Source organism: Pelophylax lessonae (assembly GCF_965119305.1).
Source record: "Pelophylax lessonae genome assembly, chromosome: 12".
NCBI lineage: Eukaryota > Metazoa > Chordata > Amphibia > Anura > Ranidae > Pelophylax > Pelophylax lessonae.
The window spans coordinates 90,578,042-90,722,220 of record NC_138779.1 but is presented as its reverse complement, the minus strand read 5'-3'; the positions used below and the strand labels follow the sequence as shown (position 1 = coordinate 90,722,220).

The window sequence follows — 144,179 nt, the reverse complement described above, 5'->3', positions numbered from 1 at the left end:
CCTTTTTAGGAGAGCGTCTATTTGGAGCCAACTTAGATGAGATCATTAAGGATCTCACGGGTGGAAAGAGCACCTTTTTACCGCAAAATTTTAAAGGTAAAGGAACTCGTCAAAGACGAGGGCCTTCTTTTTCTGCTCACAAGAGGTTTTTTCGTCCCGCGGGTGAAAAAATTAAGTCCTCCAAAGCTCCTGCAGGAGGCGTCAGGGGTCGATGGTCGGGCAAGCAAAAGCCCGCCCCCTCCAGACCTGAAGATAAACCGTCCAAAGCCTGAAGGTGCGCCCCCACCCATAACTGGGGTGGGGGGACGTCTTCGCCGGTTCCCGGATCCATGGCTTTCCAGAATCCCGGACAAATGGGTTTGCGAAGTCATAAGGTCAGGGTACAAGATCGAGTTTCGATCTCTCCCACCGGCGCGATTCTTCCCTTCCAATATCCGACTATCCCCGGATTGTTTAGAAGATCTGCGGAGAGCAGTCACAGATTTACTACAACAAGGAGTGGTAGTCCACGTTCCTTGGACAGAACGGTTTCAAGGGTTTTATTCAAACCTATTTACAATACCCAGGAAAGAGGGCAAAGTGCGTCCAATTCTGGACTTAAGGGCACTCAATTCTTTTGTCAACATAAGAAGATTCAGAATGGAGTCCATTCGCACAGTAGCAGCCTTCCTGCATCCAGGGGATGTCCTAGCATCCATAGACATCAAGGACGCATATCTTCACATTCCCATTTTCGCAGGACATCAGCGGTTTCTACGCTTTTCCGTAGAAGAGAACCACTATCAGTTTGTGGCGTTACCTTTCGGTCTCGCCACGGCTCCGCGGGTCTTCACGAAGGTGTTGGCCCCAATGTTGGCACTTCTGCGCCAAAGAGGCATATCGATCCTTGGTTACCTAGACGATCTTCTGCTTCATGCAGAGTCTCCTCAGACCTTGCTACAAAACATAGAAATTACTATGATTTCTTTACAGGAATTCGGGTGGCTGGTGAACCAGCAAAAGTCATTTCTGGTTCCCACCCAGAGGCTCGAATATCTGGGTCTAATTCTAGACACAGTCAGGACAAGAGTTTTTCTTCCGGTAGGGAAACTCCGAAAGATTCAATCAGCAGTCCAGTTGTTACTGTCCAACAGCTGGTCTTCCCTTCGGACTTGCATGAGGGTTCTGGGGTTGATGGTGGCTTCGTTCGAAGCAGTCCCATTTGCCCAGTCCCATACCCGAATTCTTCAGCAAGAGATTCTTCTCAGATGGAATCGGAATCCGGAATCCCTGGACAATCAGATCCGATTGAGCAAACAGACCAGAGAGTCTCTGGTCTGGTGGCTTCGGTCTCCGATGCTCAGCCAGGGAAAGTCATTTCTGCCAATATATTGGACGATAGTGACCACGGATGCCAGTCTATCCGGATGGGGAGGAATTCTCGGTCAGTTATCTGTCCAGGGACTTTGGTCCCCGGAAGAATCCAGGTTACCGATAAATGTATTGGAACTGAGAGCGATCAGACTTTGTCTGATTCACTGGACCGAGCAGCTCCAGGGCAGCCCGGTTCGGATCCAGTCGGACAATGCCACGGCCGTGGCTTATGTCAATCACCAGGGGGGCACCAAGAGTGTCCGAGCGGCCAAAGAAGTGGCTTGCATTCTTCGCTGGGCGGAACGATTTGTTCCAGCAATCTCTGCGGTGTTCATTCCGGGGGTGGAGAATTGGCAGGCAGATTATCTCAGCCGTCAGACTCTGGATCAGGGGGAATGGTCCCTCCATCCAGAAGTTTTCCACCAGTTGTGCCTACGGTGGGGCACCCCGGATGTGGATCTGTTGGCATCACAATTCAACAGGAAAGTTCAGAGATTCGTGGCTCGCTCCCGCGATCCTCTAGCAGAAACCGCAGATGCACTGATCGCCCCGTGGGGGCAATACCAGCTAATGTATGCCTTCCCTCCTCTCGCGTTACTGCCAAGACTTCTTCGCAGGATAGAGGAGGAAGGAATTCCAGTAATTCTGGTAGCTCCGGACTGGCCTCGTCGAGCTTGGTACGCCGACGTGGTCAGACTGGTGGCGGACGTCCCGTGGAGACTTCCTCTCAGGGAGGACCTACTGTCTCAGGGACCGATCTTCCATCCTGCTTTACGATCGCTGGCTTTAACGGCCTGGCTATTGAGACCCAGGTGCTGAAGGACAAAGGTTTGTCAGCTTCAGTTATTCCTACTCTAGTTGAAGCAAGGAAAGCGACTTCCAGAAAGATTTATCATCGCACATGGAAGTCCTACATTGCATGGTGTGAACCTTTGGGGTTCCGTCCTCGGTCTTATTCGATTAGTCGAATATTAGCTTTTCTGCAACAAGGGGTTGAGCAGAAACTGGCCTTGAGTACTATCAAGGGTCAGGTCTCAGCATTAGCTATCTTCTTTCAGAAGCCTTTGGCTACTCATTCCTTGGTGCGGAATTTCATCCAGGGGGTGCGACATCTGGCTCCGCCAGTGCACGCGCCGTTACCCCCCTGGGATCTTAATTTAGTGTTGTCGGTTCTTCAGAAACCTCCCTTTGAAGATATTAGGGAGATTCCTCTACCTACGTTGTCCCAGAAGGTGGCCTTCTTGGTGACTATTACTTCTGCACGCAGGGTGTCAGAACTGGCCGCATTATCTTGTCGTTCACCATATCTGGTGGTTCATAGAGATAAGGTGGTTCTTCGTCCGAATCCATCCTTCCTACCAAAAGTGGTTTCAGAATTTCATCTGAATGAAGAAATTGTGTTACCTTCCCTGTGTCCTAAGCCCAGTCATCCTCGGGAGTTTGCTTTACACTCCTTGGATGTGGTCCGGGCGATCAGGGTATACTTGAAAACGACAGACTCGTTTCGCAAGACGGATTCACTTTTTGTGATCCCGGATGGACCCAAAAAGGGGTTGCCTGCATCTGCCGCGACCATTTCCAGATGGATCAGACAGACGGTGGTACAGGCTTATTCTATTAAGGGTCGGGAGCCCCCGTTCCCTGTTAAGGCGCACTCCACTCGGGCGCTTAGTGCGTCATGGGCCTTTCGCCATCAGGCGTCAGTGGTCCAGGTGTGCAAGGCGGCTACCTGGTCGTCGGTGCATACCTTTACAAAACATTATAAAGTTGATGTAATGGCATTGTCTGATGCCTCGTTTGGCCGCAAGGTTTTGCAGGCCGCAATTTGAGGAGACCAGTGGTCTACCTCGAGGGTTTTTTCCGTTGGAAATTTTTCTTTTAGTCTCATTCTTTGTTTATAATGAGCCTTTAAAACTTCTAGTTTGGCACCGGTTGGGCCTTCTAGATTGGATTTGATTTTGTCAATCCCACCCCTCATTTGTGGCACTGCTTCTGGATGTCCCAGCTCTTGAGAATCAAGAAGACTACGTCTGTCAATGAGCGATAGAGAAAAATGGATTTTTGTAAGATCTTACCGTAAAATCCTTTTCTCTTAAGCTCATTGACAGACGTAGTACCCGCCCCTCTATCATTGAGTTGGGTTAGGTTAAATTCTCTGTTACTGCTTTAGAACAGAACTGATTCCCTGTAGCAGAGAGAGGGAGGATATACCCTCAGGGACTGCCCCTAAGGTGGAGCCAGAACGTTTTGTCTTTCTGCCTAGTCCTACTCCTGCGGAGACAACATAACCCAGCTCTTGAGAATCAAGAAGACTACGTCTCAATGAGCTTAAGAGAAAAGGATTTTACGGTAAGATCTTACAAAAATCCATTTTTATGTCCTTTTTTTCCCCACAAATAGAGCTTTCTTTTGGTGGTATTTGATCACCTGCGCAATTTTTACTTTTTATGCTATAAACAAAAAAAGTGCGACAATTTTGAAAAAATAACAATATTTTTCATATGAAATTCCCCCCCAAAAAAATGTAAAAATCAACATTTTTTAACATTTTAGGCCAATCTATTTTCTGCTACATATTTTTAGTAAAAAAAAAATCACAATAAGTGTATTTTGATTGGTTTGCGCAAAAGTTATCGCAGCTACTAACTACGGGAAAGATCTATGTCATTTTTATTGTTTATTTTTTTTTTACTAGTAATGGCGGCGATCTGCGATTTTTTTTTTTTTTTGCGGGACTGCGACATTGCGGCAGACAGATCGGACCCCTAACTGACATTTTTGACACTTTTGGGGGTACCAGTGACATTACTACAGTAATCAGTGCTATAAATATGCACTGTTACTGTAATAATGACACTGGCAGGGAAGGGGTTTAAATTTATTGGTGATCAGGGGGTTAAATGTATGCCTGGTGCTTACTGACATGTGTGGGGGGAGGGGATTGTGTGACACAGGCACAGGTCGCAGGTTCAGCTATGCTGAATCCTGCAATCTGTCCCTGCCTGTCACATAGGAGATCCGCCCGATTTGTTTATACAAGCGGGCGGATTTCCTCACTAGATCCCCGACTATTGGGGAAGAGCAGCGGTAATCACCGCCTCTCCTCCCCTGGCCCGACTCCCGCTGTGTCTGAATACAGCGGGAGCGAGCCTCCGCTTCTGAGCCCCGAATTACGCTTCTGAGATGTCACCCTGTCACATGCTTTCTCAGTAGAGATTACAGGCAGCTGTGCCAACGCACATTAAAAAGGCATGTCCCCTTGTTCTCGCTATCAGGAAACCCCTCCAGAGGAATGCAGAGCAGTCATTGCATGTAGACCGGCAGTGGCTGTAAAGATCCTGCTGGAAATCAGCAGCACTGAGATGTAACAAAGGATGATAAAAAAGGTGAGAATAGTGTGTATATATACAGTGCCTTGCGAAAGTATTCGGCCCCCTTGAACTTTTCGACCTTTTGCCACATTTCAGGCTTCAAACATAAAGATATAAAACTGTAATTTTTTGTGAAGAATCAAAAACAAGTGGGACACAATCATGAAGTGGAATGAAATTTATTGGATATTTCAAACTTTTTTAACAAATAAAAAACTGAAAAATTGGGCGTGCAAAATTATTCAGCCCCCTAAAGTTAATACTTTGTAGCGCCACCTTTTGCTGCGATTACAGCTGTAAGTCGCTTGGGGTATGTCTCTATCGGTTTTACACATCGAGAGACTGAAATTTTTGCCCATTCCTCCTTGCAAAACAGCTCGAGCTCAGTGAGGTTGGATGGAGAGCGTTTGTGAACAGCAGTTTTCAGTTCTTTCCACAGATTCTCTATTGGATTCAGGTCTGGACTTTGACTTGGCCATTCTAACACCTGGATATGTTTATTTGTGAACCATTCCATTGTAGATTTTGCTTTATGTTTTGGATCATTGTCTTGTTGGAAGACAAATCTCCGCCCCAGTCTCAGGTCTTTTGCAGACTCCATCAGGTTTTCTTCCAGAATGGTCCTGTATTTGGCTCCATCTATCTTCCCATCAATTTTAACCATCTTCCCTGTCCCTGCTGAAGAAAAGCAGGCCCAAACCGTGATGCTGCCACCACCATATTTGACAGTGGGGATGGTGTGTTGAGGGTGATGAGCTGTGTTGCTTTTACGCCAAACATAACGTTTTGCATTGTTGCCAAAAAGTTCGATTTTGGTTTCATCTGACCAGAGCACCTTCTTCCACATGTTTGGTGTGTCTCCCAGGTGGCTTGTGGCAAACTTTAAACAACACTTTTTATGGATATCTTTAAGAAATGGCTTTCTTCTTGCCACTCTTCCATAAAGGCCAGATTTGTGCAGTATACGACTGATTGTTGTCCTATGGACAGAGTCTCCCACCTCAGCTGTAGATCTCTGCAGTTCATCCAGAGTGATCATGGGCCCCTTGGCTGCATCTCTGATCAGTCTTCTCCTTGTATGAGCTGAAAGTTTAGAGGGACGGCCGGGTCTTCGTAGATTTGCAGTGGTCTGATACTCCTTCCATTTCAATATTATCGCTTGCACAGTGCTCCTTGGGATGTTTAAAGCTTGGGAAATCTTTTTGTATCCAAATCCGGCTTTAAATTTCTCCACAACTGTATCTCGGACCTCCCTTTCTGTGTTCCTTGATCTTCATGATGCTCTCTGCCCTTTAAACGGACCTCTGAGACTATCACAGTGCAGGTGCATTTATACGGAGACTTGATTACACACAGGTGGATTCTATTTATCATCATTAGTCATTTAGGTCAACATTGGATCATTCAGAGATCCTCACTGAACTTCTGGAGAGAGTTTGCTGCACTGAAAGTGAAGGGGCTGTATAATTTTGCACGCCCAATATTTCAGTTTTTTATTTGCTAACAAAGTTTGGAATATCCAATAAATGTTGTTCCACTTCATGATTGTGTCCCACTTGTTGTTGATTCTTCACAAAAAATTACAGTTTTATATCTTTATGTTTGAAGCCTGAAATGTGGCAAAAGGTCGAAAAGTTCAAGGGGGCCGAATACTTTCGCAAGGCACTGTATGTATTTTAAACACACACACACACATTATATATATATATATAACATGTGTTTACAGGAGGCAGTGCTTTAGCAAGGTAAATGATGTTCAGTTATGTTTACTTTGAATTTAACCCGTTTGCTGGACGTATAACTTACACATACGGCGGCAAGGTGGCTATCCTGCACTTCTGGGTCTGGGGTGCGCTACGTGCTGCCAGGGACCCGCTCATGCTGTGATTATACACAGCGGTAGCTGATCTGCGGGTACCACAGACTCGATGTCCGCTGGCCCCCTGTGATCATTAGGCACAGAGCCAGAACGGCAGTCTACCTATGTAAACAAGGCAGATCACTGTTCTGTCAGTAGGGAAGGCATTAATCCAGTGCTCCTGCAAAGTAGAAACATGGATCCATGCCTTCCCTTAGTAAAAGCACCTCCCACACAGTAACCAAGCACATTATAGGGACACTGTTAACCCTTTGATCACCCCTGATGTTAACTCCTTTCCAGCCAGTGTGATTAGTACAGTGACAGTGCATATGTTTTAACATTGATCACTGTATTTGTGTCACAGGTCCCCAAAATGTGTCAGTTAGTGTCCAGTTTGGCCGCTGCAATATCACAGTCCCACTCTAAGTTGCTGATCGCCGCCATTACTAGCAAAAATAAATAAATACAAATTCCATAAATCTATCCAATAGTTTGTAGACGCAATAACTTTTGCAAACCAATCAAAATACGCTTATTGGGATTTTCTTTTCCCAAAAATATGTAGCAGAATACATATTGGCCTAAATTTGATGAAGAAATTTGATCTTTTACATATTTTTATTGAATATGTTTTATAGCAGAAAGTGAAAATTGTCGCTCTTTTATTGTTTTATAGGGCGAAAAAATAAAAACCGCAGAGGTGATCAAATACCACCAAAAGAAAGCTCTATTTGTGGGACAAGAAAGGACAGCGACACACGATTGTGCAATTGTCAGTTAACGTAACGCAGTGCCGTATCACAAAAAATGGTCTGGTCATGAAGGGGGAGGGGGGGGTAAATCTTCTGGAGGCCAAGTGGGTAATCACTCTGGGACTGTTTCCAGGATTACATGAGCAGCAAAGGGTTAAAGCCACTATGGGGCTAAATTTCGTACAGAAATAATGACAGACCGCAGGTAATCTAGAAAACAGACAGAGGAATAGGAACAAATACACAGATGTCTGGTATTCTGACCTTTTCAAACAGACAAGTGTATCATTTGAAATAAACAATGTGATATTTACCAAATGGAAATGCGCACAGAGAGCGGAGAATGATAAATGTTTGTGTATTTGTCAGAGAAGGAAGCATTATTTCCTTCTGGAATTGATGATATCACTGTGGAGTCTGTCCGCAGAGAATGGTGGTTTGGGGGAGAGGCGGATACACCGCCGGTGGAACCTGGGGACTGGGAGATGGAGGAGGAAATCGGTAAAGTTCAGAGCGGGGCCTAAGCAGTCCATTGTGCATGGGTGGCGGGTCATAGACTAGCATGGAGCTTCCAATCGGCTCTGCCTGAAAAACTGACACGTTAGGCCACGTTAGTGTATGGGCATGTCTTTTACACTAGAAACGGTCGATCTTAACCACTTCTGGGCCAGAATATTTCCCCCCATAATGACCAGGCCATTTTTTGCGATTCTGCACTGCGTTACTTTAACCGACAATTGCGCGCAATTGTCGTGCAACACTGTACCCAAATAAAATTGATGTAATTTTTTTCCCCACAAATAGAAATTTCTTTTGGTGGTATTTGATCACCTCTGCAATTTTTATTTTTTCGCTCTATAAACAAAAAAAGAGCGACAATTCTGAAAAAGAAAAAACAATATTTTTCCCTTTCTGCTATAGAACATATCCAATAAAAAAAAAGAAATTAAAAATCAAATATTTTCATCATTTTAGGCCAATTTGTATTCTGCTACATATTTGTGGTAGAAAAAAAATCCCAATAAGCGTATTTTGATTGTTTTGTGCAAAAGTTATCGCGTCTACAAACTAGGGAAAAGATTTATGTCATTTTTTTTATTCATTTTTATTTTTTTTTACTAGTAATGGCGGCGATCCGCAACATTGCAGCGGACAGATCAGACACCTAACTGACACTTTTGGGGAGACCAGTGAGATTACTACAGTTATCAGTGCTAAAAATATGTTACTGTACTAATGACACTTGCAGGGTAGGGGTTAACCCATGGGCAAACCAAAGGGTTAAATGTATGACTAGGGGGGTGTTTTCTAACTGTGGGGGGGGGCTTATGGAATCAACACAGGAACCTGTGTTCCTAAATAGGAGGAACACTGGAGCACTGTGATGATTTCTGAGAGAACAACGGTCTGCTGTGTTTACAACAGCAGCCCGCTGTTTTCTCTCCACAGGGCGCGATCGTGGGTGTCCTGGGCAATTGTAGCCGCCAGGCCCGCGGATCAGCTTTCCCTGCTGGTGAATGGGCGTGCGCGCCCCCAATGATCGCTCCCGTGAAGCACTGTACAGGTACGGTGATTCGCGGTATCCGACCTGCGGCGTATATCTGTGGTGGCTGGACGGCAACTGGTTAACAGGAGCTTAGAGCCCTGCGAATGTTCAAGGGTGCCATAGCAGTGGCTGGCGTTTAGGAGGCACTACTGCCACCTTCTGATGTCTATTTTTTTTTTGTATACTATGGGACTGTGCCGCAACTGCGAGCCAAGTGTTTGGTGCACGGTTGCGGTTCCCCCCTATTAATCTTACAGGTGGTCAAACTCTGCAGCCCACGTTAAAGGGATTCTAAAACCTTAAGGTATGCATTAAGGTAAAAAAACCTTATGAGCTGCAGGATCCTCCCCGCCCCCCCCTCCCCCACCTTTATACTTGATTCTGATCCAGCAGTGTGCACAAGAGCAGCAGCTCTCTCCGCTGTCTGCCTCCTCATTGGGCAGTTTGATAGCAGCAGGAGCCATTGGCTGTCGCTGCTGTCAATCGAATGATGTGACAAGGAAGCTGGGGGAGGGGTCAAGCCACCTGGTCTGTGTCAATAGAAGGGACACGGATGTCACAAAAGTGACCAGACACTGCCTATGTGAAAGGGATCTAAAGCTGGCCATTCATATTTAGTTTGATTGATTTCCCCTTCCATGATAAAAGTGTGGATGGAGGAAGCTCTCCTTCCATCTATTGTATTGTGACAGCCAAAAGCCGCACCTGTCAGATTACCCAAACAGTGACTGCATCTTGATTGGCCCAGGCCCAGCTATTTTCCTGGCTCCTTTGATTTCTCAATTGAAGTTTCTCAAGCTAAATTTTATATCCGATGAGATTCAGGCAGTGTATTGCCAGCCTTACTGACCATAAGTGAATAATTCCAATGTCAAGTGACAGGCAGCAGCACGACTTTGACTGATTTCGCTATCCCCCAGTTATATTACAGGAGCATAATGGTTGTAGCTGGGCCCCTGATCATCCATTGGGCCCTAGGCTCCTGTCAAGGTTGCTTTGTGGATGATCCAGCCCTAGTGAAGAGTTATGCGATTCGCTACCCGAATATATATTTAAAGTGGGGCTCCACTCAAAAGGGGAATTTCCACTTTAAGCACTACCCCTGCCACATTTGGCATGTAATATGTTTTTGGGGGGTGAGGGGGTACTTAGTTTCAACAGGTACCCATTCCCAGGTCCGCTTAGATCGCCAAGGTGATCCGAGTGGAAGTTCTCCTCTCTCCCCTCCCTCCCTGCAGTCTTCTGGGACACGTCACAGGTTCCAGTAAACTGCTGGACCGTTTAGCAGGCACAGCGCGATTCACGCATGCGCAGTGCATACCCAGCTGTGAAGCCGCAAGCTGTCACAGCCGGGTGCCCACAGGTGAAATACCGGCTCCAGGGAGAGAGGGAGAGATGCGATGGCTTGGGTGAGCACATCGCTGGATTGTGGGACAGGTGAGGGGCTGTTTTACACTTTTTGTAGCTGCTGACTTTTAATAAACACAAAAATGACTGGAGCTCCTCTTTAACTTTTCATTGTGCACAGATATTTGCACATGAAGTTTACATGATGTAGCACCCTACAAGGTAGGTGTTAGGCAAAAGTATAGTGGGCCTACCAGCAGGGCCATTATTTCAGCTGGCTGTCATGTCTCCCAGGTGTTGCTTTTGAGAATGGGGAGTCTCCCCACTGGCTCCATGAGAAGGGTTCTCATTGGGCAGTGGAGGAAACCCAATCAGTGGCACATTTAGGCTTGTATCTACCCCAGTAAGGCAGATTCTGCCACAGAGAATTCTGGGAGTGGGTTTGAGGGGAACGCATTACGCCGTGTCCTTGGCGGGAAGCAGAGTCCCAGGAGGGAGAGTACGGCTGTCTCTCCTCCTGTCAGAAGGATCGGGTGTCCCAGGCGGCTTGCATGAGGTGACAGAGAGCTGGGCTGAGCTGCAGAGAGGATCCGGTGTGCCAAGGACCAGCGGGTAGAGGGGGTCCAGTTTCAGGAAAGCATTCCAAGTTAGTACTGCAAACTGCCCCTTGGGTCTGCCTAGTGAGAGGGGACCGCTGGTGAAGGTCCAAGGGATCCAGGAGCTGGCTAGCGCTAGAGGGGGTGCCTAGTGTGAGGACCCTGAAGTGTCAGAGGGGGTGCCTAGTGTGAGGACCCTGAAGTGTCAGAGGGGGTGCCTAGTGAGAAGACCCTGAAGTGTCAGAGGGGGTGCCTAGTGTGAGGACCCTGAAGTGTCAGAGGGGGTGCCTAGTGAGAGGACCCTGAAGTGTCAGAGGGGGTGCCTAGTGTGAGGACCCTGAAGTGTCAGAGGGGGTGCCTAGTGAGAGGACCCTGAAGTGTCAGAGGGGGTGCCTAGTGTGAGGACCCTGAAGTGTCAGAGGGGGTGCCTAGTGAGAGGACCCTGAAGTGTCAGAGGGGGTGCCTAGTGTGAGGACCCTGAAGTGTCAGAGGGGGTGCCTAGTGAGAAGACCCTGAAGTGTCAGAGGGGGTGCCTAGTGTGAGGACCCTGAAGTGTCAGAGGGGGTGCCTAGTGAGAGGACCCTGAAGTGTAAAGGGGGTGCCAGCGGTTGGGACCTGAAGAGTTAAGTGTACAGTGTGCAGTGTACAGAGTTGAGAGTTGCAGCAGCACAAGCAGTTACAAGGAGCTACCTCAGTCAGTGAAGGGCTGGAGAGAGCTGTTCACAGGACTTTTGAGCTAAACAGAGTGTCAAGAGTCAAGTCTCACTACAGTCCAGGATCTTTTGAGTTAATCAGAGTGTTAAAAGTCAAGTTCTAGCACAGTTCAGCAAGACAGCATTTTTCAAGCGAAAGTAAGCATCGGTCGGCATCCAGCTGGCGTCAAGACAGTGCTGACAGGCATTTTTTCTACAAAGTGTCCCAGTTTTACCTAGTTGAGCCAGAGGAGTATCCCACTCATTCCCTTCTCCCATACCCAATATAAAATAAGTAAAAAAAAAACAAAGATGGCGCAATGGTCATTGTCTCCTACTCTCACACTTGGGTACTCAGCTTAAACGGGGCTGAAGGTGTTACCAGTAACAATGGCAGACCCATCTCATGCCCAATGCCTGGAAATCCTGCTACAATAAGAAGGGGCATGTTTTCTCTTGGGACTTGTTCACATGGGTGGTAGATCGGCAGAACGCATCGAATGCATGTGGGATGTCTAAAAAATAAAAAAGGCATCAAGGAGGCGGCGTATTGTGTTTGAATGTCTCTAGACCTGAAGAAGGGGTCCGCATCGAAATATGTTGTCATTCTACAGCTGGCTCTCTTGTTCTCTCTACTCACGTTGGCATCTGTTTGTCCACTGCCCACACTCTGCTGACACCTGAGGATACATCCGCCAGACCCCTGACGTCCCCTCCGGGTTCGAGTGCGGCTTCCCCTGCATTAAAGATGGCCGACTTTCACATAAGCCGGCGACTCCTCCACCCTGATCTCATGGGATGGACGCCACAGTGCTGCAGTATTCCGGTCCCTGAGTTTATTTTCCATCTGGAGGTGTCTCTCTTTCCATCATCTCTTGGCTGATCAGTACCCCCCCCCCCCCCCTACCAAATTGAGTGATCTGAGAGGTGGCCCCTGGATTCACCTGTCACACACGCTGCCTCTCCTCCCAGGTACTGTTTCACTGGCCGTTGGCTTTTTACATTGTGTATCAGTCAGTGGCTTGCTCCCTTTGTGGGATGTTCAATAAAATTGACATTTTTCATCTTTATCTGGAACACCTTGTTATTTTGCTATGGGACAGTGCTTTTATTCCCATTAGTTGTTGCTGTATTGTGTTTGAATTGCCTGTCAACCAGCTCTGAAAGGCAATCAACTGCAGATTGCTTTTCAAAGCTGTCAAAAAATGAGCAGTACATGTGGATGAGGCCTTCATATACTCACTGTAAAAAGCCATAGTCACACTGCATGGGCAATGAGCTGACCACTTCAGCGGCCAGCTAATGATACAGTATGTGATCAGCTGACAATTCAGTGTTGCCTAAAATCCATTTTGTCATAAACATGGATCTCTGTTTGCCCCCTATAGTCCAGTGAAGACTGCCATAAGTGCTTGAGCACCTTGATGACGATTGTAAATAAAGAAAAAAAAAAAACAACTTCAAGCTGAACTCTACTTTGCGTGCACCAAATGTATTTGCCAACCCATATATTACCTTGTAAAAGTAGAAAGGCAAAAAAAAAGACACCATCACTGTGCTGCACATAGCCTGTGCAGTGAGTAGTACTGTAGCGGGGGCCCAACAGACCCACCCACTACAGCCTGCCTATAGAAAATATAGCACTGCCCCCGTAAGGACTGCCAAATGTCACACTTTCGGGTCCCCCTGGGTTATCCGCATACAAAATGACAATTTCAAGTCCTTACATTCTTCTTCCTCGGCTTGCTCCAATAATTAGTCCAGGGGTATTATTATTATAAATAGGGATAGGAGAAGGGAAAAGTGGGATACTCCAAATTAACTATGCACAAGTGGTTGAGGATTCCTATCTTCAGGTACAGCCAGGCAGTTGATTCACCCTGCCACTATGGGTGAATTTGCAAATTTAGTCTCTTTTCCTAAGATGACTTGGTGGACTAGCAATTATCTTCAGGACACTCTCACTAGCATTCTCTTTCTCTTCACTGATGACTATCCTACACATGGGGTGGCCCCCCTCGGGTCAGGCCCTTTGACACGAGTCCCTGTACTCACAATACTGTGGTCCCAGGCAGGACCGATCCTAGGGTAACAGATGCCTGGGTGCAGAAATATTTATGGCGCCCCACGTGGGCGTGGTCATCTTAATAACCCCTCCCCTTTTCTTAATGGGACCTGGAGGGGGGGTCTCTCCAAAGAACACAGAGAGGGCCTCTGTTAGAGAGTCTGTTAGAAAGAGCCCCCACCAGGCCCCATTAAAGACTACAATGGGGTCGTATAATGGGACCTGGAGGGGGGTCTATCAAACAGAGGTAATCTCTGTGTGAATTTTAAAGTCTATATTAGAAAGACCCCCCACCAGGCCCCATTAGAGACTGCAACGGAGTCTAATGGGACCTGGAGGGGGGTTTATCTTACAGAGGCGCTCTCTGTGCCTTTTGGAGGGTCTCTGATAGAAAGAGTCCCCTCCAGCCCCCATGAGAGACTACATTAGAGTGTCACTTAACAATAGAAAAATAAACCATATTATATTAATTAATAGCAATTTTATGCCGAGGCCCAAGACTAGAAGACTTCACTTACCTTAAATAATGGGTACTGGGGCTGGCTTCTGGGGCTTTGCTGCTGGTCCTAAGGTCTGGATGCTGGGGCTGGCCTGCTGGTCCTGGGGTCTGGCTGCTGGTCCTCCTGATTCCTGGCTGCTGGTCCTCCTTATTCCTGGCTGCTGGTCCTGATTCCTGGCTGCTGGTCCTGATTCCTGGCTGCTGGTCCTGATTCTCGGCTGCTGGTCCTGGTTTTTGGGGCTGGGCTGCTGGTCCTGTATTCTGGCTGGCTCTGTGGTGCCGGGCTCTGTGGTGCTGGTCTCTGTGGTGTGCTGGCTTCCGTGGTATGCTGGGCTCTGTGGTGCCGGGCTCTGTGGTGCCGGGCTCTGTGGTGCTAGTTTCTGTGGTGCTAGTTTCTGTGGTGCTAGTTTCTGTGGTGCTAGTTTCTGTGGTGCTGGCATTTGTGGTGCTGGTTTCTGTGGTTTTGGGCTCTGTGGTTTTGGGCTCTGTGGTTTTGGGCTCTGTGGTGCTGGGCTCTGTGGTGCCGGTTTTTGTGGTGCCAGTTTTTGTGGTGCTGGTTTCTGTGGTGCTGGTCTCTGTGGTGTGCTGGCCTCTGTGGTGCTGGTTTCTGTGGTGCTGGTTTCTGTGGTGCTGGTGTCTGTGGTGCTGGGCTCTTGTGCGATATCCTGGGGGGCTGCGGCTGTCCCTGTACGAACGGTGCCTTTATTTGCTCCATAGTCCCGGCTCACAGGCGGAGTGATATCTACTGCAGCCACCTGCTTTCTCTGTACGGCTCCTCCTCTCACAGGCGGAGTGCATTTGATATCACTCCGCCTGTGAGCTGGGACTTCAAAGGATGTAGCGGCTCTATTCTATCACTGCAGCCTCACTGTGTGAGAGACTCCCGGCACTTGCGGGAGATCATTCAGGATTATGTGCGCCCCCCCTCACGTGGCGGGGTGCACCGCGCACCCGCCCAGGATCGGCCCTGGTCTCAGTGTCTCCCCCTCAGTCAGCTCTCCTGGACCTCTGGGTTCAGCTCCTCTCATCCATTCCTCTGGCCCTCAGGACGACCTCCTGCGACCACATGCCACTGCTACAGATTAGGAGGCAGCCTCCCCCTCCCTCCGGGACTCTGCTCTCCAGCCGAAGACCCCACAGCACATGTGCTCCTGACTTTTATACAGTATCCCAGAATACACAGAGGCGGTCTGCCCCTGCCAATCACCAGGACTGTATCAAAGCCTATGCATCCATTCGTCAGGTTTCCTTCCACTGTCCAACATGCCTCCCCATTGAACCAGTGTGAAACACTTCTCTAGACACAATGAACTGCATACTGAGCACAATGAGCAGACCTCACTAACAGATCCTGCTCTCTGGTAGGCAGAGAACAATATAGATTTACCTGCAGCCCCTCTGGTAAGCAGACAGAGCTCAAATTATACTTTCTCACTAGCACCTACCTAGGAGGGTGCTACAAAAACTACAGGAGGGGGCGGAGACAAGACCAGTCACCCTGAACAAGTAGAGGGGTAGCAGTGACTGGTCTTTATTACAGGAACCCCCTGAACAGAGGCAGTGTTTCACTCTGGATTACTGCACACATCTGGAAGAAATACAAACCCGATTCCAAGAAAGTTGGGACACTGTACAAATTGTGAATAAAAACAGAATGCAATGATGTGGAAGTTTTAATTTTATTCAGAATATAACATGGATGACATATCAAATGTTTAAACTGAGAAAATGTATCATTTTAAGGAAAAAATACGTTGATTTTAAATTTCATGGCATCAACACATCTCAAAAAAGTTGGGACAAGACCATGTTTACCATTGAGTGGCATCCCCTCTTCTTTTTATAACAGTCTGCAAACATCTGGGTACTAAGGAGACAAATTGCTCAAGTTTAGTCATAGGAATCTTGTCCCATTCTTGTCTAATACAGGCTTCTAGTTGCTCAACTGTCTTAGGTCTTCTTTGTCGCATCTTCCTCTTTATGATGCGCCAAATGTTTTCTATGGGTGAAAGATCTGGACTGCAGGCTGGCCATTTCAGTACCCAGATCCTTCTTCTACGCAGCCATGATGTTGTAATTGATGCAGTATGTGGTCTGGCATTGTCATGTTGGAAAATGCCAGGTCTTCCCTGAAAGAGACGAAGTCTGAATGGGAGCATATGTTGTTCTAGAACTTGGATATACCTTTCAGCATTGATGGCGCCTTTCCAGATGTGTAAGCTGCCCATGCCACACGCACTCATGCAACCCCATACCATCAGAGATGCAGGCCTCTGAACTGAGCACTGATAAAAACTTTGGTTGTCCTTGTCCTCTTTAGTCCGGAGGACATGGCGTCCCAGTTTTCCAAAAAGAACTTTAAATTTTGATTAGTCTGACCACAGAACAGTTTTCCACTTTGCAACAGTCCATTTCAAATGAGCCTTGGCCCAGAGAAAACGCCTGCACTTCTGGATCATGTTTAGATATGGCTTCTTTTTTGGCCTATAGATATTTAGCCGGCAACAGCGAATGGCACGGTGGATTGTGTTCACCGACAATGTTTTCTGGAAGTATTCCTGAGCCCATGTTGTGATTTCCATTACAGTAGCATTCCTGTATGTGATGCAGTGCCATCTAATCGCCGAAGATTATGGGGCATCCAGTATGGTTTTCTGGCCTTGACCCTTGCGCACAATCTTTGGATGATTTTATGTACTGTAGATGATGATAATTTCAAACTCTGCACTTTTGCTCTGAGAAACTCCTTTCTGATATTGCTCCACTATTTTTAGCCACAGCATTGGGGGAATTGGAGATCCTCTGCCCATCTTGACTTCTGAGAGACACTGCCACTCTGAGAGGCTCTTTTTATACCCAATTATGTTGCCAATTGACCTAATAAGTTGCAATTGCAAATTGGTCCTCCAGCTGTTCCTTATATGTACATTTAACTTTTCCGGCCTCTTATTGCTACCTGTCCAACTTTTTTGGAATGTGTAGCTCTCATGAAATCCAAAATGAGCCAATATTTGGCAATTTCAAAATGTCTCACTTTCAACATCTGATATGTTATCTATATTATTTGTGAATAAATATAAGTTTATGAGATTCCTTTTTTACTCACAATTTGTACAGTGTGCCAACTTTTTTGGAATCGGGTTTGTACACAAAGCACTCAAAGATTCAAGGAAAAACACATGTCACTTATATATAGAGAATGTTTGCTTATCCTGGAGTTTGGCTTTAAGCCTTCTGAACTAAAATACTTTGTTTACAAGGATACAAACAATCATCCATCCACAAAGGAGAGTCAGGCCCTCCTTCTCAAGAACTTGCAGCTCAGTCAATCATTGACTTTTTGGTTTAGCCCAGAACACTGCAATAGAAAAATGATTAGAAGTGAGAATACAGAACCAGCTATGTACAGTATAGGGATCGGCTTGTGTATACAGTTCATCCCTGAGTGTTATAATAAATCACCTTACTTGTAACATTACACTTTCTTGTACATTATTTAATATAAAAAGTACCTGAAGCTCGTATTGGAGTGAAATATTGTACATAATCAAGATTATCGCTAGTTAACGAATACAGATCTTGGCTGGGGTTGGAAATCTGTCAAGCTGTGTTTATTATAAGCTGACTGCCATCAAAGAGTAAACTGAATATCTTATCATTTATTATTAATAAGAATGCATTTACTGAAAAAGTCTGCATGAATCTGTCTTCCTTGGTTTTCAAACTTTTTATAGTATTTAACCACTTAAGCCCCGGAAGATTTTACCCCCTTCCTGACCAGGCCCTATTTTGCGATTCGGCACTGCGTGACTTTAACAGACAATTGCGTGGTCGTGCAACACTGTACCTAAAGGAATTTGCAGTCCTTTTTTTCCTACAAACAGAGCTTTCTTTTGGTGGTATTTGATCACCTGTGCAATTTTTTGATCATGCGCTATAAACAAAAAAAGTGCGACAATTTTGCAAAAATAACAATATTTTTCACATTTTTGTATATGAAATTCCCCAAAAAAAATGTAAAAATCAAAATTTTTTAACCTTTTTGGCCAGTTTGTTTTCTGCTACATATGTTTGGTAAAAAAAAATCACAATCAGCGTATTTTGATTGGTTTGCGCAAAAGTTATTGCGCTTACTATCTAAGGGAAAGATTTTTGTAATTTTTGTTGTTTTTTTTTTAACGAGTAATGGCGGCGATCTGCGTTTTTTGTCAGACCCTTGACTGACATTTTTGACACTTTTGGGGGTACCAGTGACATTACTACAGTAATCAGTGCTATACATATGCACTGTTACTGTAAAAATGACACTGGCAGGGAAGGGGTTAACTTTATTAGAGATGCAGTGGCTAAGTGTGTCCCTAGGGGCATGCTTCTTACTGTGCAGGGATGTGGCTTTTCATGTAAGAGCAGAGATCTACGATCCTACATAGCAGGACCGTATGATCTCTGCTGTTACACAGGGAAGACTGACAGGCGGCTTTGTTTACATTAGCCGCCTGCCTTTCTCCCTCTGTAACTGACGATCGCGAGTGACCGGCGGACATCGGGTCCGCTGGTTACTCACGCGGAGGTGTCCGTGAATGGGCGGGGGCGGGAGCGCGCCACCGGCGGTGCGCCCTCGCCCCCTATTGGCTCACAGGCAAGTGACGTACCCATACGTCACTTTGCCTGCACGGGGCTGACCGCCGCAGTATATGTACTTGCGGCGGTCGGCAAGTGGTTAAAGGGAACCTGTCATTAGAAAATATAATAATATAGACAAAAAATTAGAATATCATCAAAAAGTTCATTTATTTCAGTCATTCAATTCAAGAAGTGAAACTCCTATATTATATATAGATGTGCTACACACAGAGTGATCTATTTCAAACATTTCTTTCTTTGAGTAGCAGTTCACATTGATGCGATGCGGGAACCCTGCGAATCCCGGATCGCCCCCGACTCACACTGCCATATGCAAACTGCTGGGAGTGTCAATACAAAGTTAATGACACCTCCAGATTAGGTTGCATATCGCAGTGTGAACTGTCAATTGGGACAGGAATCCTATCAAATAGGTATGAACACCCATGTGATCTGATTCTGGTGAGGACCAAAAAAAGGGTCCTACATAACTTAATTCCGTATGCGATGCAAATTCAGCCATACACTCTATATGGCTAAATTTGCATCGCACAGACAACGCATGTGATTTGCAGAGCAGTGTGGTGCGAATCACATGCAATGTGTGAACCAGCACTTAATCTTTATAAAAATGGCTTACAGCTAGTGAAAACCCAAAATTCAGTATCTCAGAAAATTAGACTATTACATAAAACCAATACAAAAAATGATTTTTATTACAGGAATGTTGACTTACTGAAAAGTATGTCCATATAGAGAATAGTAAGCACTCAATACTTGATCAGGGCTCCTTTTGCATGAATTACTGCATCAATGTGGCATGGAGGCGATCCGCCTGTGGCACTGCTGAGGTGTTATGGAAGCTCAGGTTGCTTTGATAGCGGCCTTCAGCTCATCTGCATTGTTGGGTTTGGTGTTTCTCATCTTCCTCTTGACAATACCTCACAGATGGGGTAGTAGGCAGGATTTCCTTAAACTTAATTGTAACTATTAAATAAGACACCTTCAGACTTAAATTGGAATGAAAGAGGCCGCGGCCGTTTATTATTTTACACATTAAAGATCGATAAATCTTTTAAACTTTAATAACAGCAGTATAGAACAAACCCGGTCCCAACGACCCAGGTTGTCATTAATCAACTAAATACATCGACATATCCAACTTAAAAATACAACAAACGTCCCCCTTCGACGTGACCGAAGGTGACCCTAAAATAACAAACTGACCGCGACAAACAAAAAAAGGGGGGGGGGGTGGGAGGGGAACCGCTGGGCTGTCTTCCTTCTTCTCTGCTTGACCGACGGAGTGACGACTCATCTGTGAGGGGATCCTTAAATGGGTCCTCTTGAACCCCTTCAGCCAATCAACTTGAACTTCGCAGGCGGGAGAAACCGGCTCAAACTGGTCAGGGGCTTATTCTCCCTAGATACTCAAGTACACTAACTAAACCCTATAGCCAATCAGCTTACAGTAAACTCTGACAGGCTCTAAACTGCCTGACAACTCAAATTCTGCTTATTCCTTCTCCTCAGCTATCCTCACCTGCCACTACCCCATGAATAAAAGGGGCCATTCGTCCCCTTTTTTTTTCATTCTCTATGAGGTTTAGGTCAGGTGAGTTTGCTGGCCAATCAAGCACAGTGATACTATGATCATTAAACCAGGTATTGGTAGTTTTGGCAGTGTGGGCAAGTGCCAAGTCCTGATGGAAAATTAAATCGGCATCTCCATAAAGCTGGTCAGCAGAGAGAAGCATGAAGTGCTCTAGAACTTCCTGGTAGAGGACTGCACTTATTTTGGACTTGATAAAACACAGTGGACCAACACCAGCAGATGACAGGGCTCCCCAAATCATCACTGGCTGTGGAAACTTCACACAGGACCTTATGCGACTTGGATTCTGTGCCTCTCCACTCTTCCTCCAGACTCTGGGACCCTGATTTCCAAATGAAATGCAACATTTTCCACAGCCAGTGATGATTTGGGGAGCCATGTCATCTGCTGGTGTTGGTCCACTGTGCTTTATCAAGTAATACCAATAATGCAGACGAGCTGAAAGCTAACTTGGTGGGGGGGAACAAAAAGTGCCATTATATACCAGTGTTCTGTCATAGTCCCTTTTTAAGGGCTTCCAGGCAAGTGCAAGGCCCATATCTCAAATTTTATGTAAAGTAGATGTAAACCCAATCACTAAACTTTCATGCAAGCGTCACATGTTAAAGTGGAACTTTAGTCAGAAAAAAAACCCTGATAGATCACTTCAGGCTGGCCCCTTCTGTAGATGTAGCTATGTAAAACATTAAAAATAAGTGTCCATACTGTTTAAAACCCAGCCATGCACTGTCTCAGCCTGCTCTGCACATGCTCAGTTGCTATTTATTCTAAGCACTGTGCCTAAAATCAGAGCCACTAGAGGCCGATCAGCTGACAGCTTTAAGATTTACTGTTGCTGAGGGGGAAGAAAGCAACAGGAATGGCACAGACTGTGCAAAGAGAAGACAGATTAGGGAGGGAGAAAAGAAAAACGGGAGAGGTGACAGGACAAATTCTGCTGCCAGGGAGACACAAAAGAGTTAACCTTACAAGAAAAGTGACTTTTCCTATCTCCCTGATATTTTTTTCTTTTCTCCCTCTTTAGCAGCCTGTGAACTTTAGCACTGTAAAGCTTCTGTCAGCCTTCCTCTCTATCTGAGCCAAGACATACGTCACAGTCAATGCTAGAAATTTACATATTTTGAATGAAGAAAGTGACACCGTTTTTGAGATCAAGGAGAGAGAGAAGTGACTGCTCTGGCTTCAACAAAATGGCAGCCTCCATCAAAAAGAAACAGGAGCAATGCTGGAGGCAATTTACTGCACACACTAATTTTGGTAGCGTATTTATTAATGTTGAATGTATGTTCTTTTTTAAAAACCATCAATTGTTATCAAACTCTTATGGGTAAAGCTCCGCTTTAAAGAGGAACTCTACTCTCCCGGGGTTAATTCAATATCAAACCCCCCCCCCCCCACCACCTTTTACCTGCTCTGCTGGGGTAAGCTAAAATAACACAAATACTAGGCCAGCAAATCGAGTGCTGTATATTTGTCATCCACTGAATGCTGCCACACTGCTGCCATCTTGTTTGTGACATTAGGGATATCCCTACTTTTCAGATATAGTTTATCTATATTTTGGGGTAGGCTGCAGTCATTAAATTAGCTTAACTACATCCATTTGCGCGGAATTCTTACCTTCCATTGTTTGTGACATTGTAATGCCAGCTGTCTTTTCCTTGTTCTAGCAGTCAGTCCTCTGCTTATATACATCCCTATAGGTCCCTGGGATCCATAATGTGGGCATCTCAGAAGGCTTCAGGTGAGGGGGACATCATTCTGGCCATAGGCGAGAAAGGCAGATATGCTGGCTGTGCTCTGCTGAAAAAAGGATTCCCCCATGAAAAAATATTTTTGTGCAGTTTGCTGAAAGAGGGGGAGCCAGATTAGAACAAATAAAATTGAAAAAAGTGCAGTTTTAATATAATTTAAAAAGTAATTTCCCATTTTTTTTTAAATGTAACTTTTATTAAAATAATAGCTGGTGATCCATGAAGGTCCCTATTCAGACGCTTCCTGTTATTATTAGTTTTATACAGGATTTATATAGCGTCAACAGTTTGCGCAGCGCTTTACAACATGAGTGCCTGTTATAAGACAACACTTTGGGCTCCATTTACTAAAGGTTCTCTCATGTGGTATGTCCATCACGTGACAACATATCGCATGCAATACTGAAAATGTCAATTCACTATCGCTTTATGCGGTATTTAGCACAAAAACCAATACTACTTGGTAAATACCGCCTAAAACAGCATCAAAGTCAGTTAACTAAAGGAAATAAATAAATGAATGTGGTAACACTAGGTAAAAGTCCAGGTATGCGATATGTATGGAATGGATGAAGCATCTCTCAAAGGCACAGGAGGTCAGGGATTAGATGAAGAAAACAGGCGGGAAAGTACAAACTGATCCAGGTGGCAGCTGCATTCCACTTAGGAGTTCTCTCAGGAGGCTGGCAGACCACACAGCAAAGAAGATGGAGCCCTTTGAATCCAGTCTTATGGAATTTAAAGTCATGCAGAGGAGGAAGAGGAGAAGATAAGGAAAAAGTTGTTTAAAGCTGTAGTAAACTGCTGAAAAGGGGAAAACAAAAACTTTTCCCTGTAAGACAAATGCAAAATGTGTTAGTATGCATCACATACTAGCACATTATGCGAGACTACACTATAAGAAAATCGGGCGAACGATCATCTGATTTTCCTCGTTGAATGAAAATTCGTACGACAAAGGCTTTTTTTTTTGTTTCTGATCATACGCAGTCTTTCTTTTCTGATTTTTCTTGTACAAAAATTGTATGAAACGGTATTGTGATGGTGTTCGCCGTAACTGGAATTTAAGGACAGATGGGTGATGGTTTGAATTGCTTCATATTTGTCAGCAAGGTCATTTGTTCCCATTTGCCATGAGGTCTCTGGCCAGGAAGTACAACTCCTAATATGGTCATTCCAGGAAGTTCAATGAGGAGACGGACTGTCTGGCAATGTTGCTTTTGTCTGAGGTGGCTTTCCATTCACCTATTGTCGGGTGTGCTAATGAACTCATCTGTTGTCTGCTAGGGGATGTATTGACACTCAGAGTAATGTGTATTGGGGGCTCGTTAGGGAACCATTGTTCTGTGTCTGGCTATTGTGTACATTGATTGCCCCCTGGGGCTTCTGTCTCATTGCACATAACAGTCCTTCTGGTCAAGCTATCCAAGCTGGACCAATCCCTGTTGACTCATTTTCAAGTCCTCATTTGCATGGCTGGAGAGGACCTGAAGGGGAACTGCAGGTACTTTGCAATTGACCAATGGGAGGACGGTTGTTGGGGGCAGGATGTTCCAAATTCTGTATAAAAGTGTGCTGTGTTCTTTCAATAAATTGTCTTCCTGTTTGAACTTACATACAGCCTGCTTGGTGTTTGTTCTAATGGATTCCGGACGGCACATAGCTGTAGTTCGGATCCCGGATCCTTGGTTGACCGAACCATCCGACGTTGCGATCTGCAAGCTGACTCACTAGAAACAGAGGAGTGTCGGGAGAGCGGAAGCGAGCGAGCAAGGGTCTCGTCACAGGTATATATGAGAAAAATTTTGGAGTTTGTCGGAATCGGCTGTCGAAAGTTGAGTACAAACTATACGAAAACCGTACAAAAGTTCTTTGGATGAAAATTCTCGCCCAATTTTCTTATAGTGTGTACGAGATTTTATCGTAAAACTAAGACCTCCAGCGGTGCCCTGCCGACGCTGACAGGGCTTCCATCTTCACCCAGTCTTCTATCTGGATTTGCAGCCTCCGGCTACATGAATAGCTGGGGCTGTGATGATGTCACTTCAGCGCATGTGTGCAGGAACCCTAGTTTACGCCATGAGCTCTGAAGGTCAGGCACGTGTATGCCGGACTTTTGGAGCGCATGCAATGGTGACATCACCAGCTGCATACAGTGTATATATCCCCTAAACAGTGCAAGTTTAGGAGATAATCACTGTACCTACAAGCAGGGCTGCTGATAAGACAGTACAACCGATCCTTTTGTACTGGGCCTAGGCCCCATCAGCTAAACAAGGGGGCCCGAGGCAGCTTTATTGTTCATTTCTGCCTATATACTATTAAAAATGGATTTTACTAGACCACACCCCTGCTCCTATTTCCTCACAGGGGTTCAAATTACATTTTTCTGGGCCCCATCAGGTCAACAGAGGGGCCCAGAAGCTGGGAGCAGAGGGACTTTTTTCATTTTCGGGGAGTAGGCAATAAAGTCAAAGGTATTGTTCCACTGCAGCCTGGGGGTTGGGAGGGGGGGGGGCCCATCAGAAAGGCTTTACAGGGCCCCATGATTTATAACAGCGGCCCTGCCTATAGGTAAGCCTTATTATAGGCCTTCCTGAAGGGAAAAGTAAAAAAAACAAAGTTTACTACCACTTTAAGGAGCGCACGTTGCTGTATAATTACACGGATGCTGACACCCTCCAGAAGTTCCGGTTATCCAAGGCACTAATTATGGAGCAATATGCTCAACTCACGGGTTACCTTGAGCCCTAAACCTAGCCAAGTCATACCATACTATAAGTATACGATAGCTTAACGCACAGTTTGATGCGGTAATCACCGCTGTAGCACTGACCCCTTGAGGACTGCTGAATTCTTCACCTTTTTGGGTCCCTCTGGGTTACCATCGGCAACTGCACAAACTTAACACTTTACTTTCCGGCTCAGTCAATGATCAGTCTAGGGGGTTTTAGTTTTTGTTGTTTTATTTTAAATGGGGATGGGAGAAGGGATAGAGTGGGATACTCCAGACTTGAACTATTCACAGTCGATTAGGACTCCTATCTCAAGGTGCAGCCAAGCTGCAGATTCAACTTGCCACTAGATGAATTGAAGGTAAAGTCTCTGTAAGGAAGTCTTGATTGAGCAATTATCTTCAGGGTACTCCCCTAGCACCCCCTTTCATTCCACCAGCTGACACCCGTCCTTTGACACCTCTACACCGGGGGGCTCTCACAGGTCAGGCCCTCAGACACGATCCCCTGTACTCACAATACTGTTTTTCAAGGTTCTCCAGTGTCTCAACCCCTCTTGTCAGCTCTCCTGGACCTCTGGGTTCAGCTCATTCCTTCTGGTTCACCAGACCGACTGCCTGTGACCTTGTGCCATCAATGCAGAGGAGGAGACAGCATTTTTTGCTTCGGGCCTGACTGTGCCTCTGTTTTCCTGTTGTGCTCCTGCAATAATACCCTGCCTTATAGGCTTTCTATGGAGACTACAAGTGGCCGTTTCAACACACATTACACAGACATAGTCCACTAATGTCACCATCGAGAAACCTATCCTGAGAAATGCCATGCAGCCATTGCTGGAGTACATGTAGACAAAACGTGACTGCAAAGAGGCTGTTTAAGTCAGCTGCATTTCTTTGGGATACAACAAACGATAAAAAAGGTGAAAATAGTTTTATTTTAAAAAATGATATGGTTTATAATACACGGTACTTTAGAAAACTAAATGTCATTCAGTTCAAATTTTCATAACCAACTTTATTTTTTCAATGTTCTCCCGTGACCGTGAAATTTTCACTCTACATTGTGGTTTGTATTCACTGCAAGGCTCTGCCTGGATCTCCTCCCATGTCACAGGTTTCTTCTTATTTCTATGCTCAAACTAGTCTCTTCATGTTCTGATTAAAGCATCTTCCAGTTTTCTTCAGGACCTTTCATGAATTGTTGATTTACATCACGCAAATAACGTCAGTTTATTTCTACAGAGCCTGTCACCTAAGAGACATTAAAAAGGCGGTTTCCAAGAAAAAAAAATGATTAATGTGATTGGGGCCTCTCTGTTTAGTAACAAGGAGGCTTCCGCCGCTATCGTGGCCTCTAGGTAAACATGGTGAGACCCCCCATCCTGCAGAACTTTCTTTTGGTGGTGTTTGATCACCTGTGCGATTTGTACTTTTTGCGCTATAAACAAAAAAATTGTGACAATTTTGAAAAAATAACCATATTTTTCACATTTTTTATATGAAATTCCCCCCCCCCCCCCCCACAAAATTTAAAAATCAAAATTATTTAACATTTTAGGCCAATTTGTTTTCTGCTACATATTTTTGGTAAAAAAAAAAAAAATCGCAATAAGCGTATTTTGATTGGTTTGCGCAAAAGTTATTGCGTTTAATAACTAAGGGAAAGATTTATGTCATTTTTATTGTTTTTTTTTTTTTTTTTAACTAGTAATAGCAGCGATCTGCAATTTTTTTTTTTTTGCGGGACTGCGACATTGCGGCGGACAGATCGGACCCTTGACTGACATTTTTGACACTTTTGGGGGTACCAGTGACATTACTACAGTAATCAGTGCTATAAATATGCACTGTTACTGTAAAAATGACACTGGCAGGGAAGGGGTTAACTTTATTGGTGATCAGTGGGTTAAATGTATCCCTAGGGGCGTGATTCTAACTGTGGGGGGGCATGGCTTGTGATGTAACCACAGAGACATATGATCCTACATAGCAGGATCGTGTAGTCTCTGCAGTTAGATCAGGGAGAATGAAAGGCGGCTTTGTTTACATTAGCCGTCTGCCTTTCTCCCTCTCCAGCGGGAGATCGCCAGTGACCGGCGGACATCGGAGCCGCCGGTCACTCGTGCGGGGATGTGCGGGAACGAGCGGGGGCGGGAGCGCGCTCGCCCCCTGGAGGCTCCTGGGCGAGCGGCATAGCCCTACGTCGGTTTGCCCAGGAAAGCCAGACTGCCTCAGTAAATAGTCGTGCGGCGGTCGGCAAGTGGTTAATATCGGCTTTAAATCTCAATGCTAATTGCATATTGTACTTGTTTGTAGCCTAAATACTAAATATTGCACTTAAAACTGTAATTTTGAAACTTTTGGAAATGCCAGTAAAAACGTTGCTGTGCCAGTAAATTTTGGGTGCCGTGTCAGTAAATTTCATTCTGTTAGGTTGGTAACACTGGTTGCTTGCTATCTGGGGTCATATTTCCAAAGGTTTAATGCTGAACTCCAGGAATTATTTGTATTGCGTAGTTACAATAGTCCATCTTGGCACAATGTCAGCATGCAAAGTATTTCTCATACCTGAGGGGGAATCTGCTACTACAGTGATGGCTGCAACCTTCTGGGTTGTTAGAGGTTCTGTATATAGACATTTTGCTGCTTAACTGCAGCCAGGAACAGAAAACTTTATTATCAGAGAAAAGATAATAGAGTATACAGTAACATCTCAAAATGTCCTTTCTGCATGTTCTCCATTTGTCATGAGCATAGTACCAATGTCCTTGAATTTCTTTTTTCTTGAAAAAAAAAATAATCAATAAAAATTGTTATTTGAAAAACAGTATACAGTACCATAGATGCAGCTACAAACGTATAAGAACCCTGCCATCTACTGGCTGATGTAGTTGTTGCACAAACTGCATGAAAAATGTATTCCAACATGGGTCCTGCTTGGATTCTGTGTGAGCAGCTTCCCCTGGGCACACTGACCACAGGAGGTTGCTCACTTGACACCTTCCACCATTCATATAAAGTCTTGTATTTGTTTCAATGATTACAAGGTGTAATTGGATTGGGTGGAAAGGAGGTGTGGTGACATCAATCTGCTGGTTCTGCTTTGTATGCGATGACATCAGAATGTGACTGCAGGGCAGAGCGTGAAAAAAAGCAGGTTTAGGGGAAACTGGTTACATGGAGGAAGCAAAAGATAAGGTAAGAAAAACCTTTTTTTAATGTTTCCCTAAATTCCCGAATTGTGGAGAGGAATCTCAGTGCACGGGTAGTTTTATCACCTCCCTGGAGTTCATCTTTAAGTCAAAGTCAAAGCTACTTTATTGTTAATTCTTCCACATGTACAATACATACATACATACAGAGAATCAAAATGACATTACTCTTAGACCCATATCTGTGCATACAGATAACACTAACAATACAGCCTAAAAATCTAAAAACACCAAAAAATAATTAAAAATAAGGTTAAGTAAAAACAGCGCAATGCACATGGCAAATAAAGTGCAGACCAATGACGTTCCATGATGAATGAGGTAATGAGCAGACCAATGACGTTCCATGATGAATGAGGTAATGAGCAGACCAATGACGTTCCATGATGAATGAGGTAATGAGCAGACCAATGACGTTCCATGATGAATGAGGTAATGAGCAGACCAATGCTGCCAAAGTGACTAGTGCATGTCATCAAATGCTAGTAGGAGGAGGGAATGGAAGGACCTAAGGATATGGAATCTAGGGGAAGGGAGGTGCATAGTTCAGTGGTGCCTGTGGCAGAAAAGGGACAAAGGGGCAAGTTTGGAGCGAGTTCAGCTTCCTGACAGCCTGATGGATAAAGCTGTCCTTCAGTCTGCTGGTCCTAGCCTAGAGACTCCGCAGTCTCCTCCCTGATGGCAGCAGACTGAAGAAGCTGTGTAACGGGTGGGTAGGATCACCTGCAATGCATAAAGCTTTGCGAGTGAGACGGGTTCCATAAATACCCTGAAGGGAGGGGAGAGAGACACCAATGATCTTCTCAGCTGCTCTCACTATGCGCTGCAGAGTCTTCCGGCAAGACACGTTGCAGGTGCCATACCACACAGTGATGCAGCTGGTCAGAATGCTCTCGATGGTGCCTCTATAGAAGGTGTACATGATGGGGGATGGGGCTCTGGCTCCCCTCAGTTTACTAAGAAAGTAGAGACGCTGCTGTGATTTCTTGGCCAGTGCTGCAGTGTTGTCGGTCCAGGAGAGGTCCTCTGTAATGTGCACCCCCAGAAACTTGGTGCTACTCACTCTCTCCACAGTCGCACCGTTGATGGTCAAAGAAACATGCTGAGTGTGCGCTCCCCTGAAATCTACAACAATCTCCTTCGTCTTCTCCACATTCAGAGAGAGATTGTTGTCACTGCACCACCCGGCCAAGCGGCTCACCTCACTCCTGTAGTTTGTCTCATCCAGAGATGTATAGTAACTAAGTAGAACTACTTCACTACTGTACTTAAGTACCGAAAGGCGGTATCTGTACTTTCCTGGAGTAGAATTTTTTTCTCCTACTTCCACTTTTACTTCACTACATTTTTTCAATGATTTCAATACTTCTACTCCGATTTTTTTTTTTTTTTTTTTTTTTTTTGTGCTGCATAGTTACTCGTTACAATTATAAAAATTACCACTGCCAGAACAGTAGATGGCAGGTTTTATGAAGCTCAAAACATGTGTATTATCAGCGCATACGAAAATAAAAGCTACTGTATGTATAAATAAAAGCTGCATTTGAAATAATAAAAAACAATATTATGTTCAAACTTTTGACTTCTTTCTTTAATAACTACATAACACAGTACTTGTACTTTTACTTTCAGTACTTGAGTAGCAATTTTTTTTTTTCAAAACTACTGGTACTTTTACTTTCAGTACTTGAGTAGCAAAATTTTTTTTAAAAACTACTTGCAATACTTAAGTACAAAAAATGTTGAATACTTTAGTACTTTTTGATCGAGCACTTCCACTTCTACTCAAGTCACTTTTTGATCGAGCACTTGTACTTTTACTCAAGTATGGGTTTCGAGTACTTTATACAACTCTGGTCTCATCTCTGTCACTAATGAGACCCACCACAGTCGTGTCATCCGCAAACTTAATGAAGAGGTTGGATAATGGTGTGCATTCGTGGGTCAGCAGAGTGAAAAGGAGGGGGCTCAACACACATCCTTGAGGGGCCCCAGTATTCAGTATGATGGTGCGGGATGTGTTGCTGCCGACCTGTACTGCCTGAGGTCTTCCAATCAGAAAGTCCAACAGCCAGTTGCACAGCGAACTGTTGAGCCCCAACTTGATCAATTTATGAATAAGCTGTTGAGGGGTGATTGTGTTGAATGCTGAACTGAAGTCTATAAACAGCATTCTAACATATGAGTCTTTTTTCGCTAAATGTGTAAGTGCTGAGTGAAGGGTAGTTGAAATAGCATCATCGGTCAACCGGTTGGACCGATATGCAAACTGGAATGGGTCCAGGGAGGAGGGGAGGGCAGACTTGATGTAATACATGACTAACCGTTCAAAGCACCTCATGAGAATGGAAGTAAGTGCAACAGGACAGTAGTCATTGAAACAGGATGGAGATGGCTTCTTCGGGACTGCAATGATGGTAGTAACTTTGAAGCATGTGGGAACAACAGCCTGACTAAGTGAGATGTTAAAAATATCTGTGAAAACATCAGTGAGTTCTGCTGCACAGTCCCTCAGTACACGCCCAGGGATGTTGTCAGGACCCGGAGCTTTGCGTGCATTGATCCTACTGAAGGATCTCCTCACACTGTCCGGGGTCAGCATCATCACCTGGTCACCGGGAGAAGATGGAGTCTTCTGTGCAGTGGTGCTGTTTTGTGCCTCAAAGCGAGCAAAAAAGGTGTTCAGCTCGTTCAGCAGAGAGATGTTACTGTCACCGGTCTGTGGCGGGGGCTTGTAGTCCGTAATAGACTGTATCCCCCGCCACTGGCTCCGAGTGTCTCTGCTGTCGCTGAAACAATGGGTTATCCTCCTGGAGTACTGTCTCTTAGCCTCTCTAATGCCACGAGATAGATTTGCCCTGGCTGTTCTCAAGCCCTCATCATCTCCAGCTCTGAAGGCAACGTTCCGCTTCTCCAGGAGTCTGTAGACCTCCCCTGTCATCCACGGCTTCTGGTTGACCAGGACAGTGATGTTTAAACTTGCATTGGCCTCTGAAAATGAGTAGATTGCTTTTAAGAGGGCGATTGGCAGACAGCTGGGAGGGGATATGTCACCTCTGCACTGCCTGTTTCAACCCTGTGAAGCTAACACCACTGCGCCGCAACCACATGCATGCATTACACGCAGTTGCAGAGCAGCCATATTCACTTAACCACTTTACCACTGAGTACTTGAATAGTACTGCGGCAAAGTGGCACGATCCCGTCTCACGACGTAGACCTACGTCTCCAGACTCCTCCCCTGTAGGCGGCGCTCGCGCGCCGCCGGAGGCGCGCTCCCGCTGTTTTCATTCACAGCGGGAGTCGGGCCAGGGGAGGAGCAGCGGCGATCGCCGCTGCTCTGCCCCGATCGTCGGGGATCTAGTGTGGAGATCCGCCCGCCTGTGTAAACACAAGCGGGCGGATCTCGTCAGTGACAGATCGGAGTGTTCAGCATAGCTGGACATCCGATCTGTCCCTGTCTCACACAGTCACCTCCCCCCCCCACACGTCAGTAAGCACCAGGCATACATTAACCCCTCCCTCTCCAATAAAATTAACCCCTTCCCTGCCAGTGTCATTTTTACAGTAACAGTGCATATATATAGCACTGATTACTGCAGTAATGTCACTGGTACCCCCAAAAGTGTCAAAAATGTCAAGGGTCCGATCTGTCCACCGCAGTGTCGCAGTCCCGCAAAAAAAATCGCAGATTGCCGCCATTACTCGTTAAAAAAAAAAAACACCAAAAATGACATAAATCTTTCCCTTTGTTAGTAAACGCAATAACTTTTGCGCAAACCAATCAAAATACGCTTATTGCGATTTTTTACCATACATGGGTAGCAGAAAACAAATTGGCCAAAAATTTAAAAAAAAATTGGCTTTTACATCTTTTTTGGGGTGAATTTCATATAAAAAAATGTTAAAAATATTATTTTTTCAAAATAAACGCTCTTTTTTTGTTTATAGCGCAAAATGTAAAAATCGCACAGGTGATCAAATACCACCAAAAGAAAGCTCTGTTTGTGGGAAAAAAAGGACGTCAATTTCGTTTGGGTACGGCGTCGCACGACCGCGCAATTGTCAGTTAAAGTCGCACAGTGCCGAATCGCAAAAAGTGGCCCAGACGTAAGACAGCAAAATGCTCTAGTGGTAAAGTGGTTAAATGGGTTGCATTTATTCTGTACGCAGAAAGTAAAAAATAATGTTTTTTTCAAAATTGTTATACGTTTTTTGTTTATAGTGCAAAATCTAAAAACCGCAGAGGTGATCAAATACCACCAAAAGAAAGCTCTATTTGTGGGGAAAAAAAAGGACATCAATTGTATTTGGGTACATCGTCGCACGACCGCGCAATTCTTTTGTTAATGTAACGCAGTGCCGAATTGCAAAAAATGGCCTGGTCATTAAAGCGGAGTTTCACCCTCGGAAAGTTTTTTTCAATAAAAATACCCCGGGACAGTCAGGGCTAGTGCGTTCCACAATGGATAGCCTCTGAACTGTCCCAGGTCGCACTTACCTTTTAAGAAGAAATACTTACCTTGAAAAGTTCTTCTCCAGCGCTGCCATCTCAGGTGTGGGCAGCTGAAGCCAGCGCGTCCTCTTCGGCGTCTTCTTCGGTGTCCTCTTCGTCCCAGAATGCCCTGCACCGGCCCAGCTCGTCATGTCCAGTGCAGGCACGTCATTCCTGCACAGCTTCTGGGCATGCCCAGAAGCTGTTTGGCAGTGAATGACGTGCCTGCACCGGAACTGACGAGCGGGGCCGGTGCAGGCGCATTGATTCCTGGGAGCGATGACGCTCAGCTCCCAGGAATCAATGCAAGCAGGAAGTGAAGGCGCGGGCCACGGCCGAAGAGAGAGGAACAGGAAGTAAGGTGAGTATATTTTCTTCTAAAACAAGGTAAGTAAAGAAAAAAAAAATGTTCGATTATCCAATTGTTTTACAGGTGACAGAGAGGAAGAAGATGGCGAAAAGTTGTATTTTAGGGTGGAACTCCACTTTAAGGGGGGTAAAACCTTCCGGGGGGCTGAAGTGGTAAACTGCTTACATTTACAAAATACATGTAATGCTGTCTTAAAGTGTGAGAAAACCTTAACTATAACTAGCTATGTTGTTATTATTTTTTATTTGCTATTTTTTTTTCTCACGAAAGTGGAGTTACCCTTTCATTGAAAGTTTTCTGTGCATAAATGTGTTGCCTTAATTTCTGCCAGTAGTCTATATTTTATGCACATGGCATTAATACAAGGGTGGATTAGAGAGCATTTCACAGTATTATTCTGTCCCTGATTTGTAGAATTTGGTCACCTTACACATAGAAGTACAAGAGCAAGTAAAGGCTTTTCCAAATGTGTGCCTATAAAGCGGACACACCCAGGAACTCTGGCAAAAACAGACACATCCTGCCAGAGATTAACAAGAGCGTGGCCTGAAGAGACCTGTGGAAGTGTCAGCCTGACAGACGCACAAAACGTATGTGTTGTTTCTGACTGAGTCATTGTCTGCTAATTACCTGACTGCAGAGGCGTAACTAGAACCTTCAGGGCCCCGATGCAAGAAACCATGAAGGGCCCCCCAGACCCCTGGCCGGGGCCCTTCCCTTCAAGCCCGGGGCTCTTCCTACTAATCCTGGGGCTCTTTAATCTCATTGCATGGCCTTTTATTATGGTCCCGCATCAGGATCCTTTCACAAGTTCTGCAGTGGGCCCCCTTCCTGCAATCTTGGGGCCTCCCCACAGTGGTGAAATGCCAGGGCCCGGTCGCAAGTGTGACCTTTGAGATCCTAGAAGTTCACCCACTGGTTTGCTACCGGGCCCCCTGGAGCATGGGGCCCGGTAGCGATTGCAACCCCTGCAACCCCTGTAGTTACGCCCCTGCCTGACTGCGATTACAGCACGCCAACGGCGAGAAAAATCCACCTTTTCCATGCAGATAATAAGGGCAACGGTTTTCATAGCTCTCTAGGACTAATTAAAGTACCCCTGCCATGAGCGGATTATGTATGTATGCGGATGCAGACTTCTCCTTTTGAAAATTGAGGTTCCCTGGCATCCGCGCTGAGGTTTTGGCTTCAGGAGTATCTGATCTAGAACAAGTGTAGAGATCAAGAATTCTGACACTCAGTGCTGGTTCACATTGGTGCGAATCCACTGCTCCGCACCCAACTCGCAGGCAGTTCGCACTGCCATATGCAAGCTGCTCTGAGTGTCAATACAAAGTTAATGACACTCCCAGATTAGTTGTATTAGCTGTAGGGTCTTCATCCCTTTAGCAGTATTTAACCTTTTGAGGAGTACTTTACCAAAACTGAAATTCTTTTTGCAGGGGGTGCCTAAAATTTGACTTGTATCCAGTGGTGTATTTTGGTTTTGTGCTGCCCTAGGCAAGACTAAAATTGGGCGCCCCCAACTAAATTTGTCCCACCCCTTCCTGTTTAAGATACACCCCTTCATTTGTTATTATTATTGAAGCCCTCAGTTCTGCTTGCAGGCACGCAGACTGGTGGATGCCCCCCTGACCCCCCCCCCTTTATTATTCACTGCCTCCCCATCCCCCCATGTATTAAATATACACTGACCCCCCATATATTATATATACACTGACCCCTATGTGCACTGATCCCCCCCCATCACCCCATGTATTATATATACACTGAACCCCAATATATTATATATACACTGACCCCCATTGTATTATATATACCATAACCCCCAAATATTATATATACACTGACCTCCCATGTATGATATGGGGCTTTTTGGGGGCGCCAGACAGATTTTACTCCCGACCCAGTCCACCCTTATAAGACCCAGGAGCATTTTTTGGTGACGCCCCCCCAGGAAAGTGCCACCCTAGGCCTGGGCCTTGTTGGCCTAGGCCAAGATACAGCGTTGCTTGTATCTTTGTTTAGACTTCTGGGAAAATCAGTGAGCCAATCATGCAAGCAGGACCTTTACCACTTAGTGACTACCCGCCTGCAACCTACTGCTGATGGGTGGCCGCTGTAGGCATAGCGACATACGTCGCTGCCTATGCCGCGGTTTAGGGAGCGCGCATGTGCGCATCTGTGATTGCACACAGCGGGAGCCTATCAGCAAGTCCTGTCCAATGATTAATGACTGGGACCTGCTGATTGGCTGTGTGCAATCACAGCCCAGAGCTCTTGTGTTGGTAAACAATACAGAGCTCTGTACAGAGGGAGTAATCTATCAGTTTCTTATCCCTGCAAAGCAGGGATGAGAAACTGAGAGATCTCTTAGTAAAAACAGCACACATTACACATAGTTAGGCACATATTTAACCCCTTGATCGCTCTAGATGTTAACCCCTTCCCGGCCAGCGTCATTAGTGTAGTGACGGTATACTGTATGTGTTATGCCTATACAGTAATATTGTCACTGGTGATGTCAGTGGAAGTCAGTTCCCCCCCCCCCCCCCCAGTGTCAGTTAATGTCAGATTGTCCACCGCACTATTGCAGTCCCACTATAAGTCGCCGCAATTAGTAGTAAAAAAAAAAAAAAAATACAGTAAAACCTTGGATTGCGAGCATAATTCGTTCCGGAAGCATGCTTGTAATCCAAAGCACTCTTATATCAAAGCGAATTTCCCCATAAGAAATAATGGAAACTCAGATGATTCGTTCCACAACCATTTATTCATAAATCCTTCAAGTTATAGTACATATAAAAAGATTATAGCATTGCGATAGGTTATATAACCATAAAATGTCCATCCACAAATAGCCGCTTCCACAACGGGATTAGAAGCAAAATCCAGCAGGAGCTACAGAGTATCAAAGAGAAGAGTGGCACCTCTAAGTGTAGCAATATGGTTCCATTTAATGAAGGTGCAATATTTAGCAACTCACAAGGTTGATGAATAAAACAGGCACATCTAAGTACGCAGGCATCCGGGGTAAAGCTGTCCACAGGGACTATCTTCTGCACCGCCGGCTGCCAGTCTGTAATCCTGACCGGGAAGACCACCCTGCAGTAAAGCAATCTGAAAGCGAGGGGCAACATGGAAGGGATGACGTAGATGGCGATGCGGAGGATGGTCCTATGTGGACAGCTTTACCCCTGATGCCTGCATCCTTAGATGTGCCTGTTCCAATCATCAACTATGTGAGTTGCTAAATGTTGTACCTTCATTAAATGTAACCATATTGCTACACTTAGAGGCGCCTCTCTTCTCTTTTATACTTAGCTGTGACTTGAGGCTACTTGTATATCAAGACATCGCTTGTAAACCAAGTCAAAATTTATTTGAAAATTTTGCTTGTCTTGCAAAGCGCTCTTAAACCAAGTTACTCTCAAACCAAGGTTTTACTGTATATACAGTGGGTACGGAAAGTATTCAGACCCCCTTAAATTTTTCACTCTTTGTTATATTGCAGCCATTTGCTAAAATCATTTAAGTTCATTCTTCTTCCTCATGAATGTACACATAGCACCCCATACTGACAGAAAACACAGAATTGTTGACATTGTTGCAGATTTATTAAAAAAGAAAAACTGAAATATCACATGGTCCTAAGTATTCAGACCCTTTGCTCAGTATTTAGTAGAAGCCCCCTTTTGATCTAATACAGCCAGGAGTCTTTTTGGGAAAGATGCAACAAGTCTTTCACACCTGGATTTGGGGATCCTCTGCCATTCCTCCTTGCAGATCCTCTCCAGTTCTGTCAGGTTGGATGGTAAACGTTGGTGGACAGCCATTTTTTAGGTCTCTCCAGAGATGCTCAATTGGGTTTAAGTCAGGGCTCTGGCTGGGCCTTTCAAGAACAGTCACAGAGTTGTTGTGAAGCCACTCCTTCGTTATTTTAGCTGTGTGCTTAGGGTCATTGTCTTGTTGGAAGGTAAACCTTCGGCCCAGTCTGAGGTCCAGAGCACTCTGGAGAAGGTTTTTGTCCAGGATATCCCTGTACTTGGCCGCATTCATCTTTCCCTCAATTGCAACCAGTCGTCCTGTCCCTGCAGCTGAAAAACACCCCCACAGCATGATGCTGCCACCACCATGCTTCACTGTTGGGACTGTATTGGACAGGTGATGAGCAGTGCCTGGTTTTCTCCACACATACCGCTTAGAATTAAGGCCAAAAAGTTCTATTTTGGTCTCATCAGACCAGATAATCGTATTTCTCACCATCTTGGAGTCCTTCAGGTGTTTTTTAGCAAACTCCATGCGGGCTTTCATGTGTCTTACACTGAGGAGAGGCTTCCGTCGGGCCACTCTGCCATAAACCCCCGACTGGTGGAGGGCTGCAGTGATGGTTGACTTTCTACAACTTTCTCCCATCTCCTGACTGCATCTCTGGAGCTCAGCCACAGTGATCTTTGGGTTCTTCTTTACCTCTCTCACCAAGGCTCTTCTCCCCCGATAGCTCAGTTTGGCTGGACGGCCAGCTCTAGGAAGGGTTCTGGTCGTCCCAAACGTCTTCCATTTGAGGATTATGGAGGCCACCGTGCTCTTAGGAACCTTAAGGGCAGAAGAAATCTTTTTGTAACCTTGGCCAGATCTGTGCCTTGCCACAATTCTGTCTCTGAGCTCTTCAGGCAGTTCCTTTGACCTCATGATTCTCATTTGCTCTGACATGCATTGTGATCTGGAAGGTCTTATATAGACAGGTGTGTGGCTTTCCTAATCAAGTCCAATCAGTATAATCAAACACAGCTGGACTCAAATGAAGGTGTAGAACCATCTCAAGGATGATCAGAAGAAATGGAAAGCACCTGAGTTAAATATATGAGTGTCACAGCAAAGGGTCTGAATACTTAGGACCATGTGATATTTCAGTTTTTCTTTTTTAATAAATCTGCAACAATGTCAACAATTCTGTGTTTTTCTGTCAGTATGGGGTGCTATGTGTACATTCATGAGGAAGAAGAATGAACTTAAATGATTTTAGCAAATGGCTGCAATATAACAAAGAGTGAAAAATTTAAGGGGGTCTGAATACTTTCCGTACCCACTGTATATATATATAAATTCCAGTATATATGCCATAGTTTGTAGGCACTATAACTTTCAAGCAAACCAATCAATAAACACTTATTACATTTTTGCCAACATTTTTGAAGAAATTCAGTTCTTTTAAATATTTTATTGGAAATGTATTATAGCAGAAATATTGTTTTTTGTTTTCAAACTTTTCCGTTTTTTTTTTTTTTTTTTTTTATCGGGGGGGGGGGGGGGGGCATAAACGTGGTGATCTACTACCACCAAAAGAAAGCTCTATTTGTGGGGGAAAAAAATGCTATAAATTTAGTTTGGGTACAACGTTGCATGACCGCGCTATCGCCAGTTAAAATACCACACTGCCGAAATAACAAAGAATGACCTGGTCATGAAGGAGGTAAAATTTTCCGGAGCTAAAGTGGTTACACTACAATATGGCTTGTGTAATAATTGTTTAAGCTATTTTTTTTTGCTTTATTTTCTTGAAAGTGGAGTTTCCCTTTAAGGGTGGATGTGATTTAGGTTTGTTTGTCCTCCATGCTTGAAAAATGTTTGGTAGCTGGAAGCGTCGCTTTGTGGAGGATTTTCTACTTTTATTTGCTTCTTCCTGCTTGAACTATAATAAAGCACTATATTATATAGACTAAGCTGTTTGTTTTACAATCCTTTGTGCTGATGACTTTTGCCAAAGTGAGATGCACATGATGCCAGCCTATTCCTTCTTATGTTACACCAGGGTTGGCGCCTGGAGATGAAAAGCCCAAAGCCTGGCTCCTTTGTAATGAAAAGACTTAAACAAATCTGCAAATTAATTATTATTATTATACAGGATTTATATAGTGCCAACAGTTTGTACAGTGCTTTACAACATGTGTTGTTATGGAAACAGTTGATATATGGGTGTCTGGGAGAAGATCTGGGTTGTTAATGGCAATGCTGTCATTTTTAGGTGACAACAGGCTCAATTCATAAAGCTAAGAAACAAAAGGAGGATGCCCCATGGGACTTTAGATGAGGTTAACACAATGATCTTAAAAAGTCAAAAAATTAATTTATTAAGAAATACAGGCATACAATAAATATATATATATATATATATATATATATATATATATATATATATATATATATATACACACATATACATAGCCAGAGACATAGTTGCAAAACATACAGAGCATGTGAACCAATGACACAATGGTAGCATAACAATGTGCACATATGATGACATTGCAGCCTCTGCATATTCTAGCAATGAGTACATCTGTGTTATAAAAACTTGACGCGTTTCGTGGGTCTATATGCCCACTCATCAGGAGTATAGAGATGAATATGTCTGGAAGTAAAAAATTAAATTTAATTAGAATATCAATGTTTACTATAATATTTGGCCAATGATAGTGAGATTTCAACAAATGTGTGACCCAAATGGGGAAATCACGCTTATATCTGGCTGAATCAGACTGCTGAGTGCTGCCATAGAGTGGGGGTACCGTCGTCTGGTCCGGGAGCTGAAGGGACAAGAGTTCCCGCAGCGGTGGAGAGCCGGGCAAGGAAGCGGGTGGTAGAAAGTGATATGACACTGGCTGAAGATAACAAAGGATGTAAAAAATATATATGTATTACCAAAGTAGTTGAAATATAAGCTGTATTTTTTCAATTCATAAAGCTAACACACCAAATTTAAAGCATCTCTAAACTCAAGAACAAAAATTGAATGTTTTGCAGCCTACCAGAATTCTTTTTTTCACACATTCCATCTGGTGATCCTACCAAGAACACACTTCCTGTCCTAAGGTGACAACCATACTGTATCTAGGAGCAGTGTTGTCACCATAGAAAGGGTGTGTATTAGTACTATATAACACCTCCCCTCTCCATAACCTAAGGGGAGGTGTTTTGTAGTCTGCGGAGATAGCTGGGAACAACTGCTGCTAACTGATACAGTAACACTGGATACACACTATACAATAACCTTTAGATTTTTACCTTTAGAATTACCAAATCTATCGAGCTGAGGTCAAACCCAAACCCTTTCAACTTGTATGCAGTCAGGTAGGCCTTTACACTACATAGTTGAAGGTAAATAAAAAGGAAATTAAACAACAAAAGTTGTATAGTGTATATTCAGCTTAACTGTCCGCACTGCTCACTATACCTGTGGCCTTCAAACTGTCGTCCTGGGGCCGAATGCTGCCCATTCTTGCCTTTATCTGGCCCTTGAGGCAATATTCCTGCCACTGACACCAACAATGGGGCATCATTTCTGCCCCTGACACCAACGATGGGGCACTATTCCTTCACTGATGCCAATGATGGGGTACTATTCCTTCCACTAATACCAAAGATCTGACATTATTTACTCCCACTGGGTACAGTCCAGTTCCCCTAAAGCAGGGGTCTCCAAACTTTCTAAGTAAAGGGCCAGTTTACTGTCCTTTAGGCTTCAGGTGGGGTCAGACTGTGGCCAGTGTGAGTAGAAAATGCCCCCCGCATAAGTGTCCTATCATTGGTTGTAACGGGAAGAATAGTACCCCATTGTTATCAATACGAAAAATAGTGCCCCATTGATAGTATCAGTAGGGGGAATGGTGCTCCTTCATTGGTGTCAGTTGGTGTAAATAGTGCCCCAAGGGCCATATAAAGACATGCAAAGGGCCACATCCCCCAGGCCACAGTTTGGAGTCCACTGCCCTAAAGCCCTGAAGGATAGTAAACTGGCGCTTTTTTTTAGAAAGTTTGGAGACCCGTGCCCTAGATTTCTGGCTTAATAAACAGTACTTTTTTTTTTAAGCAATTTTCGGACAGATATAACAAAATGCTTTAAATGGTATATTTCCCGAACCATAAATAAATCCATTTATTATTAGATTTTACATACACTTTATTTTCCTAAAAAAGTGACAGGTATTTTCAGTTGAGTGCAATGCGATTTGAAAGTTACCATCACCATTACTGTGTTGGTTGAACCAGAAGGACTTGTGTCTTTTTCAATCTGACTAACTATGTAACTATGTATGTCTAAATTAAGCTGGATACACACTATACAACTTTTGTTGTTTGATTTCCTTCAGATTTACCTTCAACTATGTAGTGCAAGGGCGTGCCTGATTGCATACAAATTGAAAGGGTTTAGGTTGGACCTCCTATTATATGATTTTGGTAAATCTAAAGGAAAAAATCTATACAAAATTGTAGTGTGTATCCAGCTTTAGAGTGCCTTATCCTCAGGGTAAAGCTTTATGAATTGACCGAGTGATCTCATCACAATGTATAATCCTCATTTATCAAAGAGTAGAAGTGTTAAGACCATTAACCTTTATCTCATATGATCACATGGCGCTGAGGAGTGAGGAAGGGGGAGGTTGTACTCCTTTCATGTTTACCTGGCCAGGGTTCGGGATCTTGACACAGAACAAATGTTAAAGCTCATCTCTAGGCAAACAAACAACAAAGACACAAACTAATGCAGCTTTATAAGCTCATACATCATCAAGGTAGCAATATACATAGCTTAACAGTTCATTTGCTGACACGAAGCATGCTGGTAAGAGAAGAGAGCAGAGAGATGAGCTCATCACTGAGCTGTTTCTCTTTTCACTGTCCAGTCACAGGCTGGGGTGTGTCCAGGATGACCTGGGCTCAGAGGAAGTGGGCTGAATAATGCTGACCATCAAACTGATGACATCTAGCCACAGAAAAAGGTACTGTGGAGTTAATCTCTGGCTTCAGGCTACATTCACATCTAGGCGTTGCTGTTTTTACAGGCGTTTTACAGGTGTTTTTGCAGCGTTTTTGTGCAGATGCAGAAGTAAAAAAAAATAAAAACTCCTGTAATCTGCCAAAAAAAAGTTAATGTACTTTTTTGAACGACAGGCGTTTTGCTTAAGGTGACAGATTGCTCAGATGTGAACAGGGGCCATTGAAATGAATGGGATTTGGCTTGTTGGGCGTTTTTAGAGCTAAAGGCTTAGAGCAGAAAATCGACCATAAACGCTTAGATGTGAACGGAGCCTAAAGCTAATTATTGAGTCATTAACTTGGTTTGTTATTTTACCTTTTAATAGGCAATTCATTGATATCTTAATTTTGTCTGTAGTTCACTTTTAAATTTTGAAAAATAAACTTTGTTACTATTGAAGTAGTATAAATGAGAGAAAAACCTGGCCATAGTCTGATTGAATTTCGGTAGGTTCAGCAGAGACTGGTCCATGCTTGACAGAAGTCGATCGTTTGCCGAAGGGACATGCTGAAAAACGTTTGTCGATTAACTGCAGCCACTGTTAAGTGCATTCTAATAGTGGTGGATCCTGCGTGTCCTTGTAGGGGGGGGGGGGATTCCTCCATCCACTCGGTTTGTGTAGATGGAGGAATCAGTTTTTTATGTTTGGCCCACTGGCTGAAAAAAAACCTAACTGCTTTTGGCCAACTTAACCACTTGACAGCCAACTGCCTTCCTCGACTTCATCGGGCTGTCCCTTCCCACTGGGACACCTGATCGACCAGGCAGCGATTCCACCGGCTGATCAAGCCAAAGACCGGAACCGCTTTATTCGCCTCTATAATATAGGGAACTGGAAGCAATGAGCTTACATCACTTCCGGTTTCTATGAATATAAATGGCGCCATTTTTAAAAATAAAAAGTATTTGATCACACCGATCTTGGTGTGATCAAATGCTGTGAGGGGAAAGGAGGGATCTGGGGTCTTATTTACCTTGTTTGTCGCTGTTGCACGGGCGTGCGCAATTTTAAAGCGTGACATGTTTGGTATCTATTTGCTCAGCGCAGCATTATCTTTTATATTTTACCAAAAAATTGGGTTATGTATTGTGTTTTCTTGCATTATAATTAAAAAAAAGTTTATTTTTTTCCCAAAAAATTACATTTGAAAAACCACTGTGTAAATACAGTGGGACATAAAAAAAATTGCAACACCCACCAGTTTATGCTCTAGGGCCTCTACTTTAAAAAAAATATATATTTTGTTTGGGAGTTTTCTAGCAAAAAATACTGATTGTCACATGTAAACAAAAAGTGGCAAAAAAGGCCTGGGAGTCAAGTGGTTGAAGCCTATAAAAAGGCTTATCTGTAGGTACTGTGAATATCTCCCAAACTGGCACAGTGTAGGAGATATTCAGAGTGCATTCAGCCAAAAACAACATTGGCGCATGCGCTCTGAAGGTCCAGCTTACCATGCCGGACCTTTAGAGCCTGTGCCCCAAACAGGCGGTTCCCGGGCGCATGCACAGGAGTGACGTCATCGTGGCTCCAGCCACTTACAGCGCTGGAGCCCGCGAACCCGAAAGAAACACTGGGGAAAATGTCAGCCGTCTGATCGGTTGAGCGGGCGTCGCTGGAAGGGCTTCGTTCGAAGGCAAGTACTTCATAACGAGCTAGTATGGAATGTATACTAACTCATTATGCCTTTGTCTTACAGATTTTTTTTTTTCGTCCGGGGGTTTACAACCTCTTTAAGGTGCTCCAGTCGGCAGTGGCACTCTTATATACTCACATACAGTGCAGGACCAATAGTCTTTTGTATTATACCTGGTGGAGATTAAGCTGGAGAGATGGCTTCTCTTGCACCTATTGTCCAACAGCCCTGGTAGTGGAGACATGAGGTATGAGGACACTGAGTGGCATGAGGGCCAATGTAGTGGGCAGCACCAGCTCTTGGTTGTGGGATACATATGACCGTGGATCACCTTAGGTGTCTGATTGTCTTGAACAGGAATGTGATATCATGGTGATATAAGGAGGGCTTATCAGCTCCATCAACTTACTTGAAAATCCACAAAGTCACCTTGTTTTTTACTGGTCACATTTTGTCACCCCCCCCCCCCCCCATGATGAACAAATCTCCCAAGTTTCCACTTTTCCCAGCTGACCCATATTTTGCAAGGCAGTCCTGAAATGTTCATATGAGTAGAATTCAGAAAATATGTATTCTGCTTAGTGGTGCACCGAAATGAAAATTTTGATGCCGAAAATTAAGGAAGCACTTGGCCAAAACCGAAATTGACGGTTTTTAAAAATATATATATTTTTATAAATAATTGTATTCTGTTCGGCTTTTTAATTAATATCATAAGATTCAATGAATATGAATTTATTGATGGTCTTTATTGCCACCTTTTGAAGCGGTGTTAAAAATCCTGCTTGCTGCATTTTTTGGTGCAAATTTCCTCAGTTAAAAAAACACACACCAAAAATGCACCTCCCCATTGAAATGGATTGAGAATGCATCAAAAATGCACCTGTGTTGCATTTGGGATGCATTTTTTGAGTCACATGAAAAACACTCCAAAATCACAGCAAAATTGTAGGCTTTTATAGCAGCCATTATTGGCGCCTTTTTTTCTTTCAGCACAACGCTAACAACGCTGAAAACCCTATTTTTGGCCTATAGTAGGCCATACATGGGTCGAATTCTGAACAAATTTTCTTTCAAAAATCAGAAATTGTGTGCATTTTTTGATCGGATGGTGGGTGCCACTAGGGATTTAGAAATTCCACCAACCAATCCTTCAATTTCACCTCATGTTGCTACAGAAAATAATCTTCTTTTCTTTTCGGGAATTTTCTTTTCTTGTGCTCATGTGCATTTGTTTTTCAATTATATTTCTCACACAATTCTCCCATCATTGATTAGAATATCGTTTGTTTATCAAAACATTTCCAACATGCCCAATCACTTCATCAAATTCAATAGCTGCACAAAAATCTCCCATTGCTGCAGGCCACCATTGGTGCAAAATTCGACCGAAAATTCTTAGATAAGGTTTTGGAAAGAAAATTCTTTCAGGTATATGACCCATGTATGGCGAGCCTAATTTTGCTGTTTTCATTACGGTTTCTAAACATTTATATATAAAAACCACCAGATTCAACCCCATTTACTGGATCAAATTATTCCAACTACGAATCCACCTGTCTGTGGTTCTTCCATTCCCCCAAGCTGTGATCGCATTTCACCAAGAAATCCCTGATTACTTGCACCATATCCTTGCTGCTATCTGGGACTGTGCAATTCACTTAGAGTCCTAACGGGCCAACATGTTATTAGTCCCTGTATTCCCCATGCAACAAGTCTTCATGCCACATGTGGTTCTTGCATTCCCTTAAGCTGGGACTGTGCTTATCAGCACTTTCTGTTTAACCCTTACTGTATGCCTGCTGCTATCTGGGATTGTGCAATCTATTTGGAACCCCAACGGGCCCACACTTAATCAGCTATTGCATCCCTCATGCAACAAGCCACTTTGTCGAACCCGGGTTGATGTTATCCCATTGTGTGCTGTCCTCATTTTAATGATGTTTTAATTTTATCTGCTATGTGCCACATCTATTTACACTGTTTCTGTTATTTTTGGGCTCACGTGCCATAATAAAGTTTAACTTTTTTGACTTTCACCCACCTTGGTGTCCATAGTTGACTCCTCCTTTTTGGGGGGGACCTCTAGTCTCCCTAGATTTGTTCTTTGACTTTCATTGGTCAACGGCCCCCTACAGGTGGGTGTCCAGAGGCTGAGGCCTCTTCTTTCCCTTATTAAGGGATCTTCTACTTGCAGCCCTAGTGGAATCTACTATTATCTATTGCTCATATGACCCATGTATGGCCAGCCTAATTTTTCTGTTTTCATTACGGTTTCTAAACATTTTACATTTCCATATAAAAATTGCAAAGTACTAGGCGTTCCACATGCTGCTCCAGGTGGAATTGGGCTCTAAACTTCATTGATACATTTCATGTGCTGGCTCAGATCATCTCCACCCAACCAATTAATTGTACCAGCAACAGAAACACCACACACTAAGGCACAAAATAATATTCTTCCCTTACTAAAATTGCCAGTGGAAACAAGTTCTGTGTTGTTCTGTTCTGGTTTGATGCATTTTGTGCTAGACACAGCGCTTTCTCAAAGAATATGGTGGCCTGTGGTTAGGTCTTACCACATAGATATCACAAATATTATTGGTAATCCAATAGAATCCAGCCATATTTAAAGTATAAGTAAACCAAAAATTAAAAATTCCCGACAGGTAGGATTTATATGACAGAAGAGACCCTATTGGTCTCTTTTGTTATTGTGCAGGCAGTAACAGGAGCATTTTGAGGGGCAATTTGGTAACCTGTACCTTATGTTGTCTGGGCTTCCCTCCAAAGATTACGGGTTTTTTTTTTTACCGCAATTTTCACACTCACCGGTTCCACTCTTCAGTATCGGGCCTTTCCCTCATGTCTAGCCACCAGTTTCCTGGTTCTGCTGGCATCAAAAACAGTGCATCAAAAGCACTGTCCCTAAAGGCTAGAGAGTTGCTTGCTCAGTGATTGAGCAATGTGTCAACATGCTAGCAGTTGGACCTCCTGTGTTCCTTAGTGCCTTCTTGCATTGTCTCAGTGATCCTAGTCTTCCCCAGTCTTGTTAGTCACTCCATCCTCTACTTTGTGTCTGTGAGTGTGACCCCGAGCCTGCTTCTGTAATTCTTGGGTTCTCCAGTCTGTATCCTGCTCCAGTGACCCAGTGCACTCCTGCCAGCATCCAGTCTTCCTCCACCACAATGTCTTACATTGTACTTCAGTCAGTTACCTGCTCTTCTGCACTAGTGATTCCCTAAGGCTACGGTCACACCTATGCATCATGTTTTTGAACATTTGTTCAACCACTTTTTTTGAGCAGCATTGCAGCACATTTTTGCAGCTTTTGTCACGCATTTTTTTTAGCCGTATTTCAACTAAAAGGTGTGAAGTGCTGCTGAAAAAGGAGCAGAGAGCTTTTTGAGCAGAAAATGCGTGACAAAACATTTAAATGCTTGAAAAAAGCTCATGCTCATTTAGGCATTTCCATTCCAAGTCTAAAGGGACAAAAATTCCTAATTCTGTGCCGTCTCTGTGGCTTTCGCCACTGTCCCCCCCAGCTACTACAACCAAATCCTGGTCAGACCATCTGCCTCTAATTGGAGCAGATTTATAATCCGTGAACAAAGCTTTACTTTACCACTTAAGGACCGGAAAGGTTTTACCCCCGTAACGACCAGGCCATTTTTTACAATTTGCGTGACTGATAATTACGCAGTCATGCAATGATGTACCCAAACGAAATTGATGTCCTTTTTTTCCCCACAAATAGAGCTTTCTTTTGGTGGTATTTGATCACCACTGGGATTTTTATTTTTTGCGATATAAACAAAAAAATAGACTTAAAATTTTGGGAAAAAATAACATTTTTACTTTTTTTTCTTTTTTTCTTTTTCTTGTCATACATTTAGGCCAAAATGTATTTAGCTACATGTCTTTGTTAAAAAAAATCTCAATAAATGTATATTCATTGGTTTGCACAAAGATTATTGCGTCTACAAACTATGGTGTACATACTAGAAATTTAGGCAGTGCTAAGACGGCAGGGCAGTAAACCCCCTCCCAAATTACCCCCTTTTGGAATAAATTTGCTGACAGGCATTTTGAGCCCATTGAATATTTAATTTTTTTTTCACAAGTGTTTGAAAAATTACAAAAGTATTTTTTCTTTTTGTCATTCAAGTTGTCAAGTTGTCATTCAAATGATATATTGCTCACACATGCTATGGGTAAATGTGAAATAACACCCCAAAATACATTCTGCTGCTTCACATGAGTATGGGGATACCCCATGTGTGAGACTTTTTGGCAGTCTAGCCGTGTACAGGACCCCGAAAACCAGTCCCTGCCCTCAGGCTCTCTAAAGGCGTAAATTGCTGATTTCTCTCCTCAATACCTATCACAGTTTCGGAGGCCATGAAATGCCAAGATAGCACAACCCCCCAAGCCCCCCCCCCCCAAATGACCCCTTTTCAGAAAGTAGGCAGTGGCACCCTAAGCTATTTGCTGAGTGGCATGTTGAATATTTTGCAGATCTCACTTTTGTCACAAAGTTTTGAAAATTTAAAAAAGAAAAAAAAAATTTTCCTTTCCTTCTTCATTTTCCAAAACAAATGAGAGCTGCAAAATACTCAATATGCAAATTCTCTGGCAAGGGTTTATGGTGATAAATTGATCAGCATATAAATTGCTTTGGTCCACAATAGATCTGTACAGATCTTCCATGAAAAACAGCTCATAAAAACCAAGGAAGTAAAATCCGCTGTTTTCACCTGAATTCCGGGTTGGGCAGTGAATGGGGGAAGTAGAGGCGCTGAATCCCAATCAGGATTTGCAAGCGCATCAGGAAGGACACTATGGGCTCTACATGCCTGTCTTGGAATTCTTGGTGGCTGCAGGCAGGGCAGCCATCAGAAATTTTGTGGCCCCTTACACAGCTTTAGGCCTGGGCCCCCCGGGGCCTGACCACCAACATTCCCACATGGCCCGCCGACTGGCCCTCCCACCAAATCTTCCCACTGACCATCCCACCGAGTCCTTCGGTGCACCCACTTTTATTTTAACACTCTTAAAACATAATATATGAAAATGAGAAGTATTATTCCCATCCCTGCACAGAATTATGCATCCCTTTCCACAATGTATCCCCTATTCTTGCCCAGAATCCTGGAGAGGGATGAATAATTCCGGGTGGGGATGAGGATACATTGAGCAGAGGGATGGATGAATCTGGCCTGGGTGGGGATGAGGATGATGGAGTGGCATTGTCAGGGCCGTCTTTAACGCAGGTCAAAAGGGGCATCTGCCCAGGGCCCTGGTATTGTTGGGGGGGGGGGGGGGCACAAAGCAGCTGCTCCTGGAACCCGTGCTGCCCTCAAATAGCTATTTTGGTTTAGCAGTCACAAATACAGCTGTCCTGTCCTCCCGTTTTCTCTTCCAGGCAGGTTAACAACAACACAAGCGGACACAGACAGGGGAGAAGCACAGCTGTGGGGTCTGTGTGTAGCTCGTCCTGACAGGGAGTGAGTCAGAGCTGCTCTCCGTGCTCCCCTGCCCCCCTCCTGCCTCTCAGACTTCTATAGCATAGCACAGAACAGAGTGAAGTGTTCTGGCTGTATGCTACGGATCTGATAGGCGGAGACTGCAGAGTGTGTGTGGGAAAAAGAGCGCGCACACATAGCAGAATGTTGCAGCATCGCTGTGAGGATGAGAAGGAGGGGGGGTGAATTTGTTTAAAAGATTTGAGAACTACAAAAGGGGAATACAGAGGTGGTTGTGGGCAGAGAGGGGGTACAGAGGTGGCTGTGGGCAGAGTGGGGGTACAGAGGTGGCTGTGGGCAGGGTGGGGATACAGAGGTGGCTGTGGGCAGAGTGGGGGTACAGAGGTGGCTGTGGGCAGAGTTGGGGTACAGAGTGTGTGTTTGTTTTTTGGAGTGGGGAGCGAAATTGCATGTGGGGGGGGGCAAGAAAATGCTTGTGCTTGCCCAGGGCCCAAACAATATTAAAGACGGCCCTGGGCATTGTGAAAATGGATGAGGATGATTCTGAGTGGAGATGAGAGTTACATTCTGGAGAGCCTCTTCACTATTTAACTCTCATCCCCACTCAGAATCATCCTTATCCATTTTCACAATGCAACTCCATCATCTTCATCCCCACCCAGGCCAGATTCATCCATCCCTTTCCACAATGTATCCTCATCCCCGTCCAAAATTCCTGGAGAGGGATAGATGATTCTGGGAAGGAATTGGAATACATTGTGCAGAGGGAAGGAAGAATCTGGCCTAGATGAGGATGATGGAGTTTCATTGTGAAAATGGCTGGGGATGATTCTGTGTGGGGATCTTTTCTCCACCCAGAATCAACCCCAGCCATTTTCACAATGCAACTCCATCATGCCAGCTTGTCTGGTGTCCGTGTCCCATCAGAGGAGTCCAATCAAAAGAACAGGCAGCACAGCAGTAGCACGTTGCTGCACACACATAACTCGGTCAGTGACTTACCCTCCACACTGCTATCTCGATTCTACTTCATGCACCTGCAAGGCTGGGGCCACTTCCTCCATTGAGCAACTGACTACACCCCCATGCCCGAGTGCTGCCCAATCAGATCTTTGCAGAAGCAGGCTCCTCCTCAGCAGGGAACTGAATGGAGCGGAGCAAGTGGCCAGGTTTTACTTGTGGGGACTCGGAGCAGTGTTGTAACTTGTAGGCGAGCTGGACTGGGGAAAGCTGGTGACATGTGTCACGGTGTCTCTCTCTCAGTCTCTCCCGTGCGAGTACGGGGGGGGGGGGGGGGTCGGGTGTTGATCGGTTGTGCTGTCAGCAAAATTAATCAGTGCTGTACTGCTGACATTTTCAAATTATGCAAGGGAAGCGGGCCCCTCTGGAAGGTCAGGCCCCTTACACCTGTACTGCCTGTACCCCCCTGATGGCGGCCCTGGCTGCAGGACACTACTTGTGCTAGCCACCGCACCAGCTTGAACTGCACTTATGGGACTCGCCACATCAACAAGTGTTACTGCAGTGCTGGTTTGTCTATGACCAGGATGTACTAGGCCGCTGGTGGTTGCCAGTTCACCAGAAGGTTGAGCGGCACTAGTACCGACACTGTACTGCATACGAGAACTATGGGATTGTTGTACCTCTGCAACCTGGGAACAGGGTCGGGTACACCTGGCCTTAGCAGGGACCACTACTCGGGCGTCAGAGCTATCTGACAGGGTGCCGCTGCTCTCTACAGGTTTGAATACTGAGACAGTGAGGCTTCCCCATCACTCTCATCTGTCATGCTCAGAATTGTGTAGGCCTCTTTACTAGTGTACCTCTGTTTGAACATATTGGCCAATTAATTTATGGGTACCTAGTGTGACTCACAGGTAAAAAAGCACCTGGTTTTTAAAGACTGTTTGAACCGCTACTAAAAAATGTAACTGTTAGCGCTAGCAGAGATCAGGTCTGAATCTTCTAAAGCTGCGGTTTTGTGTGCTGTGTATCGGAAGTGACAGTGATCTGCACTTCCTGGTGGCAGGGCGGAGGGGCTAAACGCGGGTGCTGCAGGTGTCGAGGCTGATCCAACTAACGCAGTGTTTTTGGGAACACTGTACTATTGGGGACACTTGTATAGTTATGATCTGATCAAAGATATTGATCCGTTCAGACACTATACTAGTAATGGAGGTGTTTAGTGTGTGTGTGTTTCACTGGCAATCAAAGGGTTAAAATGTATTACTGAATATGTGATGTGCAATCTGATGCTATCCAGGACTGATGCTAACTAACGCTGACGCTAACTGACGTCACCCGTGACAGTAATACAGTGATCAGAAAAAAGATCTGTACACTGTAATAATTACACTGTGACAGGGCAGTGAAGGTGTTAACTGGGGGTGATCAGCGGGTTAAATCTTTATTAGGGAATATATGGTGGGTACCCTAAACCTTTCTGGGACCGATGCTAACTACCACTAACTGCTGCTCACATTAACTGGCGTCACCAGTGACACTAATACAGTTAACAGTTTTAAAAACCTGGACACTGTATATAGTGATACTGTGACAGGGAGTGAAAGGGTAAACTGGGGGTTGATCAGGGGGTGAAAAATGTGCCTATGTGTACTGGTGTCAGTGTAGTGCTTGTGTACTCACAGTAGATGCTCTCTTCTCGCTCGCTGGAACCGAAAACATTCAAGTTTACATTACACAGGCACAGGACATTCTGTGATAGCCAGAACCGATCAACAGGTCCAGGCCAACAGGTGCGTCGATTCGCGCAGCCGAGCCACCTTGCCGCAGTAATTGTGCAGCGGGTGGTCAGCAACTGGTTAACCATAAAGGATCTCATTTAACATTTATACAGCAGTTCACTAAATGACAAAGTTTCCAGACAAGGTCTGTCAGGATCTAGACCAGCCATTCCTAAGCAGGGTTCCTGCAGAGATTCCTAGGGGGTTCTTTGAGCTGCCATTGGCTTACCTCCCATTTGATGGTCAGCAAAAACACCAATTTGGCAGAGCATCCCCCATAACACTAATAAAACTTTTTAGCTGTCTAAAAGCTGTCTATTAAGACCACCACTGTAAAGTGGGACTCCCATTGGCTACCAATGCAAGCCATTTTCCCTTTGACCCCCTATAAACTGGTTTAGGCAAGGACTCCTCAAGACCTGAATTTTCTTTAAAGGGTTTCTCTGGGGTTAAAAGGTTGAGAAAAGCTGGTCTAGATTAATGTTCTCTGCTGTGTCATGACACTTGGCAACCATCTCACCATGTGCAACTAGCTGCCAAAGTGTCATAACATTACAAAAAAGATGCCTACTGATCTTTCCACCGCTATTTAGGTGGGAAGAATTATTTGAAAAAGTAAAAATTATTTCCGAAGTGGCTATATCACTTTCACCACGTTGCTTCATGTGGAAATAATTGACTTCAGTTTCATGGAGACTATGTGTATTAGTCTATATAAAGTGCAAGGAACGGTACAGAGCCATAAGTATGAATATGGAGCAGTAATTGCCGGTTCACACTAGGTCGCTCCGACTTAGGGGGGGGCATGTGAAGTTGCGTGCAGCGCGACTTCGGCGCGACTTGCACGGACTTCATAAAATGAATATCTGTGCAAGTCGCTCCCGGTCGCCCCGAAGTAGTACAGGACCCTTTTTCTAAGTCGGAGTGACTTGTGTCACCCCTATTAGAGCGGCTCCTGTACTACACAATGGGAGCGTGATGGACCGTGACTTGTCAGGCTGACAAGTCGCGGTCCAAGTCGGATCAATGTGAATGCGGTCTAAGAGCCTGTACAAGAGCTGAAATCGTACCTAAGTCGGACCAAAGTGGTGCAGGAACCTTTTCTAATGCCGGAGCATCTTGTGTAGTATCATTAACCACTTGGAAGTTTTACCCCCTTCATGAGCAGGCCATTTTTTGCATCATGGCACTGCCTTACTTTAACTGACTTCGTGTGACACTGTACCCACATAAAATTTATCCTTTTTTTCCCACAAATAATGTTTTCTTTTGGTGGTATTTGAACACCTCTGTGGTTTTTTTATTTTTTTGCGCTATAAACAAAAAAAGACTGACAATTTTGAAAAAAAAAAACTATAATTTTTTAATTTCTGGAATAAAACATATCCAAAAAAAAGTAAAAACATAAACGTCTTCATTAATTTAGGCCCATATGGCCATAAGTTATAGCGTCTTCAAACTATGGTGTATATACTGTACTGGAATTTTTTTTTTATACTAATGTAGCAAGATTTCCAGGCCTGTGGCCTGATGTGGGTCTGCCATTAGTACCGGAATCCTCTCCAGCCCATGTGAGCTGTGACCCTGGGTGTGATAACTGAAGCAGCGACAACTCCGGCATCTTTGTTTGTGGTTTTTATTTGATTTAAAGGGGATGGGAGAAGGGAATGAGTGGGATACTACTTGAGGCTTGAACTAATTACACTTGGGACTTTTACTCCTGAAAATGCCCGTTGGCGATTCCTTGACGCCAGCCGGCACCCACTAACGCTGAGAAACTTTGTAGAATGCAGAAGTGCTGAATCCTCGACTTTTAATTCAGAAGATTCAGGACTGAGAACTGTAGAACTCCTGACACTGTTATGCTATATAATAAGTCACTGAATACTGTCCCCGCTTTGGCCAGCTTGAGATAGTATGAAGTAGAACTCTGTATAGCTGTCCTGGCACTGACACACACTATACATCTGAGGCCCAGCTGCAAATGCCCCCTTTGTAACTTGAACTCTTCAGAGTCCACTGACTATGTACCCCCTTTTAACTTGAACTCCTCCGGGTCCACTGACTATGTACCCCCTTTGTAACTTGCTGACCCTGGATCCCAGAACCTCTTCCAGAGTGGTCCCCTTCTAACTCTAGGCAGACCCCCAGGTGCAATCCTCAGTTCTTGCGACCTGTGTAGGCTTTCCTGGGACTGGACCCCTCTCGCTCTCCGCAGGTTCTCGGCACACCGGATCCCCTCAGCACTTTCTCAGCACTCTCTGGTTACTCAGGCGACACCCCAAGATATCCGCTTCCTCAGACAGGAGGAGAGACAGATGCACTCTCCCTCCTGGGACTCTGCTCCCGCCAAAGACACCGTGCCACGCACTTCCCTCCAAACTTATACCCACTCCCAGAATCCCTTGCAGCCTAATCTGCCTTCTGGGGTAGTTACAAGCTGGGATGTGTCCCCTGACTGGGCTTCCTCCACTGCCCTATGAGAAGCCTCTCACAGGAGCCAGTGGGGATACTTCCCCCTCAGCAAACACACCTGGAAACCATGACACCCTAGCCAAATAAATCACAGCCTTGCTGTTAAGCAGACAAGGCCTTCTATACCTAGGACCTACCTGCAGGGTGTTACACTAGTAATAGTGGCGATCAGCGACTTATAGCAGGACTGCGATATTGTGGCGGACAGTAAGACACTGACTGACACTTTTGACACTTTGTTGGAACCAGTAACACTAATACAGTAATCGGTTCTAAAAATTATGCACTGTCACTGTACTAATGACACTGGCTGGAAAGGGGTTGACATCCGGGACAATCAAAGGGTTAACTGTGTGCCTAGCCAGTGTTTTCTTACTGTGGGGGAGGCAATGCCTTTCCTACTGACAGAACGGCAATCTGCCTTGTTTACATAGGCAGACTGCCGTTCGGCCTGTGTAATGAACAATCTGTGGGTACCAGCGAACATTGAGTCCACAGTGCCCGCTGATCGCCTCCCGTTGTGCACAGTTACAGTGGGAGTGAGCTGCTGGCGGCAGAGGTGCCGGATCATGTGTGTGTGTGTGTCTAAATAAATATATATATATATGTGTGATCCTGTTCACAGCCGCCGCCGCCCTGTAGCAGTAAAGCTACAATAAGGCGGTCGGCAAGTGGTCAGGAAACATTGAATTTCACATGTATTGCGACTTGGGGTCTCACAAGTCGCATCCCATGTTGCAGCAGTGTGAACTGAGCCTAAAATTCAGCTTTAGGGGCAGAGCATGGAAATTCAGCCTTGGCTGTGTTTTGCCTAAAACACCCCATAACAATTTTTATGTTGGGCAATGATAATTAAAACCAGATTAATTGCTTTCAGCGAGCACTAATCTGCATGCTTACCCCCTAAGCATAAATTTCCCATCCTCTCAGTACAAATCCGCCCCCTGCTGAAATCCCTCCTCCCAGCACAAATCTTTGCCCCCCAAATCCCCCTAGCTCAATTGCTCCCCTCCCAAAAAAAAAAAATCTACCAATAGCACAAATCATCTACCCCTAAAATTTCCCCTACTCCAATCCATCTTCTCCCCCCTACTTAAAATCCCTCCTCCTTGTATAAATCTTCTTCTCCCCCCCAACAAAAATCCCCCTATATCCCCACTCTTAGCACCCCTCCCCCCCCCCCACCTACACATTTCCACTCCTAGAACAATACCCCCTGCCACCTTCCAAAATCCCACTTCCAACACAAATCCCCTTCCCCTCTCACCCCCCTCTTTCTCTCTCACCCCTCTCTCTCTCAACCCCTCCTCTCTCTCACCCCCCTTCTCACTCTCTTTCTCTCTCTCTCTCTCTCTCTCTCTCTCTCTCTCTCACCCCCCTCTCCCATCCCCCCTCTCTCTCTCACCCCCCCCCCTCTCTCACCCCCCCTTCTCTCTCTCTCCCCCTTTCAGCCTCTCTTATCCCCTCTCTCTCTAACCCCCTCTCTCCCTCCCTCACCCACCCCTTTCTCTCTCTCCCTTCCCCTCTCACCCCCCTCTCCTGAGATCACAGGGGTTCATTCTGGGACTTGTAGTTCTTCAATTTTGGAGGGAGTCACATCTGTAAAAAATGAAGGAGTGGGGCAAATTTACTTAGGAGGGGGGTGCCCAATTTTAGTCTTGCCTAGGGCAGCGCAAAACCAAAATACACCACTGCCTCCACCTCACATGTTTCCACAGTGCCCAGGGCAGCCACTCCCCCTGCCCACCCCTTGTCCAGGCCCTGGGACTGGGAAACTCTGCTAGGACCCTAAATGCACAAAGCCTTGCAGCTTTGAGTATTTTTGATGGGATTGTATGTAGCGCACTGTGTACAGATCCTTCTCAGAGAAATGCAATTTAAAGAGAACTGGCCAAGCGTGTGCTTGAATATGATCTGAATGTTAGAACTGTACAGATTTACCTTTAAAACATTATATTTTGATCCCATTATATTGCTTTACTTTACTTACTTTTTCTGGAGCTAACTATTTAGCTGCAACTTCGGTGGTAAAAGGTCATTGAAGTGTAACATTTGCTGCCACGTCAACTGCCTAGCCTCACACTTACGGAACACTCCGAAACTAAAGGATATGGTTTAAACCAGCCTTTCTCAACCAGGGTTCCTCCAGAGGTTGCTAAGGGTTCCTTGAATAATGAGCAACCACTGACACCAATTATCGTTCTTCCCTACGACCACAAATGTAAGGAGCATCTTCCCCACTGATCATCACACTAATGTACTGTGAGAGATGTAAAGAAGTAATTATTAGCAGAGGTTCCCAGTGCCTGAAAAGTTTTTTCAAGGGTTCTTCCATATTGAATCAGTTGAGAAAGGGTTAGATAGTAGACAGGTCATCAACTGAGACTTCAAGTAATCTTTAACTTTCCGACACTAACTGAGATCTCAGGCTGAGACAGTGCAACACAACCATTTGAGGTCAGATTGAATGTTGATCCATAAGATCGAATTCAAATTCAAACACTGCGGTCCCTATCCTTTAAATGCTCCGCAACTCTCTGTGTACACAAACTAAGTAAGGGTAAATAAGATCAAAATTAAAAATTTTAAATAATCATTGTGCACATATATTCCTGAGATTCACAACTGGTTCTCTTAAAAATGGAGGGCCATCAGGATTTGCGTTATATGGAGAGTTGTGTTGTTTCCCTGCATGGTACATCATTCCTGGCTCCTCCAAGTGGTATACTATTATCTAGTGCTGCCAAGGCCAGCGTACAAAGTTTCTTCTGTTTACCATCTGTGCCGGCTGGAACTGTTTCAAGTTTCTGAAGTTCAGTACAAGCCATCTAGTACGTGTCCTGTGTCTCATTCCTGCGTCTGATTTATGTGCCCAGAGCCACCTTGCCTGCATGTTAAGAACCCCCTCTGTATTACAGATCAGTACATATCACTTTCAGGTATTCTTAACATCAGACAGTCTCCTAAACAAGCAAAATTTCCATTTAATATATTTGGTATCACTTAAATTGACTATTTGGCACTCTGCATTGGTATACAAGGCCATTGTATGCAAAGGGATTAGAAGATAGATTGCAAACCTCCAGCAAGTATTGTACTCTTCATGTGTTATCCACATGTTAACAGGAACAAATCTGCAGTTTCCACAGGTGACCTGTACTGTAGGACTTTTTATTCCAAAGTATTTAAAAAGGTCTTTTAATGCACATATATATGTGATCAACCGTTATCGGTTTTTCGTTGCCATACCAATACCGATATTTTGGTCAATGCATATCGGTATCGGCCAACTTGGGCCGATATTTTCATACATTTAAAAAAAATATATATATTTTTTTTTTCTTTGACAGGTACTCTTGTGGAGGGATCCGGGGGTCTAAAAGACCCCAAATCCCTCCTCTGCACTTAAAAGCATTCAAAACGTCAAGTTTGGCTGTTTTGAAGGCTGTCATTTTTTTAATCTGGCGCCAGTACCCGGAAGTGGCCATGACATCACTTCTGGGTTTTTGCATGGAGCTGAATGCGGCTATGATTGGGTCTTCGGCGGCCGTGCAGGCTGGTTGCCCGGGTCTCCCAGTGGAACGGGAGACCTGGGTGAGCTGCGGAAGGTGGCAGGAGGGGGGGCATCCCCTCCAGCTCCTTGTAATGACAGCCAAGCGGCTTCTCAGCCGCATCGGTTGTGATTACAAGACAGCCGACCATCGGTTATGGACGCCAGTACCGGGGTGATGCCTCTAGCTGCAGGCATCACTCTGGTACAAGCACTTTCCCGGAATATCGGCAATATCTGTCACCTTGGTGGCCTATTCCGATATATCGGGAAAAGTGCATATCGGCCCTCGATATATCGGCTTTGCCTATAATCGGTCAATCCCTAATATATATACTCTAGGTCAGCAGCAGAATAAAATACAACCCACTGCATTATATAGAAACATTTCACACCAGTAACCATCCTTTCTAAAGCCAGGCTCGGTTAAAAAAATAGGCTCTCTACGAGGCTTATCCTGTAATCTCAACGGTTGCTTAGCTGGGGTGTGGATTGCACTGCTCAATTACAAAGGATGACCCAAAGCATTTGGAAAACTTTATTAAAAAATTAAGACATTGAAATATGAAACAACAAGCATATAGGTGAGTTAAAAGTATAGCTTTACAATCTAAGAAATAAAATATTAAAGTATGTATTTTTAACTCAAAGAAGTGCCTCAGCCTCTTTCAAATCTCCAAATTCCTATTTTTGCTGATGTGATCCCTGTTAGAGGGTGGCTACATTTGTTCTCCATGGCCCTACTGTATGTAGCAACATAGCCACCCTCTCCTGCCCGCTCTATGGGATTTGCATTGTGGATAGGGCAGTGCACATGACCACAAATACCGTGCACTGCTCCTTCCAAACAAAGTGAAGGGTGAAAATGAGAGGTTCAGGATCTCATGGAGGACGTGGCAAGAAATAATTTAATGATAAATAGATTACAAAAGCATTAGGTAGTGAATGTGCATGGATTATATTTGCAGACTGTGCTGGGACAAGGTCACCTAGACTGAAATCCCCTCTTCCAGCATAAATCATAGCCCCCTTTGTCCCTCGAATTCCCCTAGCACAAATGCCCCCCCCCCCCCCCAACAAAAGAAAAAGACCCCTCCTAACACAAATCCTCCTCAAATTCCCCTCCAAGTACACACCCTCTCCCCTACCACTCCAAATCCCCCTCCTAGCACAAATATCCCCCCGATCACCCCCTCCTAGCACAAATACCCACCAGTCACCCCTACTAGCACAAATTCTCCCCCCTCCCAACACAACCCCCCCTAAATCATAACTCCTAGCCTCCCCCCAATTTCCCCTCCTAGAACAATTCTTACCCCCTGCCACCCCTCAAATTCTCCCGCCCAACACAAATACCTCAGTCTCCTTGCAGTGCCCCCCCCCCCACCTCACATGATACCATAGTGCCCAGGGCAGCCGGCCCTCCTGCCCATCCTTTGTCATGGCCCTGTTTGGAGCATAAGAATATAATTTAGTGTCACTTTCACCTAACTTCTAGAACAAGCCTTTAAAATAAAACCGCCACCAACTCTGACACACAACCTATTACCTAAACTAGGCCCTATCTCTTACTGCTGGGATGTGCTGCTGGTGTGATATATAAATATTGTGGTGGCATTAAATATTGCCCAGGGAGATTTTCTCAGTAGAAGTGGACTTTGTATAGGTGTAACGTATTCTGTCCCTCTCAGTTTACATAGTAAAGTGTCCCCTTCCTCCTCCTTGTGTTCCTTGCTAGGTGTGCTGTGATATATGCAATTTGTAAAGGTCAAAGGGCAGTTATTTAAGCTTTACGTCTCATTTTATGTTTCATGGAATTCTTGCAGGGTGAGGTAAGGCGCCAGGGTAGAGATTTACACCAGTAAAGTAGTCGGTCAAAACAGCCCACGTGGCTACTTGACACTTCATGTATATAGAATGGTATTTTTAAAATACAGGTGTTCCTGTTTCTTGTACTCTATTCAGAACTTGAATGAAAGAAAACATGTCTGTCATATTAAATGGATTCTAATTGTGTTTTCGGAGCGGATAATAAAATTTAAGCATCTCTTGCTTATTCAAATATATTTAGTCACCGCGCTCAGGGGCTGGCACAATAGGCACTAATCTAATATACCCAAACTTCCTAATATAATATTCAATATATCAACCCTTAATGTATTGATTATAAAAATGTGATTATACAAATATTCACTGCTGCTACATTATAAAGAATGTGAATACCATAAGCCATACCTGACAAAATCTTTTTAACCAGATATGAGGTAGCGCTGTGATACACAACATAAAAAAATATTTGAAATACATGTAATAGAAATTATAGTGTTCATATCTGTTCGTATAGTCCAATCCACCAGTGATAGGTGCCAATGTCCCTTTTATAATTATTCCAAGCGCAATTCATAAATAACCAGTCTGCGTGATAAAACTCCAATTCACCATGTGCCAAGTTAAGACCAATCCCCATCACTCCGTCAAATCACCGACTCTCAATGCCTGTAATATTACTGATAGGCATTAGCGCTTTCAAGATGTACAGTAATTCCCAGCTCTCTTCGATATTCAAATCCCCAGTCTCATTCCCCTTTAAGGGGTTCCCAGGCAGCTCGCAATAAAAGTAAGGAAATCAAATAGTGTAGTACCATCAAAACATTTCAAGTATTTCTGTCCCAGATATACCACTACCCACTGTGACTCCCGTTGGGTCACTTCCAGCGGGTCGTGACATCATTTCTGGTTGCCGTACGGTACAAATAACACATTTTGCCAACCAACTTTCCCAAAGGGTTAAGCTTATTGGAAAGGCAGACACAGGGGCTTTAAACCAAGATTAACTTTCACCCAAAATTAGCCCATTTTCACATTAGATTCAATTAGGAAAAAGAGTTAATCTTAGCGGAAAAATTTATAAATCCTGTGTGAAAATATTGATAACCCATGTCTATTTAATGGTAATGCGTTCTGTATATTTGCAATCTTTCACGAACACATGTATTTGAAAAATAAAGAAGGGTGTTTAATAATAGTTGTGCTAATGTAAATTTAATTTCATATAGCAATTAGTCAGTGGGATATCTTATACATGTGGCAGTCAGTCCACCCCAAATGGGTATTTAAATTTTAGATGGGTGCTGGTTGGCAGAATCATCCATCTCCTTATATTCCTTGGGATTCTGGTGAGGAGATTTTGAGTTGCCAGCTTCTCTTTCCTACTGCATCCATGACTTTGGTCTCATTCTCCAGGGTGGTGGAACCCCCTTTCTCTTCCTTGTCCCGTAACAATATAAAATGCTCTAATGGTTAGAGATTTTGGATAGGAGAGTGTGAGCATTACTTTTGGAGCAGTAATGATGGATATTGAGTGTGATATTGAGCGTCTCAATTAGAAGAGACCGTTCTAGGTGCTTCATGTTTCATGGTCATGTCAACTGCTATAGGTTCATCTAGAGTCCAGGTGTGATTTAGGTATATATGAAAATAATATAATGTTTCATTTAAAAGCATACGTTTTCCTTTTTTTTTTCTGCAGACCACACCAGCTTCATTCCAGATTCAGAGGGCGATCTTCTCTTTTTATTGGACAGCTCAGGGAGTGTCACCTATGATGAGTTTTCGAACGTCAAAGAGTTTATTGGGGACCTCTTGCACCCATTCAAGTTTGGACCACAGGACGTGCAAGCTAGTGTTGTACAAATCAGCACTGACCCCACTCTGGAATTCCCACTCAACCAGTACACGTCCAGCCAGGATGTCCAAAAGGCCATCCGGAACATACAGCAACGGATGGGCGACACCAACACAGGCAAAGCTCTGGATTATGTGAAAAAGCAGCTGTATACAGAGAAGTTTGGCTCCAGAGTTGATGTTCCCAAAGTGATGGTGTGGATGACTGATGGATTGTCCACAGATGACATCTCACAGAACATGCAGCTTCTTAAGGACATGGGAGTTACAGTATTTATTGTTTGCACAACGGGTCGCGGGAATTTTGAGGAACTGTCTTCAGCAGCCAGTCAACCAGATGAGAAATACCTTAAATTTGTAGATAAGGATGACCTTGGTATCATTACAAAGGAGCTACGGGACTCTATTATTGGTATGTGGATAGATCTTACAATAAGCCGTTTTAAATGTATTAAATGCAAGCTGTTATTTATCATTCAGTAAGCCTAATGGCATAATTCCCTTTTATTACTCCTAAATGGGGAGACTATTACATTTACAGATGGTTCCAACTTCCAGGTAAAAAGCTAAACCTGCAAAACATTTTTTTTATTTCTGGCTATCCAGTACTGAGATAAACACATCCGTTTCAACCAAGATGCTGGCCTGACATTTCTGTAATGCAGTTAGGCAAATGTAGCCACTAGCCAGGTCATCTCCTTACCTTCAGCCTCTAATTGGTCAGTGAGTGAACAGCACCACAGTAATGAGTCACCCCTCTGTTCACTCTGGTCTCTCCTCCTATGAGAATGTTTCCTGCCAGCTTGTATGTACTTGAAGCACAACTGGTCTCCAGTTCTGTCCCTCCTTTACCTACACTGAGTGCTAATGTACCAAGGATTAAAAGTGGCACCTACACCAAAAATGCATTTACATTTTTATTTACGAACACCTACCAATATTCATTGGGGCTTCTTACATATCTCCCTGAAATTCAGCTTTAGGATGAACTACATGCACAGGTTATGGGTGGGGTATTACAGTGATATATTGTTTTATATTAATAACATATTTTATATCATGAAGAATGCAACAGTGGGCCCTGGAGCACACGCAAGTTGGAGGGGACACCCAAAACTTCTGGGCGGAGAGGAGGAACCAAATCGAAATATAGGATAAGAAGATATTTTGGGGATATCAAGTCAGATAAGAAACAAAGGCTCACTCATATACATACACATAGTCATATATTGGCGATGTGTCAGGAGCATCTAGCACTCCTGCTCCTCATTCCAGCATCCTGGTTTTGGCTGTGGCATTCTCCTTGTATGTCTGTCCACCTACAAGGTGATTAATGTGGACAGTCTCTGGGTGGAGACCAAAACTGATTTAAGCCAGCCAAACATGCTTGGGTTAGCGCGTGTAATACTTGTACAGTAAGCGCTCTGTCTGTGTGTCCTGCTCTGCTGTTTGGATTCTCCTATTTATGACCTCAGATCGGATAATGACTATTCTCTGAACTCTGCCTGCTTTTTGACTATGGATTGACCCAACTATTCTGAGCCTTGCCTGGCTTGTAACTATACTGTCATTGAACCACTCTGCCTGTCTGCCAACCGCAATTACCTGTTTGCTTTGCTCACTTCGTGCCTACCCCGACGTGGTGGCCAGGCACTATAACATTGTGTATAAGGCCTGGGGGCAACCGAGTATTGGTAGGCCTGCTTGCCTTATAGGAAAGGGGGCTGCTATAGATGAGGAACACAGAGCTAGCTGTAGTGTCTGACCACTTGCGTTATGGGTAAGCGTCATTCAATGCATGTTATTTCGACACTGGCTACCTATGGTCAGTGGTGTATTTTGGTTTTGTGCTGCCCTAGGCAAGACTAAAATTGGGCGCCCTGCCCCCCCCCCCCCCTATGTAAATTTGCCCCACTCCCTTTTTAACGGATGTGACTCCCTCCAAAATTGAAGGACTACAAGTCCCACGAACCTCTGAGATCTCACAAGAGGGGGGGGGTTGAGAGGGGGTGGGAGAGGGAGAAGGGTGAGGGAAAGAGAGAGGGGGCTGGGTGAGGGAGGAAGAGAGAGGGGGGATGAGAGAGAGAGGGGGGAGAGAGAGGAGGGGATGAGAGAGAGGGGGGATCAAAGAGTGAGAGAGAGGGGTGATGAGAGAGAGAGAGAGAGAGAGAGGGGGTGAGAGAAAGTGGGTTGAGAGAGAAGGGGGGATGAGAGAGAGAGGGGATTAGAGGGGGTGAGAGAGAGAGAGAGGGTTGATAAGAGAGAGAGGGGGATGAGAGAGAGGAGGGGGTAATAGAGAGGGGGTAAATAAGAGAGAGGGGGTGAGAGAGGCAGCTCTAGCAACCAGTGGCCAATAGAGTCTCAGGTAGAGGGGGGGGCGACTTTTTTACTGCCCCCCTGCAAAGTGTCGCCCTAGGCCTGGGCCTTGTTGGCCTAGGCCAAAATACAGCACTGCCTCTGGTACATGTTCTATAGTATGATAAATAGAAAAGACCAGTAACTCATAGAAACCAATAAAAATGTATCTTTCACTGCCCTGAAGTCTGGAAAATGAATTCTGATTGGTCATCATGGGCATGCCTGAAAATCAAAATTCCTGAGATTGTGGGCAGATCTGTGGTTTGGTGGCATGGAATAATGTGTGTGGCCATATTGTGCAAAATGAGGAAGGAGCTTCAAGGTTAGACCTGGGATCCACAGAATAGTAGATAGGTGGGAGCCAGGTACACTGTACATACACCATTCCAATAACACTGGTGCACTGTATGTACACTATTCTGGTAACACTGACAGTGCACTTAGTTGCCACCTACACACCATTCCAGTGGCCAGGCAAGATTATCCACACTTAGCCCATTTTAAACACTGCCTCCCCCGCCTGCTGAGCACTTATCTTGCCTCTTCTAGTGCTCTCGCTAACCCTGATGAGGATTGCCACACTTCCAGAGATCTTTGGCCGCCCCCTGTCTTCTGCTCCTGAGTCCTGACTACAACACACAACTTCTCCCCTCCCTCCTACTTTCCAAGCAGCCAGCCAATTAGAGCAATGCAGAATGGCGTCAATGCACAGTGTTTTTATGTTTACACACATTCCAGGCTGGTGGCCCAGAGAAGATTCTGGAGAAATGCCTGTTTTCAGAAATGACCTGGCAACTGGTTCAAAATTTATCGCATTGCCATGTTCATTCCAGAAATTACCCTGGTATGGTCATGGGCCGCTGCATTTGCAGATAATCACATTTGGTCAATATATTTGCACTTTAGAGTGATCCCTTGCGCAAGCCATGTTTACTGAACTTATTTAGCTATTTGTAAGAGGTTTATTTTTATATTTCCCACCAAGCTATATATATTTTCTGCTGACCAGCAGCTATGACGTAGTAAAATATTTATCTTTAGACCTGAGTAAGACGGTGACACGCCTTTGGTTACTAGATATAGATCATATGTTTGGCTAGCTCTGGCTGCTGTTTGCAGATCTATGACATAGCAAGTGCTAGTTATTTACAGGCACTATTATTGAGTGCAGAGGGAATCTCTGCCAGCATGGAGTGAAAGCCAATAGAATTAGTCATTTTGCAGGCGTCTGATCAGGTAGGCATAGTCCACAGTCACTATTCATATGACAGATTGTAACTAAAATCATCAGCAATCGTACCTCTTTCTTTAATCTGCAAATATGTTGTGCTCCAGAACCTCTCTTCTACTCTATAAACTTCCAGGGCATTACCTTGATTCTCTAGAACACATGTGTCAAACACAAGGCCCGCGGGCCGAATCCGGCCCTCCAGGCCATTTCATGTGGCCCTCACACCTCTCCTGCAGCTGCAGCAGAGCTCAAGCCCTCCTCCAGACCCTGTACTTTTTGCTTTCCAGCAATGCCTACACCTTCTTCCCAGCAGCTACACAAGATAAGGGGGGTTCACTGTGATGTAAGGAAGGGTGAGGGACTCAACTTCTGATGGTGGAGAGGCTCTTAACATCTTATGTAAGGGTAGGGGATGCTCTGGACATCTAGTCTTACAGATACAACCGGCCCTTTTGAGGGAAATCATAATGCTGACGCGGCCCGCGATTTTAATTAAATTTGACACCCCTGCTCTAGAACCTTACCTCCACCCTATAGAACATCCAGAACCTTACCTCCACTCTCTAGACCTAGGAACATTACCTCTACCCTCTAGTACCTCCAGAACCGTCCCTTTACTCTATATAACCTCCAGAACTTTTCTTCTACTCTACAATACATCCATAACCTTCCCTCTACTCTTTAGAACCCCCAGAACCTTCAGCCTACTTTGTAGTATCTAGAACCCTCCCTCTACTCTCTATAACCTCCAGAACCTTCCTTTTTATGCTCTAGGATCTCCAGAACCCATCCTCTACTCTCTGCAACCTCCAAAACCTTCCCTCTAGTCTCTAGTACCCCTAGAACCATCCTTCTGCTCTTTAGAACCACTAGAGCCACCCCTACCCTGTAGAACTTCCAGATCATTTTTTTCTACTCTCTAGAACTCACAGAACCTTCCCTCTACTAGCCCCCCAGAATGTTCCCTCTACTCTCTTGAACCCCCCATATCATTCTATTCTTTAGAACCCCCCAGAACAATTCTTCTGCTCTTTGGAACTCATATAACCTTCCTTCAATTCTCTCTCTAACCATCCTTTTAAACCCTAGTACCTCCAGAACCCTTCTTCTACTCTCTAGAACCCCCAGTACCTTCCCACAACTTTCTTGAACCTCCAGAAACTTCTGTCCACTCTCTGTCTTTTTTCCTAGATTTATAACTATGAGCAAATTAAAACATGACATATATGATACAGTATGTCAGTAGCAGTATCACAGCAGTCATTCCTCCCACAAAAGTTTTCTTACCCATAGATAAAACTCCCCATACATATTACAATCTGACTGTAAAATCTTTAGATTTACCAAAACTATGTAATTTGAGGAACTAACTAAACTATTGTGCCAATTTGTATTCTCTCAGGCAGACCCTTGCACTACATAGATCTAAAGGTGAGATTTATTCACATGGCTTGGTCAGTTTTATTCAGATCAGTGTAGATCAAAAGCAAAACAAAATAAATTGGTTAAAAAGCGTTAGAAGGAGTTGGGTTTTATTTGTTTGTCTTTAAATCAAAACTGAACTACAGGAAGATATAAAAGACACAAATGAATGCAACTCTGTAATTATCAAAGCTGCCATAGACACACCCCTAACTGATCGCTGCTATAAAAACATGTCTAGAGATGAGCATTTAATACATCCTTAACTGAATATTTTATTGTACAGAAGTGTACCTGAATTCCACTTAGTATCAACCTTTTGTGGTTCCTGTACATCAGAGCTCAGAGAGTGGAAGGGAAATGCATAAGGAGTTAAAAGAGAGGTATTGGTTTCATTAGGAAAAAAAAATTATACTCGCTTATGCTGCATCTGTCCCCCGCCAGCTCTAAGACTGAGAACTGAGTGATCAAAGACTGCTGATTGTTCGGCTCTCGCAGAGAGCTGGTGACTGTCAGTCTCTGCTCTGCCCCTCCAGCGCTCACTGGAGTGCTGGGCAGTGGTGGGGATGGGAGTGGCTGGCTTGGTCTCCCAGTGGCTCAATGAGAGGCGGATCCAGCTGCCAGTCAAGGCTTCTAGGTGGATCCCGACCATATGGTCAGAATCTTTCTTGAGACTGGACCGGCTCTGTAACGTAAGCCAGCAGTGGGCTGCTGTCAGCTGAGAATGTGCCACAAGAGTGCAGAATGAACTGCGCTCCTGTGATCCATAGGTGAAGTACAGCCAAAAAAGCTTTTGTTATACTTCTCCTTTACTCAGGTGTGTTGCAGTGCAAAGAGCATGATGATGGGAGGGGATGGCATAGCGACAGAGAGATGAACTCACTCTCCAGGCAAAAGGTGGTGATGGAGACCTGTAAGTGAGAGTGAAACGAAAGCAGAAAAAGATCACCTCTGCCAGAGCTGTATAAATCCCACTTCTCAAAATCTCAAAACACCTCTCATATATACACTATATTACCAAAAGTATTGGGACGCCTGCCTTTACACGCACACAAACTTTTATGGCATCCCAGTCTTAGTCCGTAGGGTTCAATAAACAGTGCCATCTTAAGAGCATTAAAGGGCCCCGGGCAATGCAGTGCACTGGGGCCCCGCCTTCACAATCACCCACGAAAATAAAAATACAAATTATCGATAAGGCGATATTTATTGGTACAGCAGTGCCAGGCTAACGACAGCTTTCAAGTTGGGCAGCTGGGTCCAGTGAACACACACACGGATAGGAGTCAGACTCTACTGTCCTGTGTGTGCCTGTTCCTGTGGAGATGGACAGGCATTCCTGCAGTTGTGGGCTTCCCCCCCATGGCCCAAGTGGCCTGACAGCAGCGCAGGGCGGACGGGTACTTGGCGCCGGTTAAGTTTGGCGGCGGGATGCACACGGGAATCAGGACTAATGCTGGGCTGGGTCGCTGGGCAGGTGGGGCCCCCTGGGCAAGTGGGGCCCCAGGGAAACTGCCCCGCGTGCCCATTCAGTAAGATGGCCCTGTTAATGATGAGTTCGCCCACCCTTTGCAGCTATAACAGCTTCAACTCTTCTGGGAGGGCTGTCCACAATATTTGAGTGTGTCTATAGGAATGTTTGACCATTCTTACATTTGTGTGAGGTCAGGCACTGATGTTGGAGACAAGACTTTGCTCGCATTCTACGCTCTAATTCTTACCAAAGGTGTTCGTTAAAGTTGAGGTCAGGACTTTGGGCAGGCCAGTCAAGTTCTTCCACCCCAAACTCGCTCATCCATGTCTTTATGGACCTTGCACTGATGCACAGTCATGTTGGAACAGGAAAGGGCCATCCCCAAACCGCTTCCACAAAGTTGGGAGCATGAAATTGTCCAAAATGTCTTGGTATGCTGACGTCTTAAGAGTTCCCTTCATTGGAACTAAGGGGCCAAGCCCAACCCCTGAAAAACAACCCCACACCATAACCCCCCCCCCCCCCCTTCACCAAATGATTTGGACCAGTGCACAAAGCAAGGTCCATAAAGACATGGATGAGCGAGTTTCGGGAGGATAGAACATCTTTGGGATGAATTAGATCAGAGACTGCGAGCCAGGCCTTTCTGTTCAACATCAGTGCCTGACCTCACAATTGCGCTTCTGGAAGAATGGTCAAACATTCCCATAGACACACTCCTAAACCTTGTGGATAGCCTTCCCAGAAGAGTTGAATCTGTTATAGCTGCAAAGGGTGGGCCAACTCAATATTGAACCCTACGGACTAAGACTGGGATACCATTAATGTTCATGTACGTGTAAAGACAGGCGTCCCAGTACTTTTGGTAATATAGTGTATATTGTTTTTATATAAAACGTATATCGTATCGTGTTGTATCGTGAATGCGGAAGTAATATCTTCTTGGACAGCTTTTATACCGCTGCAACCCCGCTGCCTAGCACAGGTCACTACTAAGAAGGAAACATCGGTCTGTCATGGTCTCTCAGGCCCTGAGGAAGCCTTGAGCGAAACGCGTCGGCTTGCTGGGGACCTACTCTGACCGAATCCAACATGAGACCCATCTTCCACCTCATACAGGCTTTGTTTTGGCTATAATCCCCTTATGGGATATGTTTCTATTTCAGTAGTGACAATATTGTTTGATTTTATTATATATGTCAGGTTATTGTCATCCATATAGGCATGGTCACCCATGCTGAATTTTATCCATCTTTGTATCAATAAAATGTTATTTTGGTTTTACAATTAGTTTTGTTTTTGATCCTTCTACTCCCACTGGCCCGTAAAGCCCCATCTTTCTTCTATCCCCTAGTTTTTTGCTTAGTGTATATTGTATTTACCTGTTTGCCTGGAATTTGTCTTCTAAATGCATTTAAAACTACATGTCCATGCATTGTCACCGTATTACAGGAATTGGGAAAAAAAGTATATCTACTGATAGAAGTGCTTATTTTCTCAGAGAATAGGTGCAGGTACTACCCCCTTCCAAGTCCCCTCTGGTCTACACCCCCTAACCACCTCCAAACAATGTCTATTGGTTTCACTGTCTACCTGCCTCCCAATACCACCTCTTTTAGAGAATACAGAACCAAGAATCATTTTCGGGTGCTAAGTAATTTGTATGGAATTTTCTATTGAAAGGCAGTAAAATAGATCCCCTGCAGCCAGCAACAGTAGGCACCCCAGCAAAGATAGATCCCGCCCAGCAACAGCATACCCCCTAGCAATAATAAGACCTTCCAAGCAACCATAGACCCCCCTAACAACAATAGATTCACCTTGGAAACAATACCCCCCCCCCCCCCAGCAACAGTCAATCCCTCCCAGAAGCACTAGATCCCTCCCAGCATAAATAGGTCACCCAGTAACAATAGGTTCTCAAGTAATAATAGACCCCTCCCAGCAACAATAGATCCTGATTAACAATAGACCCCATGACAAAATATCCCTCAGCAACATTAGACCTCCCAACCAACAATAGCAGCACTAGCAGCCAGCATCAATAAACCTTCCAGCAAACCCCATCACCCCTAGGCATTACATACATTCAGTGCCGGCAGTTCCCCCACGTTCCTGCTGAAAAAAAGACCTGACTGATAGCAATAAACAGGTAATTAAACTGTGTCACGGAGATCCAGAAATTCACCTAGGAAGTCTATAATAAGTTAATTTTTATGTAGATCCCTAGTTGCCCTGTATAGTAGGTGTAGCCAACATCCCGGAGTATAATCTAAAAATGTTTTTGGTGCCTCAGGCCAAAGGTGTGGGACTTTATGGGCTAGGTCAGATAATAATATGACAAAAATAAGTAAAATATCACAATTTATTCAAAATAGAAAACAAATTCATGAATGAACATGAGATAATTAGAGTGCCTATGGGTTATAAACCCATGTGTACAGTGATATAAGGTAGAAGAAGTGACAGTGTGAATGGTGACATGAACGCATTTCGGCATTTAATAATACGTTGCCTTTATCAAGGAAAGGAGTGGGCCACCATATCTGCAAGATATATAGTGGGTACACATCAATTTACATACTAATGTATAGATACTTCCATTGTAGGATTGAGAAGTAAATTTATACACATACTTGTGACATTAAACGTCAGATCCCGGACCTTTGCAACTGCTCTCCCCAAATGTAGCTCACACAGGATTTTGAGGGAGTCGCTGTCTCTGTGATGTAAGAGGGATTAGGTGAATTTTTGGGGGGCATAATGATGGTAAGGAAGAGATTTAATTTATCACTGACTTACAGAGGGGTGTAGGCGCTCTGGCTTGAGTGGAAGGAATCCCTTCTCGTGTCCTGAAAATGTTTGGATAGGGTGGGTGTTCAGAATATTGAAAATGAAATCTCCCTCCTCTTTGTAATATTATTGCTGTCATGTATTGTTGGATATATTCATCGATATTCTTTGACATTATTGGAAATAATTATACTTTTTTCTTCTTCAAGTTTATTATTGTCATTATCATTTCATACTGTGACATACAATGCGTCTCAAACACACCCGGCACAGGTGACCCCAGAGGCAACCTCTCTGGGGGTTGACAGAGAAGTGCCCCTGCACAGGGAACACTGTCCCTGTCCAATTCTGTGTCGGCGGCTTCGGAACATCCTTGTTTACCTTCCATCGTCACCAGCGAGGTGCGCGCGCAGCTCAGCCTGACGCACACCACGCTAACACGCCCACCCGGAAGCCGGGTTCGCGTCGTGGCGCTCCGATGCGCTTATGCGCATGCGCGAGCGGGTATATATAGCCGGGGATTTTCAATAGGGCGCCACTTCCTTCCTGCTGAGGGAACGTGACGGATGCCCAGGACCCGCTTCTCCCGGATACCCAGCCCTTTACTCTCCCACCTGAACGGTAATAAAAACTCATTAAAGCATCCTTGAAAATGTTTTCAATATTCTGAACACCCACCCTATCCAAACATTTTCAGGACACGAGAAGGGATTCCTTCCACTCAAGCCAGAGCGCCTACACCCCTCTGTAAGTCAGTGATAAATTAAATCTCTTCCTTACCATCATTATGCCCCCAAAAAATTCACCTAATCCCTCTTACATCACAGAGACAGCGACTCCCTCAAAATCCTGTGTGAGCTACATTTGGGGAGAGCAGATGCAAAGGTCCGGGATCTGACGTTTAATGTCACAAGTATGTGTATAAATTTACTTCTCCATCCTACAATGGAAGTATCTATACATTAGTATGTAAATTGATATGTACCCACTATAATTCTTGCAGATATTATTAAATGCCGAAATGCGTTCATGTCACCATTCACACTGTCACTTCTTCTACCTTGTATCACTGTACACATGGGTCTATAACCCAAAGGCACTCTAATTATCTCATGTTCATTCATGAATTTGTTTTCTATTTTGAATAAATTGTGATATTTTACTTATTTTTGTCATATTATTATCTGACCTAGCCCATAAAGTCCCACACCTTTGGCCTGAGGCACCAAAAACCTTTTTAGTCTTTAATAAGTTAGGATGGAGGTTCTTGTTGGTAACATTTTCTTCTGAAAGTACAAGTTTCCTAAATTCCATGGTCACAATGAGCATACAGATTAGGTATTCGGAGTTGTTCCAAGTACTAAAGTAAGAGAAAACGGGCCACTAGCATTTTTGGAAGGAGGACAGCAATGGTAATGTAGTGAAAGGAAGGTCCCCTATGTGCAGAAGAATGGAAGATTAAAGCCCCGTACACACGTACCGATCGTCGGCCGAACGATCAGCCGTCTTTTGTCCAGGGCTGTCGGTGTCTGTTGAAAAGTGCAAAAGACTGCACAAGAATTTTGTCCGCCGACTACAGCCGACTGCAGAAGTGATGTCATGTAATGGTTAACTTTCCCTGTGTTTTTTCTTTTCGGAGCATGCCCAGTCTTGCAAATCTGCGGTCTGTCGGCCGAATTCTGTACTGACTGGCGAACAATCGGCCGCTCTGGTGTCGGAATACAAAAATTTTAATGCTTGCATGACAGATTCTTTTCGGCCGAATGTGCGCTGTCGGCTGTCGGAGGCATCATACTAACAAGCGTACAATCAGCCGATCGGTCGTCGGCCGAAGCTTTTCGGCCGACGATCGGTACGTGTGTACGGGCCTTTAGACAAGAACACAACACATTAATGAATCATACTCCAATTCCCCAGCACTTCATCCTTCATCAAAAAGAACTCTAAAACTCTGTGAATTACTGTATATTTATTGCAAATTTACATAGGCCCAGCTTGATTTGATGCCAGTATCCATGGCTAATATCTGGAGGGATGCTGACAATCACTGGAGCAGCTGGCTCTCCATACAGTAATTGCCACACTCTGCCGGGTGCTGCTCCAGCAGTTCCCCCTATGCACACTGACAACAACAGGGGGTCGCTCACGTGGCACTGCCACCATTTTTACATAGTCTAGTATTTTTTTAAGTGAATACAGTGTGTTCTCTGATTGGAAGAGGTGCAAATCGTTAAAGCATCTGTTCTCTCCACCTGGTCCCCATTTGCACAGAACTTGGAGGATCACACTCATCGCTGTATGTACCACTGACTATTCCTGAAGTTCAGCTTTAACCTCTTGTGTCACCTACCTGATCCGAGGCCAAGATGCTGAGGGGGCTCCCTTTGCGGCTAAGTGCGGCACACCCCTGAAGGTGGTACAAAATAGCACAGGTTGCCAACAGGGTGCTGAAGAGCAGGGCCAGTGGACACCTGGAGGGTGCTGGAGAAGGCAGGATACACAGCAAGGCAGGTGTCTCTTGAGATCTCCAGATGAACTTGGAAAACTTGTGCACAAATGGAAGCAGTGGTAAAGTCCAGGCTGAAGATCAAACACAGGTAGTCAGTCTGAGGATAAGGCAGGTAGCAAAAACAGAAGATAGCAAATCCCTTAATGTGAGCCGTGGTCATACACTGGAAGGCTGATCGGTAGTATAGAGAAGTCCTTGAGGCAAGCTGGGGTCATACACAGGAGCAAGATTGGTGAAGCAAGCCAGAGGGTCAACGCCAGGAGGAGGAGATCAAAAAAGGTCAGGAACAAGCCAGGTCACAACAGGGAAATCCAAAAGAACTATGCAGAAGCTCAGGAGCACAGGAAGCAGTGGCGCCTGGTGCATTAGGGGTGCAGGGGCGCCCCCCCATCTTTGTGTCCGACCCCCTAATCTACATGCAGGGTGCCGGACGCATGGAGTTCAATGGGGCTTTTTGTTTTTTTTAACCATGTTATTAGAGCCAGAGGCTCTAATAGGCTATAAAAAAGGGTGGGCTCAGGGCGCAGAGCACTGCGCCCCAAGCTAACCCAGTTGTGTAACAATAGGGAATGAATATTCGCTATTGTCACACGAATTCTCCACCTGGCAAATCAGGAAGCGGGTCCTGAGACCTGTTTCCCGATTGGCCGAAAGGAGAAGCCATCCATTGGGCATGGAGGAGATGCAGAAGATGGGAAGAAGCCGAAGCCACCGCTGTTTTCTGCTGCTGCTGCACATGTCCAGATGTCAAAGCAGGGTGAGTGAGACGGGGGGGGGGTCCTGCTGTGGTCCTGGGGGAGGGATGGTATAGTGTGCGGCCTGGTGTGGTCCAGGGGGGGGGGGTGTAGGGCGCGTTCCATCTGCCCCCCCGGCCCATGGAGCAGCTGTCGGGAAGACTGATGACAATCCAGCAATCTTATGGATCCCACAGTCTTTTATAGGCTAGCAAGTGGCCGCATCTGTCACGCATTGCGTGTGCCGTTGCATACTCGCATACGCCTGTTCATTGCTCCCGCACCAGTACGCACAGGGATGCGCCCATTTGTACTACTGGCAACATTGCCAGTTCTCCTACGGCCATTTCCCTGACATCTTGCTACCCATATAGATATAACACATATGTGAATTCAAATCTGTAAAGAAAAGCGCACGCAACCTCGGGCAATAACGCTTTAATAAAGGACAATAAAACAGTACATTGGAATTGCACTCACACTTTTCCTTTAAGACAATCGCTTTACAGCATTCCAACAGGAGCTACTCGCTCCTCTCGTCCCTCCAGATGGTGACTCTGCGGTCTCCTCATCCGCGGCTGCCACCGCTGTATCCCCGCTCTCCTTCACTTCCTGTGTTGCCTGGTCACCGGATGCCGGTTCTAGTGCGCCTGCACACTATACCAACGTGATCTACAGCGCCTCAGGAGAGCCTCAGCCAAAGCCGGAGCCACAAGTTGTACGGAGCTGCGAGGTGGGGGATTCAAGACACGGGTGCACTGCCTCTGCTGTTACTATGGACAACGCGTTTCGGAGGCTGAGCCTCCTTCCTCAGGTCCCACCTTGCTTCCTGCTAACGCCCTTCCCTATATACCCGGGATACCATCGGCCCTAATTATATAGTTGTGTATTCTTAAAGGGGCCAGTAACCGATAATCCTTATCCACCTTGGCTGGGACGGGAGAAGCAAGGGGCTATCCACTTTTAAAAAACATATATTAAAAATACAGTTTAAGATACAATTTAAAATACAATTTAAAACAGTACAATACCAGCGCAGATATTAACCAGAGCTATTATAGATACATGTTTGGATATCACATTCCCTACATAGCAATGGTTGTCTCCTGCTTAAAATACATAAACGTATCCTAAAAGTATATCAGCATTTCCTAATACCAATAGTCGACAGATCATATTAATTCCACATTATCTCTCATCCATCTACCAAAATAATTTCATAAGTCAGGATAATACACATAATAAATAAAAAAAAAAAAAAAAAAAAAAAAAAAAGGATACTAGTCTCATTAAAATACAATAAAATAAGATTCAATTCCATATGGCACATATACAAATATCAATTATTATATGAAAATACTACTCCATATAGGCCAACCAAATATACTACATGGCAGTTGTTTATATTTCTCATATATATATATATATACACACACACACATGAGAAATACATATACCTACACATACCCATCGGTGGTGACACCCTGAGTATCCCAAAAAAAAAAATTTATAATATATATCTGTACATATACACCGACTCTCATACCCAGCTGCTCAGATATTGTTGTATGGACACGAATGTGCGTATGGCTCCGTGCACACTTCACAGACACATGGCCGGGCAGGGACTATGTTCCCTACCCCTAGTAACCATGTGTATGTGCATGTGCTAGAACCCACTCTACCATGCCCACACCCCCGTACTGATATGTCAAATGATCGTGTTGACTTCCAGCTCCTCATTGAGCCCACCCGGCGACATGGACCCAAGCGTAAAGATCCAGAATGTTTCTTGCTTGCACAGGATCGCAAACCTTTCACCTTCTGGGAGAGTCATAGATATGGCTTCAATCCCAAATAGTTCCAGGCCTGCAGTATCCCCACCATGCGCTTTACAGAAGTGTCTTGGCACGCTGTACAGATATGTACAGATATATATTATAAATTTTTTTTTTTTGGGATACTCAGGGTGTCACCACCGATGGGTATGTGTAGGTATATGTATTTCTCATGTGTGTGTGTGTATATATATATATATATGAGAAATATAAACAACTGCCATGTAGTATATTTGGTTGGCCTATATGGAGTAGTATTTTCATATACTAATTGATATTTGTATATGTGCCATATGGAATTGAATCTTATTTTATTGTATTTTAATGAGACTAGTATCCTTTTTTTTTTTTTTTTTTTTTTTTTTTTTATTTATTATGTGTATTATCCTGACTTATGAAATTATTTTGGTAGATGGATGAGAGATAATGTGGAATTAATATGATCTGTCGACTATTGGTATTAGGAAATGCTGATATACTTTTAGGATACGTTTATGTATTTTAAGCAGGAGACAACCATTGCTATGTAGGGAATGTGATATCCAAACATGTATCTATAATAGCTCTGGTTAATATCTGCGCTGGTATTGTACTGTTTTAAATTGTATTTTAAATTGTATCTTAAACTGTATTTTTAATATATGTTTTTTAAAAGTGGATAGCCCCTTGCTTCTCCCGTCCCAGCCAAGGTGGATAAGGATTATCGGTTACTGGCCCCTTTAAGAATACACAACTATATAATTAGGGCCGATGGTATCCCGGGTATATAGGGAAGGGCGTTAGCAGGAAGCAAGGTGGGACCTGAGGAAGGAGGCTCAGCCTCCGAAACGCGTTGTCCATAGTAACAGCAGAGGCAGTGCACCCGTGTCTTGAATCCCCCACCTCGCAGCTCCGTACAACTTGTGGCTCCGGCTTTGGCTGAGGCTCTCCTGAGGCGCTGTAGATCACGTTGGTATAGTGTGCAGGCGCACTAGAACCGGCATCCGGTGACCAGGCAACACAGGAAGTGAAGGAGAGCGGGGATACAGCGGTGGCAGCCGCGGATGAGGAGACCGCAGAGTCACCATCTGGAGGGACGGGAGGAGCGAGTAGCTCCTGTTGGAATGCTGTAAAGCGATTGTCTTAAAGGAAAAGTGTGAGTGCAATTCCAATGTACTGTTTTATTGTCCTTTATTAAAGCGTTATTGCCCGAGGTTGCGTGCGCTTTTCTTTACAGATTTGAATTGTTTTGATCCGCCCCCCCCCCCAGTGGAGTGAGAGAGGAGCAGCAGCAACCAGGACATTTCAGCCAAAAAAAACATACAAACAAAGGAGGTGAATACATGGACAGCGCCATGGGCTGGTGAAGTACTCCTCTTTGTACTTGTTGCATATCAGCATGTGCAGGATCTGTCCTTTTTGATTGATAACACATATGTGCAGTGGCAAAGAGGGTGGACTTTAATGCCCACATGCTGCACAAATGAATGGCTGAGATTTCTGTGCTCCTAGCACAGTGACCGAGCTGTCCTGGTCTCGGTGGGGCGGGCTCCTGATCATATGACTACTTTAGCAGCCAATCACCGTTGTCATGTGATCAGGCAGTCCTGTCTATCCCCTGGGTGTAAAGACCCAGTTAAGGGTAGGCCATGGCTGGATGGGAGGGGGTTAAAAAAAAAAAAAAAAAGAAAGCACAGGACTACAATATGTTGCATATATATTGCAAATATATGTAAAATCACCGAGCACGTCAAGGCGGGTGGAGTGGTTTCCTTTAAAAACAAGCCAGCAATGGCAGATCCTGTATTTCTATCATCACAGGCTCCCTTTTAAAAAGTAAATACGATTTCACAGTCTGCTCTGCAAAGCTGTGATCTTTCTGCACATGTGACAGATTTACATTAAATTGACAAACAGCTTTAAAAAGGGGAGCAAAAGTATTTATTTCCCAGTTAACTAGATCCATAGGACAACATTGGATTTCTGGAAATGAATTAGAGCAGATCTGACAGATTTAAAGCTACATTGGAACATTACAGAAACATCATTGTGTTAAATAGCAGAAAGCTTCAAAGCCGTCAATCCTGGGCATATAGAAAGTGTATGTAAAGCCATCATCTATTATTCAGTAGGTCTGACAGTATGCCTCATAATATAAAGTTTTCTTACACAAATTGTGAATTTGTTTGAAAGTACATACATATTCGCCAGCACACCATGGATCTTGCAAAGCAGTCCGAAAAGACTTTTTATTGCAGAAAGGATCACATCAGAAACAGTGCGACGATTCGGAGTCACGCCGGACCCCTTCGTCAGGCATGTGTTTGAAAGTATCATATATGGAGATCCTGCCACAGGATAACAAAGGGATGTTTTCTGAAAAAAAAAAAACTAGCTGCATGTAAATTTGTCCTCTGCCAATGGGACAAAAGAGACTGTTCTCAGGCTGTATTCCCTGCAGATTTAATGTGTTACATTACCAAAAAAAATTTAAATGGGGAAAATACCACAATATTGGCTACTAGATGGTGCTGAGTATCACAGAAAACAAGTATGCTCCTTTGCTCCACCTAGTGGCCATAATGTAGTTTCCCCATTTACATTTTTTCAGTGTATAAGATTTGATCTGCAGGGAATACAGCCTGAGAACATTCAGTTCAGTGAGTTCTACTCACGTGGGATGAATTTACATGCAGTTTGGATGATGAACCACCAGCTATGGCTATCCTAAGTTTTTATAAAGACACCACTTAAGTCAACTGTCAAAAAACACACACTAGAGAGCACGAGCTCCATGTGCATTACCACCAAACAATTGATTGCATCCCCAAATACAAATGAATGCTCACAAATGTATAAAAAAACAGCAAGCATATAACATGCCAACTTCAGCCATGGATGGCTCCCTTCCTCAGAGCTTCCTCAGTATTCATTTAGTTTTGGGGATGCAAAAATTGTTTGGTGGTAATTAGTGATCGACCGATATCGGTGTTTTGTTGCCGATACCAGTATTTTGCCCATTGCATATTGGTATCAGACGATATTGGCCGATATTTTCATAGATTTAAAAAAATGTTTTTTTTTTTTTTTTTACTTGACAGGTACTCTTGTGGAGGGATCTGGGGATCTAAAAGACCCCAAACCCTTCCTCTGCACTTAAAAGCATTCAAAATGCCAAGTTTGGCTGTTTTGAATGCTGTCATTTTTTTTAATCTGGCGCCAAATACCCGGAAGTGATGTCATGACATCACTTCCGGGTTTTTACATGGAGACCCGATCAGAGCCAAATGCAGATTTGATCGGGTCTTTGGCGGCCGTGCAGGCTGGTTGCCTGGGTCTCCCGATGGGACAGGAATCCAGGGCGAGGCGCGGAAGGCGGCAGGAGGGGGGGGGGAAATGTCCCCTCCCACTCCTTGAAATGACAGCCGAGTGGCTTCTCAGCCGCATCGGTTGTCATTACAAGACAGCCGACTGTCGGCTATGGACGCCGGTACGGGGGTGATGCCTCTAGCTGCAGGCATCACTCCGGTACCAGCACTTTCCTGAAATATCGGCAATATCGGTCACCTTGGTGGGCGATTCCGATATATCAGGGAAACTGCACCCGAGGAAGCATTACGCACCTTAGCATCCTTGGGAGCATCTTGTATTGAGTGCTGAAGTGTTTTTGTGGATGCAGTGACACTCCTAAGTCACTATGTTACAGTTGTCAGCCTGTTGTGACAATCCTAAGTCACCACGTTACAGTTTTCAGCCTGTTGTGTGCCCTTTTTTTTGTTGGAGGCAGGCTGACAACACAGCTGCTTATTGTGAGGCAATGGCTTAGTGTTGTCAGCCTGCAACAAGAATTGCGGTTCATGGCAGGATCTCCAGGTAAGACATTTTAAAATAGATTTACGATAAACAGTTTGTTACAGAAAAAATATACAGTGAGACCTAATTCCAAACGTAATAAAAATGAGGTTTAGGGTTTACACCTATTTTAAAAGGTCAGTCTATCAATGCCTGATATTTTGGTTGTAAGTAGATGTTGGAGAGGTAAACTAGCTGACAAATTTTATCTCTCTTGCCCACTTTTTTTCTGCACTCCTGGGCCCACACACGTGCTGTAGCCATTATGAGGGGCTCACACTCTCCCTGATGGATTTGTGGGGTGCACAACTAATAGTTGTCCTGTGGACAGATTCTCCTGCCTGAGCTGTGGATCCCTGCAGCTCCTCCAGAGTTACCATGAGCCTCTTGGCTGCTTCTCTGATTAATGCTCTCCGTACCCGGCCTGGCAGTTTAGGTGGACGGCCATGTCTTGGTAGGTTTGAAGATGTGCCATACTCTTTCCATTTTCGGATGATGAATTGAACAGTGCTCCGTGAGATGTTCTAAGCTTGGGATATTTTTTTTATAACTTTACTCAGCTTTAAACTTCTCCACAACTTCATCCCTGACCTGTCTGGTGTGTTCCTTGGCCTTCATGATGCTGTTTGTTCAGTAACGTTATCTAATGAACCCCTGAGGGCTTCACAGAACAGCTGTATTTACACTGAGAATAATTTACACACGGGACTTATGAGGATTTAATAATTAGGGGACTTATGAAGGCAAATGGTTCCACTAGATTTTAGTTAGGAGTATCAGAGTAAAGGGGGCTGAATACAAATGCATGCCACACTTTTCAGGTATTTATTTGTAAAAGATTTTGAAAACCATTTATTATTTTCCTTTCACTTCACAATTATGTGTCACTTTGTGTTGGTCTATCACATAAAATCCTAATAAAACACATTGATGTTTTTGGTTGTAACATGACAAAATTTGGTTTTAACGGGTATGAATATGTAGAGACTGCCATTTCTGAACCCTTCTGAAAATACCGGTTGCTTGGCTGTCATGCTTATTTTCTTGCTGCAACAATTTAAGCAATTGACCCAGAACATATAGCTATATACCGTAAGGACTTCAGACTGTTCTCTGTCATTAATGATGTATAGACTTGTTCCAGATTCAGCATATCAATCAAGCAACTGACAGAAACGACAACCCCTGTATTTTACTTATGACAGGTTTACTTTAAATTCAGAATAAAAAGTAGCCAAAATATGCATAAAGCTGTACACAGGTAGGGGGAGAAAAATTACAAATAATAAGATTCAGGCTTATGGGAATACTTTATGGTAATGCAGTTCTTTTTTGAAAGTTTAATATGCAGCTTGGTTGTTTGAAGTAGAGTGATTGTGAAAGATGCAGTTTTGAATAAGTATCTAGTTGAGCCCCTTAGCCATCCGCATCCAACTTTAGGCTGGTAGCGAATTCAGAGTAAAAGCAATGCTGCCATCTTGTGTGCATTTTATAGTAATGCAGCTCAAATATTTTACAAATTCTTTTATTTATAAAGTTTAGATATTAAAAGAGACCATAGTATTTGTATAAAATTCTTAAGACATTAAAAGTGTGTACATTTTTATATTTGTGTTAAATTTGCAGAACTGATCCAAGCAAAGAGACTACATGCACTGGATATAACAACTACAAGTTTTCGGCTAATATGGCCAAGACTCCTCTCCAGAGAAACAGGGCATTATGTACTGGAATATTCGCCAATAGCCTATCCAAGGCAGAAGATGCAGGAGACATTGCCTGGAAATCAGACAAGCTTGGTGTTAAATGAACTAATCCCAAACACCACCTATCAGGTGACGCTTTACCCAGAATCAAATGTGGTTTATGTCAGCCCTCAGTCCATCCAAGTCTCCACTCTTCATGGCAAGTAGACAACTGTAAAGGTTTCTGAAAATGCCAAATGCATTAGGATTTGACATGTTTTTGACAATATTAATTTATTTTCTGTTATCATTTTTTTTTTTTACTGCCAAATAAATAAACTATGCATATATGTTTTATTGTACATAAATACTGAACAAGTAGGGGTGAAAGGACATTATAGTGACACAGGGCAAAAGCAGGCAAGTGCTCAGAAATTCAGCCTTACAAATCTTAAATTCAGTTCCCAGCAAGAGCATTTTCTGCATGTAGTTTGTATGTTCTCTCTGTTTGCTTTGGTTTCCTCTGGGTGTTCTCTTTTTTTAACCACAAACCAAAACATACCAGTAAGTAAATTGGCATGTGCCTAGTGGCTTATGTACATCTGAGATCTTTCTGCATATATTTGCCTTGTGTTCACATTTGGCAATATATAGGAATAAAAGCATAATTCAAAATGACCTTGCGGGCCCATTTAAACCATATGTCTTGGGTACCACTGCCCAATGCAGTCCCAGCAGATAGATGAGGCAGTTTGTCCTGAGTCCTATTTGTTCAGTTCATACTACTCTGCTACAAAGGTGGAAAAAGTAAGACATGCAGTACTTTTTTCAGTGCAGCATAGTACAATGGCGTACACTGCATCATAAGCCACTGCAGTGAATAAAGATACATGAAATGTCCCTTTCGAACAATTCAATATAGTTGAATAAAATGTACACTGTTCCATGAGTCATTCATGAGACACTGGCACCACTCCTTTCACAGGGTACAGGACCTACTGGGGTAGAACATGGTTGATAGTGTAAAAAGGCCCTAACTGATCACATATTCCAATGTACACTAGGCCAATAGTGTCCCAACTATAAATGTGAAACCTAGAAGAGAGGACTTGCAATCTCATTCCTGCATCTGCATCTTGCAAATAAAAACCAGTGGATGGTCATAGTAGAAATAATCCAACAATGGTCTGGTATTAAAATAATGGCACTAGACAGACAGAAGAGTTTAGAAGATGACAGTTTATTGTCATAGTTATTCACAAATAGGGGCATGGCTTATCCTCGACATGGGCAAGTAATCTCCATAGGCTCAGGATCTGGAGGGTGCACGTGGATCCCTTTGCAGACTCCACAATGTGCCTGCACTTCAACACTTGGAAACATTTTAGGTCAGGTTCAGTTTAGGCAGACTACCAACCTTAGTGAAATCACAAAGGAAAGACTGTAACATCAGAATCACAAGTCAGACAAGCAGCTCCAACCTTGTAATATGCTTAAAATACTTTGATGCTGACTTAAGCCCTTTTATGGCAAGTAATGCACTGTTTAGCCAATATAAATGAATAATTGTATGTACACCAAAAAGCCATTTCTATGTTAATAACTTTAGACCTCTGATGTATTTTAGAATTAACAGAGGAAAGAAAACTAGAGGCTGATGACATAACAACCACAGGATTTCGGTTGACTTGGTCAAGGTTGTCTGGAGATACAGAAAGCTATGTTTTGGAGTACTCCGTTCTATCTGATCCAAGAACTCGGCTACAGAGCACGTTATTTGGAGATGAAACCAGTGTGGTACTTACTAATTTATTACCAAACACAACCTACCAGGTGACACTTAGACCGGGTTCCACAGACAAATCTGTCCAACCTGAAACAATCTATGTCACCACCCTTCCAGGTGAGCGCCGAATATATCTTACCTAGATGTTTAATTACAGTTGTGTTAGGACAGAGTTGGCATGCAAAAGGGGTACTTATAAAAAATGTAAAAAGTCTATAATTGTATATAGCAAGCCCTACTCTATAAAAGCCATGATTTCCATTCACTGCAGTGGTGATGTCCAAATAGCCAAAAACAGCTGTATGCAGTATGGAATAAATGGCTTTATAATATTAGGCTATATTTGCACTTTGCACCAGCTGTTCTGGATGTACATCTTGCCAATAGGGTGTGAAGCAATGATTTGCATGGCTGTCATGAAAAACCCTCTTATTTTTGGTAAACGTGATGGAATAGCATCTATATTTTTAAGATGAATACCTTCTTCTCGAAAAAGGCTTGAAGCCATAAGTGCTCAACCTGTGGCCCTCCAGCTGTTGGGGGATCACAAATCCCATGAGGCATTGCAAGGCTGACAGTTACAAGCATGACTCCCAAAGGCAGAGGCATGATTGGACTTATAGTTCCGTAACAGCTGAAGGGCCACAAGTTGAGCACTAATGCTTTAAGCCTAGGATATACGAGCCAAATGTAGGGCGACATCGGCAGGTTCAATAAAAAATGGCCGACATTTGGCCCATGTGTATGGCAGCTGGTCCAACAGAAGCTGGCTGAGAGCGCTGCCCAACTGTTCTGGTGAGGGGGTCGTCCTCCTTTCAGAACAAAATAGCAAAGCAGGGGAGAATGCTGTACTAACATTGGATTGTTAGTACAGCGGCTCTGATCTGAACTGCCAGTTTTTTCCATTCAACCTGCTGGGTTGAACAAAACAAAAATAGTAGTGTGTTCTAGGCTTTACGGTGCTGCATATATTAATAGAACAATCAAACATTAAAACCTAACTTTGGGCAAGCATATAGAAAAGGCACCAAGTTCTGGGTATAGTGGTTCTAAATTGATTTCATATTTTTAAATACTGCGTAACCCCTTCCACACTAAATCCTATGCAGAGAGAGAGACCGGGATCCAGTGACTGGAAGCTTTGCTTGGTAAAGAATATAATTCAGGTAGCATTACAGGAGGGGAGAGCACAGGGAGGACCTTACTATGGTAATGATCATTCATAGTGCAGCAACCTAGAGGGCAGGAGGTGACACAGGAAGATTGTTAATAGTGGTACCACCCTGAATATGTAGTGTGGCAGGAGTTTGTATATTACAAGATTATACCTCTTTTGTTAAAGTCCAACTCCAGAAAAGTTTAAGACCATCCCTTGCAGTGGGGCTGTGCCCTCATTGCAAGGATAAATGGCTAATTTTGTCTAGGGGAGAGGAGAAGCGGTTTTACGGACCTTCTGCTCCTCCTGCAGATTGCATGCCCCCACACTATGGCAGTGGACCTCCCCTCGGCTTCATCAAGTCCAGTGGAGGGCTATGTATAGTGCATTGGTCTTGGTGATATCAGCACCTTGGACTGCTGGAGCATGGGGGGGTGAAGGTGCTGCGGAGACTGGCCTAGCAGAGCGGAGGATTAGGTTAATAAATATTTTATTGTCCCCTAGACATAAACAAGCAATTAACCTTTGCGGGTGCAGCCACACTGCAAAGGATAACTTTTAACGATTTTTCAGAGTTGGGCTTTAACTATTTTTATAACTACATTGTCTTAATATACTGTTCATGGTGTTGTAATTTAGTTTACTCTGCACTGCTCTTCTTACTGTACTCATTTCTGCTCTAATTCTTTTGGAACTTCTCCTAATGCCACGAGTAGACTTTAATAATGCCCGTCTATGTCTTTGTTTGTCTATCTTTTAGATCTCATCCGCTCAAGAAATCTACAGGTTCTTAATATAACAATGACAAGTTTTAATGTAACTTGGTCAAAGTTACTGGGTGATATTGGACGTTACTTTTTGGATTACGCACCGGTATCGGATCCAAGGAGAAAGTTACGGAAAACGCTGTATGGGGATCAAACTACCGTAGTGGTCAGCAACCTAATACCAAAGACCACATATCAGATCACATTCAGCCCTGAATCCAGTTTGTCATATATACAGTCACAGACTATGCAGGTCACCACCCTCCCAGGTCAGATCATCTTTAAAAAAAATAAATGAAAAAAAAAACTGTATTTTTAAGGAGCACATGTTTTAGGTTACTTTGTAGTGTTTACTGCAAATTTATTTTTTACGCGACTTCTAATTTTTTCACGCTTAAACCTGAACCTGTCCTCCACAATACTCTATTTTCACAAGGGATATTCGAAGTCTGAATGATGATGAGCATGAGGACTGAGGACAAACTCACTGTGTGTGCAGAGCATCATGGACAGTTTTCCCATGTAATCAGCTGACTGCAAATGATAAATACCTAAGAGTAATATGAGGTTATATAGGCCACATTAATAATTAAATATACATGCTGGTCTTTCTGCCAATAAGTGCAATAAAGATCAGATGTTAGAGCCAACTGATTTTATCTCAGCAGGTTAAGCAAAGATGCTAATTATACACCGTGATATGTGATCCCGCCGATTACAAGCGCTGTTCGTTTTTATACATGTGAGTTTTCTACCTTTTTACAATAAATGTCTACTTTTATATACTTCACTATGGTCATAGTTACCAACATTTAAAAAAAATTTCCAGGGACACTTTGCAGCACAGCTATCAATTACCACACCCACTTCCCTGAAGCTCCGCCCACTCTGCATAATTAATCTCGCCTACTTATCAGATTATAGAGTCTAATCAATATAGAGAGAATTACAGGAAATTAAAAAGGGAATTTCAAACAGGGACAATATAAATTACCTGGGACAGGCTCCTATTTGCAGGGACTGTCCCAGGAAAAAAGGGACAGTTGGCAAGTATGTATGGTGGCTATTATCTTTTCATGATAACTGCTGGATTGTGGATTGCCCGGGTTCTCTATACCGCGGTGTATACCATCTTGCTGACCTGGACCTGGAGTGGAGTTGCCAAGGGTCCTGGTTGAGCTGACTGGATGTATATCTCTCATGATTCATATTTATGCTTGACTACAGCTTCCATTCGGTAAGCGCATTAGCGTGATTTTTGCACTATAACACGGTGGAAGAAAATCTATTTAGTGTTGGAGGATTCTGTTTCTTTGCACCATTATACACATCATCTGGACTCTTTATTTCTCAATGGACTCTTTATTCAATTTATATTTTGGAGTCATTATTTATATTTGTTAAGGGGGTGTCCCCCCCTTATTTGTTTGATTGCACTATTAATTTGATCACTTCCACATTTGTTTGATAGCGTATTGCTATTTTTTGAGGTATATTTGTTTTATTACATGTATCATTTTCAGCGCAGCTCTATTTTTATTATACACCCCAGCCCTATTTCAGACACTTTTTGTTCACAAGTTAAAACCAGTATTTTTTCCTAGAAAACTACTTAGAACCCCCAAACATTATATATATATTTTTTTTAGCAAAGACTCTGGAGAATAAAATGTCGGTCATTGCAATATTTTTTGTCACGCGGTATTGGCGCAGCGGTCTTTAAAACGCCATTTTTTTTGGAAAAATTTTGAAAAATCACATTTCACTGCATTTAAAAAATGCTAAACAGTAAAGTTAGCCCATTTTTTGTATATTGTGAAAGATGATGTCACGCCGAGTAAATAGATACCCAACATGATACGGTTTAAAATTGCGCCCCCCCCCCCCGTGGGATGGCGACAAACTTCGGTCAATAGAGATCTCAATAGGCGACGTTTACATTTTTTTAACAGTTACCAGTTTAGAGTTAGAGTGTAGCTCTTTTTTTTTTAATTATTGCCCACGCTCTGGCGATCGCGGTGATACCTCACATGTGTGGTTTGAACTGCGATTTCATTCGCGGCTCGACTTCCGTATAAGTTTTTTTTTGTGCGCGAGTTAACGGTGACGGGGGCGGCTAAAATTTTTTTTTATTTTTCTCCTATTTATTTTTTTACCTTTATTACAGTTTTTTTAAAAAAAAAAAAATCTGATCACTTTTATTGCTGTCACAAGCAATGTAAACATCCCTTGTGACACCAATATGCAGTGACAGGTACTCTTTACCCTAGACCCCTCCACTACACTTCCATGTATGCAAAACGCCAAAAACGGCGTTTTTGCATACAGCCGTTTTTTAAATTTGCCGCCTTTTGCAGCACAGTAACCCGGAAGTGACGTCATGGACGCCGCCTCCGGGGTTACGTCATCGGAGACCCGATCTAAGCCGTTTCCGGCATTGATCGGGACTTCATCCAGCTGGCGGACGTACCGGCTGGGTGCTCGGGGCTCCCGGTGGGACGGGAGCCCCGAGCAATGTCACGGAAGGCGGCGGGAGGGGGGGACGTCCTCTCCCGCTCACCCAGGTAACGACCGATGCGGCTCCCGAGCCGCATCGGTCGTTACCGACGGAAAGCCGACCGTTGGCTCTAAACCACGGTACCGGGATGATGCCTCTAGCTAGAGGCATCAAACCGGTATACTACCGCAAAGTTTGCCGACGTAGTCCTACGTCACTTTGCGGTAAGTGGTTAGATTACTAGGGGAAGACAAAAATCCATACATGGCATGGAAATCTACAGAGTTTTCTAATTTTTTTATTTATTTATTTTTTTAAATATTTTTTGTTGAGTTTTTTGCATAGAAAAACATATAAACAAGAACAGTAGTTATCTGTTATCCCAAATACAACATAGTAACAGTCAAGTTTCACATAGATAATGTAAGTGACATAGGAAAATCTTAATACAGCATAGTAATACAATCGCTCATTACATTTTATTGGTAGGTAACAACGTTATCTGTGAATATGGTTATATGGCTAGGGACACTCCCCCATATGAAACCCCCCAATGAGAACATAAGATGGTTCACACAGAGGATCTCCCGTTCTACAATATCAGAGTTTTCTAATTGATGCACAGCTAGTACAGTTTTTATCTAAATATTTCTTTCCCTACTCATTAATAATGCATACATCTCATTTTTCACAGATCTGATGAAAGCAAGAAATTTGAAGGTTTTGAATGTAACACCAACAGGTTTTCTCCTGACCTGGTTGGCACTGCCAGGGGACACAGGGAGTTATACTGTGAATTATGTTCCCATTTCTAAACCCGGAGTGATATCACAGATGTTTCTATACAGAGAGACCAGTGTAGTGATCAGAGACTTAACTCCAAACACCTCCTATGAGGTCACATTTATCCCTCTGTCCAATGTGCAGTTTAGCCAATCACAAACTCTCCAGGTCTCCACTCCTCCAGGTAATATAATTGAATCCTAGATGACATTTTTTGCTGTTACATTTTTTGCTAGGCATGAGTTGCTTCTTTTACACACTGTATACCATTTATTTTATGTCATTTAGCCTCGAGTGGGCTACACATCAAATCGTTTTTATTTTTTTATCTTACCAGTTTGAAAGTTTATGGTGCTCACTATTCTTTACCTCCCAGACTCTATATTTCATGAGGCTCAGTACTGCTGAACATGTTTTTTTTTTTAATTAAATTATGTATCATCCCCTGAACCCTGGAGGCATGGTGGTGCCCTCAGAGACAGGGGTGGGCCAGCATTTCACCCCTGGGCTGAGTCCATTGCTAAAAATGGAGGAATAAAACAGTCACTTTCTGTCAATTTAGAAGTTTTATTGGTCATCGCACAGGAAGGTGAGGGTTAAGGATTCCAGATACCCAAGTAGATCACTTACAAACTACATCAGATCCATGTCCTGCTTCAGTCTCAGAACCTTTAAGCCAACCCAGCAACACTGTGGGCAGCATCTAAGCTGGTCTCTTTTGTTGGTTCCAGCACCATCTGTACTGTTTCCTAGGCTTCCATGCATCCTGTCCAGGAGAGTCACTAAGCCCCTGCGAGAAAGCAGCTGCAGACAAAAGACTCTGTGCAGGTCAGTCAAGTTCCTCCACCCCAAACTTGATCATCCATGTCTTTATGGATCTTGCTTTGTGCACTGGTGCGCAGTCATGTTGGAACAGGAAGGGACCATCCCCAAACTGTTCCCACAAAGTTGGGAGCATGAAATTGTCCAAAATGTCTTGGTATGCTGACGCCTTAAGTGTTCCCTTTACTGGAACTACAGTAAGGAGCCAGACCCAACCCGTGAAAAACAACCCCATACCAAAATCCCCCTCCAGTTAAGTTTGAAGGGATGGTGGCACCATCTACCAGAGCATTATGCAAAACTGCAATCACAGTAAGATTGTTGTATATGCTGGTAAAGAAAAGGGTAACCTGAACGAAGATCGAATGGATGTTGACACCCTCTTTCTATGTAAAAGCATTGTTGTATGAATTTAAATGTTTATGCCAGTAGTGGGGAGGGTAGCCTATTCAATGAGTCTAATGTAAATAAAAGTCCATAAAAATGTTCTATATCATGATCTAATGCTGGCCATAGCTGAAAAACATTCAAAAATCTGTCATTTGCATTGTTCGTTCGTTTGTTCGTTTTTTCGTCCAGCTAATGGGAACAAATAGAAAATCCGTTTGAACTTTTCAGAGCCGAAAAATCGAAGGAAAAGGTTGGAAAATTCTACCGAACGAACGATACATTGAAAGGTTATTGTTTCTCGTCTGTTATGAACTGATCTGTTTGCACTGGGCATATGTGACAAGATGAACAAAAACGGATTCATTTATATCCATTGAACGATTTATCAATCAAAATTCAGTCATTACATGATGGCACTATTGTTTGCTCTCACGGCTGAGTGTTGGTTATTCGAAAACCAGATCCAATTATTTTTCGGATAATGTATGGCCAGCATAAGTAACACAAGGACTTGACACAGAATACTTAGATTAAAAATGAGTTGCCACATTGCCACCCAGTGGTTCTTCAGAAGTTGTAAAAAACGAATTGTAAACTCTTTATTAAATGTTTCACAAAGCAGTAATATTTAAGGCATGCTGTGAATGATAACTGCATATAACCAAACTGTCAAGCCATCAAATGGCTGTAATCATAACTGATCACATGCAGTGGCGGCTGGTGCTCAAAATTTTTTTGGGGGGGCGCAAAAAGAAAAATGTAATAGGTATTGCTTTGCGGCAAAAAACGCGGCAAAAAACGCGGTAAAAAAATTGCATGACTTTGAGGTCATGGTACAGGCATGGCACAGGTGATGGCATGGCACATGTGATGGTATAGGCATTGCACAGGTGATGGCATAGGCATGGCACAGGTGATGGCATAGGCATGGCACAGGTGATGGCACAGGTGATGGCATAGGCATGGCACAGGTGATGGCATAGGCATGGCACAGGTGATGGCACAGGTGATAGCATAGGCATGGCACAGGTGATGGCATAGGCATGGCACAGGTGATGGCACAGGTAATGGCATAGGCATGGCACAGATGATGGCATAGGCATGGCACAGGTGATGGCACAGGTGATGGCATAGGCATGGCACAGGTGATGGCACAGGTGATGGCATAGGCATGGCACAGGTGATGGCATAGGCATGGCACAGGTGATGACATGGCACAGGTGATGGCACAGGTGATGGCATAGGCATGGCACAGGTGATGGCATAGGCATGGCACAGGTGATGGCATAGGAATGGCACAGGTCGGCTTCAATCACTTACCTTCTGACGGCGGCGGGATGGCGGGATGGCGGGATTCCGGGAACCGAGACGAGCAGCGCCGTGGACGTCCTCCTCTTCAGTCTTCTGTCTTCCGGTCCGGGCGGCGGGAAGGAGATCTGGCGGTGACGGTGCGTGACTGACGATTGCGAGTCAGCGATGTCCTGGATGATGATTGGTCCAGGCTGGAGATTGGACCAATCACAGCCAGGATATCACGAAGGTGGGGGTGGCTCAGCGCTTTTTCCTGCGCCCAGGTTACGCCCCCAGAAGGCAGCCAATCGGTGCCTTTTCTCTGGGTCGTAAACGCTACCCCCCCCCCCCCCATAGCCCACCAGGCCTGCGAATGCGAACCTGGCCATGGTTCTGGGCTCCACCCTCCCGAGGAGTCCATGTGTGTCGGGGAGAAGCCAGAGAGTGCATGTGTGTACTAGAACAGACTGAGACCCAAGCCTGAGTGTCAGAGCAGAGAGGGGCTGCTGTCTATATGGAAAGTGTTGGCAAAGAAATGGTCTGTGGGAGACAGACCAGAGCCTAAAGTGGAAGGCCTGAGCTGCACTGCGGTATGTGTAAGCCATGAGGCTAAAAAATGGATTTTTGTAAAATCTTACTGTAAAATCCTTTTCTCTTAGCTCATTGACAGACGCAGTCCTCTTTGATTCATATCAAATTGGGTTATACTGCCCTCTACAGGAGTAGGACACTAGGCAGAAGAAAACGTTCTGGCCCCACCTTAGGGGCAGTCCCAGAGGGTATATCCTCTCTCTCTCTGCTACAGGATGTTAGTTATGTCACAAAGCAGTGTCAGAGAATTTAACCCAACCCAACTCAAAGATAGAGGGGCGGGTACTGCGTCTGTCAATGAGCTAAGAGAAAAGGATTTTACGGTAAGATTTTACAAAAATCAATTTTTCTATGTCGCTCATTGACAGACGCAGTCCTCTTTGATTCATATCAAATTGTGACGTCCCAAAGCAGTGCCACAAATGAGGGGTGGGAACAGAAATCAAAATCCAGAAGGCCCAACCGGAGCCAACCAGAAGCATCAAGGGACTCATCGCACAAAAAGATGAGACCTAAGTGAAAAACCCAACAAACCCTTGAGGTAGACCAATAGTCTCCTCAAACAGCGGCCTGCAGGAACCTTGCGGCCAAAAGAGGCATCCGCCGATGCCAGCACCTCAACCTTATACAATTTTGTAAAGGTATGAACCGACGACCAAGTAGTCGCCTTGAAAACCTGAACCACTGACGCCTGATGGCAGAAGGCCCAGGAAGCACTAAGCGCCCGAGTAGAGCGCGCCTTAACAGGGAACGGGGGATCCCGACCCTTAAATAGAATAAGCCTATACCACAGTCTGTCTGATCCATCTAGAGATGGTCGCGGCAGAAACAGGCAACCCCTTCTTAGGGCCATCCGTGATCACAAACAGTGAATCCGTCTTACGAAATGAATCCGTAGTATTCAAGTATACCCTGATCTCCCGAACTACATCCAAGGAATGCAAGCGAATTCTCGAGGATGACTGGGCTTAGGACACAGGGAAGGCAATACAATGTCCTCATTCAACTGAAACTCTGAAACCACCTTAGCAGAAAGGATGGATTTGGACGCAAAACAACCTTATCCCTATGAACCACCAGATATGGGGAACGACAGGATAATGCAGCCAGTTCTGACACCCTGCGTGCAGAAGTAATGGCCACCAAGAAGGCCACCTTCTGGGATAAAGTAAGCAAGGGAATCTCCCTGATATCTTCAAAGGGAGGTTTCTGAAGAACCGACAGCACCAAATTAAGATCCCAGGGCGGAAAGGGTGCGCGCACTGGTGGAGCCAGGTGTCGCACTCCCTGGATGAAACTCCGCATCAAGGAATGAGTAGCCAGAGGCTTCTGAAGGAAGATTGCTAATGCTGAAACCTGACCCTTGATAGTGCTCAAGGTCAGTTTCTGCTCAACCCCCTTTTGCAAAAAAGCCAATATTCGGGCCACCAAATAAGAACGTGGAGGGAACCCAAGGGATTCACACCAGCAATATAAGACTTCCATGTGCGATGATAGACTTTTATGGAAGTCGCTTTCCTTGCTTTAATTAGAGTAGGAATCACTGAAGTTGACAACCCCTTGTCCTTCAGCACCTGGGTCTCAATAGCCAGGCAATTAAGCCAGTGATCGTAAAGCAAGATGGAAGATCGGTCCCTGCGACAGCAGATCCTCCCTGAGAGGAAGTCGCCAAGGAACGTCTGCGACCAGCCTGACCAGGTCGGCGTACCAGACCCAACGAGGCCAGTCCGGAGCTACCAGGATAACTGGCATACAATAGCTGATACTGCCCCCACGGGGTGATCAGCGCGTCTGCGGCGTCTGCTAGAGGATCGCGGGAGCGAGCCCCAAATCTCCGCACTTTCCTGTTGAGCCGAGATGCCAACAGATCTACATTCGGGGTGCCCCAACGAAGGCACAGTTGGTGGAATACCTCTGGATGAAGAGACCATTCCCCTTGATCCAGAATCTGACAGCTGAGATAATCTGCCTGTCAATTCTCCACCCCCGGAATGAATACCGCAGAGAGAGCTGGAACAATCCGTTCCGCCCAACGAAGAATGCTGGCCACTTCTATGGCCACCAGGACACTCTTGGTGCCCCCCTGGTGATTGACGTAAGCCACTGCTGTGGCATTGTCCGACTGGATCCGCACCGGGCTGCCCCGGAGCTGCTCGGTCCAATGAATCAGACAAAGTCTGATCGCTCTTAGTTCCAATACATTTATCGGTAACCTGGACTCTTCCAGGGACCAAAGCCCCTGAGCAGATAATTTGCCGAGAATTCCTCCCCACCCGGATAGACTGGCATCCGTGGTGACAATCGTCCAGTATATTGGAAGAAATGACTTCCCCTGGCTGAGCATCTGAGACCGAAGCCACCAGACCAGAGACTCCCTGGTCCGCTCGCTCAGTCGGATCCGATTGTCCAGGGAATCTGGATTCCGGTTCCATTTGAGAAGAATGTCTCTCTGAAGGATTCGGGTATGGGACTGGGCAAATGGTACTGCCTCGAAGGAAGCCACCATCAAACCCAGGACCCTCATGCAAGTCCGAAGGGAAGGCCAGTTGTTGGATAGTAACAACTGAATCGTTGATTGAATCTTCTGGAGTTTCTCCACAGGGAGAAACACTTTTGCCCTGGATGTGTCTAAAATTAGACCCAGATATTCCAGCCTCCTGGTGGGAACCAGAGATGACTTCTGCAAGTTCACCAGCCACCCGAACTCTTGCAAAGAGATCATGGTGATCTCCAAGTTTAGCAACAGAGTCTACGGACTCCACACGGAGCCGAAGATCATCTAGGTAACCTAGAATCGATATGCCTCGCTGTCGCAACAGCGCCAACACTGGGGCCAACACACTTGTGAAGTCCTGGGGAGCCGAGGCGAGACCAAAGGGTAACGCCGCAAACTGATAATGGTTCTCCTCTACGGAAAAACGCAGGAAACGCTGATGGGAATGTGAAGATAGGCATCCTTGATGTCTATGGACGCCAAAAAATCCCCCTGATGTAGGGAGGCCGCTACTGTGCGGATGGACTCCATCTTGAATTTTTGTACCTTGACAAAAAGATTGAGTGCTCTTAAGTCCAGAATTGGACGCACCTTGCCCTCCTTTCTGGGTATTGTGAAAAGGTTCGAATAAAACTCTTGAAAACGTTCTGTCCAAGGAACGTGGACCACCACTCCTTGTTGCATTAAATCCGTGACCGCCCCCCGCAAAGCTTCTAAGCGATCCAGGGATAGTCGGATATTGGAAGGGAAGAATCGCACCGGTGGGAGTGATTGAAACTCGATCTTGTATCCTGACCGTATGACCTCGCAAACACACTTGTCCGGGATTCTGGAAAGCCATGGATCTGGAAACCGGCGAAGACGTCCCCCCACCCCAGCTATGGGTGGGGGCGCACCTTCAGGCTTTAGTAGTCTTATCTTCAGGTCTGGAAGAGCCGGACTTTTGTTTACCCGACCAGCGCCCCTTGAAACCTCCTGCAGGAGTTTTGGAGGGCTTTGCCTTATCGCCCGCCCCCGCGGAGCGAAAAAACTTTTTATGAGCGGAAAAGGAAGGCCCCCGTCTCTGACGAGGTCCTTTTCCCTTAGTATTCTGTGGCAAAAAGGTGCTCTTGCTTTCAGTGAGATCCTTGATAATCTCATCCAAGTTGGCCCCAAATAGGCGATCCCCCTGAAAGGGGAGATTAGCCAAAGTCTTTTTGGAACCTTGGTCCGCCGACCAGCACTTCAACCACAGCACACGCCTGAGGACCACTGCTGAAATCGAAGCCCGCCCCAACAATGGAGTGGCGTCCAGAGCAGCGTCACAGACAAATTGTAACCCTTGTATCATCTGCTCCAGCAGGTCTGATACTGCCGGGGGGATGCTTCTCCCCTCTAAGTCCCGACGTAACAACTTGGTCCATTCTGTCAATGTTTGTGAAACCAAACCAATTGCAATCACTGGCCTAAAAGCTGACCCAATCAGGGAAAAGATGGAACGAGACATGGCTTCCACCTTACGATCCACCGGATCCCTAAAGGACGGAGCGTCCTCCAATGGGATAACAGTAGCTTTATTTAATCTGGAAATTGGTGGATCCACCACAGGTGGTACTGTCCATTTCTTGAGGAGGGATTCCTCAAACAGATAACGCCTAACTCATGCGTTAGGAAATACCAGGGGTTCGTTTTTGGACGACCCCATTCTTCTTTAATTATATTACCAAAACATTTGGGCAAGGGGAACACTCTCGCCATTTTGGTAGGTTTATTAGTACCAAAAGGAATCTCAGTATCAGCTACTTCCGCCGGTGTAACCTCAAGTCTTAAGGTTTCCCGGACAGATACAATTAGTGCATTCACCAACGCTTCTTCTTGAGCTATGGCGGATGCCGAAACGTCCTCCTCACTGTCTGAGGAGACAGTACCCGAAACACAAGTCCCAGATGAGGGACCTGCAGCTGCAGTGACAAGCTCAGAATCTGAAGTTTCAGATGAAATAGGGGTAGGCGGGGGTCGCTTCCTTGCGCCCCGTTCCAGACAGGCCACCTCCACTCGGGATACAAAAGACTCCAAAACCGCTGATAATGCATCAATTGAAAGTGGGGAACTGGAGGGTCCTGCAGCCACCTCGAGGGGATCAGATGGGGATACATGTGTGGCAGGGTCCCTGCTAATCCCGGACACTTTGCCAGTAAAAAATTTGCAAACGAAAAATAAAAATATTTTCTTCTCTTTTTTTTTTTTATGTGTAATCCCCCAGCGCAATAGCGCCCCTAAGCGTACCTGCTTTGGACCCCCACAAAGAGAGAGAGAGACCCCAAGGGCTCACCACCTGATGCAGAGAAGCTTCTACCAAACTGCTCCCAGCGCTAAGCAGACCAGGAAGTCCTGTGATAGCTTTCCCGGGTAAAGGAAGTGGCTCCGCCCCCTATACACGCCTTCCGGCGTTCCCAGTGTTACTCCTTGAGGTAGCTGGGTACATCAAACATGGCCACCCCCATGCAGGAGACAACAGGCTACGGCAATATGGCGGCCTGCGTGACCTGCGGGCGGCCTGTGTAAACAATGGCGGTTCCTATGCGGCCTATGGGCCTGCGGGATCTGTGCGGCCTGCAGCAAGATGGCGGCGGCCTGCCGATCTTGTGTGGCTTCTACCGGAGGATTGGCGGCGGCCTGTGGACGGCTATGGAAGGCTGGCGGCGGCCTGAAAAGTGCAGCCTGCGAGAGGATGGCGGTAGCCCCTGTGCTGCATCACTCTGCATAGGGTAGGTGCTTAACCTTTTACCTACATGCCAGTACTTTCTATGATTATCTAATTAGTCAGCTCCCGAACCAAGCCTCCTGGAGTGTCAGCTCCCAAACCAAGCCTCATGGAGCGTCAGCTCCCAAACCAAGCCTCCTGGAGCGTCAGCTCCCAAACCAAGGCTCCTGGAGCGTCAGCTCCCAAACCAAGCCTGCTGGAGTGTAACTCCTATTCACCAAATCACACTCTCAAAAGGAGGATCTGTGAACATGTCATAGAACAGAGGGGGAACCTTAGGATCAAAGGGTCTGACCATCCACAGAGGGGCCCGTATCCATCCTGAAAACCCGACAGGGGGAAAGGGGGAACATCTACTCACCATACCGGAACCGACGGGCACCCCCTTTTAACAGAACCCCTCTCCACCGAGGTGGGGGGCTGTCAACCAATGCGGACGCCATGACTCAGATTCCGACTGGTTGTAGGCGTCCTAGCGAGATGTTTCACTCGCAAGGCCAGTCCCCGTCCAGCGGGACTATGTCGCAGGCCGACCCAGCGCGGAGCTAGGGCCTGCACACGCTTTTAGGCTGAACTGGGGTGACCACTGGATCTCAACATCCAGCCCGTCGCCCAGCTCCAGCATAATTGCTTGAGTGTGTCGCGGCTGATCCAGCGCGGAGCTGGAGTCTGCACGCGCTTGTAGGCTGAACTGGGGTGACCACTGGATCTCAACATCCAGCCCGTCACCCAGATCCGGCATAATTTGCTTGAAGATCTCACAGGAAACTGGAGAAAAAAGCTAACTAAAAAAGGATTTATCTAAAAAAAATCTTGCCAGGACCAAAAGATCCCAGCAAGGAACTTAGGTCCTTACTCCTGACTAGACAGAAAAAAACTAACATCCTGTAGCAGAGAGAGAGAGGATATACCCTCTGGGACTGCCCCTAAGGTGGGGCCAGAACGTTTTCTTCTGCCTAGTGTCCTTCTCCTGTAGAGGGCAGTATAACCCAATTTGATATGAATCAAAGAGGGCTGCGTCTGTCAATGAGCGACAGAGAAAGTGTATTTTCTTTGAATGGAAATGCTGAAAACCCCCGTGAGGAAAGTTTATTGATTTTCGTTTCTGGAAGTGTATTGAAATTTTCTTTAATAAAAGTGGGCCCACAAGGCCTTAAATGGTAATTTCTGGTGTGGACTGTACTCACTAGCGGGCGCTAATATTCAGCTCTACAACCCCAAACATAGGTAAGGTTTATTCACTGTTTATCAGACTATTGTATCCTTACTATTGGGGTTGGAAACTTCACTTTGGATGGTATGTAGTTTGCTTGAACAAAGGAGAACCACATGAAGCCCTTAGATGGGGTCATTTGTGTTCCATATTTAAAAAACACTGTGCCCCTTCTAATTCATTGCACGTCACTAGAGGAGGCAGATATGCTTAGTCTGGCAAGAGCTACTAGGCAGTAGAGATAACAAGGGAGCAAGGAAGCTTGAACCAGTAGCCATAGCTGGCAATCTCAGGGACTGACCCTGTTTTCAAACTTGTGCTTCAATGGAAGCTGCATTGAACAAGGGTATAGTTGTGCAGCCATAATCCCTGGTGCAAAACCTGAGACTTTAAAGTGGTTCGAAAGCCTCATGGTTTTTCACCTTTATGCATTCTATGAATGAGACATTGGAAGCAGAAAAGGAGGGACCAGAGAAGAAGAGGATAGGGGCTGCTCTGCACAAAACGATTGCACAGAGCAGTTAAATATAGGCATCTTTTTTAATTTTAATTTATTTAAAAATCGAAGGTTTGCAAACACTTTAGGACAAATAATAAATGCTACCAAATGAAAGAAACATGATGACATTAAGTGAAGGCTTAGGCCCCTTTCACACTTGCGGGCCCGCCTGTCAGTTTTTCAGGCAGATCTGAACGGATGCCCCATGCATCTCTATGGGGCATTGGATGTCAGCGGAGACATGTCCACTGACATCCAATCTGATACTGTCCGTCATAGCCGGACGGATGAAAACTCTATTTTCCATCCGTCTGGCGGATCTTATGGGATCGGATGAGAACAGACAGGTAGTCCGTTCTCATCCGATTCCCCCATAGAGAAAAGCGGGGACCTGATAGCTCTGTCTCTGCACACAGCACGGAGACAGAGCTGCCATCCGCCTGCTCAGCAAGGATCAATCCCCCGCTGAGAAAATTGGAGTCTGCCGACGGAACGGCAAGTGTGAAAGGGGCCTTACTGAAAGATTTTTAGGTTTCATATAATTGTAAGGAGATACAGTGATTAGTGTTTCACAAAGTTCACTCAGATGTTGAATTTTTAAGGAGCCATTAAGACACAGTAATGTGCCTATAGAGTTATTGAGCATTTTGGATACGTTGCACAAGTCTTTAAGTGCCTTGCAAAGCAACACTAACACTTTGGTGTGTACATTTCTATTCCCGAACCAAGCCTCCTGGAGTGTCAGCTCCCAAACCAAGCCTTATGGAGCGTCAGCTCCCAAACCAAGCCTCCTGGAGCGTCAGCTCCCAAACCAAGGCTCCTGGAGCGTCAGCTCCCAAACCAAGCCTGCTGGAGTGTAACTCCTATTCACCAAATCACACTCTCAAAAGGAGGATCTGTGAACATGTCATAGGACAGAGGGGGAACCTTAGGATCAAAGGGTCTGACCATCCACAGAGGGGCCCGTATCCATCCTGAAAACCCGACAGGGGGAAAGGGGGAACATCTACTCACCATACCGGAACCGACGGGCACCCCCTTTTAACAGAACCCCTCTCCACCGAGGTGGGGGGCTGTCAACCAATGCGGACGCCATGACTCAGATTCCGACTGGTTGTAGGCGTCCTAGCGAGATGTTTCACTCGCAAGGCCAGTCCCCGTCCAGCGGGACTATGTCGCAGGCCGACCCAGCGCGGAGCTAGGGCCTGCACACGCTTGTAGGCTGAACTGGGGTGACCACTGGATCTCAACATCCAGCCCGTCGCCCAGCTCCAGCATAATTGCTTGAGTGTGTCGCGGCTGATCCAGCGCGGAGCTGGAGTCTGCACACGCTTGTAGGCTGAACTGGGGTGACCACTGGATCTCAACATCCAGCCCGTCGCCCAGCTCCAGCATAATTGTTTGAATGTGTCACGGCCGATCCAGCGCGGAGCTGGAGTCTGCACGCGCTTGTAGGCCGGCTGGGGTGACCACTGGATCTCAACATCCAGCCCGTCGCCCAGATCCGGCATAATTTGCTTGAAGATCTCACAGGAAACTGGAGAAAAAAGCTAACTAAAAAAGGATTTATCTAAAAAAAATCTTGCCAGGACCAAAAGATCCCAGCAAGGAACTTAGGTCCTTACTCCTGACTAGACAGAAAAAAACTAACATCCTGTAGCAGAGAGAGAGAGGATATACCCTCTGGGACTGCCCCTAAGGTGGGGCCAGAACGTTTTCTTCTGCCTAGTGTCCTTCTCCTGTAGAGGGCAGTATAACCCAATTTGATATGAACCAAAGAGGACTGCGTCTGTCAATGAGCGACAGAGAAAGTGTATTTTCTTTGAATGGAAATGCTGAAAACCCCCGTGAGGAAAGTTTATTGATTTTCGTTTCTGGAAGTTTATTGAAATTTTTTTTAATAAAAGTGGGCCCACAAGGCCTTAAATGGTAATTTCTGGTGTGGACTGTACTCACTAGCGGGCGCTAATATTCAGCTCTACAACCCCAAACTTTACACACTGTAACTGGAGGTGGGAAAGATCTTCCAATGTGGACATCTTTTCCACTGACAACTGTCTAAGAGGGAATTTTCCTCTATTTTGGGGAGCTTCTTTTCTTTCACTTCTTGCATTGTCTCCAGGACATGAAGTGAAGCCGAATCTCCCCATGGAAAACAGTTAGCAATAAAAAAAACTGTATTTTCAATGTGCCCCCAAAACTCAAGGACCACTGCACCTTTGTAATAAAAATCGTCATTGTTATTAGCTATTTAGTGACGTGAATTCTATAATTTTTTTCACCACAAAGTAGGATTTAAGCATGATATTCCTACTGATGTTTAACGAATAAAAAGGGGGCCCACTTACGTCATAATTAACTGGCCATCCACACTCCCTCAGGAGAATGGGTACATAACAAAGACTAAAGCATACATTCTGTACTTGTGATTGTGATTGTTCTGCCCACTATCCGTCTGCTGGTTCAGCCCACCAGCTTGTCTATTGATCAAATTTAGTCTGCTGACACCACCCATATACTTATCTATTGGCAATAAGAACCTAATTATTTTACCTGTGAATTTGTGGAGAGATCAAAAAAAAACATGCCTCGTTAGTGGTCCCCGAAGACCACTGGGATACCACTTGGGATCAGGGCTGCTGTTAGAAATCGCGGGGCCCCGTACAGACTACCTGGCAGGGCCCCCCCAAGAAAATATTAAAGATATGTTTAGCTAAAATTACAACAAAATCACTATTATCAGACACAGATATAACATAACTCGCATAATTCCTGCTAAATCTAAAAAAAAAACGATGTTAAATAAAAAAGAAGATGAGATAAATATACAGGCTGGGCAGTTGGAGCTCAGTGATCAGAGAGACAGAGAAAGAGAAACAAAGTTAGAATTTACTCCTGAGCAGAGATAACATTAGAGCCAGTGCTGGGAGGGGGGGGGGCACACAGGGAGGGGGATTAGGGAGGGATGACTATCTCTTTCTCAGCAGATAAAAGCTGATAGCAGGGAGAGGGACAGATCAGATTCAGGTGCTGGAGGAAGATTTCTGTATTTGTTGTCCATCACTAATCCCCCTCTCTGTGTGGGCCCCCCTGTGTGCTCGGGCCCCCTACAAGAGGGCTGGTGGTCCCCCCCTATCAGCGGCCCTGTTTGGGATACATATTATTATCCGATTTCACCTGCAGGATTACTGCAACTGAAGTACGTTAAAATCAGCTTCATTAGGCTCATCTTTTAAATATTAAGAATGTAATGAGGGAACTGGACACATTTAGGTTAAGTAGATGCCAGCTAAATCTCGTTAATGTGTTCAACTTAAAAGATACTGTATATTGCAGGCAAACTATCTCAATTAATAGTTATATCAGTCCTTTCAACATAACCCACTCCATAAGGTAATGTGTTTCCTAACTTCTTTAGTGAGCTTTGCAAAGAGTCTATTTAACTTGTATGTGATTAAAATCAGAAAGGCAAAGAAAACCCATGAGTAGAGCATCAAATGTTCTTTTCTTTGCAATTTTCTTTGTTTTTATGACATTTCATATAAATTACAGACAGCACTGTATCTGGTATTGTCTGTTTTTCACAGGACTTGTCCAAACTAGAAATCTTCAAGCAGTTGATATAACAGCTACAAGCTTACGTCTGATCTGGTTACGTTTGCCTGGAGATCCAGAACATTATGTTCTGGAGTATTCCCCAATTTCTGACCCAAGGTTGACACAACAGAAGATTTTTTATGGCGTGGAGACTGGTGCAGTGGTTAGTGGTCTACTGCCAAATACCACTTACCGGATCACACTCTTCCCTCACTCTACCCAGCATGTTCAACCTGACGTTATCATGGTGTCCACTAAAATAGGTAAGGTTTATTCACTGTTTATCAGACTATTGTATCCTTACTATTGGGGTTGGAAACTTCACTTTGGATGGTATGTAGTTTGCTTGAACAAAGGAGAACCACATGAAGCCCTTAGATGGGGTCATTTGTGTTCCATATTTAAAAACACTGTGCCCCTTCTAATTCATTGCACGTCACTAGAGGCAGATATGCTTAGTCTGGCAAGAGCTACTAGGCAGTAGAGATAACAAGGGAGCAAGGAAGCTTGAACCAGTAGCCATAGCTGGCAATCTCAGGGACTGACCCTGTTTTCAAACTTCTGCTTCAATGGAAGCTGCATTGAACAAGGGTATAGTTGTGCAGCCATAATCTCTGGTGCAAAACCTGAGACTTTAAAATGGTTCAAAAGCCTCATGGTTTTTCACCTTTATGCATTCTATGAATGAGACATTGGAAGCAGAAAAGGAGGGACCAGAGAAGAAGAGGATAGGGGCTGCTCTGCACAAAACGATTGCACAGAGCAGTTAAATATAGGTATCTTTTTTAATTTTAATTTATTTAAAAATCGAAGGTTTGCAAACACTTTAGGACAAATAATAAACGCTACCAAATGAAAGCAACATGATGACATTAAGTGAAGGCTTAGGCCCCTTTCACACTTGGGGACCGTTCAGACCCGCCTGTCAGTTTTTCAGGCGGATCTGAACGGATGCCCCATGCATCTCTATGGGGCATCGGATGTCAGCGGAGACATGTCCGCTGACATCCGATCTGATACTGTACGTCAAAGCCAGACGGATGGAAACTCTATTTTCCATCCGTCTGGCGGATCGTATGGGATCGGATGAGAACAGACAGGTAGTCCGTTCTCATCCGATTCCCCCATAGAGAAGAGCGGGGACCTGACAGCTCTGTCTCCGCACACAGTGCAGAGACAGAGCTGCCATCCGCCTGCTCAGCAAGGATCGGCGGATCGATCCCCCGCTGAGAAAAACGGAGTCTGCCGACGGAACGGCAAGTGTGAAAGGGGCCTTACTGAAAGATTTTTAGGTTTCATATAATTGTAAGGAGATACAGTGATTAGTGTTTCACAAAGTTCACTCAGATGTTGAATTTTTAAGCAGCCATTAAGACACAGTAATGTGCCTATAGAGTTATTGAGCATTTTGAATACGTTGCACAAGTCTTTAAGTGCCTTGCAAAGCAACACTTAGGCTCCTTTCACACGGCCGCTCCGTGTGTCCGCAAATCATCCCATCCGTTTGCGGATGATTTGCGGACATAATGTAAGTGAATGGCACTGCGGGTGTCAGCGGAATACCATCCGCTGACACCCGATTTTCCTCCTGTCAGTTCTGTTCCGTTTTTACGAATGGAACAGAACCCCATTTTTCCTTCCGTGTAAAAAACGGAAAGGAAGGAAAATCGGATGTCAGCGGTGTCATCCGCTGACATCCGCAGTGCCATTTACTTACATTATGTCCGCATATCATCCGCAAACGGATGGGATGATATGCGGGCACACGGAGCGGATGACAGAAATGTCATCCGCTCCGTGGAAAAAAAAAAAAAAAAAGTCCCGCAGCGGACCTTTCACACGGAGCGGCCGTGTGAAAGGAGCCTAACACTTTGGTGTGTACATTTCTATTCACTCCCTGTTTTAACAATTATGAGTGGCATTGTAAGATGTGGGTGCAGCGCTGCTTTAAAAATATATATAGATAATTCTAATTGTGATTAATATTCCAAAAAAATGATACAATCATAAAATCATCAAATTATACGCTTCCTCCAAATAAATATATTGTGATTAAAATAAATGTCCATTGGTGCATCCTTCCAAAATAATGTATCCTTCCTCCGTATTCATAAAGTGCTTGAGTGCTCAATCTGTGCTGTGAGCGGGGTTTCCCCCTTTAAATGTCTACTTACCACCAAGTAGATATAAGCAGGCATGAGAAATTAGGCTTTACACTCAGCTTCTCCAATCAATAGGGAAGGATTGTTGCTGGAAGATCAAGACTCATCCCCCGTGTCCTCAGAAAAGAAATCATTCATAGTAAAGTTTGTTTAAACATCACATTTATTGGGTGTACAACAGGGGTTTATACTCACAAACATCACACATAAGCATGCAAAGATAAGACAATCGGCTCGGCGGTGTGCTGCTCCCGCAGCGTACGATCCTCCGGCCGGAAATCACGTGGTACTCGCTCTACCTATCGCTAGACGCGTTTCGCTGTGACACACAGCTTCATCTGTAGCTGACATGTGAGGTGTACCACTCGATTAAGTGTGCTGCATTGCCACTCCTACTTTCTTTCCAGTCCGCAGACTGATACATTTAATTCTATATGTTGCAACTAATATGTACATCGGAGTGGATGCTTGTTGTTACAAACAATGTAGTTTAAAAACAATGGTTATCTTTAATTGATTTTAAAAGTTGTTTAAAAGTTGTTTAAAAATAAGGGCTCAATTACATTACATTACAATTACAATTTTTAAACAACTTTTAAACAACTTTTAAAATCAATTAAAGATAACCATTGTTTTTAAACTACATTATCATTGTTTGTAACAACAAGCATCCACTCCGATGTACATATTAGTTGCAACATATAGAATTAAATGTATCAGTCTGCGGACTGGAAAGAAAGTAGGAGTGGCAATGCAGCACACTTAATCGAGTGGTACACCTCACATGTCAGCTACAGATGAAGCTGTGTGTCACAGCGAAACGCGTCTAGCGATAGGTAGAGCGAGTACCACGTGATCTCCGGCCTGAGGATCGTACGCTGCGGGAGCAGCACACCGCCGAGCCGATTGTCTTATCTTTGCATGCTTATGTGTGATGTTTGTGAGTATAAACCCCTGTTGTACACCCAATAAATGTGATGTTTAAACAAACTTCACTATGAATGATTTCTTTTCTGAGGACACGGGGGATGAGTCTTGATCTTCCAGCAACAATCCTTCCCTATTGATTGGAGAAGCTGAGTGTAAAGCCTAATTTTTCATGCCTGCTTATATCTACTTGGTGGTAAGTAGACATTTAAAGGGGGAAACCCCGCTCACAGCACAGATTGAGCACTCAAGCACTTTATGAATACGGAGGAAGGATACATTATTTTGGAAGGATGCACCAATGGACATTTATTTTAATCACAATATATTTATTTGGAGGAAGCGTATAATTTGATGATTTTATGATTGTATCATTTTTTTGGAATATTAATCACAATTAGAATTATCTATATATATTTTTAAAGCAGCGCTGCACCCACATCTTACAGTCTTAAAAGAGCACATGCACCTTTCACTGCAGCTAGCAGCTTTCTAATTGAACACTTATTTATTTAACAGCACTTAAAAAGAACTTTTTCACTTATTTCATAAGCGCAGGGTCCCTTAGTCCCACATATGAGTGGCATTGCTAGGAGGTCAGGAAGCTGTAAGACATGACCCCAACTGCCTATTTTCATCACCTTTGTGAATGATTCCTAAATGTATCTTGGTGTTTTTTTGTAGACCCAGTCCAGGAAAGAAATCTTCAGGTAAAGGACATAACCTCAACTAGTTTTCTAATAACATGGTCAAGGCTGCCCGGGGATTCAGGAAGTTATACTGTACAGTATGCACCAACATCAGATCCAAGGCAAATACTTCGGAGAACTTTGACAGGAGATGAGGACAGAGTTCTGATTGAGGGCCTAACCCCAGATAACACCTACAGAGTCACCCTTATCCCAGAGTCCAATGCTCCAGACATCCAGGATGTAACAATCCAGGTCTCCACTCTTCCAGGTAAGCTGGATACAAGTATACCTATTGTCAAAACCACTGTCAGGTTTTACTGATGTCTGGTGACTCTTGTCACCAAGACAGTAAGTGATGGGAAAATACCCAATGTCTCTAGAACAAGACATGGGGGTAAATCTTCGATAGGGACACCTGTTCCAGTGACATCTGTCTGAGAGGGGATTCCCCTTCTCTTAACCACTTAAGCCCCGGAGGATTTGACCCCCTTCCTGACCAGGGGGTATTTTGCGATTCGGCACTGCATTATTTTAACGGACAATTGCGCGGTCGTGCGACGCTGTACCCAAACTAATTTGACGTCCTTTTTTTCCCACAAACAGAGCTTTCTTTTGGTGGTATTTTATCACCTGTGCGATTTTTTTTGATCATGCGCTATAAACAAAAAAAGAGCGACAATTTTGCAAAAATAACAATATTTTTCACATTTTTTTATATGAAATTCCCCCAAAAAAATGTAAAAATCAAAATTTTTTAACATTTTCGGCCAATTTGTTTTATGCTACATATGTTTGGTAAAAAAAAAATCGCAAAAAGCGTATTTTGATTGGTTTGCGCAAAAGTTATCGCGTTTACTAACAAAGGGAAAGATTTTTGTCATTTTATTTGTTTTTTTTTTTTAACGCGTAATGGCGGCGATCTGCGATTTTTTTTTGCGGTACTGCGACATTGCGGCGGACAGATCGGACCCTTGACTGACATTTTTGACACTTTTGGGGTTACCAGTGACATTTCTACAGTAATCAGTGCTATATATATGCACTGTTACTGTAAAATTACACTGGCAGTGAAGGGGTTAACTTTTTTTTAGAGGGAGGGGCTATGTGTGTCCCTAGGGGCGTGATTCTAACTGTGATTGGCTGTGGCTTCAGATGTATGAACAGTGATCAACGGTTCTACATAGTAGAACCGTATGATCATCATTCATACACCGGGGAGAATGACAAGCGGCTTGTTTACACTAGCCGCCTGACTTTCTCCCTCTGCAGCGGCGATCGCGAGTGACCGGCGGACGATTGGGTCCGCCGGTCACACGCGCGTGGGGGGGGTCCGTGACCACTCGGGAGTGGGAGCGCGCCTCCGGGGGCCATGGGCGTAGGAACCGGGGGGACGGGGGGGACACATCCCCCCCAGGAAATAATGCGGGGGGGACGGGTATGCTGAAATCCCCCCCAGTTTAGCCGTGGCGCGTCCGAGCGCAGTACAATTGAATGTACCGCGCTCGGACCGCACAGCCGCAGACGTGGCGGCCAGGGAGCAGCAGTGCGCCCGACCCGCCCATTCTGTGACAATAGCGAATGAGAATTCGCTATTGTCACACGGATCCTCCTCCCGGCCAATCAGGGAGCGGGTCCTCCCGCTTCCTGATTGGCCGAAAGGCAAACACCGTGCCATTGGACGAGGAGGAGGCGCCGCGGGAGGACTGAAGACTCGGAGACGCATGGAGCCGGGGACTGAAGAGAAGCTGCGAGAGAGGTAAGTGCGGGGGGATCGCTGGCACTCTGCAATTGGGGGCAATGTGTGGCTGGCACTCTGCAATCATTGGGGGCAATGTGTGGCTGGCACTCTGCAATTGGGGGCAATGTGTGGCTGGCACTCTGCAATCATTGGGGGCAATGTGTGGCTGGCACTCTGCAATCATTGGGGGCAATGTGTGGCTGGCACTCTGCAATTGGGGGCAATGTGTGGCTGGCACTCTGCAATCATTGGGGGCAATGTGTGGCTGGCACTCTGCAATCATTGGGGGCAATGTGTGGCTGGCACTCTGCAATCATTGGGGGCAATGTGTGGCTGGCACTCTGCAATCATTGGGGGCAATGCTGTGTTCTGGCACTCTGCAATCATTGGGGGCAATGTGTGGCTGGCACTCTGCAATCATTGGGGGCAATGTGTGGCTGGCACTCTGCAATCATTGGGGGCAATGTGTGGCTGGCACTCTGCAATCATTGGGGGCAATGTGTGGCTGGCACTCTGCAATCATTGGGGGCAGTGCTGTGTTCTGGCACTCTGCAATCATTGGGGGCAATGCTGTGTTCTGGCACTCTGCAATCATTGGGGGCAATGCTGTGTTCTGGCACTCTGCAATCATTGGGGGCAATGTGTGGCTGGCACTCTGCAATCATTGGGGGCAATGTGTGGCTGGCACTCTGCAATCATTGGGGGCAATGTGTGGCTGGCACTCTGCAATCATTGAGGGCAATGTGTGGCTGGCACTCTGCAATCATTGGGGGCAATGCGTGGCTGGCACTCTGCAATCATTGGGGGCAATGTGTGGCTGGCACTCTGCAATCATTGGGGGCAATGCTGTGTTCTGGCACTCTGCAATCATTGGGGGCAATGCTGTGTTCTGGCACTCTGCAATCATTGGGGGCAATGTGTGGCTGGCACTCTGCAATCATTGGGTGCAATGTGTGGCTGGCACTCTGCAATCATTGGGGGCAATGTGTGGCTGGAACTCTGCAATCATTGGGGGCAATGTGTGGCTGGCACTATGCAATCATTGGGGGCAATGTGTGGCTGGAACTCTGCAATCATTGGGGGCAATGCTGTGGCTGGCACTCTGCAATCATTGGGGGCAATGCTGTGGCTGGCACTCTGCAATCATTGGGGGCAATGCTGTGGCTGGCACTCTGCAATCATTGGGGGCAATGTGTGGCTGGAACTCTGCAATCATTGGGGGCAATGTGTGGCTGGCACTCTGCAATCATTGGGGGCAATGCTGTGGCTGGCACTCTGCAATCATTAGGGGCAATGCTGTGTCTGGCACTCTGCAATCATTAGGGGCAATGCTGTGGCTGGCACTCTGCAATCATTGGGGGTCCTTTCCTGTTCCTTGGGGGGTCCTTTCCTGTTCCTTGGGGGGTCCTTTCCTGTTCCTTGGGGAGTCCTTTCCTGTTCCTTGGGGGGTCCTGTTCCTTTGGGGGGTCCTGTCTTATCCTGAGGGGTCCTTTCCTGTCTTTGGGGGGTCCTGTCTTGCCCTGGGGGGTCCTGTTCTGTCCTACAAACACAGGCTGGCAGGCGGGTGGAGGGGGGCGTGCACAGTGGAGTGGCATCATGCAAGACGTCTCACCAGCATAGGGAGAGTGCGTGGCGCGCACCAAGCACCCAGCCTAGGCAGCCAGACCTAAAGCGCATGCGGGAGTGGCGTCACATGGACAGTACTGACTGACTACCTAGCAGTCTGTCCACTGTGTGTCGGGGACGGGGACCGGACAGTGAGGAGGTTCCGGCGGCAGCGCAAGGCACTGGCAGCAAGCATATGCCAGCCCAGCCAGCAAGCCAAGCAGCAGCACCAGCACTAATTTTTATTAATGCCATGGGATTAATTTGGGGGTTAATTTTTATTAATGCCAGGTGGGTTAATTTTTATTAATGCTATGTGGGTTAATTTTTATTAATGCTATGTGGGTTATGTGGGATATAATAAACAAATTCGATGAATTAATTGTATTGCACACACACACACTCTCTCTCTCTCGCAGTTTACTGAAAAAGCATATACCTGGCGAGTAAAAATGCTGTCCCCCCCAGATTTGTGTGGGTTCCTACACCCTTGCCGGGGGCGCGCGCTCGCTCCCTAGACCCTGACAGGCTAGCGACGTAGACCTACGTCACTCTGCCTGTGAGGGGCTGACCGCCGCAGTAAATAGTCGTGCGGCGGTCGGCAAGTGGTTAAAAAAAAACAAACTAGAAATGTTTTGGCCATACATACAATTTAAGACCTAATACTTTTTTGGTGAAAAATATCAATTTTTAAAGTTACATTTTTACCATACTTTGAAAACTATGAATCCAAGATACAGGGGGCAGAGGGGGTTAAGGCTCCCGTGAAAGATCCTCCTCTCCACCAAAGTGGGGGGCTGTCAGACAGCGGTAGCCGTGTGACACGGACCGAAGGTGCCCAGTCATATGTGTCCCCACGAGGTGTTTAACTTGCTGGCCACCCTGATCCGTGGGGCATCTTCGCGGCTGATCGAGAGCGGAAGTAGGGGTCTGCACATGCTCCATGGTCAGACTCGGGTAATCACTGGATCTAGATTATCCAGCCGGTCACCCCACCCGTCACCCAACCCGACTGTTGATAGAAGATCTCTGCAGGAAAAAAGCAAAAGTTACAAAAAAAAAAGAGAAAATCTGTGGGACCACAAGTCTCATCAGAACAACAACTCCATACTCCTGAAGACACTAGGCGGAATGACTGGAGGCCTATAACAGAGAGGGAGCTTTATGCCCAGAGAGGACTTCCCATAGGAGATGCCAAATGTATTGATTTTTTTCTGCCTAGTGTCCTACTCCTGTAGGTGGGGCTATAAAACCCTGTCTTGTCATGGATAAAGAAGATGAAGCTGTGTCCGTCACTGAACATAAGAGAAATACATTTTGTGGATAGTTTACACCCATATGTAAAGATTCTCCATCACACATACAGGGTCTCACTATGTGCTTCTGAATCAATGACCTCTATACTGCTTTGGCTCTTCATTGCTACATCGGCAGTAATCATAGCTAAAGAAAAAAAAAAAGAATGGTTCCAATTATTATAAATATTGCATAATCTGTATTGTATGTCTTACTGGACTTAAAGCGGTTGTAAACCCAAAAACGCAAAAAAAAAAAAACCTGCAAGACAAAGGCATAATGAAGCTAGTATGCATCGCATACTAGCTCATTAGGTATTACTTACCTTAGAACGAAGCCCCGACACGGACCACCGGACATCGCTGCGGGCGCTGCCATGATCCCTCGCCGTCTCTTCCGGGTTTGGCGGCTCCGGCGCTGTGATTGGCCGGAGCCGCGATGACGTCACTCCCGCGCATGCGCGCGGGAGTGATTTTTCCGGCAAGCTCCCGGCAAGCAAAACTGAAGGTCCCCCCGGACCTTCAAAGCGCATGCGCCGCTCGCGTGAGCGGCTGCATGCACTGCAAATATCTGCTAAACCATGCCGGTTTAGGAGATATTAATTGTACCTACAGGTAAGCCTTATTATAGGCTTACCTGTAGGTAAAAGTGTAATAAAGCGGGATACTACCGCTTTAACTGCAGGCAGGTCCTATCTCCTCCCATTGCCCCCTATACTGGGCTCTCCTGGGGAGCCGGTAAGGATGCAACCAGCAGCATCTGGTTCCTGGGACACAGTGAGAGGAACTGATATTGTTCTTCCCGCTGTGTAAAGTTAGAAACCAGAAGTGACAAGGATTTCCTCACTTCCAGTATTGGCTGTTTGTTTACTTGGCTGGTACAGGCCATTGAAACAGCTGATCAGAGAGATCTGTGCTTTGATTGGCTGCGTTAGAACCCAGATCTCTCCATAAAGAGGACCTGTCACAGCCCATGCTATTACAAGAGATGTTGTTCATGCCTTGTGATAGCAATAAAGTTGATAAAAAAAATCATTAAAGAGACAGTGTAACTTTTTTTTTTTTAAATAAAATAAATAATAAAATAAAAGAAACATTTTGAAAGCACCTCCATTCCCTTGTGCTTGCGCGCATATGAAAACGACGATCGCACCACAAACATCAGAGTGAGAGCAATAATTCTAGCTCCAGACCTTCTGTGTAACGCATAAAGGAGAAGTCCAGCCTAACGCTAGAATTGTTACATCTTTAGAAATCCATGATCTAACACTAACCTCTCTAACCCTGTAAAGTAGAAATCAGTTTACATACCTTTTCTGAAGCCAATCTGGCCCGATTCCATGCTGAGCTGTCAGCCGCGGCTTCGCTGTATAGGCGGGTACAGCGGAGGCTGCTGACAACGGAAGCCCCATAGTAACTCTATGGGTGACGTCACTTCCTATTCTTTACAGCCGCTGTAGGCTGCGTCCTCTGCAAGGCTTCCACTGCTGGAGACCGGAGTGGAGCGGCTTCAAAAAAGGAATGTATAGTGTAATAATTGTATAATTCTTCTTTACAGGGCTGGATAGGTTAGTGATAGATCGTGGATGTCTATAGATATAGAGATTTTAGTGTTAGGCTGGACTTCTCCTATAACTGGTAAACTGTAAAGTGTCACCCGTTCCACTCGGCGTAACATCATCTTTTATATTTTACCAACAATTTGGTATTATATTGTGTTTGTGTGCATTAAAGTTAAATAAAGTGTATTTTTTTCCAAAAATACTGCGCACTTATCATTTGACATAAAAATATGCAAAAAAATAAATATAATGTTTTGGGGTTTCCAAGCAGTTTTATAGCAAATAAAATCATGTTTTTTTACATTTAGGGGAGGAATGTCAGAACTGGCCCAGGCTGGAAATGGTTAAAAATGGTGGGTGCCACTCACTATAAAATGTTTGATGGGGGGTTCCATCCACCTCATTTGTGTAAATGGAGGAAGCTGTTAGTTTTTTTTTTTTTTTTTTCCAGCCCGCTGTCTGAAGGAAAAAAAAAAAAAAGAAGTGCATGGCCATCTTTAGTCTAATTACATTTATTTTTATAATTTATTTATAGAATTTATTTGTATATCTCCAATCTTTTTTTTTTATTTTTTTTAGATCTAATCCTAGCAAGGAACCTCCATATTAAGGATAAAACATCAACCAGTTTCCAAATGGCTTGGTCGCGATTATCTGGGGATACAGGAAACTATGTAATAGAGTACGCACCAGTGACAGATCCAGGGAAGAAGGTGCAGAAAAGATTATATGGAGATCTGACTAGTGTGGTATTCAGCAGCTTGGCTCCAAGCACTACCTATGAGGTGACCTTCATTCCTGAATCCAGGGAGTCCTCTACCCAATCACAGACTATGCAGGTCACCACACTCCCAGGTAAGCCTAATTTATCATTGTGTCTCCCGAATATACTAGCTTTATTGCCAACATAGACAGTGACCTAGTGCCTGAAGGCTGCCTGGGTTGTGCCGCAGCCACTCATATATCATGTTATTATCAGTAATATGTTCCTTTGTATTATACCACTTACTTGGCTCCTCACTGTTACTTTGCACATTGTTTTCTTTGGGTGGAATTGTGCCCCGAGTACCTACAGTTCACTCTCTGAATCCATACACCTAGGACCAAAATGCTTGCAGAGTAGGGTGATAGGATGCCAAAGCGTTCTATCAGGGGCGTAACTGCAGGGGTTGCAATTGCAACCGGGCCCCATGCTCAAGGGGGCCCATGTAGCTCCCCTGTACACCTGAATAGGAGGGGCGGCGGGGGCAGCATGTAGAGAAATCACTGTCCTTTTTTCCTTCTGTAGCTGCAGGAGGAAAATTGAGGAGATTGGTTCCTCTGTACGCTGCCCCCCCCCCGCCACTTCTCCTATCCAGTATACTTGTGTTCTGCTGTCTCTGGGCCCCTGTGTGCTCCCCTGGTCCCCCCCCTTCTGTGCTGCCCCCCCCCTTCGGAATGCTCCCTTCCCTCTCCTGCCGGCTGCTGCAGGGGATGTGTCACCATAGAGAACCAGGAAGGGGTCGGTAAATATGTAATTTACAAGCTCCTTCCTTTTCTGAATGGACAGAGTCATAGTCAGTGGCATTGTAAAAAAATTAAATAAAATGATAAAAATGATACAATTAAAATACCAAAAAAAAAACTACTGACACCAGTGGGTGAACTTCCAGGATTGCAAAGGTCACACTTGCGACAGGGCCCTGGCATTCCACCACCGTGGGGAGGCCCCAAGATGGCAGGAAGGGGGCCCACTGCAGAACTTGTGAAAGGGCCCCGCAACTAGAGTAAAGGGCCCCAGGGCGCCAGGGGGCCCTTCATGGTTTCTTGCACCGGGGCCCTGAAGGTTCTAGTTACGCCTCTGCGTTCTATTCCTTGGTTCCTTCTGTACTAACCCCGAGTGGGCACACTGTCTCTTTCATAACTTACATAGTTACATAGTTAGGTTGAAAAAAGACTCAAGTCCATCTGGTTCAACCAAAAAAAAAAAAACAGTATTGAAAAACCCAACCGTACAATCCCATATACACAATCCTATACCCATAGTTGATCCAGAGGAAGGCGAAAAAACCCCAGCAAAGCATGAAACAATTTGCTACAGCAGGGGGAAAAAAATTCCTTCCTGATCCCCCGAGAGGCAATCGAAAATTCCCTGGATCAACTTTACCTAATAAAATTTTAGTACCCACTTATATTAAGTACACCCAGGAAAGAATCCAGGGCTTTTTTAAAGTAATCTAGTGAGCTAGCCAGAACCACCTCTGGAGGGAGTCTATTCCACATTTTTACAGCTCTTACGGTGAAGAAACCTTTCCGTATTTGGAGACAAAATCGGTTTTCCTCTAGACGGAAAGAGTGCCCCCTTGTCCTCTGTGTTGACCTTAAAGTGAACAACTCAACACCAAGTTCACTATATGGACCCCTTATGTATTAATACATGCTGATTTATGAGCAGATCTACCTTTCAAATGCACAGACCATCAAACGAGAAAGATAGTTTCATGAATTATAGAGTCTCCTGACTCCTCTTAACAAATCCTGTACCACCTTCCCCTTTAATTCTCATACTACATTAAACCCACGTTCAGATTGGTCCGATTTGACATGTCAAAATGCATGTAAAATCTGAGGCAGTTGCCGGCAATGGCGCTGTCCGAATTGGTGTGATGCCGACTTTGCGGCGCTGCACTGATTCCTAAAAGTAGTTTCTGTACTACTTTTGGCGATTTTGGGGGAGCGATTTCCATAGACATTTGTGCAGGAACCCCCACAGATGTCTGTGAAATCACCCCCGAAGTCGGACTGAAGAGGCAGCTTGAAATCGGAAGAGTTCAGGTGAACTCGCCCAATTTCAAAATGGCCCCAGTGTGAACCTAGGTTAATCGAAGATGTCCAGAAGTGGACAGAGAGGGCAACAAAATAAGGTAAAAAGTTATCACAAGTAGGAAAAGTTGAGACTTTCCTACTAACCCTGCTACCCAAGGCACTGGTCCCCGAGTGCTTTGAGTAGATCCAAACTCTGAATGGAAGATATTCCATTCCCTAAATCACGATTTAGTTTAGTTATCAACAACCAGTATGGTTTTGTTTTTCATATAATGCTGCTTTCCCATTTTTTTGCCTGCACTAAGATGCAAGTCAAATTTTAGGCATCCTCTGCAATAGGAATTTCAGTATTGGTGAGTTACTCCCCAAGGGTTAAATCCTTCTAAAGGGATGCAGACCCTGCAGCTTTTCATGGTGAAACAAACCGTGATTCTTCCGAAGGAGTGGTAAAAGTCAGTCTAATTTCCTTTCAATAGGAGTGATGCTTATATGCAAGCCTAGTGACACACACCTTTATTATCTACAGTATATCTGACTCTAATACATCATACCAACTGGCAGTGCTGCTTGTACAGAGTAGGAAAATCTCCCAGTACACCATGGGAGCTCCACTTTTTTTTGGGTTCTTAGGTATTGAGGTACGGACACAGAACATGTGCACGTTTTTGCATTATGGGACGTCATGAAATGTTTTTTTAATGGATTGAATTACTGCTTTTTTTAAAACTATAACAGGATTTGACCATTTTAGCTGCAAACTTTATTTACTGACATAAGACCTCCTTGCCTTCACAGAACTGCTAAAAAAGAGAAACCTTCATGCCTGGGACATATCAACGGCCAGTTTTCGACTCACCTGGTCAAGGTTGACCACAGACAGAGGTCGATATGTTCTGGAGTATGGTCTGGTATCGGATCCACAAAAAAAGCTGAGGAAAATGTTGACTGCTGACGAGACCACCGTGCTAATTAGCAATCTAAACCCAGACACCAAATACCAGGCTACGCTGCATTCCGAAGCTAATGTTCAATATGTCCCTCCACAGTCCATCCAGATTGCAACTCTTCCAGGTAATTTACCCCATGGTGAATATTGAATAGGCAGCCCTTAGATTTTAGGAGACTTTAGACAAATGTCACCAGTATTTGCCCAGGCTGCACAAATTGCCCCCATATTTTCTCCAATACTAGACTTCCTGTGATCATCAGCTCCATCTAGTGGCAAAAATACAAGACATTTTCTGACTCAAGTATTTCAGAAAAATATACTGTGTTTTGGCCACTAGATGGAGCCGACAATCAAAGGAAGTCATAGTATTAAAGAAACAATAAGAAAACATTTTGCAGCCTGGAAAAATGCTTGTGACATTTATCCAACAAATGTTTTATAAACCGAACCCTAGTGTTACATGCAAGATACATTATCATATTCTGAATACTCTGTCCAGGTGTAAAGACATCGCAGGCCTCCACCAGTAGCCATTCCATATAGAGAAACAACTTCGGTCATATTCAATGAAGAATTCAAAGATCTAAAAGCAGTTTTAACATTAAAGCTGATTTCTAGGCTGCAACCATTAATACATCATTAAATGTATTTATTTCCTAATGCAAATAGTATAAGTACCTGAATTTGACGTGGTATCAGCCTCCTGCAGTAAAGATTCGGAATTAGCACTGTGCACATTGCTGTACACCTTTACATATTCCTAGCAAATGTTAGCTTTAAAACAGGGACTCTTGGGTTTGCATATATTGCACTACATGTTCAAGCTGGTCAACTGCATCAAAGTGATCCCCCTCTAGCCAGCCCCTACTCTGCTGTGTAAATGCCAGATACTTACTTACTCAAAGCAATACAGTATCTCACAAAAGTGAGTACACCCCTCACATTTTTGTAAATATTTTATTATATCTTTTCATGTGACAACACTGAAGAAATGACACTTTGCTACAATGTAAAGTAGTGTACAGCTTGTATAACAGTGTAAATTTGCTGTCCCCTCAAAATAACTCAACACAGAGCCATTAATAGCTATACTGCTGGCAACAAAAGTGAGTACACCCCTAAGTAAAAATGTCCAAAAAGGGCCCAATTAGCCATTTTCCCTCCCCGTGTCATGTGACTCGTTAGTGTTACAAGGTCTCAGGTGTGAATGGGGAGCAGGTGTGTTAAATTTGGTGTCATCGCTCTCACTCTCTCATACTGGTTACTGGAAGTTCAACATGGCAGTTCATGGCAAAGAACTCTCTGAGGATCTGCAAAAAAAGAATTGTTGCTCTACATAAAGATGGCCTAGGCTATAAGAAGATTGCCAAGACCCTGAAACTGAGCTGCAGCACGGTGGCCAAGACCATACAGCAGTTTAACCGGACAGGTTCTACTCGGAACAGGCCTCACCATGGTCGACCAAAGAAGTTGAGTTCAGGTGCTCAGCATCATATCCAGGAGTTGTCTTTGGGAAATAGAAGTATAAGTGCCGCCAGCATTGCTGCAGAGGTTAAAGGGGTGGGGGGTCAGCCTGTCAGTGCTCAAACCATACACCGCACACTGCACCAAATTGGTCTAAAGATGATACAAAGAAAGCCCTCAAAGAGTTTGCTGAAGACAAGAAGACTAAGGACATGGATTACTGGAACCATGTCCTGTGGTCTGATGAGACCAAGACAAATGTATTTGGTTCAGATGGTGTCAAGCGTGTGTGGCGGAAACCATGTGAGGATTACAAAGACAAGTGTGTCGTGCCTACAGTCAATGTCATGGTCTGGGGCTGCATGAGTGCTGCCAGAACTGGGGAGCTACAGTTCATTGAGGAAGCCATGAATGACAACATGTACTGTGACATACTGAAGCAGAGCATGATCCCCCTCCCTTCAGAAACTGGGCCGCAGGGCAGTATTCCAACATAATAATGACCCCTAAACACACCTCCAAGATGACCACTGCCTTGCTAAAAAAGCTGGGGGTAAAGGTGATGGACTGGCCAAGCATGTCTCCAGACCTAAACCCTATTGAGCATCTGTGGGGCATCCTCAAATGTAAGGTGAAGGAGCGCAAGGTCTCTAACATCCACCAGCTCTGTGATGTCATCATAGAGGAGTGGAAGAGGACTCCATTGGCAACCTGTGAAGCTCTGGTGAACTCCATGCCCAAGAGGGTTAAGGCAGTGCTGGAAAATAATGGTGGCCACACAAAATATTGACATTTTGGGCCCAATTTGGAAATTTTTACTTAGGGGTGTACTCATTTTTGTTGCCAGCAGTTTAGACATTAATTTCCGTTTGTTGAGTTATTTTGAGGGGACAGCAAATTTACACTGTTATACAAGCTGTACACTCACTACTTTACATTGTAAGTGTAATTTCTTCAGTGTTGTCACATGAAAAGATATCATAAAATATTTACCAAAATGTGAGGGGTGTACTCACTTTTGTGAGATACTGTATATGAAAACCAAGATTTCCTGTTTTAATGCAAATTTTTGTTAGCTATACATAAGTGAAGCAGTATGCATAGTGGTAATTCGGAATCTTTAGTATTAACCCGTGGTCACACCCTTGTGGTATTTGTACAGTAGGGCTGGACTGTGAAAGAAAGAAGCAGCACAAGGCAATAATTGGTTGATGTTCTGACAAGAAGCATGCTGATTGGAGGAAAAACAGAGTGACAAAGAGAGATGAGCTTATCAGTGTGCTGCTTCTTCTTTCACTGTCCAGTGACAGGCTGGGTCATTTCCCAGACAGCCTGGACTCAGAGGAAGTGAGTTACATGCATCATACTTCCCATCAGACAGAGGACATCTAGTGGGAGAAAAAAAATAGTGCTGGTGGAATCTCTGGACATTATCTAGTTATTTTCAGCTGGAGTTCTACTTTAAAGTATATATGAATCCAAAACTTTTTTTTTTCATTTTGGAATAAGTGGAAAATGTCAGTTTTTGGTTTTTCATTTGGGAAATGCCCTCTTAGCCAGTTTTACCTTTAAATTTGAAAGTTTTCCTTCTATTTTTGCTCTTCTGACAACTGGAAATTTGGATTTGTTTTTCCTTTCCAGTGACAGTGGTCACCTGGACAAAGAGCGTGGGGACATAGGCAGCAATTACAACTTCACAGGGGTTTTAAAGTAGTATTCACGTCAATTTTTTTAAAAGCGCTGACAGGCAGTGTTTTTATAGCACAAGAGATCCCAGCGGTCTCTTCTGTCATAAATGCTTCTCCTGGCCTGTCAGTGGTAATGTGATCTGAGCCGCACATGCGCAGCTCAGACCACATCTAGGGAGCCCGATCTGTGCTGTGGTAATGTGACTCCCGTGCTCACGCTGGGAGTGATGTCATCATGGCTCAGGCCATTCAAGAAGCAGGAGAGATGGAACCCAGAAGGAAGAGTGGGTGAAGATGGAAGCACTGGGACAAGTGGGAGCAGTGACAGTACAGTGCTGTCAGGCTCTGTTTGACAGGTAAGAAGTTAGTCTGTCATAATGTGCTAATCTGCAGTACATACGAGCACATTATGGCATAAACCTGCAAGGGCCACACTTTTTTTATTTCTTCTGGTGAACTTTGCGATACGCTATCCAGATTTGAAAAAAAAAAAAAGTTTTGCCTTTGCACTTGATTTTTGCCAAGATGCACTTGACATTATAGGTTGCGCCGAAATGCGTAGGATATATTAGCACAATGTTAAATATCTGGTACCCTGGACAGGTGCTGATCATCTGCTTTTACTTCTTTTGCAGAACAACTTGGGCCAGCACAGATTTTGATATCTGACCCCACGGCACACAGTTTCCGAGTAAGCTGGGGCCCTCACCTGGACAGTGTCATTGGCTATGAAGTCCAGTACGGACCATTACCCAGCAATTCTGTGCAGAAAGTCCAGGTGGACGGCCGATTCAACACTACCATTATAGAAGGCTTAAAATCAAATACAACATACTTGGTTACAGTGTCTGCCATATTTAAATCTGGAGGGGAGAAGGCTTTGTCTGCCATAGCGTGCACAGAGATCAGTGAGTATCTGCAAACAAAATGGTTTATAATAGAAATGAAAAAATATGTGCTTTAACCAAAGTTGTAAAATTCAAAATATCATGCTAAACCTCTGCAGACTCCATTATGTCCACTCCAGTATACATGACACGCACTGGCATTTCTTATCTTAAAGAGACATGAACATCATGCACAGTCAGGGTAAATTGACAGTGTTTGTGTAAGGCTGACCCCACAACCAATTTATATTCTCCCCTTATTGCTTTTCTGGCGATCTCTCTTCTTTTATGGTAGTCATTGCATTATAATGATAGAGTGCTTGGACCTAGTGACCAATCACTAGATCTGAGCATGGTCACATGGTGGAGGAGGCCATTGTTCCTCCTGAGCTCTGATACTAGCCAGCAAAAAGTGTTTTGGTGGCAGCTGAGGCAAAGGCAGGAGTGGCATGGAAACACCAAAGGTAAGTATAATGTGGTAGGAGAGTCAAATATACAGTGGGTACGGAAAGTATTCAGACCCCCTTAAATTTTTCACTCTTTGTTATATTGCAGCCATTTCCCATTTGCTAAAATCATTTAAGTTCATTCTTCTTCCTCATGAATGTACACATAGCACCCCATACTGACAGAAAAACACAGAATTGTTGACATTGTTGCAGATTTATTAAAAAAGAAAAACTGAAATATCACATGGTCCTAAGTATTCAGACCCTTTGCTCAGTATTTAGTAGAAGCCTCCTTTTGATCTAATACAGCCAGGAGTCTTTTTGGGAAAGATGCAACAAGTCTTTCACACCTGGATTTGGGGATCCTCTGCCATTCCTCCTTGCAGATCCTCTCCAGTTCTGTCAGGTTGGATGGTAAACGTTGGTGGACAGCCATTTTTAGGTCTCTCCAGAGATGCTCAATTGGGTTTAAGTCAGGGCTCTGGCTGGGCCATTCAAGAACAGTCACGGAGTTGTTGTGAAGCCACTCCTTCGTTATTTTAGCTGTGTGCTTAGGGTCATTGTCTTGTTGGAAGGTAAACCTTCGGTCCAGTCTGAGGTCCAGAGCACTCTGGAGAAGGTTTTTGTTCAGGATATCCCTGTACTTGGCCGCATTCATCTTTCCCTCGATTGCAACCAGTCGTCCTGTCCCTGCAGCTGAAAAACACCCCTGCAGCATGATGCTGCCACCACCATGCTTCACTGTTGGGACTGTATTGGACAGGTGATGAGCAGTGCCTGGTTTTCTCCACACATACCGCTTAGAATTAAGGCCAAAAAGTTCTATTTTGGTCTCATCAGACCAGAGAATCTTATTTCTCACCATCTTGGAGTCCTTCAGGTGTTTTTTAGCAAACTCCATGCGGGCTTTCATGTGTCTTACACTGAGGAGAGGCTTTCGTCGGGCCACTCTGCCATAATACCCCGACTGGTGGAGGGCTGCAGTGATGGTTGACTTTCTACAACTTTCTCCCATCTCCTGACTGCATCTCTGGAGCTCAGCCACAGTGATCTTTGGGTTCTTCTTTACCTCTCTCACCAAGGCTCTTCTCCCCCGATAGCTCAGTTTGGCCGGACGGCCAGCTCTAGGAAGGGTTCTGGTCGTCCCAAACGTCTTCCATTTGAGGATTATGGAGGCCACTGTGCTCTTAGGAACCTTAAAGCGGAGTTCCACCCAAAAGTGGAACTTCCGCTTTAGGGAGTCCTGACCCCCTGACATGCCACATTTGGCATGTCATTTTTTGGGGGGGGGAGCGGGTACCTAGTTTTGACAGGTACCCGCTCCCACTTCCGCTCGGAGCGCCGCGGCGCCCTGAGCGGAAGTTCTCCTCTCCCCCTCCCTCCCTGCAATCTTCTGGGACACGTCAGAGGTCCCAGAAGATTGCCGGCCAATCACGGCGCACAGCGCGACTCGCGCATGCGCAGTGGGTACCCGGCTGTGAAGCCGCAAACTGTAACAGCCGGGTGCCCACAGCAGTGATGCCGGCGCAGAGGGGGAGGATCGAGGCTTCCGGCGGCCGCATCGCTGGACCGTTGGACAGGTGAGTAAATGGCTGGAACTCCGCTTTAAGTGCAGCAGAAATCTTTTTGTAACCTTGGCCAGATCTGTGCCTTGCCACAATTCTGTCTCTGAGCTCTTCAGGCAGTTCCTTTGACCTCATGATTCTCATTTGCTCTGACATGCATTGTGATCTGGAAGGTCTTATATAGACAGGTGTGTGGCTTTCCTAATCAAGTCCAATCAGTATAATCAAACACAGCTGGACTCAAATGAAGGTGTAGAACCATCTCAAGGATGATCAGAAGAAACGGAAAGCACCTGAGTTAAATATATGAGTGTCACAGCAAAGGGTCTGAATACTTAGGACCATGTGATATTTCAGTTTTTCTTTTTTAATAAATCTGCAACAATGTCAACAATTCTGTGTTTTTCTGTCAGTATGGGGTGCTATGTGTACATTCATGAGGAAGAAGAATGAACTTAAATGATTTTAGCAAATGGCTGCAATATAACAAAGAGTGAAAAATTTAAGGGGGTCTGAATACTTTCCGTACCCACTGTATATATAGACGCTGTCACTTTGCCATAAATTCCAGGTCAGTGTCTCAAAAAATACCACTAGATTATCATAACTGCCACGCAACTGCCATTTTTAAAAGGGGAGATCAGCAATGGTAGCCTACAATATTCAGTACATCACGTTGGCAAACATTTAAGCCTTGTTCTCACAGGCATACTTAAAGTGTTACTAAACCCAGGTCCCTGCATTCACTATATCTGGTCTCCCACAGTACACAGAGCATGGAAATGCAAATATTTTAGTAAATATAAATTGCTAAATACCTTTTCTCATCAGCAGGATATAGCAATCTTGTGACTTCTATAAGTGTCCGGCCGAGCACTAGTTAAATCTTGTAGGAGGTGTTTTCAATATCCTGTGACTGTCCTATGAGGCTGAATGACTCCTGATCCTCTGTCTGGACGATGCTGATTGGCCCTGTGCTGATCACATGCACCCTCCCCAGAAAAAAAAAAAAAAAACCTCTCTAGCAAAACACACCAAACTGGGCATGTGCAGAATGCCTCCTAGGGCTCTGTACTGTGATGGATTGGGAACTATGGAAGAAGGGGAGGATCAGAGAAGACAGGTTCAAACAGCCTTTTTACACAATGCGGAGGATTAACCCCTTAGGTTCCACAGTGAGTATAACAAGCCTGCTTTACTGCATATACAGCCTGATTATACTGTTGTGGGTTTAATAACACTTTAAGTACATGGGCTGTGTTTGCCCACATGAGGATGCACAACAGTCCCATTCATGTCAATTAGGATGCAGTAGCTGCACAGGACCCACTGCTGCTGTGCAGGTACGCACCCAGTCTGTGTTCGGGGGAACTAACTTGAAACAAGCATGAACAATATTAATATGGGTGTCAATGAGAAATCCATAGCATTGTGAAATAACAGCAAATTTTACAAAATGTTAAAGTAATCTATATTTAGTTTCCCTTCTTAAGTCTCAATTCCAACATGTTCTTCCCATACAGATGGCACTAAAGTGAAGTACCTGCGCATTGAGGACCTAAAATCCAACAGTCTGAAGGCTGTTTGGGGCTCTGCAGATGGAAATGTACAGGGCTATCAGATAAGATGCCGGAGACAAGCTGGCCGCTCATCTACAATTAGTGTGGCTCCAGAGACTCACAGTATACAGCTTACAGGCCTGTCTGAAGGGACCGCCACTAAGATCTGCGTTAAGCCAGTGTATAAGAATGGTGCTGGAAAAAACTTGTGCAAGAAGGTGAAAATGCATCCAGGTAAGTGAAAGACCCGGCTTCTATTCCAAAGAGACATGGAAATACTCAATATGGCCAAATATACATGGCCACCCCTCAAAAATATTCAATTCAGGGGTTTCCATTAAAAGGTAATATCAGTGCTACGGCAAACCATTTTAGACAACAGTGCACTTTTAACCTTGTGTCAGGTTGGGTAAGGCCCTTTTCTGTTCCAGCATTGTTGACCTTGTGCACAAAGTCAGCTCCCCTAAAGACATTGTTTGATGAGTTTGGTGTGGAGGAACTCGAGTGGCCTGCACAGAGCACTGATACCCTATTAACATAAATTGGAACTTTGATTGTGAGTCAGGTCTTCTCGTTCAACATCAGTGTGACAGATCTCACGGCACCCCGACTGGGTGCTTCATCCAAATAGTGCCTCCTGCCCTCCAAACCCTTCCAGCAGACCGATGGCTAATACCAGCCCTCTACCCCAAGTATCATGCGCAGACAAGATGTTAAGGTAAAACTGTTTATTAAAACCCAAACACATACTTTATACCCCCAATAGGACATTCCCCTCTTGGGGATATTAGCACATAGATAAGATAGGATAAGATGTACAACCCATAAAAACATGACAATGCAACCTTTAACCACTTAAGCCCCGGAAGATTTTACCCCCTTCCTGACCAGGGCCTATTTTGCGATTCGGCACTGCGTGACTTTAATGGACAATTGCGCGGTCGTGCGACGCTGTACCTAAACGAATTTGATGTCCTTTTTTTCCCCACAAACAGAGCTTTCTTTTGGTGGTATTTGATCACCTGTGCGATTTTTTGATCATGCGCTATAAACAAAAAAAGAGCGGCAATTTTTTATTTTTCACATTTTTTCCCCCCAAAAAAATGTAAAAAATCAAAATTTTTTAACATTTTAGGCCAATTTGTTTTATGCTACATATGTTTAGTAAAAAAAAATCGCAAAAAGCGTATTTTGATTGGTTTGCGCAAAAGTTATTGAGTTTACTAACTAAGGGAAAGATTTTTGTCATTTATGTTGTTTTTTTTTTTAACGCGTAATGGCGGCGATCTGCGATTTTTTTTGCGGTACTGCGACATTGCGGCAGACAGATCGGACCCTTGACTGACATTTTTGACACTTTTGGGGTTACCAGTGACATTACTACAGTAATCAGTTCTATACATATGCACTGTTACTGTAAAAATGACACTGGCAGTGAAGGGGTTAATTTTTTTTTGAGAGGGAGGGGTTAAGTGTGTCCCTAGGGGCGTGATTCTAACTGTGATTGGATGTGGCTTGATGTGTAAGAACAGAGATCAACGGTCCTACATAGCAGAACTGTTTCATCTCCATTCTTACACAGGGAAGAATGACAGGCGGCTTTGTTTACATTAGCCGCCTGCCTTTCTCCCAGTGTAACGGACAATCGCGAGTGACCAGCGGACATCGGGTCCGCCAGGCACACGCGCGGGGGGGGTCCGTGACCGAGCGGGAACGCGCCTTCGGGGGCGTGCGCTCGCTCCCTAAAGCCTCACAGGCTAGCGACGTAGTCCTACATCGCTTTGCCTGTGAGGGGCTGACCGCCACAGTAAATAGTCATGCGGCGGTCGACAAGTGGTTAAACATGAATCTAATTAACAGCTAGGCACCTAGACAAGTCTTATCAGTATGGCTAGTAGTCACAGGAATTCCCCACCATGCTTTCCTTGTCTCTGTGCTGAAAAACATGTCCACTATATGTCTTGATTAGCCAGAATGTGCCCAGCAGGATCCCCAGAAACCGTTCCACAGCCCTAGATACATAAAGTACATTACGTCACTCGTTTCTAAATGTCCCACCCCAGGTCCAGCTCGGATCTAGGTTACCCAGTGGCAACACTTTGGCAGAAATAGCATAAAAAGTTAATATAAAGTTGGTATTAACCAGGGCAAAATGGGGAAATTTTGCATTATGCAACTCTCAAGGGCAAGATAAGAAATATGCTCAAGTAGAGCTCCATATCCCCGGATGGTGAAGGTGCGTCTGCACGATCTGTCCGACGCAATGTTCCTGCAGACGCACCACTGTTCTGGGGACTTCCTGGCTGCTTAATCCTGGTATATACTCCCAGCCAGTCAAAGGGTTTCAGAACCTGACTCTCCTCCATGCTGTAACTGGGAGAAGCAGACAAAATCCCCAATCTCCTCCAGGGCCACAATCAGTGGGTAGAAGGCTAGCCCATAGTCCCTTCCAAACGCCCCTATCCTGGTTGGATCTGTTACAATCAGTATTTGACCTTACAAACTGGCAAATTGGGTAGACAAAAATTCCCACAGACACACTGTGAAAAGTCTCCCAAAGGAGAAGAGGTTGTAATACCTACAAAGAGGGGTAGACTCGATATTAATGGCTATATTTTGGAAATTGTGGCTATATATTTTACCTTTAAGGGTTTTTTTAGCATTTAGGCCCCGTTCACATACAAGCGACGCTACTTCGCACCGCGACCTCCGAGGTCGCGGTGCGAGCAGCGCGCCGCGACCTCGGGGCAGCCGCCACGGACTTCATAACATTGAAGTCTATGGCGGTCGCCCCAAAGAAGCTCCGGACCCTTTTTCTAAGTCGGAGCAACTTGTGTCGCTCCTATTAGAACGGGTCCGCAGCTTCCCTATGGGAGGCGACCTGTGAGGCGACCAGGTCGCCTCACAGGTCGCCTTAGTGTGAACGGGGACTAAAGGAACAGATTCAAGGGAAAAATTAGAGCAGGGGCATGGAAAAGAATAGCCTTTTGTAGTTATACAACAAATCAAACATGTCAGGAAACAAAAAACACAATCCCACCCCTGGATTAGGCACCCTGTGGTTCATACATTTAAATTTATGGCTGCTGCCCCAGAAGGTCTTCCAGCACAGCTTTTCTCAAATTTGTTTCAGTTTCCACACTCTTTAACCACCTCCTTCCCAAGCCTAAGAACCCCCAAACATTATATATATATATATATAATTTTTTTTTTTTTTTTTTTTTTAACAGAGACCCTGCAGAATAAAATGCAATTTTTTGGAGGAAAAAAACACATTCATGAAAAAAAAAAAAAAAAAAACAGTAAAGTTAGCCCAATTTTTTTGTATAATGTATAATGTGAAAGATGACAGATACCTAACATGTCACGCTTTAAAATTGCGTCTGCCCGTGGAATGGCGGCAAACTACGGTGCTCAATATTCTCCATGGGCGACGCTTTAAATGCCTTTACAGGTTACCAGTTTAGAGTGGCACAGGAGGTCTGGTGCTAGAATTTTTGCTCTCACTCTGACATACGCGACAGTCTCTCATATGTGTGGTGCGACCACAGTTTACATATGCATGCGGGAGTACTTTTTTATTTATTTTTTATATACAAAAGATTTTTTTTACACTTTTTTTTTTTGTACAAACTTTTTAGCTATCACAAGGGATGAACAACATCCCTTGGGACATCATGGGCCGTGATAGGTCCTCTCTATGGAGAGATTTGGGGTCTATTACACCCCAAATCTCTCCTCTGCCCCCCCCCCCCCCCATGCAGCCGATCAGACCAAGATCGGTCCGATCAGTTGCTTCTCTGGCCGCTGGTGGCCAGGTAAACAAAGGGGCGGAACCAGAAGTGAGGAATACTTGTCGCTCTTGGATTCCAGGGTTCCAGAGAGAGGGGAAGGACATCAGTTCCTGTTTCTCTGTACCAGGCTGCCAGCACCAACGGCTGCAGTCCTCCGCAGTGGGACCACTTAGATCACTTCTGCCTTCTACAGAATCACCGGCTGCAAACAGTGGTACTGGGATGATGCCTGAAGTTACAGGCATCATCCCGGTATAACCACTGAAACCCAAGGATGTGGGAAGTGGTTAAATGTGTGCATCTTGGGGTACCCCAGTCTAGAATGTTAATGTTACATACCAATTGGAAACCTGAGCCTGGGACAATGCACACAATTGCCTTAATGAATATAACTTCCCATCAGAAGCCCCCCTTCACATCAAAGCAGCTCCCTCTTTAAATGAGAGTCCCCCCTTTACATCAGAGGCCCCCTCATTACATCAGAGTCTCCCCTTCATGTCAGAGCCCCAAATACTTTAGAGGCCCTGTTATACATGACAGCTTCCCTTCACATCAGATACACCCCTATACATCAGAGACCCCCCCTATACATGAGTCTCCCATCACAGAGTCCTAGAATCACACATTCCCCTCTTCACATCAGAGCCCTATCGATTGGCCCAATCAGCTTGGAAGACAGAGGGAGGTGGAGGAGGTCTGAAGGAGGTGGACTTTAGTCTTCTCGTGAATGGTGAGGGCGGCCCTGCATGCTGCCTGCCCTGAGTCAGAGTCATGCGTTGCATGGTGTAGGCAAACTAGCCACCAATCCCACAGCAATTATTGACGCTGTACATCCCGGCCCTAGAGCATCATTTTTAGTTTTTTTGCTGGCAGGCGGCCCACCTGCAGCTTGGCAACGCATGAATCTGATCGAGGACAAGCTGGGTGCTGTGCTTGTTGCACTCTGGGGGAACCCAGACAGCCCCCTAGGATGCCGTGGCACCCTGGTTAGGAAACACTGCTCCAACAAATACTGACAACACCCAATACTGTCTGTACTGGCACACTAGCACCCTATCTGCCACCCATGTAACATCTCTATGGTCCAATAATTGGTTGCACGGGAGCAGAGATCTACATTGGGGTAAGTATAGGTACTGGATTTTCACTTTTTATACCCCTGTCAGACGGTTTTCTTTAAAGTGAACCAATTTTAACATTTTAAATGTATTTATAAAGTACATGTCACTGATACCAAATCACAATATAATTCATTTTAAAGGGGGGGGGGGGGGGGTTGTGGCACTCCAAACCCCAAGATGTCTGTAGCCAGGCAAAGAAAATTCAGGGCTAGGTACAGTATTTATAATGGATAACAGAGAAAACGATTTATAACAAAGATTCATAACAATGCGAGATGATGATGGATAATGAAAATCATTTATAATGATAATGGATGATGACAACTGATGACTATAACTTAAAATGAGGATGATGTATGATGATTGACTGCAACTAAAAATGATGATGTGGTCACTGATGAATGAAGAATATTAATCTAGTGTGACAATAATGATGTGGATGATGATAGCTGCTGATGAAATGGTGTTTGATGATTGCTAATAATGGATAAGATTTGGTTGTAAACACAGTGGGCAAGAAATGATGGTTTTCTCATGGTTCCTAATGGTGATTACAAGGAATAATAAGAACTGCCTATATTAATGGTAGGTCACAACGGACTTTATCTGATCATTGTAGCAATTAGATGTTATAAATATGGTGTGGGACTAAAATTAATTTCCAAATAGTTATCTGACTGTAAAGCAGCAGAAGTTGAATAAGAGCAGATAAAGCCAGCTTAGAAGGTGTTCAAAATCCTCATGCAGCCCTCAGCATAAAATTATGCCTTTTATAATAATGGCTAGATAAGGGGAAAGGAGGGGAGGGGGGTATAATTGCATTCAGCGTGATTAGGAATCAAGAAATATCCTTGACAAATGTTGAAGGTTCATGCTATGAAATTGTTTTTTTAGCATTTGGCTAAATAGAATTCTGCAGCTTTTTACAGCTGGGATAGTGTAACTGTGAATTCTAAGAACCATCTCACCTGTTTATAAATTAGAATTTAATCTATAGTAAACCACATTAAATGACGCTGTGCTAGCTTTGTTATAAAACCACGGTTGCGGGATTTATATAAGGTATTAAAGAAAAATTATGAGCAGCTGAATTTATTTCAGACACTTAGGTGTAAATCCAATGGAGCAAACAAAAAGTGCCCAAGTATAGTGAGAACTATAAAGAGTTGTATTAGATAAAAAAAGAGAGATTGCTCTGATCAAGATGATATGGCCTTGGGACGTGTAAGTCATCATGCACACTTGAAACGGCACCTATGTCTGCTGTGGGGTTTTGACAGTTCGTACCTTTTGGTTGGAAGGATCTTCAAGGTTATGGATTAATGTATATGCCCTTTAATCGAGCACCTTTGTGCGTACATTATATTGATTTTAATAACATATATGAAGGAAATGACAAGGAGGTCAGATCGTGAGCCAGGTTTGTAATCAGGTCTTGGCTAAATTCAGAAATCAGCGCCGCACTGTGCAGTTTAATTTAGGTCAGGGTGAGCAAGTCCTTAGTAGACATTAATCATTATTTGGCCATTAGCACCACTTATTCTGCCCCCATTTCAAGTAATTTACTTGGTGGCTATAGAGGGGTAATCCTTGGGGGCAATACCTAATTAGCCTTCTAAGCTTTTGGGGGATTCAGCACAACATAGCCTCATCTTATTGCCTGAACACCTCTTTTTATTATAATGTCAACCTAAAATTGTACGTCGGGAAGCAACTCTAATAATTATCTATTAGAAATGAAAATATAGACTATATTAGAAATGAAAGGTAAACTTAAAGTGATTGTAAACCTTATTTTTTTAATAACAAACATGTTATACCTACCTGCAGTGGTTTTGCAAAGAACAGCCCCGACCTTCCTCTTTTGGGTCCCCTGACAGCACTCCTTCCTCTTTTGGGTCCCCTGACAGCACTCCTGGCATCACCACGTCGGGGAGTGCCCCCATAGGAAGCTGCTTCCTATGGGAGCACTCACGCGGGCTCTATCCCAAGCTGTGCTGCCTGTGTCTATAGACATAGAAAACACTGCTCAGCCCCGGCCACCACTCCCTTGTCACAAAATTTGATTGACAGCAGCAGGAGCCAATGGCTACTGATGCTGCCTCTCTGTCCTGTGAGGAGGGAGAGAGCAGAGAGAGATGCTGCTGTAGGGCACAGTTCTAGATCGAGATCAGGCTCAGATGAGTAAAAGGGAAGATGGGGGAGGGGGTCTGTGCACAGAAGGTTTTTTTACCCTAATGCAGAGAATGTATTAAGGTAAAAAAAGAAATCTTAATCCTTGAAAACCACTTTAAGCAATACCAAATTGTTGGTCTTTTTTTCTTTCTAAAATAAAACAATAGTGGCTAATAAATATCACTAAAAGAAAGCTCTGTCTGTTTACAAAATTATATAAAATTCATTTAGGTACACTATAGCACGAGTAATTGTCAGTCAAACTATCTCCGCACGGAAACCTGAAATATGGCTGGGAAACAAAGGGGGTTTAACATGTTGGCATTGAGTTGGGTAAAAGAGTATAAATGTCCAATTCTTTTTTTGCTTTAGGTATAGTAGTTTTCCATATGGAAAAGGATTTAGGAAAACTAGAAGAATGGTCAGAACTCTGGCAACTGAAATTTAATGTGGATAAGTGCAAGATAATGCACCTGGGGCGTAAAAACCCAAGGGCAGAATATAGAATATTTGACACAGTCCTGACCTCAGTATCTGAGGAAAGGGATTTAGGAGTAATTATTTCAGAAGACTTAAAGGTGGGAAGACAATGTAATAGAGCAGCACGAAATGCCAGCAGAATGCTTGGATGTATAGGGAGAGGTATAAGCAGTAGAAAGAGAGAAGTGCTTATGCCGCTGTACAGAACACTGGTGAGACCTCACTTGGAGTATTGTGCGCAGTACTGGAGGCCATATCTCCAGAAGGATATAGATACTCTAGAGAGAGTTCAGAGAAGAGCTACTAAACTAGTACATGGATTGCAGGAAAAAACTTACCAGGAAAGGTTAAAGGACCTTAACATGTATAGCTTGGAAGAAAGAAGAGACAGAGGGGATATGATAGAAACTTTTAAATACATAAAGGGAATCAACTCGGTAAAGGAGGAGAGCATATTTAAAAGAAGAAAAACTACCACAAGAGGACACTGTTTTAAATTAGAGGGGCAAAGGTTTAAAAGTAATGTGAGGAAGTATTACTTTACTGAGAGAGTAGTGGATGCATGGAATAACCTTCCTGCAGAAGTGGTAGCTGCAAATACAGTGAAGGAGTTTAAGCATGCATGGGATAGGCATAAGGCTATCCTTCATATAAGATAGGGCCAGGGACTATTCATAGGATTCAGATACATTGGGCAGACTAGATGGGCCAAATGGTTCTTATCTGCAGACACATTCTATGTTTCTATGTATAAATTCAGCCTAAAACAACTATAAAAATGCAGTATATATTTCTGTCTCCATAGGAACAGCTGCAAACAGTTATTCAAGTCTTCAGACTCCGCTTATTGGAAAAAAACTTTTGGCCCAATGAGCATGGGAATTGCCGAAGAAGAAGGAAGCCTATTGTATGTTTACAAACTGGACCTTGACGTTAAAGGGGAAGAGTGGATGAGCTTAAGCGTTTTTCTGTAAATGGGATGATTTGACTTGCATCCCACTGGTCAATGATATATCATGTGACCACCCTAAACCTGTGCTTCATATTCATAACCACTTTGAAAACTGTTCCTAACACAATCATTTAATCTTCATACAACATCCAGGAAAGGGAACGTGTTAGATTGAGTGAAGACTTTTAAGAAGGGAATAAAACAGACATGTATCTTGAAAATGGGTCAAATATGGCTGAGAACACTGTGCTTCTTCAGCAAACAACCATAACTAATGTTATTTTTTATGTAAATATCAGTGAATAAGGAGACAATCTGTTACGAAAATGGTATTTCCTCTGCACAGGGAATTGCTAACAAGGTTGGAATAAAAGACTGTGCTTGCAGAATGTGCAGGAACAACTTCACTGGATGCATATGTTATCATTTTAGGTTTATTTAATGAGTGAAAAGTGCAGTGGTGTAGTAACCTATTGCACCCAATCAAAAGCCAGCTTCCAGCAGCTCAAGGTAGAGCTAGATAACAGCTGTTTGCGAATTGGTTTCTTTAAGTTGGTGCAGAGTGATCATTGCTTTTGGCTTTATTAAATGATCTTGATGTTTCTTATTAGAAAACTTGAAGTAATATATGAAAGCTCATCTCCAGGGGAAGAACATGAAACCTCTGCCATTCTCTCTTCCCCAATGTTTATAGTTAATTCTTTAAAAAATGCTACCCAAAAGCTTCATCTACGAACCAAAAATACTGGTCACTTAACAGGACGGGTCCCAGGCCTTATTTCTTCTGCTGTGTAGTGTGGGAGTGTCCACTCTGCAGTGCTCATGTTTCTTCTTGGTGATATAAGGGCTGCTTATTGGCGGCCACAAATGTCCATCACTGGGGCCTTGCAGGATTTAGAAGCATCCCAGCTTGATGTTATGATGAATGGTGGACAGTAGACCAGTTGACTTGGCAATGGAGAGCGAAGACCGCTTTGAGTCCATTGGTCACCTCCAACCAAAAAGGCTCCTGTGGGCAGATGACAGTTACTTACCAAAAGTGTTGGTCACATAACAGGCTGGAGTTCAAAACCATTGTTTCTCTGTTCTTTGGTGTGGGAGGGTCATGTCTGCAGTGCCCATGTCTCTCCCTGGTACTGCCCATTGGCTACCACAAGTGTTCATCACTGGGTTCTTGCAGGATTCTGAAGCATTCCAGATTGAAGTTATGGTAAGTAGTGGGCAATAGGCCAGTTGGCTTTGCAGTGGGGAGCGATGACAGCTTCTGATCACCACCAACCGAAGGGGTTCCTGGAAGATCAGGTAACCATGAATTCTTTAAAGTTTTTCTGGGTAATTGGGGCATTTACAAAAACCAGATGCAACGCTGAATTGTCTGGATAGGGTAGGAACAAGGTGTTATACAATGAGGGCAAAGTGCAGTGGTATAGTAACCCAAATGATCCAACCAGTATTGATCTTCTAGTAGCTTGCAGTGGATCTAGTTAACAAAAGCTGTTTCTTGTTGGTTGATCTGGGTTAGGGCACTTTGATTATTGATTGTTGTGTTTTTAATTGACCTGAAGTTTACCCTGTAAGTGGTGAAAGAAGACTCGTCATGAGTATTGGGCTTCATTCACATGTCAGCGTAGCGATCGCGGGCAGAATCACCGCGATTCTGCCCGCGATCCGGAAATCAAAAAAAATTTTGGGACGCATGACGCCCCAAAGAAGCTCTTGTACCTTTTTAGGGCGTCATGCATCCCGCAATTTTTTTTGCGCGATGTTACCGCGATTCGGCAGGCGCAAATCGCGGCAACATCGCACAGCGTTTGGGGTGCTATTGCAAATCACGGGCAACGCACAGGAGTCCCGCGGTTTGCAATGATTTCCGGATCGCGGGCAGAATGGCGGTGATTCTGCCCGAGATCGCTACGCTATCATGTGAATGAAGCCTTAGTCTTCCTTGGCCTCAGATGTTTAGAAATAACCGACATCATTAACACAACACAGAGCTAAAGAACACAAGGCAGCATTAATAAATATGTATTTTCTCTTTAGTTTGTAGGGCCAAGTTAAGAATCTGTAACATCCACATTCATTTCTGCCATTTCTTTTTCTAATTAAGGGTTCGCTACTGGCCATTACATACATTTTCTTGTTATTGGAACAAATGCCTACCTACAGCGCCTATTTTGGAGACTGCTGTGACATTTGACCAATAGAAGTAAAGTGGTATGGTGTTGGCTAAAAATTGTCACATTTTGGGAGGTATTTTAAAATCTGGTAGTTTTATAGCTGTTAGAAGGTATATTGATACAGTATATGAAAAGGCTTTACATTTACTAAAAAACTTCCTAAATACCGGAGCTAGTGAAGCTTTGCCCAAACCTTGATAATTTTGGTGAAGGTAGGTTAAAATTACTATTGTAAAGCTAAACTCTAGGAAAACATTCACAGACTACATATTAAGCAGCTGGTTTACCTGCCAAAGGATTTGTAATTCCGTCCATGCAGTTCCTGAGATTTACACAGCTCTGCAACATTGCACAACTTTGTCTGAAAGGCTGAAGACTTAATTATTCTCTCTTGTAGTTAGGGGACACTTAAAGGTCTTGTACTTCCCCAGAGAGAGCAGCAGACTGGTGAGCCCATCTCTGGTATTTTACGCTCTCCTCCTTTTAGAATAGTCCTTGCATGGCAGTACAGCTGACCAACTCCTTGTGCTGCTTTTCTTTTTCTCAGTCTGAGCTCTGCTGTACCGAGGCTGCAAGAGGCTAATACCAGATCAAATTCAGATACAGTTTTGTTCAAAATAATAGCAGATCAATCACTGTTTTTGGTATAAATTCTATTTCTACATGGCAAATAATTTACTAGTTACTAGTAGTAATAGTAGTAATAATTTACTAATTACTAGTAGGTGTAGTAGTATAATAGAAAACCAACAGTCATAACATGCATGATTCTGATTCTGTGTAATTGAATCATTATTTGAAAGGGGTGTGTTCAAAAATAATAGCAGTGTGGAGTTCAATTAGTGAGGTCATTCAGTCTGGTGGCCCTTATTTAAGGACGAAGGCAGCAAATTTACATGCTGGGTATAGTGACATTGTTCAGAAGAACAGCATACTTTTGATTAAAAAGTTGATTGGAGAGGGGAAAACATATAAAGAAGTGCAGAAACTGATAGGCTGCTCAGCTGAAATGATCTCAAATTCTTTAAAATGGCAACCAAAACCAGAAAGACATGGAAGAAAACCGAGAACTACCATTCAAATGGATTGAAGAATAACCAAAATGGCAAAGACTCAGCCAATGGTCAGCTCCAGGGTGATCAAAGAAGGTCTAAAGTTACCTGTGAGTACTTTAACAATTAAAAGACTCCTATGAGAAGCCAAGATTTTGGCAAGAAGCCCCCGCAAAGTCCCATTGTTGAAAAAAGGACGTGCTGAAGAGGCTGCAATTTGCCAAAGAACACATTGACTGGCCTAAAGAGAAATGTCACAACATTTTGTGGACTGATGGAAGCAAGATTGTTCTTTTTTGGGTCTAGGACAGTTTATCAGATGACCCCCAAACACTGAATTCAAGCCACAGTACACTGTGAAGAGAGTAAAGTATGGTGGCGAAAGCATCATGATATGGGGATGTTTCTCATACTATGGTGTTTGGCCTATCTATTGCATTTCAGGGATCATGGATCAGTTTGAATACATCAAAATACTTGAAGAGGTCTTGTTGCCTTATGCCGAAGAAATGGGTGTTTCAACAAGACAAGAACCCAAAACACACCAGGAGCTGAGCAGCATCTTAAATCCAGACCAAAAAGATTAATGGTATGGAGTGGACAGCCCAATCCCCAGACCTTAATCCAATAGAAAACCTGTGGGGTGACATCAAAAATGCTGTTTCTGAGGTAGAACCAAAAAATGCAGAGGAATTGTGGAATGTAGTGCAATCGTCCTGGGCTGGATTACCTGTTCACAGGGGCCAGAAGTTGGTCAACTCCATTCAACACAGACGTGAAGCAGTTCTAAAGGGCCATACACACTATAAGATTTTCTGAAGACTTTTTCCTTCAGATTTACCTTTTCTATGTAGTGCAAGGGCCTGCCAGATTGCATACAAATTGAAAGTGTTTAGGTTTGACCTCATATTATATGGTTTTGGTAAATCTAAAGGAAAAAGTCTTCAGAAAATCTTATAGTGTGTGTGGCCCATTAGAAACCATGGTTATACAACTAAATAATAGTTCAGTGATTCACAGGAAAGCTAAAGATTCAAGCATTTTTTAGTTTATACAGTAAATTCGTTTTTTGTTTTTTTCGTTGGAAAAGCCTAATTTTCATTTTTCTTCACTTTCTGTAAAGAATTCACAAATTTGGAACATTTTTTTTCTTGTTTTGATTTGGAGTCTATTTGGAGTGCAGTGTTCCCAATGCATTTGTATGTATGGAAATAAAAGCTAGTGTAAGGATTTTGAACTTTACTCACTTTTTTTTTTTTAAACACACTGCTATTATTTTGAACACAACTGTACTTACACCAGTTGCATTTCAAAATTTAATGTAACCACTTTCTGTTCTTAGCCTATATATATGGCTCAAAATTTTAAGTCCTGAGCTACTAGTCAGGCCTTAAGAGTTCAAACAACACAGGAAAAGCCGCTCAGGTGAGGCACAAATGCCCAGGTGCTGGTCGGATCCACCATCCAGTAATCAAGCTTCCAAAGAGAAAAAGTGACCGCACTCAGAGGTGAATGAACTTGAAGTGTTTATTCCCATTCATAAAAGACAACGGTGCATCGAACAGACATGGACACGGTTAACACGCTTCACGACTCTGTAGGTCGCTTACTTATAAGCGACCTACAGAGTCCTGAAACGCGATAACCGTGTCCATGTCTGTTCGATGCACCATTGTCTTTTATGAATGGGAATAAACACTTCAAGTTCATTCACCTCTGAGTGCGGTCACTTTTTCTCTTTGGAAGCTTGATTACAGGCCTTAAGAGTTACTCTCCACCAGTTGCCCAACCAACCCCTTCCCTGCCATGCCCCTAAAAACGTCCTCCTAAATTATCTCAGGAAATGACACTGTTAAATGTCTTATGCGTAAATAAGTTACAAAAATAAATATTAACAACAACTTTAACAATATTAACATAAAGCATATTTCATTGATCTGACTGTGATAAATAAAATATGATTGGCTACTATGCGCACTGTACACATCATTACTGCCTTGTTAAGTAAATATGTGCTATATACAGAGTGCAGGGTTGAGAGGTGTGCAATGTACCAAGTGCAGGGTTGAGAGGTGTGCAATGTACCAAGTGCAGGGTTGAGAGGTGCGCTACGTACAGAGTGCAGGGTTGAGAGGTGCGCTACATACCGAGTGCAGGGTTGAGGTGAACTATGTACCGAGTGCAGGGTTGAAAGGTACGCTATGTACCGAGTGCGGGGTTGAGAGGTTCGCTACGTATTAAGTGCAGGGTTGAGAGGTGCGCTACGTATCGGGTGCAGGGTTGAGAGGTGCGCTACGTACCGAGTGCAGGGTTGAGATGTGTGCTACATACCGAGTGCAGGGTTGAGGGGTGCGCTAGGTACCGAGTGCAGGGTTGAGGGGTGCAGGTTTTGTAGCGAGTGCAGGGTTGAGGGGTGCGCTACTTAGCGAGTCCAGGGTTGAGGGGTGCGCTGTATACCAAGTGCAGGACTGAGGGATATGCTGTGTACTCCCAAGTTCTCCCCCAGTACAGAGCCCCTTCCCCCATTCCAGTACAGAGATCTCTTCCCAACACGTCCTTCCCAACACGTCCAGAGATCCCTTCCCAACACGTGTGGGGCTGCTGCAAAAGAGCAGATACAACTTACCCGCCCCTGCATGGATAAGAAAGAGCTTCTGCCGTGGAGCTGGCATCCTCTTCTCCTCCTTATGTGGCCACGCAGAATGCCTTGGGCCAGCATCCTGCCCACTCTTCCCGCCCGAGCTAAGCAGGCCAGTCCCAGACCCGCCTGAACTGACTAGCCTACCTTTCCCGCCCGAGCCAGAACACTCGCCCTCAGCTTATTTCCACTCGCCTAATGCGAGCAGCCAAGTGGAAATTTTGAAGGATATATATATATATATATATATATATATATATATATATAGTATCTCACAAAAGTGAGTACACCCCTCACATTTTTGTAAATATTTTATTATATCTTTTCATGTGACAACACTGTTGACACAACACAAGTGAGTACACCCCTAAGTTAAAGTGTCCGAATTGGGCCCAAAGTGTCAATATTTTGTGTGGCCACCATTATTTTACAGCACTGCCTTAACCCTCTTGAGCGTGGAGTTCACCAGACCTTAACAGTTTGCCGCTGGAGTCCTCTTCCACTCCTCCATGATGACATCACGGAGCTGGTTGATGTTAGAGACCTTATACTCCTCCAACTTCCGTTTGAGGATGCCCCACAGATACAAAATTCAGCCTAGCGCTCACTCCGAAGGGGAAGACTGGCGTGCTGCTCTCCTCAGGCAGGGAACTCCAACATGGGTACATAGAAAAAGAGAGAAAGGAGGCGCAAACACCTAGTGCATTACCCGTGGTCTCTGTTTGCAAAATTTTAATAAAATGCCAAATGCATACTCACAGACATAAAGATGATAAAATCGTGTTACAAGCATCCACCATGTGTGAACAGGAACAAGTCCTTCAATCAGGACCGCTAACGCGTTTCGGGGTTCAAGGCCCCTTCTTCAGATGCCCCACAGATGCTCAATAGAGTTTAGGTCTGGAGACATGCTTGGCCAGTCCATCAACTTTACCCTCAGCTTCTTTAGCAAGGCAGTGGTCGTCTTGAAGGTGTGTTTGGGGTCATTATCATGTTGGAATACTGCCCTGCGGCCCCGTCTTCGAAGGGAGGGGATCATGCTCTTCTTCAGTATGTCACAGTACATGTTGGCATTCATGATTCCCTCAATGAACTGTAGCTCCCTTGACTGTCTTTGTACTCCTCACCTGGTAGCTACCACACGCGCTTGACACCATATGAACCAAATAAGTTTATCTCGGTCTCATCAGACCACAGGACATGGTTCCATTAATCCATGTCCTTAGTCTGCATGTCTTCAGCAAACTGTTTGCAGGCTTTCTTGTGCACCATCTTTAGAAGAGGCTTCCTTCTGGGACGACAGCCATGCAGACCAATTTTATGCAGTGTGCAAAGTATGGTCTGAGCACTGACAGGCTGACCTCCCACCCCTTCAACCTCTGCAGCAATGCTGGCAGCACCCATACGTCTATTTTCCAAAGACAACCTCTGGATATGATGCTGAGGACGTACACTCAACTCCTTTGGTCGACCATGACGAGGCCTGTTCGGAGTGGAACCTGTCCTGTTAAACCGCTGTATGGTCTTGGCCACCGTGCTGCAGCTCAGTTTCAGGGTCTTGGCAATCTTTTTATAGCCTAGCCTAGGCCATCTTTATGTAGAGCAACAATTCTTTTTTTCAGATCCTCAGAGACTTCTTTTCCATGAGGGGCCATGTTGAACTTCTAGTGACCAATATGAGTGAGAGTGATAACACCAAATTTAACACACCGACTCCCCATTCACAACTTAGACCTTGTAACGCTAATGAGTCACACCGGGGAGGGGAAAATGGCTAATTGGGCCCAATTTGGAAATTTTCACTTAGGGGTGTATTCACTTTTGTTGCCAGCAGTTTAGACATTAATGGCTGTGTGTTGAGTTATTTTGAGGGGTCAGCAAATTTACACTGTTATACAAGCTGTACATTCACTACATTGTAGCAAAGGTTAATATCTTCAGTGTTGTCACATGAAATGATATAATAAAATATTCACAAATATGTGAGGGGTCTATTCACTTTTGTGAGATACTGTATATAAATAATATACACAGCATCAGGATCAAGTAATTATGCCAGGATCATGGTGAAATCTGATTGGTTGCAATTAGGGACAACTCCAAACTGTCAAATTTTTCAGCCTGCAATCAGCTTGCAGGTATCAGTGATCTGAGCGGCTATACAGCTGCCCGATGATTTTTACAGCACTCAGCGAAAGGGGGCCCCCCTCTTCCCACTGCCACAGTTCCCATTACCAGCCAGAGAGACAACCGATCAAACTGATCTGTGTTTGATCGGCTGTCTTGGAGGGCAGAGCTGGGATTGGGGGTCTTATAGACCCCTGACCTCTCAATAAACAGTACAAATCACTGCCCAACCTATCACAAGGGGTGCTGTTCATTCTTTGCTATAGTAATAAAGTTAAATCGAAAAAATAAAAGAAGTGCAAGAAAAATACACTAAATAAAATAAATTAAAAAAAAGAAAGCACTCCTGTCCCCCTGTGTCAATAAAAAAGATCGGTACGTCGGTCCCACACCCATATAAAAACTGTGATTGCACTACAAACGTGAGGTATCACTGCGAACATCAGAGTGAGAGCAATAATTCTAAAACCAGTGCTCACGTTTAACTCTCTAAACTGGTAACCTGTAAGAGCTTTTAAAATATTGCCTATGGAGATTTTTTAGGTACCATAGTTTGTCGCCATTTCATGGGCATGCAAAGTTTTAAATCTTGACATGATTGTATTCGTTTACTCAGTCATCATCTTTTATATTTTACCAAAGAATTGGGTAGTTATTTGTGTTTGTGTGCACTAAAATTAAGTGTATTTTTTCTTGAAAATTTGTATTTAATAAACGGCTGCACAAATATTAGGTGACATAAAAAATTGCAACAACCACCATTTTGTTCTCCAGGGCCTCTACTTTTAGAAAATATAGAATGTTTCTACGTAATTTTCTAGAAAACAAAAAAACTGATATTACCATGTATATTAGAAATGTCAATACTGGCCCAGACAGCATGTATTAATGAATACAGAGTTCAACTTTAATTGATGCCTGTATCAATGTTGGAGAAAATTCCCCTCACTTCCTATCTTCCTTTGCATCTTCTGACTTGCATTTGTTTGCTGAATCCTACTTATACTAGTTTCACAACAATAAAACGGAACCTTTTTAAAGGGCATGTAAAGTCTGAGTTTTTGATAAAATAGGGATGGGGTAGATTTACCTTAATTTCCTGCTCTAGAGATACAGCAGGATGTAATAGGATTTCTCTCCAAAGGTTGGGGATATCCCCACTTAAACAGGTTTACCCCATGGAAGACTAAAGCTGGATACACACTATACAACTTTTGTTGTTAGATTTCATTTAGATTTACCTTCACCTATGTAGTGCAAGGGCCTGTCTGATTGCATACAAGTGTTTAGGTTTGACCTCATATTTTATAGTTTTGGTAAATCTAAAGGAAAAAATCTAAAGGAAATTGTATAGTGTGTATCTACCTTTACCCTCAGCTCCTGTCCCTCACAAGTGTTGAATTTCCCATCACTTTCTGTATCAGAGTCAGTGGTCACCTGACCGTCACCAGGAGCAACAGAGATGGTGAATCTACTTAGCGGAGACATGGACAAAAATAAAAACTTGACAGGCGTTAAACCATTTTACATTCTATCTAAAAAAATGAATATTAAAAATCTGACTTTATATATATTTTACCTTCACAATGACTATCACATGAGCCAGCATTCTGCTTAGGAGTCTTCCATGCATCCTGTATCTGAGGATTCTCACACCGATGTTGTGCTTTGTGATAGATTTTCTTTAAACACGATATCACGATAACATGAAACACTTTAAAAAATTTGGTGCTATGTACATTCAAATGTACATTCAAATTATTTGTCTCGACAGCAACTTTAGGCCAAGGGTGTCAGTATTATTAATTTACCATAATGAAGTTTAGATGTGTGAATTGCTTTTCACCATTCTATAACAATGCATCTAGAAAAAAAGTGTTGAAATCTTACTTCTTGGTTTAGCATTGCTAAGTTTTAGTGAGGACCTGTCACTGTTTTGTACGTTGTAAGTAATGGTGTTGTAGTGCATCTTTGTAACTGCACTGCAGTATAATTGGCAAACACATAAATAAATATGTCTGCTCAAAACTGTATTGTCTATCTGTGTTGTATTTTCTAAATGGCTAGCGATAGGTAGCAACATGCTAAGAAATGTTACAACCACCAACTTATGTCATGCAGGCCCACGCACAAATCAAATCTGGTGACGGTCTAGAAAGTATACTCCAGCCTTGGCCAAACGTTTTGAGAATGACTACGAAAATTAGTGTTTGCTGTAAATTGCTCCTGTCTCTTATTGCTGGAGGCTGCCATTTTGCTGAAGCCCCAGCAGTAAATCATAAAAGAGGAACTAAACCCATCGATTTACTGGTTTCAAAATACAGTTACACTCCTGGAATGCTGGAAGTGCAATTTGTCACATTTGATTGTGTCCTCAACCAAACTGTAAAACCATCAAATGGCTGGTGTCATAACTGATCACATGTGCAGCACTGTCAAGTTGCAGTTCAAACAGAAGCAGGTTCCTTGGCTGTAAAGGATAGGAGGGTTTCGTTCTGCTTTAAAGCTGTCAGCAGATCGGCCTCTACAAACTCAGCAGTGCCTAAAAATGCCTAAAATGGGAAAGCAACTGAGCATGTGCATGTTTAATGTTTTACATAGCTATACCTGCAAAAGTGGTCAGCCTGAAGTCATCTAGCAGGACTTAATTTTCCAACTAAAGTTCCATTTAATAACTGGAAAAGACCCGGGGCGTGGCTAGCCAGCAAGATGGCTGGCTGCATGTGATCGAAGCTCTGCAGGCCTCCACTCGAGCTCCATGCGGTGCACCTTGATACCCACCTTGATCCAGACATTCATGCGAGTATTGCGGCAGCTTGCGATACATACCGGGCAATATGAGTAAGGAGACAAGTAAAGAACGTCCTGCTACGGCAACAGAACGTTTGAGTTTGTGCGGACCAAGAAGCAGGAGATAGGTCGGAGCCCACCAAACACACGGAGGGGAGGAAGCAGCAGCAATACACAGAGCAACATGCCGGCGGAGAAACCAGCAAAACTCTCACTTGAACAGGTACATTCTCAACTTATGGCTGCTATAACTGCAAGTAATACTATGTTGACTGGTAAAATGGAGGAAATTAGAATGGATATTGGTTTAATACACCATGATCTGCAGGCTGTGAGAGAGCGGATGGCAGAGGCTGAAAAAAGGATATCCTCATTAGAGGATAATTACACTCCAGTGCCAAATCGTACATTAGCAGCTGAAAAGCAAGTAACATACCTTAATCAAAAAGTTGATGACTTAGAAAACCGATTAAGACGTAATAATATCAGATTTGTGGGCTTACCGGAGAGGGCTGAGGGGAAGAACCCTGGAGATTTTGTGGAGACATGGAATAACTGGAAAAAGCCTCCTTAAGCCACCATAACATCTACCAAACCTTTTCTGTAGCTGCTGATCAAATATTAATGCACATCTTGGTCATGCTTGGATCCAGGTTTTGTCATCCCTGAGGTTGGCCATCTTTCTGGCTAACTATCATGCATCAAAGTTTGAAAAATAAATTCTGACTTACCGCACTGCTGCAATCAATGGAAGGAAGGGCTCCCTGCAACTAATGTAAGGGCCAGATAATCATTTATATAAAGGTCTCATAGATAACTGCAATAAATGAACATTAAAAAAAACTAGAAAATTGCTTTAAACAATAGGAAAACTTCAGCCACTAATAAAGTAAAATGCTGTGTCCCAGCTTAGAGAGTAGCTCAGCAGGCATTCTCAACCACACTCCCTAGCACATGTACAGTAGTGACCCTGCAAACAGTCTATGGAACTCTTGGCAGAGGAAAATTCAACAGAGGATGCCCTGGTGTCCAACCCTTTGGTACTTTGCAGACTCTGGTGGTCCGTAATGGGAGCATGCATGAGGCTGTAGAGACAGTGATGTCTAGCAGTCTTCTATAGCCTGTCCCCAGTCTCTGACCGACTCTCCTAAAACATGTCTTCAGTCTGCAACTACTCCTGTTATATATCCAAAAAAGTGATCTGCACAACCATTGCTGCTCCTAAAATCTTGTTTATTGTACAAACCACAGTGTACAGGTCAGAAATACAGTTGACGGGTTTCAGCCTACATGGCTTTAGTCATAACTTATGACTAAGCCGTGTAGGCTGAAATGCGTAATTCATTGTATTTCTGTTTGTACAATAAACAAGCTTTTAAGAGCAGCAATAGTGGTGCCAATCACTTTTATGGATATACTACAGCTATGAGACTGCAGATCGCGCACCCATGAGCTTTATTGATGCTGGACTGATAACGTAGCAGCACCAAATACCTTTACTTTACTCCTGTTGTATGTCTGCAGTTTCTGATTATTTCCTCTAGTATGTTTTATTGCTCTTCTAAGTCTCTGATATCTCATACTAAAACATTATGTGCATGTGGTCTTTACAGCTGTCGGGGCCACAGTTGAGGCCCCATACCATTTACTGTAAGTGGACCACAATTGTCTTCAAGCAGTATTAAACCCAAAAGCAAACATTATACTGCAGCTTACCAATTCTTAGATGTAATGGCTGCACCAGTTT

At 44.3% G+C, this 144,179-nt stretch overlaps 1 protein-coding gene across 1 annotated transcript; it reads left to right on the top strand.

Moving 5' to 3' along the window:
• Positions 1-60,123: 60,123 nt before the first annotated feature.
• Positions 60,124-132,320, top strand: VWA1 (von Willebrand factor A domain containing 1; the record flags this gene model as incomplete). The annotated part of the gene is made up of 13 exons (XM_082273970.1): positions 60,124-60,130; positions 61,122-61,688; positions 81,093-81,371; positions 82,779-83,054; positions 84,854-85,129; positions 88,052-88,324; positions 101,770-102,042; positions 105,553-105,828; positions 112,340-112,615; positions 115,361-115,636; positions 119,302-119,574; positions 123,091-123,360; positions 131,502-132,320. The coding sequence occupies 13 exons, from the start codon at positions 60,124-60,126 to the stop codon at positions 131,567-131,569; spliced, it is 3,390 nt and encodes a 1,129-aa protein (XP_082130096.1). The 3' UTR covers positions 131,570-132,320.
• Between the last annotated feature and the right edge of the window lie 11,859 nt (positions 132,321-144,179).